This window comes from Cibotium barometz, chromosome 23 (genome assembly GCF_041138505.1).
Source record: "Cibotium barometz isolate CiBa-2024 chromosome 23, ASM4113850v1, whole genome shotgun sequence".
Lineage (NCBI taxonomy): Eukaryota > Viridiplantae > Streptophyta > Polypodiopsida > Cyatheales > Cibotiaceae > Cibotium > Cibotium barometz.
Window position 1 is genome coordinate 51,905,006 of NC_141068.1, and position 144,179 is coordinate 52,049,184.

Sequence of the window (144,179 nt, forward strand, 5' to 3'; positions counted from 1 at the left end):
TGAAGCCAAATGGCTGAAATGCAAAAAGCCTGAAGCTGAATACCTATAAGCAAAAAGCCTGAAGCCGAATGGCTAAAGTATGCAAAGTGCTTGAAGCCGAATGGCTGAATGCAAGAAGCCAAACGCTAAATGGCTGATCGGGCAAAGTCGACTACCTGAGCTGATGGACAAGGAAGTCCAATGTCGAAAGCTGAAAGCCTAAGGTTTAATTGTTGACATGGCAAACGCTGAATGGCTGATCAAGTATAATGGAGCTGAATGGCTGATCAAGTATAATTGAAGTATAATGGACCTGAATTGAAGTATAATTGAAGTATAATGGAACTGAATGGCTGATCAAGTATAATTGAAGCTGAATGCTGAATGTGCAAGTGCTGAATGAGGAAAGCCAAAGGGTGAACTATTGACTAATGCAGTTGAATGGCCAAACAAGTAGTTGAATGGCCAAAGGGTGAACTATTGACTAGGCAAAGTTGACTAATGCAGTTGAATGGCTAAACAAGTAGTTGAATGGCCAAAGGGTGAACTATTGACTAGGCAAAGCTGACTAATGCAGTTGAATGGCTAAACAAGTAGAATTGACAGACATAAAAGTCCAATGCCAAATGGAAAGCTAAATGGCTGATGCCAAATGGAAATCTGAATGGTTAAATTAACGGATGTAGAAGTCCAATGTCGAAAACTAAAAGCCAGTACACTCAGACAACAGCAATAACAGTAGAACTCGGCGAAGACTGAAATCCAAAGCTAAAGGCTTCTAAAAGCTTGAGCTAAGTGTAGTGCTAGTGTGCAGGGTTTCTCATAATGTACAATAGTATAAAGGAAAGCTGATCAATGTACAAAGGAGGCAGAAACCCTAGATCTGTGGAAAGAGCAGAGTGCAAGAGCTTACCCAAGCTTCATGTGACAATGATGAAAGATGTACATCGGTGAAGCTGAAGAAGGCCACCAATATACACCTAATTCACTGCTTTAGAGACTAATGGGACAAGGAGTATTGGTTATGCAGCCAAGTTCTAAAACCAACTCTGAAAAGCGCACAACAAGAGCCAACGCCAATGAGACAGGAAAGGCATTAGGGCTAATGGTAATACCGATGTTGGATAAGGGAGAAGATGCTCTGCACACTCACAGACACATAGTGACAGAGAAGCTAAGAGAGTGAGAGAGCGAGAGAGCGAGAGAGAGAGATAAAGCTCAATGCTAGAAAGTACTCGATAATGATGATAAGGAATGAATGGAGTACAAGAGTACAAATAGCCCAAGCCCTAGGGCTGATGTGTTATAATAAGTTTTAATGCTAACATGAACTTGTAAAGTTATAAAACTTTACATTGAAATAAAAGTTAAAACAAGTGTTTAGGCATCATTTACAACTTGTTCACATGCTAGAAACCACTTTAGAAGACAAGGCACATGCATGGTTTGCAGGTGGGCGTCCCTTGCCCGTGAACTGAAGATTCGCTAGAGGTTGATGAGCTAGAGGAGATTCTCTAGCCTACACAGATTGTTTTTCACAAGGAGAGAAAGCACCTGGTGGCAACTTTTCCTCCCGAGATACCTTGTGAAGTTCAAAAACTACTTCCCTATCGACACAACGTGGCTTGATGAGAATTTCTTCACTGACTACCTGCAGCTCCTTCGGGCTTATCTTGGGAACGGGCGTGGCAAACTTGCCACGATAGTTCACTGTGAATGGAACGGGCATACACTTGTCATAATTTCATCTAGAATATGCAAATTTTGCCTCCTTTCCTCCTCTAATTTTTGCAAATTCAGGTGTCTCCCAAATGTTTTTCAAGTTTTTGTTTTTATGGGGGGCTAGAGCTAGTCCCTAGCTACCTATTGATACCTAGAATGCATAAGGAAACCTAATAAATTGAGATTAATTCGATGATTAAACTATTTGTGCAAACTTAACAAAAGTTGAACAAAAATCAGAAATTGTATAAATGTCAATAGTAAAAATCAAACACCTACTTGTGTCTCTAACATTTGATGAAGACTTCAATTCTCCAATGCTCCATTGATCTCCATAGCTCCGTTGAACAAAATCAACAAACAAGCAACAAGCTCAAACAACGTGCAACAATTGATGGATTTGCACTCCAATCGGGCAAAATGAAGACTCTAGCACATGAAGTGTGTGGAGGACCCTAAGCTAAGTGCTCTCCTTGGCAACGGTGCCAAAGATGTTAACCTAAACATACCACCTTGCACACAAGAAAGGGAGAGAAAAAGAGAAACAAACCATGCAAAGGTCGATTCAGAGAATAACACTTAGCCAACCCTAATAAGGGTTAACTCCTCTATGTGAGGCCGCTAGGGGCTCACTCCACCACCACTTGTGTACCCAAGTGGAGATTCACAAGCTAGGTGAAGAGAAAAGAAAGAGGGAGCTATGGAAAGCTCTACCTAGACATGGTAATTATTCTTGCCCTGGCTCTAAAATTGAGTACTAAAGGGTGCATAGGAAACATGAGGAGATAGTCATGGGAGTTCTGCAGCATGTAGTCTTCCAAGAATGTGGCAAACACAAGGGTTAGCACTACATAATGTGAAAATCTATGGGAAAGAAGCTCCAAATCCTACCTGGTAATGTTGCGGAGATCCACTTAGAGAGTGGACACTAAGAGACATAGGAAACTTCTTAACCTTCTGATTGTGGTAAAAACATTCCTTGGGGCCACCAGACCTTCATTTAATTTAGAAAATACCTATCAAACAAGCCCATGTCCAATCGATGTCTCATCGACTATAAGGTCTTTCTATCTTGAGTCTTTCTAAAGATTACTATGGATCAAAAATCCCCATCATTGCCACTATACTCCTACCTTGACACTATTGCCAATCCTCAATGAAAATCTAGTTAAGGATTTGTTCCATCTCATAGACTTCCCATTGAATCCCCATTTGCTCCATCTCATAAACTTCCCATTGAGTAGTAAGTACCCATTCCTTTTTTTTTCTCAAGAAATTTTTCCCATGATAATTGGTATATTCTCTTAACTTCTTGAGCAGATTTTGAGATGGAGGGTTTTCTAAGTTGTTTCTAAAAAAGGGAAAGGTGTTCCTATATGATTTTCTAGCCGCTTCTAAGTTGTTTCTAAAAAAGGGAAAGGTGTTCTTATATGATTTTCTAGCCACTTCTTCTCTTCCTTATCCACATCAAGTCTTATGGTTTATTGTTAACCACTTCGGTTTAACATCATTTTTCAAGCGTAGACACGTTTCTTGTAACTTATCCTTTTATAACCGTGCAAAGCACTTATTGGATAAAAGAGATATGGGATGACCAAGCTTACGACTTGTGTAATGATGGTCATAGGAATGAGATGTACATAAAGCTAGAAAGCTAGTTTTGGTCCCCCAATTGTAAATGGGCGGCCAGCCATTGTAAAAAGTGAGATCACGTATATGACATTTTATAGAATATGAAAAGGAACAATCCCATTTGTCTCAATTGAGTCTTGCTCTCTCTCTCTCTCTCTCTCTCACTCTCTTGAGCTTGTGGTTGCTTGCTTGTGTTGGATATGCTTGCTTGCTTGATTGTTGTATATGCGGTATGCCTAAATGGCTGGTGCAAACCTTGCGTGATAGTAAAATTGATGCACCTATTTCTAGTTACTCGTTCAGGTTTTCAGCATGCCTCTTATGCATCAGATTGTTAGGGTTTTTAAGTGATTGTGTGAAGAAGAAGAGGAATTTTCAGCCTCTCACCTTGTGTGCTTTCTTGTAGGGTTTGTGTGAGTGTGTATGTGCTTGCAAGAGCTCAAGCTCTCTTCTCCCTTGCATCTTTTCACTTCTCTCTTCCAAACTTCTCCCTTTTTATATGAACTTTTCCTTGACCTAACTAACAATGATTCCCCCACTAATGTATCATCTCCTTCTATCCATGTTAATTTTCCTATTGACACTCTTTCCCCTGAGGAGTCATTACCATGAGTGGATTTATTGAGATAACACCACCACCAACTCTTGTTGCTTTACCTAGAAGAGTATGCTAATCAAGACTCTTTAGGGGGGGGCGGTAAAGAACCCAACAATTATCTTGGCAGTTCGAAGAGACTTGTTAGCCTTCAGCACAACAATTTAGAGTGGGTATATGATAGCATATGGTGGTTGAAAGGATTTGGGGCAATAGAAGTGAAAAATGTATACTTGCACTTGCAAGACAAGACAATGGAAATTTCTATCCTTCAAGCTTTATTCTTGGATTCTGAGGTACTTAAAAGAGATGATTCATGACACCTAGAGTGATGCTATGCAAATTTAGTTAACCATCCTTTGTGGAAAGCAATAGATGTGAGCTTCGAGATCTTTACAACAAGAATCTCGTAGAGGGAATCTCCCACACAAAGGATAGAGAGCTTAGGAGGCACCAAGAAAAACATCATGCAGCCATGCTACTTGCCAACCCATGGATGTAGGGAATTTGAAAATGATTCCTTATGTGCAAGACAAGGCAATGGGATTAGGCTATGACTTTCCAGAGTCAAAACTGTTGGAAGATGATATTCGGGTAGAGGCAGATCCAACAGAACCACCTTCATAAGCTAAGAATGTAGAAAAAGATCCAATCATGTACAATATCTTCCTTGAGTAACCGCCAACTTGACAACTTAAGGAATTATTTGAAAAATCAAATATTTTCAATAATATGCCAGACATAACTTATCCTAATGTCATTAAGGAAGGGACACTTGACCCTTAGCTTAGACCCCAATTATTATTTGAGGTTCTCATGCACCAGCCCTTATGATCCTACTAAAACTAGGAGCATTCATGCCCATGGAGGAAGTTGCTTGGAAGAAGCTGTATCTAGCTTACCAACTTATAGGAAGTGTGAAAAAATATGTGGAGAAAAGTAGGTGGAAAGCCAGTGATCTGTGGCCACCTTTGTCCGAGCAAACCTAGTTACGCAATCCCCAACTTGTTGATTTATTGGATGTGCACATAGCGGCATTCATAATAGAGAATTACTTTGAGCTTCCTTTGAGAAATGAAAGAATGAACATCCTAGAGAGCAAGCAAAGAAGGTTACAATATGTGCCAAGGTGTTATCATGACAAGCTACCTGAAGATTGGCAATTCAACCTGAATGGAGACATAGTTACTTAAAAAGGGAGCAATTTGCCAAGGCATACATAGTTGCTCCTAGGAGTTTAAGAATCAGTCCTTGCTTGATGCCATATGCAAGGAGGTGGTCTAATATTGAATTGAGCAAAAAGAGAGAAAGGAATCCATATTATGTTTCTAACTTTCTAAGGTTCTACCCTTCCACTTTTTCCTCTGTCCTTCCACTTTATGCCGTATACAAGGAGATGGTCTAATATTGAATTTAGAAAAAAGAGAGAAAGGAAGCCATATTATGTTTTTAACTTTCCAAGGTTCCATCCTTCCACATTTACATCCAAAAAGGAGATGAGAAAGAGCTTAAGGGAAAAATATTATTCCTAGAGGCAAATTCCAAATTTAGCAGTTGTGCCCACTATCAAGTTCATCTTATTAACCATCACTTTGATGGACATGCTATTAAGTTAATCTTGTTAATCATCACTTTAATGGACTCTGCGGCACTAAGTGGGGAGATGAGGATTTGTGTTTTGATTTGAACATAGGACTAGATGCAAACAAGCTTCTACTTCCACAGACTCTCGTTCTTACCAAGTCATTTGTGATTTTGAAACTATGATAGAAACTGAGTTTTGGCCCCTATACAAGGCTTTTAGAGAAGGACTCAATACTCCTTGGAGATCAAACGTCTACATTGGACAGTATCCATTGAAAAATTCCTATATTAATATCCTAGTCCGAGTCAATAGAAAATGGCTGGCACAAGAGTCGAGAGTTTGACTTACCACCAGTCTTGTTGGGATGGAGGCATAGTCTTTTCCTTGCACACAACACATGCATTTACCCTATAAAACCATAAAAAGATTTTGAGCATAGAGTCTCCAATGATCTTTTCAACCATTGGCATAGTCTTGCAACTGGCATTGCTTCTTTCTAAAAATAACAAAACATTTGAACTTGTGCATAAGTGCATTTCATGGTGTAATATGCAACGCAACATCGTGCTGGAGAGAGTATGCTAGAGAGTCGCTAGTCTAAGAATTGGCATAAGAGTTAATGTTCACTTGAGACTTTTAGGTCAACATCATAGTCCTACTTTTGAGTCTTGCAAACATCATATTCTAAATAAAGCATCTTTAAAACCCTTAAAAAACATTGTCCTCACTTTGGCTCTCCTACATACACACAGTGCATAACCTTTCTAGGATAGAAGCCTCTACAACAACGGAAACCTTCCAAGAACATTTATGGATGGGGGGCTCTTGGGGGTGGCAACACTGGCCCAAGGTGCGAATCGCCTATATAACCCTGCCATATGCTTCCCTTGCACAACATGCTGTTCTTGTATGTGGAGCATGTAGGCGCTTGCATCTTTCAAGCACATACATTAAACACTCTTTTCTTGTTTTTACCCATGCATCTGCATTGTGCTTGACATCTATAACCTTGTATATGACAACCACTTCTCTAATACAATGAAAGCCCTAGTAGTTGAAGCTACCATTATGTAACTCGCATGGCTGCTTTGATAGGTTCGTGATGTGCTTGACATCTATAACCTTGTATATGACAACCACTTCTCTAATACAATGAAAGCCCTAGTAGTTGATAGCTACCATTATGTAACTCGCATGGCTGCTTTGATAGGTTCGTGATGTGCTCCACTGATTTTGGGCCAACAAACTCTAGAGTCCCTAGCTTTTGCTTCATCGACACATAGGTTCAAGGTCAAACCTACATTAGGCAGGGGAGGAGGTTAATCACTTTTTGGGTGGTTAATTGGTCAGACAACTTCAACAGGCCCTACCAATAAACTTTTTGCAAAACCAGAGTTATTACATGTGATCATCAAGGAATCATCTATTTCATATCACTTTGTAATTTATGTTTGCTCAAGCGATTTTTTTATTTAATGTATATTTTACGTATTTTTTCGCTCAAATAAGGTACACATATTGTAAACAAGGGACCGAACTAAGTGTAATGTCGACAGTGATTTCTCAGGTACACTAGATGGCCTAGGCCACATAGACATTATCGATAATGCCGAACTGGCCGATAGGGTGCCTGATGATCTTATAATTATGTAGAACTAATAACTAACATTATTTTCCATTGTGTAAATTAGTGAGCTCTTGAGCCCTTGCTTCATCTTGTGTGAGAGTGAGTGAGTGAGGTTTTCTCTTGTAGGTTAGCTTCTTGGCACACACCATGGCTTTCCTCAAGCTACGAGGTGGATCTACCCTTGGTGCTTCTTCTACAATGGTTGGTGACAACAATCGAAGTAGTCTTGGTGACAACAATCGGAGTAGTCTTGGTGAGATAGGAGCAATCAATTGGGTAGTCTCCCTTGGGACAAGTGTGGTTGTGTAATCCCTTGGGAAGCTACAAACGAGTGTGGTTGTGTAATCCCCACAACAATAGGTTGGTTTCTTTCCTCTCTTTAGTGTTTGTAGCCTCCCTTGGGATTCGGGAAGCTACAAATGAGTGTGGTTATGTAATCCTCACAACAGGTTGGTTTCTTTCCTTTCTTTAGTGTTTACATTGTGTGGGTGGGCATAACCTTATTGTGACCTTAAGGGTGGGATTTAAACTTAACAACATGTCCTCTCGTTAAACATGGGTAACATAGTTTAATGCAAAGAAAAAGGTATTGACCACTGAATAACCGAGAGGACTGTTGATTTTTAATGTGCATGGTTGCACTTAAATGCGATGCGTACTAGTCTTAAACTAGGTGTAATCTCACCTTTTGTGTATGTTTTGACCGTCTTGTACATCCAAAATGTCCTTAAACATGTGATAAGACATTCCTTTGCATGAAAAGGTTCAAAGTTTCAAATCTTATTTTTTAGAATTGGTTGGCCATAACTATTCAAATCTGATTGGTTTGGCATAGTTTATAGACTATTTAGACTATCTAATGTGCACTCATGTAGCCCTCATAAAACACTGAATGCCTTCATGGGTTGTTGCAAAGGGCGCCATTGAATAAAATTCGCTCTTCATTTGAAAGTTGGCTGGTTCTGGTTATTCTTCCCGGAGTACTCAGCCACAAGCATCGCAAACAGGGACGTTTGTTGTTGGAGGAGCTTGCGAGGAGGCCCGAACTCCACCAGCTCACCTGTGAGCACACAAATTTCAGGCAAACTAGCAATGGCCCAACTACGATTCACCACCAGATCTTAATACATACCATTGCGTAGGGCGAGGACGTTGTCGCTGCAGATGACGGTGGGGATGCGGTGGGCGACGGTAATGACGGTGCAGTGCCGGAATTCATTTCGGAGGAGGCGTTGGAGGAGGGAGTCGGTGGCGGCGTCGACGGAGGCTGTGGCTTCGTCCAGCACCAGCACTCTGCATCGCTTCAGCAGAACCCGCCCCAGGCAGAACAGCTGCCTCTGCCCTCCACTCCAGTTCTGCCCTTCATCATCAACTGCCATTCCCATACCCACATACCCAATACCCATACGCCCATGCCCATGCCCATCCCCATCCCCACCCCATCCATAGCATGAGCAAACACATGCTTCTCCCAGCAACTTTTCAAAAAATTAGAGGTGAGCTTCCTTAAACAATTCATTTTTTTATTTTTTATTTTTTAATCATATCAAAGAGAAGGTATTTCTTCTACATTACCAGTGGTGTCTAGTCGCTCCGGCAATCTTCTAATGATGTGCCCTAGCTGGCATTTATCAAGTACCTGTCGCATCCACAATTCCTTTGTGAAAACCTCCTTTTTTTTCTGCTTTTTAAAATCTACATGCTTTTTATAGCAAAATGGTTCTGTTTTTAACAGAGATATATTTGAATTTCTCATTTGTGTTATGTTTACACCTGCTTTTTTTGTCCTCATTTCACTTATTCTGTTTCTTTCATTTTAAAGTTCTGTATTTGCTTTTTCTTTCTGATGAGCACTATCAGCTTTGTATGTTTTTTCTCAGTTAGTCTCTCTGTGACTATACTGTGGTAGTTATATTTGAGAATTCAAAGAAAGTTGGCAAATATACCTCCCAAATCTCAGCATCAGAGTATTGGCTTAAAGGGTCAAGATTGGAACGGACTGTCCCTCGAAACAGAACTGGATCTTGAGGTATGATTCCCAAGCGCAGCCGAAGATCATGGAGGCCAATTGAGCAGATATTGATGTTGTCGATCAGAATGCTGCCTCCACATGGTTCCACCAGGCGAAAAAGGGCACTTATGAGTGTGGTTTTCCCACTTCCAGTGCGTCCCACCACACCAATTTTCTGACCACCTTCGAAAGTGCAAGTTACACCTTTGAGCACAAGTGGAGAGTCTGCCTTGTATCGGATCTGCAACAGGAAATCAAGTTTTATTTAAACTTTTGCTGTGCATTGTTGTCTTGCATATCATGAGAGAGTTAAACATAGATGCATAGCAGCATACGTGTGAGCTATACTATAATGGTGTTCTCTCTCCGTGTCAATTAGCGAATGATGACAGGTGTTCGGCTTGTAGCTAGATACGAGGCATCTGAGAAGGAAGCATGTAGAAGAAAGGGGCGGCCCTTTGGGCTACCCCAAAAAGGGGTTTGTATCCCTTGCCTAAGAGAAGGGGTGGGCCTTGTGGGCCACCCTTAGGGCCAAGAGGCCCATGGCCAATGGCCAATATCCCAAGAAGGGGCTAGGCCTTGGTCGGCCAGGCTTTGGGGGCCTGGGCAGCCTGTTGGCCGGGCCATATGGGCTTGGCCAGCCATGGAGGCCAGCCTCATAGGCGGCCTGGGCAGGTCATGCGCAGGCTGGATAGGTCACGCAGAGGCGGCCAGCATAGCAAAAGGCGGCCAGCTTGAATATGAAAAGGGCGCATCTTTAATGCATATTATTCAGATTGTGGGATGGTAGATAAACAGGCCGACTCCTGCTTATACCCACCGACCAGCAGACGAAAGGGCTATATAAGCATAAGCTAGAGAGTCTTTTACGCATCTTACAATTCACAAGGGGATGAAGAATTCCAAGGGCCAGGACAGCCAAAGGGAATCCTAAAGCCAAGGTGAAGGTTGAAGGTCAAGAGTCAAAAGTGTTAGAATTTGTGCATATTTGTGTTTGTGGCTTTACCATTTATCTGGTATTTTACTGGATTTTCTCCTATTTATTTGTCTAGGGCCAGTCAGCCAGGTCCCTATTGCACTATATAAGGAGTTCCCCATTATTCACTCATTCATCCACTTCTCTTGCACATTCCCCATTATTCACTCATTCATCCACTTCCCTTGCACATTGTTCAACACTCAGTTGCTGGCCATTGCCATTGTAAAGCTTTACTGCTGTTATAAAAAGTGATCTTGTCCAACTCCCTCAATCTCCTTTGCACTCTCTCATATGTTTACTGTTTATGCTTCTGCCTGTGCTATCTCCTTCATTGTATCATACGCTTAGGTCTAGGTTGCTCCAAACTCTACAAATCTGCTCACCTTTCCCTCCTTTGCTATGCGTTTTCCTCCATATCTCTCCCGGCTGCAGATCCGCGACAACAAGTGGTTGGGTGTTTAGGGTTCTCAAACACAACACAACTAACTACTACTGACACAGCAAAGACCATCCCATTAGGTAACACTAACTTCAATTCCCACATCAGGCTAAACACAAACAGAGCATAGAAAACACAGATTGAATAGAGATTTTCTAGACAAGATAGAGAATAACAGAACAGAACTGAAATACCATGTTTGATTGATCAATATGAATCATACATTGCTTTCTCCTTCTACCCTTCTTCTTGTTGTTGTAAAAGACGACTACAAAGCCCCTATAAATAGGCGACTTCAGACAGTTTAAACGGTTGTAACTAGAATGTCACAAGACACTAACAGATAATATCCGACAAACCAGATCATAACAAACTCCGACTGAGCAATAATCCGACTGAGTAGAATTCCGACTGAGCAACAATCCGACTGAGCAAAGATACATATATCCGACTAAGCAACTATTAGGTAACTATTAGTTATTCTATCTGTAGTTCAACACATGGCACAGCCCGGTGGTTGATTTCAAAGAAATCGGACTTGAATTCACAATCCCTTGATCAGAAAAGACCGGCCACATGACAAAATGCTGCTTCTTCAAATTTCAGGTACTACATCACTTGGCTGCTCAGCCTGCATCCCTTCAACAACTGGATCCTCCTTCAAAACCTCAGTCACCTCTGCTGATTTATCTTCCACTGAAGTCTCCACTGGCTGCTCACTCTGACTTGCTGTTTGTACACTTAAATTGATAATAGGTACTTCCACCTGAACTTCTAAGTCCTGAAACATTTCCTCCACAGTCCTATCACTCTGAATCTTCACACTCTGCATCTCTTTCAGTTCCTGTACCTGCTGAATCAAATACTCACGTTCTTTCTTCAACTGTCCAACCTCTTCTACCAAACTTGCCTCATGCTGAGTTACAAACCCTGTTTTCATAACATCATAAGGATAATTTATCATGGTTGACATCCTCTCCTTGATCATTCCCCAAGAATCCTGCATAGTGCTATGCATTTGTTGCTTCAGAATCTGTACATCCCCTTGTGCCATCAGCACTCCATTTACATCCAACTCTTCATTCATCAACATCTGTTTTTCCAGCACCTGTAAAGGTTGAAGTCTCAATTGCAGTATTTCATTATCAACCTTCATTTCTGCATTATCTTTAGCCAATTTATCCAACTCAGATGTAACCCTATCATCCATTTTTGCTGTCCATTCCTTGAAGATTCCTAAAGACATCTTAACCTTAGCTATCTCCAATGCATGTTGTTCCAATAACTGAGCCTTTTCAGCAATATGCGTCTCCTTTGTCTGCTTCAATTCCTCCTCAAGCAGCTTCATCTGCGCACTTTTATCCTGGTAATCCTCTGAAGTTACTATCTCATTCAGAAGATGCTGCTGCTCAATCTTCTCCTGCTGACTCTCTATGAAAGACTGAAGTGCCTTCAGATACTGCTGAGCAGTACTCACATCCTTCACCACAAACCCTGGTTGATTCACCACCTGTGCTCCAAAGTCAAGTTTTGCAACTAACTTGCTTCCCCCCAATTCAAGTTTCCTCTTCTTGGACAATGTAAAACTCTTCCCCAACATCTTGGGTGTTTGTGAACCTGATGCATCAATCAAAGTCTGAACTTCTACATCCTCAACATACGGTTTTTTCTGAGCTCCATATATCACCCTGAAGGCCTCCGTTGGACTGTACCCAACTGTAAGCATACTCTGATACAACTCCTTCTTGTCAGGCTCCAACTCATCACATTCCGACCTCTGCTCTACAACCTTCTCAGACGGCTGTTCTTTCTCTACTTTGCTGTATTTTTCTTTATCTGGCAACATAATCTCTCCCACTTCCACTTTCTGTGCATACTGAAACATTGCAGCTAAATAAGCACTCAACCTGCTATTTGATTGTGTCTTTCTCTTGTCCGACCCAAATATTTCTCCATGAATCTTGTCAAATAACCAATGTGCCCAGCTAACCTCCTCTCCTTTTTCTGCCCAAGACAATGGTGCATAATTTTCCTTCGACATGTAATCAAATTTTATAATAGAGCACATTCTTTCAAGATACCATTTGAGCTGTTCCCTCCTAGCATAGTTGACATTCCTTAACATATAATACTGTCTACCCCCTTCTCTGGGACCAAACTCCTTCTTCAAGGCTTCATCAAGACATTTTGGAATCACAGCATCCAAAACATAAGGTAATTTAAATACTTCTGCAATCATTTCCACAGTAATACTCACCTTTGAAGAAATTGCGCCTTTTGTTTTTCTGAGGATCTCCACCTGGCTTTTAGCATAGAAGTTATTCCTCCAGTCATCCCACGGCAAGCCTGCAAACTCCCGCAAACCGACCTGCTTCAACCATGTTGCATTCCCGGGTGCTGTCTTGTCGAGCTCCACTTTGAAATCGATGTAGGGATCCATCAGCGACTGTGTAAGTTTGCCAGTAGACAACGGTGTAGGAACCTCGTCGTCTTCCTCAGCCGCACGCTCCTCTTCCTCAGAGCTGCTAACCTCAACTCTCATCGGTGCTCCCTTCCTACGAAGCCTCTTCTTCATAGCATCCCGCTGCTCGTCCTCCGCTGGTGGTTGCATGCCTGCAGAGCTCTTAGCTTTCGGCATGGTGAAAGGCGAGTGCAAAGGAAACGCAGAGAAAATGCGCGAGTGATCTTGCATGGATGCTGGAGAGAAAGGACCTCGCACACGCTGATACGCGCGAAAAGTGCGATCAAACTCTGGCTGCCTCGAAATGATACTCTCCTTAAGTGTCCACTCACCACTCAAATCAAGGTACCATGCAAAATGGTTAAAATTTTCAAAAACTCCGACTATCTGAGATCCGACCCAGCAAAATCCAACTGAGTCCGAATCCGATGCAGACCCATATCCCTGTATTGTCGGACGTTCTTCTGGATCCATTTTCACCTGGTCCACCTGTATCAATGCTGAACTTGCCCAATCCAAATGTGGTGGTTTTCCTTGAAACTTTTTCAACCTGAACCCATTAATTGGTTTCTCAACCCTAGTTCCAAAAACATCAGCCACAATAAAGGTTCCTTGTCCCAGATCTTCAACAATTTGATAAGGCCCTTTGTATCTCAGTGTGAGCTTACCAGGATGAGGTCCCAACCTAGAATTGTACACCATCACCCAATCACCAACCTGAAACACCTTAAATTTGACATTCATACTCACCCAAGCCTGTCTTCTTCTTTGAATCACCTCAGTGATGTAAGAACTAACTAATCTGTCCTCTTCCAACTGCATCAAATACCTGCTCCTGTACTTCACTGACAAACTTGGAGACATTTTCTCAGCAGTTACTCTTAAACTTGGTACCACAAATTCCATAGGCACAACTGCTTCTAATCCATACACCAACCTAAATGGTGTCATCCCTGTTGTAACTTTAAAAGCTGTTCTATAAGACCACAAAGCAGAGTCCAGCTTCAAGTCCCAATCTTTCTGGTTATCCTGCACAATCTTCTTTAGGATCCTTACCAATGTCTTGTTGGTACTCTCAGCTTGTCCATTGGCCTGAGGATGATAAGCTGTAGACTTTTTGTGCATAATCATATGAGTTCTTGTTAGTTCAGAAATTACATCATTCAGAAAGTGAGTTCCCCTATCACTGACCAATTCTACAGGACACCCAAACCTAGTCATGATATTGTGATACAAGAACTTGGCAACACTTGCAGCCTTGTTATCCTTCAGAGCTACAGCCTCAGCCCATTTTGTACAATAATCAGTAGCAACTAAGATATACCTTTTACCTCTTTGAGTTGTTGGCTTGACAGGCCCCACAAAATCAATGCCCCACTTCTGAAATGGTTCCAAAGGCAAAATAGGATGATCGGATATCCTATCTGAATTATCCGGCTGTCCAAGCTTTTGACAAATCACACAGCTCTTGGCATATTCATGGGCATCTTTCAAAACTGTAGGCCACCACAAACCAGCCTGCAATATTTTCTTTCCTGTAATATCCCCTGAGAAATGTCCTCCTGCTGTTCCTGAATGTGCTTCCTGAAGTACTGCCTTCTGCTCATACTCAGGTACACATCTTCTTATCACCTGGTCAATTCCCTTTCTGTACAATGCTCCAGCAATCACTAAGAATGGTCTACTCTTCAAAGCAAACTTCCTTCTCTGATCTGGAGTAAATTTTACTGGCATAAATCCCTCAATTAAAAATGTCAAAAACTGATCATACCAGGAATCCGACTCAGCAGCCTGAACTTCAAACAATGGGGCATCTGGTAGATCATCATCCACCCCACTTGGTGCTTCTCCAGTTTCCAACCTGCTAAAGTAATCAGCAATAGCATGCTCTTTCCCTGGAGTATGGACAATCACAAAGTCAAACTCCTGTAACAAAAGCATCCACCTGGCTAATCTTCCTGTCAACAATGGCTTCTTAATCAGATACAGCAGGGCTTGGTGATCCACATGAAATATTACCCTGTTCCCCAACAAATAATGCCTGAACTTATTCAAGGAATATACCATCCCCAAAGCTTCTCTTTCAGTCACAGCATAATTCCTTTCTGCAGATGATAATATCCGACTGGCATAAAATACTGGCCTGTACCATCCTGTCACCCTCTCCTGCATCAAAATTGCCCCTATTGCTACATCTGAGGCATCAACAAAAATATGGAAAGGTAGAGTCCAATCTGGTGACTGCAAAACTGGTGCAACAGCTACCATCTTCTTCAACAATTGAAATGCCTTCTCTTGAGGCTCAGCCCACACAAAAGGTACATCCTTCTTAGTTAAATGTGTCAATGGTGCACAAATATTGGCTAAATATCGGAGGTACCTGACATGCCATTTAATCTGACCCACAAACCTCATTACTTCCTTCACATTAGTAGGAGACTTTGCTGTTTGAATAGCCTCAACCTTCTTTACATCAATTGCCATGCCTTCCTGTGAGATCACATGGCCCAACAAAATCCCACTCTTCACAGCAATCACACTCTTGAAAGGGTTCAAGACCAGTCTGAACTGCCTACACCTCTCCAAACACAACTTCAGATGCATCAGATGTAAGTCCTTCTTACCAAAAACAGAGAAATCATCAACAAATACTCTCATAAAGTCTTGTAAGTGTGGCTCAAAAACCTTATGTGCCACATAATTGAATGAGGGTGGTCCATTTTTCAAACCAAAACTCATGACAGTAAAATCATATGCACCAAACTCAGTAATGAAAGCAGTCTTATGCTGATCCTCCTCAGCAACACTAATCTGATTGTAACCTGAAAAGCCATCCAGAAAGCTATACATTTCATGACCTGCTACAGCATCTAACACTGCATCACAAAATGGCATTGGAAAAGGATCTGTTATGGTTGCTGCATTGAGTTTCCTGTAATCAACACATACCCTCAACTTCCCATTTTTTTTAGGCACCACAATTATTGGAGATAACCATGTCACCTGGCTCACAGGTTTAATGAACCCTACTGCCAACAACTTATCTATTTCTTCCTTCACCTGTAATGCAAAATTCGGATTCATCCTATACCTTTGCTGCACCACTGGAACTGCATCTGTTCTTAAATTAATCCGATGCTGATGTAATGCAGGATCTATACCCTTCACCTGAGAATACTCCCAAGCAAAGACATCTATATAGTCCTGTAACAACTGCAAAAGATCCTCCAAAAATTGTCCTTTCACCTGCACACTTACTTTCACCATCCTTGGTTCTGCATCTGTACCCAAATTCAATTCCTTAAGATCATCTTCTTTAACCCGACTGGACGTGCCATACTTCTTGTCATAAATCCTTACAGCCATCTCTCCTGCCTCCTTTTGCGCTTGTTCCATCTGTTCCTTGGTAGCAATCTCTGTTTGCTGTTCCAGCAACTGTCTGAACACTGTCCCTTCAATCTCTTGACCTGGCAAGAGCTCAGATTCTTCCTGATTCTGATATTCCACAAGCTGCAATATTCTTTCTACATCAACATCAAATAGTGGAACCACTGTTGGATTAGCCATTAAAAACTGTTCCTCCTCATCATCTTCTATTTCTTCAGCCAGATTAATTGTCTGTGCAAACAATGGCTTTTCTTTAAGAGACATATTTCTCTTACTCTGCATGGTAACAGTAATCTTCTTTTTCCCCTTGGTCAGAACCACCACATTCAATCCCCAATCCTGTTTAACTTTAGCCATTCTAAACCAAGGCCTACCCAGTAACATTTCATAAGGTGATAGTGATTCTGACATTCTGATTACCACAAAATTTACCAAGAATCCCATACCTGCAACTTCAATTTCCTGCTGCTTCAAAATTCCCAATGGGTGCACCCTGGTTTGATCTGCCATTTTCACCTGAAATGGTGCGGGGGCTAAACTTGCTGCACCCATTTCTTTATATACAGTTTCAGGGAGAATGTTAACCCCTGATCCTCCATCCAAAAGAACTTCATCAAACACCCTGCCCTGGTACTCAACCTTAATGACAGGAACCACAAAGTCAACATCTGCTGGATCAATGGTATTAACTGCTGGAACCAAAGTCGGATGATCTCCTGACTGCTGACCCTGAAGTCTTTTAAGCAATCTTTCCTTAAATGCTGGAACCAAAGCTAACAACTGATCTAATGACAATTGCAAGGGAGAATTTATGAGTACCTCAAACCAATCTTTGTCCCTTTCATCCTTCATCTTCACATGGCTTTCTGACTGATGCAGAACTAACGCTTCTTCATCTTCCAACTCCGATGCTTCTTGCTTGTCCTGATGCTTCAAAATTCTTCTTTGTACCTGGTCCCTGATGCCTTTTTGTTCCTTCCAATCAATTGGTCCTTTCTGTTTAGACCTGGTAACAGCCAATACCTCAATATCCTCAATATCCTCTTTACTTGGCTGCTCCTGTATGTTTGGAACTTGCTCTACCTGTACCTGTTCATCTGCTAATTGAATCATGATTACATTTGCTTGAGCTGCTGGTTGATTCTGTGGTTGCTGCTGCCCCTGCTGGTTATTCTGATTGTACCTAAGCACTGGGACACCTCTTTCTTCTCTATGTTTCACCCATAAGGCACATCCTGGCCCTATCCAATGATCTGGTGCTGAACAATAAACACAAGGCATGACTCTTGCCTGTCTTCCTTCATTGTTTTCTTGTTCCCTCCATGGTGGTCTATCAGATCTTGCTCTCTGAAATACTCCTCTGCCCCTAGTTGGAGCAGCCTGGTTTGCTGCAACCTCACCCCTGCCTCTACCTGCATAAGGTGTAGTCTGACCCCTGTTCTTGGGATTATACCAACATAAAGCTGTCGTATGCCCATCCTTGTCACAAATTTCACAGAACTTCTTTTCTTTTGGTGCTGCAACAGAATAACCTATCTTTCTCAATTTACTTACCAAATCCTCCTCTTTGGATTGCTTTGCTTTGGTCTTGTGCTTTTTCTTTGTCTTCACCTCTTCTTCCTCACTGTCGGATCCTACTTCTGAATCCTCCTGCTCAGAATCTGATGCTGACTCTGGCTGGTCATCTGAATCTGAATCATTCTTTCTGGTATGTTTGCCCTTGCCGCTTCCAAGTCTTTTCTCTACTCTAGCTGCTGCAATTACCAAATCATTAATTCCACCTGCAATATCAATGCTAGCCACTGCATTCTTCAGCCCACTTCTCAATCCTTTTAGAAAATAACCGGCCAGCATCTCATTGGTGGGTCTCTCATTTCCCTGTAACCTTTCAACCAGAATTCTAAATTTCTGAGCATAGTCCTCTACAAGCATCTTCTTTTGTCTAATGTCTCGGAGTTTTCTTAAAATGTCTGTTGGAGTCTTTTCCCTCCTGAATCTCTGTAAAAAGGCTATTCTAAGATCATCATATGTTGGGAAGTGTGGTATCCCATATTGGCTAAACCAACTCATGGCCTTCCCTTCTAGAGTTGCTGCAAATTGCTGCAATTTAACTGCATCATTGTACAACATAGTATACCCATTTGCTTCCCATTTTGTCTCAAACTGAGCTACATGACAATCAGCATCCTCCTTAGATCCTCCACCCCACTGAATTTAGCTGCTTTCACCCTAGGGTTGGGTAGTTGTTGAGCCATCGGATGTGGCTGAGGTGGTATCCTAGGTCTTTGCCTGGTAGCCCCCCTTAATGGGTTGAACTGAAGACTCCTTCTAACTCCTGCAGACCTTCCTGTCAGGATTAGGGCGCCTAGAAGTCCCCCCACTAGCCTCCTCTCTGGTGCAACTGAACTTTCCCCCCCTTGGCCTACAGCAATTTCTTCAGGGATTTGGTGTTCCTGATCATCTTCACCCTCGTCAGCATAATGAAACGGGTCAGGGTTACCAATTCGGGCCTGAGCCCTGGTATAGTAAACCCTTCCTACTCTTCTGTCCCCCTCTGACATTCATTTCCCTTCTCGTAACAGAACGGGACCAGCAGGATCGCCAATGTGTTTAGGGTTCTCAAACACAACACAACTAACTACTACTGACACAGCAAAGACCATCCCATTAGGTAACACTAACTTCAATTCCCACATCAGGCTAAACACAAACAGAGCATAGAAAACACAGATTGAATAGAGATTTTCTAGACAAGATAGAGAATAACAGAACAGAACTGAAATACCATGTTTGATTGATCAATATGAATCATACATTGCTTTCTCCTTCTACCCTTCTTCTTGTTGTTGTAAAAGACGACTACAAAGCCCCTATAAATAGGCGACTTCAGACAGTTTAAACGGTTGTAACTAGAATGTCACAAGACACTAACAGATAATATCCGACAAACCAGATCATAACAAACTCCGACTGAGCAATAATCCGACTGAGTAGAATTCCGACTGAGCAACAATCCGACTGAGCAAAGATACATATATCCGACTAAGCAACTATTAGGTAACTATTAGTTATTCTATCTGTAGTTCAACACTGGGTTTCCCAATTGTGTTGCGTTTTTAGGTCCAGCCAGCCTGCTGTTTGCTGCTGGCCAGTTTGGTGGCTGCGTTTTCTCCTATAGAGGCAAGCGAGCCAGGTACTTGGCTTCGTTTTCTTCTAGAGAGGCAAAAGGTGGAGTTGTGGAGGTGTTTTTTGCACCGGCATCTGTTTTTTGGTGAGTTATTTGCATTTGGTGCTGCCAGACAAGTGGCCCTACATTGTCTTCTTCCTCCATGCGTCCTTGCCCTTCCGGTAGGAGGTTCTCGGTGGATCTTGGATTGTTTTGCTGCTGTCTAGTCTCTTTCTCTCTCAGGTTTGAGAGGGGGTTGATTGTTCCTGGTGCCTCACTTCGTTGGAAAGCACTTGAGAGAAGTGTTTGAGAGCTGAGATTTGTTCTTTGTTGCTGTGGATATGGCTCCCCCCTTACGAACAAGGATGACAAGTTGAAAGGACCCAACTATGCTCATTGGAAGCTTCAGATGCAGATCTGGTTTATCCACAAGGGTTTGTGGCTAGGGCACTGAAAGGAATTCCGAGCGTCCTCAAAACTCTAGGAGGTGGACTCAAGATCAGGAGGCTGAATTTGCTGCGGAATTACAAGACTGGGAGAATTGGGGCTCGAAGGTGCATTTTGTGCTTGTGTGGACCATCACCGAGGAGGTCTCACTGGCAGTGCAAACTCTCACCAGTGCTCACCAGGTATGGGAGGATCTCTTTGCAACGAGATTCATCAATGAGGGCAGTTAACTTGCAGGGGCAGCTCTACGGTTTGTTATTCCTTGAAAACAATTCCATGCAGTCTTTTCTCATGAAAGCCAAGGTTCTCCATGACATATTTGCGTTATTTTCTCATCATTCTAATAAAGCAAATGCACCATCTGCGGTGGGGGCCCTATAGAGGGTATTCGGGACCCAATACTTTGTCTGACTCACTCACACTCTCAGTTTCACACAGAGGGTGCGGAGCGATTGGCTCGCTTCAGAGCACACCCAGGCATGTTCTTCAGTGTCATGTGCACAGTGTGTATCTACCGTGTGCTATACGCATGCAAGACTAGTTTCGGGGCTTGGGGAAGCTTGGAACTAGGCAGGCTGATTGACGAGCTGAGTTAGTGAAATACTAACGGGCGGGCACCCAAGTATGGACGGGCGGGCGGCCAAGTGTGGACGCCCGATGACTGGCCAAGAGCCTATTAAAGGTGGCCAAGGTTAGTTATTGTATTATAGAGAGTCTCGCGAGTTCTGTCAAATCCCCATGGATCCCCTCGTGATTGATCTTGGTTTGAAACTCGAATCCTGCAAACAAACGAATAAACAAACAAGCAAGGGGGTGCAGGCCTGACTCACCTCCCAACCATGACAGCCATGGGCAAGCCCACAGTCTTGGTTGTCCCCACTCAGCCACGAGCTGAGCTAACTAGGTTGACCTACCGACCAATCTCCTCCTCGCGACGTCCCATACCGCCACGAAGCTGTCCTCGCGAGCCTCGAGACTGCTGCCGACCTCGGCTGCATAAAGCAGGTGCACATCTGCACTAGATCCAAGCTCCAAGACCATAGAGCTCTCACAAACTCGTGAGACTCTCTATAATACAATAACTAACCTTGGCCACCCTTTAATAGGCTCTTGGCCGGTCACCCACTACTCTTTTGGGGTTTTTCGTAGCTGGTTTACCCGACTCGTACCTATTACAGGTTAAAAATAACAAATGTAAAACATTGGACGAGGCCATTCATTCAGCTTGTATCTATAATGATACGATGGTCTCTTCCAAGTCAAAACCCGTTACCAAGCAGGGGAACAAGCATAAAAGAAAGTTCTCCGCACCTATGGCTAACACGACTGAAGGCAAGTCTTCGGACCAACCTTCGAAGAATTCTAGTTCGACACCAGCGAAGAAGAAACGACTCCTTAGGGCTTTAAAGCTCAAGAAGGAAAGACGTTGTTTTATCTGTGAAGAAAAAGGACACATGCGTAATAAGTGCCCGAAGCAAAAGGGTACCAAGACAAACGTAGGACCCAAGCCAAAGGCAGCTAACCAGTTGTCTTTGACAGGTATGTCAATTACTGTACTTTCTCGCCCTAGTACTTGTTCTAATTGTCTGTTCAACTCTAAAGTATTTGGCTTGCATGATCTTCTCCGAGTTTATGGGAAAGTAAATGGCCATAAAATTCACATTCTTTTAGACCCTGGCAGTTCACATAACTTTGTTAACTACAAACTTGTGCAGAAATTGAGTCTTGATACGACACTCAGCGACCATACCTATGAGGTACGCCTACCTGCGGGAAGGCAAGTTTGGGATCGCAAGGTGGAGATGCTTCCAATCCAGATTCAGGACTACAAAGATACTCTAGAATGCTATGTTATGCTTCTGGAAAATGTAGACTTGTTATTAGGGATTGAGTGGTTTAAGACTCTTGACATCCAGATAGATTGGTCTAGTCATATTTTTTCTTTTCAGCATAGGGACACCAAGTATGGTATTTTAGGTGATTGTATCCATCTCTTTTAGGGACCTCTTGTAATACAATTGATTTTGGAAATATAATGGATTCTTCTTTGTATACCGCTTTCCATTGTGTATTGATTCCACTTTCTTCTTTTCTCATCCCTTCCATGGATGTAAATGAATTAAGTGTGTTTGAAAGCAAAGAATTACAGAAGATACTTGATTCATTTCAAGATGTATTTCCTAAGGAACTGCCATCAGGTTTACCACCTGAACGGGCAGTAGATTATTGTATTGACTTGATCCCTGGTGCTCATCCTGTCAGTATTCCACCTTATAGGATGAACCAAGCTGAGGAAGATGAGTTGGCTAAACAACTCGAAGATTATTTGAGGATGGGCAAGATCCGTCCAAGTAAATCACCTTGGGGTGCACCTGTGTTGCTTAGGAGAAAGAAGGACAATACCTGGAGAATGTGTATAGATTACAAGAGATTGAACAAGCTGACCATTAAGAACCGTTATCCTCTCCCTAGATCAGATGACCTGATTGATCGGTTAGCAGGAGCGAAATATTTCACGAAGATAGATTTACGTACTGGCTATCACCAGATACGTATTCATGAAAGGCATGTCGAAAGAACCGCCTTTCGGACTAGGTATGGCCATTACGAGTTTCTCGTATTACCTTTTGGGTTAACCAATGCTCCAGTCACTTTCCAGAAAATGATGAACGATCTTTTTCGTGAACATTTGGGAAAATTTGTGGTGGTATTCCTGGATGATATTTTGATATATAGTCGTACTCTTGAGGATCATGTCAGACACCTCACGATTGTCTTATCTATTTTAAGACAGAATCGACTATATGCTAAGTTGAGATAATCCTTCCATGTTCTCTGTCTTTTGGATACATATGCTCGAAGCATATCCTCTAAAATCTGATTCACTCTTTCAGTTTGACCATCAGATTGAGGATGATCGGAGGAACTCAAATTCAAAGTTGTTTCCAACTTCTCAAAAACAAGTTTCCAAAAATCACTCGTAAACTTAGAGTCCCTATCACTGACTATGTCTTGCGGTAACCCGTACAGTCTAAACAATTGCTCGATAAACTACCGAGCTAATTACGTAGCTGTAGTAGTCTTCCGGGTTGGTAAAAATCTAGCCATTTTTGTCAAGCGATCTACCACAACCCAAATAAAAACGTGGCCTTGATGTGTTCTTGGCAATCTGGTAATAAAATCCATGGAAATACTTTCCCATTTATTACTTGGGATTTGTAAAGGATGCAACAACCCAGCACGTCTAAAGCGTTCAGCTTTATATGCCTGACAAATCTGACACTTGAGAACATAATCTTCTACATACCCTTTCATCTTTGGCCAATAAAAAGTGTTTCACTAATGATAGTGTCCTGTGTACCCCAGGGTGTCCAGCAGAAGGGGCGTCGTGACACTCCTTAAGAATCTTGGACCTAATGTCTGGGATCTGTGGTACACAAATTTTGCCCTTACGGAACAGTAAACCATTCCGAATCATCCACTGGTCTCCTGCAGCCTGAATAGCAGGTTGCTCAGTCATCGAGTCTTGGTCAATCAATGAGCTCCCGTCTTGGATCTTCTGCCAAAATGGACCAAAATAACTATCAGTCGTGCAAAGCCCTCTCAATGACTGAAATAAGTCAGTAGAAATCTCGGTTAATGACAAAGTATTCACCTCTCTAATCCGACTAAGTGCATCTGCAATACTATTCATGGACCCTTTCCGATAACGGATCTCAAAATCAAAATCTTGCATTAACTCTGCCCAACGAGCTTTCCTGCCTTTCAAATCATCCGCATCACACACATACTTGATTGACTGATGATCAGTCAATACCACAAACTTGGAGCCATATAAATAATGTCTCCAAACCTTGAGAGCATGAATCACAGCATAAAGCTCCTTCTCAAGGGTTGGCCAACGAGATTGAGTGTCGTCTAGCTTTTTACTTTCAAAAGCAACCGGTCTACCATCTTGAAATAGAGCAGCCCCGATAGCATAGTCACTGGCATCAGTTTCAAGAACATAAGGCCGACTAGGATCAGGTAATAAAATGGGAAATACTTTCCCATTTATTACCTGGGATTCGCAAAGGATGCAACAACCCAGCCTGTCTAAAGCGTTCAACTTTATTTGCCTGACAAATCTGACACTTGAGAACATAATCTTCTACATACCCTTTCATCTTTGGCCAATAAAAAGTATTTCACTAATGATAGTGTCCTACGTACCCCAGGGTGTCCAGCAGAAGGGGCGTCGTGACACTCCTTAAGAATCTTGGACCTAATGTCTGGGATCTGTGGTACACAAATTTTGCCATTACGGAACAGTAAACCATTCCGAATCATCCACTGGTCTCCTGCAGCCTGAATAGTAGACTGCTCGGTCATCGAGTCTTGGTCAATCAATGAGCTCCCGTCCTGGATCTTCTGCCAAAATGGACCAAAATAACTATCAGTCGTGCAAAGCCCTCTCAATGACTGAAATAAGTCAGTAGAAATCTCGGTGAATGACAAAGTATTTACCTGTCTAATCCGACTAAGCGCATCTGCAATACTATTCATGGACCCTTTCCGATAACGGATCTCAAAATCAAAATCTTGCATTAACTCTGCCCAACGAGCTTTCCTGCCTCTCAAATCATCCGCATCACACACATACTTGATTGACTGATGATCAGTCAATACCACAAACTTGGAGCCATATAAATAATGTCTCCAAACCTTGAGAGCATGAATCACAGCATAAAGCTCCTTCTCAAGGGTTGGCCAACGAGATTGAGTGTCGTCTAGCTTTTTACTTTCAAAAGCAACCGGTCTACCATCTTGAAATAGAGCAGCCCCGATAGCATAGTCACTGGCATCAGTTTCAAGAACATAAGGCCGACTAGGATCAGGTAATGCTAAGATAGGTGCTTCCTTGACTTTATCTTTCAAAAGTCTGAAGGCAATATCCAAATCGTTATTCCAAGTGATAGGCTGATTTGACTTACGTCCACGACCTTTCAATAAGTCGGTCATCGGTAGGGTGAGCTGAGAGTACTGCCGTACAGATTTCCGAAGAAAAACAACAAAACCGAGAAAAGAACGAAGTTGTTTCACAGTTTGTGGTATAGGCCAGTCCAAAACCTTCTGAACTCGGTCATAGTCAATGCTCAACCCATCTCGAGTGATCTTGTGTCCCAAGTAAATGATGTCAGTCATAAAGAACTCACATTTACTTAACTTAGCATATAGTTGATTCTGTCTTAAAATAGCTAAGACAATCGTGAGGTGTCTGACATGATCCTCAAGAGTACGACTATAAATCGAAATATCATCCAGGAACCACCACAAATTTCCCCAAATGTTCACGAAAAAGATCGTTCATCATTTGCTGGAAAGTGGCTGGAGCATTGGTTAACCCAAAAGGTAATAGAGGAAACTCGTAATGGCCATACCTAGTCCGAAAGGCGGTTCTTTCGACATGCCTTTCATGAATATGTATCTGGTGATAGCCAGTACGTAAATCTATCTTCGTGAAATATTTCGCTCCTGCTAACCGGTCAATCAGGTCAGCTGATCTAGGGAGAGGATAACGGTTCTTAATTGTCATCCTTAAATAATCTTCAACTTGTTTAACCAACTCATCTTCCTCGGCTTGGCTCATCCTATAAGGTGGAATACTGACAGGATGAGCACCAGGGATCAAGTCAATACGATGATCTACTGCCCGTTCAGGTCATAAATCCGATGGCAGTTCCTTAGGAAATACGTCTTGAAACGAATCAAGTATCTTCTGTAATTCTTTGCTTTCAAACACACTTAATTTATTTACATCCATGGAAGGGATGAGAAAAGTGAAATCAATACACAATGGAAAGCTGACCATTAAGAACCGTTGTTCTCTCCCTAGATCAAATGACCTGATTGACTGGTTAGCAAGAGCGAAATATTTCACGAAGATAGATTTACGTACTGGCTATCACCAGATACGTATTCATGAAAGGCATGTCGAAAGAACCGCCTTTCGGACTAGGTATGGTCATTACGAGTTTATCGTATTACCTTTTGGGTTAACCAATGCTCCAGCCACTTTCCAGCAAATGATGAACGATCTTTTTCGTGAACATTTGGGAAAATTTGTGGTGGTGTTCTTGGATGATATTTTGATTTATAGTTGTACTCTTGAGGATCATGTTAGACACCTCATGATTGTCTTATCTATTTTAAGACAGAATCGACTATATGCTAAGTTGAGTAAATGTGAGTTCTTTATGACCGACATCATTTACTTGGGACACAAGATCACTAGAGATGGATTGAGCATTGACTATGACCGAGTTCAGAAGGTTCTGGACTGGCCTATACCACGAATTGTGAAACAATTTCGTTCTTTTCTCGGTTTTGTTGTTTTTCTTCGAAAATCTGTACGGGAGTACTCTCAGCTCACACTACCGATGACCGACTTATTGAAAGGTCGTGGACGTAAGTCAAATCAGCCTATCAGTTGAAATAACGATTTGGATATGGCCTTCAGACTTTTGAAAGATAAAGTCAAGGAAGCACCTATCTTAGCATTGCCTGATCCTAGTCGGCCTTATGTTCTTGAAACTGATGCCAGTGACTATGCTATCGGGGCTGCTCTATTTCAAGATGGTAGACCGGTTGCTTTTGAAAGTAAAAAGCTAGACGACACTCAATCTCGTTGGCCAACCCTTGAGAAGGAGCTTTATGCTGTGATTCATGCTCTCAAGGTTTGGAGACATTATTTATATGGCTCCAAGTTTGTGGTATTGACTGATCATCAGTCAATCAAGTATGTGTGTGATGCGGATGATTTGAGAGGCAGGAAAGCTCGTTGGGCAGAGTTAATGCAAGATTTTGATTTTGAGATCCGTTATCGGAAAGGGTCCATGAATAGTATTGCAGATGCGCTTAGTCGGATTAGACAGGTGAATACTTTGTCGTTCATCGAGATTTCTACTGACTTATTTCAGTCATTGAGAGGGCCTGGTCCATTTTGGCAGAAGATCCAGGACGGGAGCTCATTGATTGACCAAGACTCGATGACTGAGCAGTCTACTATTCAGGCTGCAGGAGGCCAGTGGATGATTCGGAATGGTTTGCTATTCCGTAATGACAAAATTTGTGTACCACAGATCCCGGACATTAGGTCCAAGATTCTTAAGGAGTGTCACGACGCCCCTTTTGCTGGACACCTTGGGATACACAGGACGCTATCATTAGTGAAACACACTTTTTATTGGCCGAAGATGAAAGGGTATGTAGAAGATTATGTTCTCAAGTGTCAGATTTGTCAGGCAAATAAAGCTGTACGCTTTAGACAGGCTGGGTTGTTGCATCTTTTGTAAATCCCAGGTAATAAAATCGCTAGATACTGTGGACCATTTCGTGTTACACAAAGGATTGGTTCAGTTGCATATGAATTGCATTTGTCTTCTCATGTGAAAGTTCATCCTGTATTTCATGTCAGTAGACTTAAGGAAGTATTGGGTGGAGCAGATCAGTTAGTTCCTCCTCAAGAAATCATAGATGTCGAGGACATGACATTTGTTCCGCACGAACCTGAAAAGATTCTTGGATTTCGTGAACGACGATTGCGTAATACGCTTATCACGGAATACAAGATCAAGTGGAAGGATCGTGTTGAGAAGGACGCTACATGGAGACATTGACTACTCTTCAGAGAGATTACCCTGGCTTTTTAGTGAGCTCAGGAGTGAGCTCTTAGAGGAAGGGGAGTATGTCATGTGCACAGTGTGTATCTACCGTGTGCTATACGCATGCAAGACTAGTTTCGAGACTTGGGGGAGCTTGGAACTAGGCAGGCTGATTGACGAGCTGAGTTAGGGAAATACTAATGGGTGGGCACTCAAGTATGGACGGGCGGGCGGCCAAGTGTGGACGCCCGATGACCGGCCAAGAGCCTATAAAAGGGTGGCCAAGGTTAGTTATTGTATTATAGAGAGTCTCGCGAGTGTGTGAGAGCTCTATGGTCTTAGAGCCTGGATCTAGAGCAGACGTGCACTTGCTTTGTGCAGCCGAGGCCGGTAGCAATCTCGAGGCCCGCGAGGGCAGCTTCGTGGCGGTATGGGACGTTGTGAGGAGGAGATTGGTCTGTACGTCAACCTAGTTAGCTCAGCTCGTGGCTCAGTGGGGACAGCCAAGACTGTGGGCTCGCCCACGACTGTCATGGTTGGGAGATGAGTCAGGCCTGCACCCCCTTGTTGTTTGTTTGCTCGTTTGTTTGCAGGATTCGAGTTTCGAACCAAGATCGATCACGAGGGCTATAGGTGCTTCCTTGACTTTTTCTTTCAAAAGTCTGAAAGCCATATCCAAATCGTTATTCCAAGTGATAGGCTGATCTGACTTACGTCCACGACCTTTCAATAAGTCGATCATCGGTAGTGTGAGTTGAGAGTACTCCCGTACAGACTTCCGAAGAAAAACAACAAAATCGAGAAAAGAACGAAGTTGTTTCACTGTTCGTGGTATAGGCCAGTCCAGAACCTTCTAAACTCGGTCATAGTTAATGCTCAATCCATCTCTAGTGATCTTGTGTCCCAAGTAAATGATGTCGGTCATAAAGAACTCACATTTACTCAACTTAGCATATAGTCGATTCTGTTTTAAAATAGCTAAGACAATCGTGAGGTGTCTGACATGATCCTCAAGAGTACGACTATAAATCAAAATATCATCCAGGAATACCACCACAAATTTCCTCAAATGTTCACGAAAAAGATCGTTCATCATTTGCTGGAAAGTGGCTGGAGCATTGGTTAACCCAAAAGGTAATACGAGAAACTCGTAATGGCCATACCTAGTCCGAAAGGCGGTTCTTCGGACATGCCTTTCATGAATACGTATCTGGTGATAGCCAGTACATAAATCTATCTTCGTGAAATATTTCGCTCCTGCTAACCGGTCAATCAGGTCATCTGATCTAGGGAGAGGATAACGGTTCTTAATGGTCAGCTTGTTCAATCTCTTGTAATCTATACACATTCTCCAAGTATTGTCCTTCTTTCTCCTAAGCAACACAGGTGCATCCCAAGGTGATTTACTTGGACGGATCTGGCCCATCCTCAAATAATCTTTGAGTTGTTTAGCCAACTCGTCTTCCTTAGCTTGGCTCATCCTATAAGGTGGAATACTCACAGGATGAGTACTAGGAATCAAGTCAATACGATGATCTACTGCCCGTTCAGGTGGTAAACCCGATGGCAGTTTCTTAGGAAATACATCTTCAAATGAATCAAGTATCTTCTGTAATTCTTTGCTTTCAAACACACTTATTTCATTCACATCCAACGAAGGGATAAGAAAAGAAGAAAGTGGAATCAATACACAATGGAAAGCGGTATACAAAGAAGAATCCATTATATTTCCAAAATCAGTTGTATTTACAAGAGGTCCCTGAGAGGGATGGATACAATCACCTAAAATACTATACTTGGTGTCCCTGTGCTGAAAAGAAAAAATATGACTAGACCAATCTATCTGGACGTCAAGAGTCTTAAACCACTCAATCCCTAATAACAAGTCTACATTTTCCAGATGCATAACATAGCATTCCAGAGTGTCTTTGTAGTCCTGAATCTGGATTGGAAGCATCTCCACCTTGTGATCCCAAACTTGCCTTCTCGTAGGTAGACGTACCTCATAGGTATGGTCGCTGAGTGTCGTATCAAGACTCAATTTCACACAAGTTTGTAGTTAACAAAGTTATGCGAACTGCCAGGGTCTAAAAGAATGTGAATCTTATGGCCATTCACTTCTCCATAAACTCGGAGAAGATCATGCAAGCCAAATACCTTAGAATTGAACAGACAATTAGAACAAGTACTAGGGCGAGAAAGTACAGTAATTGACGTACCTGTCAAAGACAATTGGTTTAGCTGCCTTTGGCTTGGGTCCTGCGTTTGACTTGGTACCCTTTTGCTTCGGGCACTCGTTATGCATGTGTCCTTTTTCTTCGCAGATAAAACAACGTCCTTCCTTCTTGAGCTTTAAAGCCCTAAGGAGTCGTTTCTTCTTCGCTGGTGTCGAACTTGAATTCTTCAAAGGTTGGTCCGAAGACTTGTCTTCAGTCGTGATCGATCTTGGTTCGAAACTCGAATCCTGCAAACAAACAAACAAACAAACAACAAGGGGGTGCAGGCCTGACTCACCTCCCAACCATGACAGCCGTGGGCAAGCCCCCAGTCTTGGCTGTCCCCACGAGCCACGAGCTGAGCTAACTAGGTTGACGTACCGACCAATCTCCTCCTCGTCGCGACGTCCCATACCGCCACGAAGTTGCCCTCGCGGGTCTCGAGACTGCTGTCGGCCTCGGCTGCGTAAAGCATGTGCACGTCTGCCCTACATCCAGGCTCCAAGACCATAGAGCTCTCACAAACTCGCGAGACTCTCTATAATACAATAACTAACCTTGGCCACCCTTTTATAGGCTCTTGGCGGTCATCGGGCGTCCACACTTCGCCGCCCGCCCGTCCATACTTGGGTGCCCGCTCGTTAGTATTTCCCTAACTCAGCTCGTCAATCAGCCTGCCTAGTTCCAAGCTTCCCCAAGTCTCGAAACTAGTCTTGCATGCGTGTAGCACATGGTAGATACGCATTGTGCACATGACATACTCCCCTTCCTCTAAGAGCTCACTCCTGAGCTCACTAAAAAGCCAGGGTAATCTCTCTGAAGAGTAGTCAATGTCTCGCATGTAGCGTCCTTCTCAACACGATCCTTCCACTTGATCTTGTATTCCGTGATAAGCGTATTACGCAATCTTCGTTCACGAAATCTAAGAATCTTTTCAGGTTCGTGCGGAACAAATGTCATGTTCTCGACATCTATAATTTCTTTAGGAGGAGTAACTAACTGATCTGTTCCACCCAGTATTTCCTTAAGTCTACTCACATGAAATACAGGATGAACTTTCACATGAGAAGGCAAATCCAATTCATATGATGCAACTGAACCAATCCGTCGTGTAACACGAAATGGTCCACAGTATCTAGGGGATAATTTCGGAGATCTACCTGTCCGTAAAGTCTCGGAATCTTTCGGAACTCGCAAATACACCATGGTTCCTTCAGAGAACTCTCTCGGTGAACGATGCCTATTAGAATAAAACATGTCTCGGTCTTGAGCACTTCTAATAGATTCTTTTGCAACTTGTAACATTTCCTGCATGTCTTGCGTGCTGCATCATGCTGAAGTCCTGAGAATCCTACTGTAACAGGTGATCTTGGTTGAAAACCATACATAAGCATGAAAGGACTAAACCTTGTACTCGTATGCTTAGTACTGTTATAAGCAAATTCTAACATAGGAAGATAATCCTTCCATGAACTCTGTCTTTTGGATACATATACCCGAAGCATATCCTCCAAAATCTGATTCACTCTTTCAGTCTTGCCATCAGATTGAGGATGATCTGAGGAACTCAAATTCAAAGTTGTTTCCAATTCTCAAAAACAAGTTTCCAAAAGTCACTCGTAAACTTAGAGTCCCTATCACTGACTATGTCTTGCAGTAACCCGTACAGTCTAAACAATTGCTCGATAAACTGCCGAGCTAATTGCGTAGCTGTAATAGTCTTCCGGGTCAGTAAAAATCTAACCATTTTTGTCAAGCGATCTACCACAACCCAAATAGAATCATGGCCTTGATGTGTTCTTGGCAATCCGGTAATAAAATCCATGGAAATACTTTCCCATTTATTACTTGGGATTCGCAAAGGATGCAACAACCCAGCCTGTCTAAAGCGTACAGCTTTATTTGCCTGACAAATCTGACACTTGAGAACATAATCTTCTACATACCCTTTCATCTTCGGCCAATAAAAAGTGTGTTTCACTAACGATAGCGTCCTGTGTATCCCAGGGTGTCCAGCAGAAGGGGCGTCGTGACACTCCTTAAGAATCTTGGACCTAATGTCCGGGATCTGTGGTACACAAATTTTGTCATTACGGAATAGCAAACCATTTCGAATCATCCATTGGCCTCTTGTAGCCTGAATAGTAGACTACTCAGTCATCGAGTCTTGGTCAATCAATGAGCTCCCGTCCTGGATCTTCTGCCAAAATGGACCAAAATAACTATCAGTCCTGCAAAGCCCTCTCAATGACTGAAATAAATCAGTAGAAATCTCGGTGAACGACAAAGTATTCACCTCTCTAATCCGACTAGGTGCATCTGCAATACTATTCATGAACCATTCGGGGGCGTGCAAAAGCAGCGAACCAAGGAGATTGTGGACACTTGGCTACATAAGTGGCAAGTTCACTTTCAGTTTCATCCATATGATGATGGAAAGAAGATCCAATTAGCAGCAGGTTTTCTGTCCGACAATGCTTTACTTTGGTGGAAGGAACTCAACCCTAAGCCAACGACTTGGGCACAATTTGAAGACGTTTTCAAGAAAGAATTCCTCAAGAAAGAGGATGATTACGATGTTGTTGCCCGGTTCTCAGCTTTGACCATGACCTCGCAGCACCTCACTTATGAGGTCTACCTCCAGAAGTTTCGTGACTTGCAGATGAAAGCTACAAAGATGGATCCCACTACTCTTTTGGGGTTTTTCGTAGCTGGTTTACCCGACTCGTATCGATTACAGGTTAAAAATAACAAATGTAAAACATTGGACGAGGCCATTCATTCAGCTCGTATCTATGATGAAACGATGGTCTCTTCCAAGTCGAAACCCGTTACTGAGCAGGGGAACAAGCATAAAAGAAACTTCTCTGCACCTATGGCTAACACGACAGAAGGAAAGTCTTCGGACCAACCTTCGAAGAATTCAAGTTCGACACCAGCGAAGAAGAAACGACTCCTTAGGGCTTTAAAGCTCAAGAAGGAAGGACGTTGTTTTATTTGCGAAGAAAAAGGACACATGCGTAACGAGTGCCCGAAGCAAAAGGGTACCAAGTCAAACGCAGGACCCAAGCTAAAGGCACCTAACCAGTTGTCTTTGACAAGTACGTCAATTACTGTACTTTCTCGCCCTAGTACTTGTTCTGATTGTCTGTTCAATTCTAAGGTATTTGGCTTGCATGATCTTCTCCGAGTTTATGGAGAAGTGAATGGCCATAAGATTCACATTCTTTTAGACCCTGGCAGTTCGCATAACTTTGTTAACTATAAACTTGTGCAGAAATTGAGTCTTGATACGACACTCAGCGACCATACCTATGAGGTACGTCTACCTGCGGGAAGGCAAGTTTGGGATTGCAAGGTGGAGATGCTTCCAATCCAGATTCAGGACTACAAAGACACTCTGGAATGCTATGTTATGCATCTGGAAAATGTAGACTTGTTAGTAGGGATTGAGTGGTTTAAGACTCTTGACGTCCAGATAGATTGGTCTAGTCATATTTTTTCTTTTCAGCACAGGGACACCAAGTATAGTATTTTAGGTGATTGTATCCATCCCTCTCAGGGACCTCTTGTAAATACAATTGATTTTGGAAATATAATGGATTCTTCTTTGTATACCGCTTTCCATTGTGTATTGATTCCACTTTCTTCTTTTCTTATCCCTTCGTTGGATGTGAATGAATTAAGTGTGTTTGAAAGCAAAGAATTACAGAAGATACTTGATTCATTTCAAGATGTATTTCCTAAGGAACTGCCATCGGGTTTACCACCTGAACGGGCAGTAGATCATTGTATTGACTTGATCCCTGGTGCTCATCCTGTGAGTATTCCACCTTATAGGATGAGCCAAGCTGAGGAAGATGAGTTGGCTAAACAACTCGAAGATTATTTGAGGATGGGCAAGATCCGTCCAAGTAAATCACCTTGGGATGCACCTGTGTTGCTTAGGAGAAAGAAGGACAATACTTGGAGAATGTGTATAGATTACAAGAGATTGAACAAGCTGACCATTAAGAACCGTTATCCTCTCCCTAGATCAGATGACCTGATTGACCGGTTAGCAGGAGCGAAATATTTCACGAAGATAGATTTATGTACTGGCTATCACCAGATACGTATTCATGAAAGGCATGTCGAAAGAACCGCCTTTCGGACTAGGTATGGCCATTACGAGTTTCCTCTATTAGCTTTTGGGTTAACCAATGCTCCAGCCACTTTCCAGTAAATGATGAACGATCTTTTTCGTGAACATTTGGGGAAATTTGTGGTGGTGTTCCTGGATGATATTTTGATTTATAGTCGTACTCTTGAGGATCATGTCAGACACCTCACGATTGTCTTATCTATTTTAAGACAGAATCGACTATATGCTAAGTTGAGTAAATGTGAGTTCTTTATGACCGACATCATTTACTTGGGACACAAGATCACTAGAGATGGATTGAGCATTGACTATTACCGTGTTTAGAAGGTTCTGGACTGGCCTATACCACGAACAGTGAAACAACTTCGTTCTTTTCTCGGTTTTGTTGTTTTTCTTCGGAAATTTGTACGGGAGTACTCTTAGCTCACACTACCGATGACCGACTTATTGAAAGGTCGTGGACGTAAGTCAAATCATCCTATCACTTGGAATAACGATTTGGATATGGCCTTCAACTTTTGAAAGATAAAGTCAAGGAAGCACCTATCTTAGCATTGCCTGATCCTAGTCGGCCTTATGTTCTTGAAACTGATGCCGGTGACTATGCTATCGGGGCTGCTTTATTTCAAGATGGTAGACCGGTTGCTTTTGAAAGTAAAAAGCTAGACGACACTTAATCTTGTTTGCCAACCCTTGAGAAGGAGCTTTATGCTGTGATTCATGCTCTCAAGGTTTGGAGACATTATTTATATGGCTCCAAGTTTTTGGTATTGACTGATCATCAGTCAATCAAGTATGTGTGTGATGCGGATAATTTGAGAGGCAGGAAAGCTCGTTGGGCAGAGTTAATGCAAGATTTTGATTTTGAGATCCGTTATCGGAAAGGGTCCATGAATAGTATTGTAGATGCGCTTAGTCGGATTAGAGAGGTGAATACTTTGTCGTTCACCGAGATTTCTACTGACTTATTTCAGTCATTGAGAGGGCCTGATAGTTATTGTGGTCCATTTTGGCAGAAGATCTAGGACGGGAGCTCATTGATTGACCAAGACTCGATGACTAAGCAGTCTACTATTCAGGCTGCAGGAGGCCAGTGGATGATTCGGAATGGTTTGCTATTCCGTAATGACAAAATTTGTGTACCACAGATCCCGGACATTAGGTTCAAGATTCTTAAGGAGTGTCACGACGCCCCTTCTGTTGGACACCGTGGGTTACACGGGACGCTATCATTAGTAAAACACACTTTTTGTTGGCCGAAGATGAAAGGGTATGTAGAAGATTATGTTCTCAAGTGTCAGATTTGTCACGCAAATAAAGTTGAACGCTTTAGACAAGCTGGGTTGTTGCATCCTTTGCAAATCCCAGGTAATAAAATCCCTAGATATTGTGGACCATTTCGTGTTACACGACTGATTGGTTCAGTTGCATATGAATTGGATTTGCCTTCTCATGTGAAAGTTCATCCTGTATTTCATGTCAGTAAACTTAAGGAAGTACTGGGTGAAGCAGTTAGTTACTCCTCAAGAAATTATAGATGTCGAGGACATGACATTTGTTCCGCACGAACCTAAAAAGATTCTTGGATTTCGTGAACGACGATTGCGTGATACGCTTATCACGGAATACAAGATCAAGTGGAAGGGTCGTGTTGAGGAGGACGCTACATGGGAGACATTGACTACTCTTCAGTATGTCATGTGCACAGTGTGTATCTACCGTGTGCTATACGCATGCAAGACTAGTTTCGGGGCTTGGGAAAGCTTTGAACTAGGCAGGCTGATTGACGAGCTGAGTTAGGGAAATACTAACGGGCGGGCACCCAAGGATGGACGGGCGGGCGGCCAAGTGTGGACGCCCGATGACGGGCCAAGAGTCTATTTAAGGGTGGCCAAGGTTAGTTATTGTATTATAGAGAGTCTCGCGAGTTTGTGAGAGCTCTATGGTCTTGGAGCTTGGATCTAGTGCAGACGTGCACCTGCTTTATGCAGCCGAGGCCGGCAGCAGTCTCGAGGCTCGTGAGGGCAGCTTCGTGGCGGTATGGGACGTCGCGAGGAGGAAATTGGTCGGTACGTCAACCTAGTTAGCTCAGCTCCTGGCTCGGTGGGGACAGCCAAGACTGTGGGCTTGCCCACGGCTTTCATGGTTGGGAGGTGAGTCAGGCCTGCACCCCCTTGCTTGTTTGTTTATTCGTTTGTTTGCAGGATTCGAGTTTCGAACCAAGATCGATCACGAGGGGATCCGTGGGGATTTGACATTCAGGGAGCTGTGGAGACCCCCTTCATTGATGTATACCATTCTATACCCCCAGTATGGTACAGGATGGAGCTAGCTAGGTTGCATATCATGATTGTATACTCCATGCATATACCTTTGCATTCTCCTAGTAGTAGAGCTCCATTACCTCCCCCACTCATTGTACTTATTGCACACCCAGATTCAGTTTTTTAGTTCAGTACTTTTTCATTTTGTTGGGATGACAGAGGATACCCCACACAGGTACACTGATTTGTCTCATAGGCCGAGTTCAGTCTTTTGGAAGACGTTAATAAAATCTTTCTTTCTCTCTCTCTCTTTTCTCTCTCTCTCTCTCTCTCTCTCTCTCTCTCTCTCTTTTTTGCACATTTGTCTATCTTGTGTAATCTTCATCACGAAAGATTACTGAATTCTGTCCATTGAAAGAACCGATTATATTCATCGAGCTTCTACATGTTACATTGGTATCAGAGCCTTCTTCTTCCAGTGTGAAGATTGAGTTAGCAAACCATATATTTTTTTCGCTTGTGTGGTTGGTTTCTAGACTCCATAGGACCATCCCTTTCGGTGTGACTCTTGTCCCTTGAAGAACGGTTGCCTCCAAAAAGTCTCCCACACGCATAGTGGATGGTTTTGTTGCGGTCCGGAAAGGACGTGACTATTCCCACTATGGCGAGCTTCGACAAAGAGAGAGAACAAAGAAATCAGGAACAAGGAGCACTAGGTAGTCCTTCGAGGACGACATACTTTCCTTATCTGAGTCACCCTTGATGAAGATAGATATGCAGCTTGTGAACTTTATGTTCCTGAATGCAGCCACGACGCGAAAGAAAGGCAACCATGGAAAGCATTTGAGAAACTAGCCAATAATTGTTATGATTGACTTTGGGTCTACTCATAAGTTCATCTTTGAAGAAGTAGCCGGACTCCCGAGCTATTGGTCTAATGGAGGAAGACAAAGGTATGTTCACGATTGTTGACATACTTTTGGGCAACAAGCGCAAGTTGTTCCTGTGAAGGATCCTTTGAGGATTCACATAGGAAGTTACTTGGACCATGTGGACTTTCTCATAGGTCCTACTGAAGGGTGTGATGTGATGCTTGGCATGCCTTGGATGCGCAAGATCAAAGCTGTACCACTCTACGGCCAAGATGAAGACAAACTCAAGATCACTCACATAAAGGAAAGAATATTGTATTAGAAGTAGGAGTTCGAGGAAACTCCATTTCTCTTGTGGGTCATGTACAAATTAAGAAGGTAATGAAAAGTTCCATTTGCAGTTATTTAGTCTTTGCACAAGAAAGTAAATCTAAAGATAATGTAAATGTTGAGCATATGAACTTTTTGCAGCAATTCAATGATTATTTTAGTGAGTCTATTCTAGGAGAACTCCCACCTGAGAGACCTGAAGATCATAAGATAGATCTCATTCCGGGAAGCTCGACTCCGAATCAAGCCACAACGGGAGGAGATCATGAATCAAGTAAATGAGTTGGTAGAGAAGGGCATGGTCCGACCTAGTCACTCTCCTTCCTGCTCGCCAATTTTGCTAGTGCAAAAGAAGGATGATTCTTTCCGAATGTGTGTGGATTATCGAGCCTTGAATAAGGTTACCATAAAGAATAGATACCCTATTCCACGAATTGATGATATCTTGGACACACTAAGTGGAGCTTCAGTTTTCAGCCGGATTGATGAAGAGTGGGTATCATCAAGTTCGAATTGCACCAAAGGATATCTCCAAGTCAGCATTCCCTACCACTTTTGGCCTGAAAAGATTTTGTGGAACTTTCTTTGATGACATTATTGTCTTTTCACAAAATGAAGAGGAACATAAGAAGCATTTAACTGTAGTATTTCAAGAGGTAAGAGCACATAAATTGTACATAAATACAAAGAAGAGTGAGTTCTTTTTGCAGGAAATTAAGTACTTGGGCATATCATCCGAGCAAGTGTACGGATGATGGATCGTGCCAAAGTCAAGGCCATTGTGGAGTGGCCAACTCCGAAAGATATCCATGAAGTGAGAAGCTGCCTTTGTGAAGAAAACAGTATTTTTCCCAGCCCTAAAAAGGGATTTTAGTGGGTATTTTATATTTTATTTGGGGTTTGTTGTCTTGGCCGTTGGCCTACACCTTTTAGGGTGACCGACCAGCACCCCCCCCCTCTCAGTATATATAGCCTTGCCTATCTTTTATCATTGGTGTACCACTTCATTGTTATATCCGGTACCATCTAGCCACTACCCAGGACAGCAGCCCACCCTCTGCTACAGGCCACCATGGGACAGCAGCCCTCTCTGCTATCATCTGCTGGCTGCCTACATCAGGGCTGTCTTCAGCGTTTACTTCAGCACACCATCAGGCTTACCTCTGTGTTTATCATATGAGCTTTACATCCTTTTCATCAGCGTTTTTCTTCTGCTGTCTTTAGTGTTTACCTCAGGCTGACATCAGCGTTTATATCAGCCTTACATCAGCGCATACATCAGGACTCACATCAGTGCTTACATCAGCATATCTTCTGCGTTTTGCCATAGCCCATGGAACAGCGGCCCCCTCTGCTATACATAGAGCATATCAGCGTTTTTGCCTCAGTTCTCACCATCGGGACAGCAGCCCACTCTTTGCTACATCGGGACGGCAGCCCACTCTCTGCTTTAGGTACGCAGCACCTGTGTCACCAGAGCTTGCACCACTCGGGACGGTAGTCCTCTCTGCTTCAGGTATGCAACACCCGTGTCAATAGAGCTTGCACCACTCGGGACGGCAGCCCTCTCTGCTCCTCACCACTTTAGGTACGTAGCACCCTTGTCATCAGAGCCTGCACCCTTCAGGTCTTGCAGCACCCTTGTCATTAGAGCTTGCTCCACCACCACCATCACTCGGGATGGCAGCCCTCTTTGCTCTTCATCGACCACCTCAGGTACAGTAGCACCATTAGAGCCTACATCACCTCATCTTCCACTGCCACTATCACCTCGGAGTGCCTCTACTTCCACCGACGCGAGCCTTCGACATCGACCACCACTGGGAGTGCTTTGCCTCACATCGACACAAGCCTTCGTCACCGACCGTGCTTCAGCTTCGACATCATCTCTGCTTCTGCTCTGGTCTTTCTACTCAGAGTCACCTCACAAGTGAGGGCTCTTGTACATATTTGCACTCACCATTATATATATATTCACTCACATATTTCATGGTGTGTGGTTTTGCTCTGATCTCTGGTACGTATGGTCCTTTCGTCCTTTTTCCCTCACACCTTGGACTTTGCTCATACTATCGGCAGTATGCGCGCTATTTTGCACACATTGCTACACCTTTGCATGACTTGTGCAAGAAGAGAGCTGTTGTTAGATGAACTCAAAGAGAGGAAGCACCCTTCAAAAGGCTGAAAGAAGAAGCCAACAAACATATTGTTTTGCATCTACCAGATTTAAATAAAGATTTTGTGGTACATTGTGATGCTTCAGATGTAGGCATAGGTGTTGTTTTGATGCAGGAAGGAAGACCGCTTACCTATGAAAGCCGGAAGTTACATGAAGGTGAGAAGAACTACTCCACCTATCAAAAGGAATTGCTTGCAATGGTCTATGCCTTGACCAGCTTGAAGCATTATCTCTTGGGCATTACTTTTGTGGTCAATTCTGATCTCCAAAGTTTGAAGTACTTTCTTACCCAGAAGAAGCTATCACCTATGTAGATAAGACGCCTTGACCATCTTGAAGCATTATCTCTTGGGCATTACTTTTGTGGTCAAGACTGATCTCCAAAGTTCGAAGTACTTTCTTACCCAGAAGAAGCTATCACCTATGTAGATAAGATGGGCAAACTTCTTGTCCATGTTTCACTTCACAATGGAGAGCATGAAGGGCAAAGACAACTTGGTGGTTGATGCTTTGTCTAGAAGACCTGAAGTTGGTGCCAGCACTATCGGATACCACACTGACTTCAAAGTAATGCGTGATTTATATGCTACAGATGCATATTTTACCCAAGTATGGCACTGTTTACAAGAAGGAAACATAAAGACATCTTTCTTAATAAGGGAAGATTTCTTAATGATGAAGGATCAGCTTTGCATAGAGAAGGAATTAAGGTGAAGGGTCATGGAGGAATGTCATGCACCTCCTTTTGTGGGACATAGGGGTATTCTTCCTACCACAGATGTTAGAAAGATCTTTCTATTGGCCTTCTATGATGAGAAAGGACATTGAGGCATTTGTTTGTGAATGCATCACATGCCAAAAGGTGAAGTTTGATCGAGGCAGGTCACAAGGCTTATTACAGCCTTTGCCTATTCTAGAAAAACCATGGGAAAGTATTGCCATGGACTTCATCACAGGATTGCTGAGGACTCCAAAGGGGAATGATGCCATCTGGACAATTGTGGATAGATTTAGTAAAATGGCTCACTTTGTTCCAATGAAGAAGACAGTGGGGGTTGAACAGATGGCTACTACATATTTGGTCCAAATTTTCAAAAATCATGGACTTCCAAAGACCATAGTGGGAGATAGAGATCCAAGAACTACTAGCTTGTTCTAGAGAGCCCTCTTTGAGAATGTAGGCATTGAGCTTGATTTTTCTTCTTCTTATCACCCCCAAACAGATGGGCAAAGTGAGAATGTCACTTACAGATTTTGGATCTTTTGAAATGCTTTCGTAATGAAAATAAGGCAACTTAAGTATTTGCCGCTTATTGAATTTGCATATAACAACGCTGTACATTCTTCTACAAGAAAAGCACCATTCGAAGTAGTCTATGGATGGTTGGATTTGCTGCCCATAATGCAACCCAAAGAGAAGATCTTTGTAGCTGATAAGTTTGTTGAAGACATGGACCAGATGCTCAAGTGCACTACGTCATAGAGAGATCTCAAACCAAATAGAAGAAAGCTGTCAACAAACATAGAAGAGACACTGATTATAAAGGTCAGTGGGTGCTTCTCAAGTTTGAGAAAGCATGCTTGAAGAAGAAGAAAGGAAAAGAGAGTCAATTAATTAAACTCTCAAATAGGTACTATGGACCATTCAAAATCAAACATATGATTAATGATGTAGCTGTTCGTCTTGAATCACCCTTTCATTGGCAAATTCATAATGCTTTTCACGTAAGTTTATTAAAGCCATATCATGGAGAGGTGCCTACTTCTCCAGTCATGGAAGATCCACTGGAAGTACATGAGCAGATTATAGAGGTATTACAACATGAACAAATTATCTATCATAAGGAAAGGAAAGAACCCAAAGGAAAGCTTATTAGGAAATTCTTGGTAAAGTTCAAGAACTATCCACCCTTGGATGCTTAGTGGATGGATCTAGAAGACCTTGAAGATTATCTAGAGGTATTGAACTCTTATCTGGATGCCTTTCAGTTCAGGATGCCTTTCAGTTCAGGACAACTGTGATCCCTAGGACCATAGTGTCAGACCGAGATGCCAAGTTTACCAGTCATTTGTGGAGGGCATTGTTTGATAATTTTGGTACTAAATTGAATTTTTTCAATGCATTTCACCCACGAATTGATGGCCAGACAAAAATCTACAACCAGTTGGCCTTTGATGTGCAAGTATTATGTCCATGATTAGCAAGGTAAGTGGGAATCGTATTTGTCTCCAGTTTAAGCAGTTTTGAATGATTCATTTTCTCCGGCTATTGGCAGGACTCCATATAAAGCAGCGTTTGGAAGACCATTCCGGTCGCTATTGACCAGAATCTCGTCTTCAGTCACTGAAGCGAACCGAATGATGGAGTCTTACTAGGAGATTTTGGAATTAGTTAAAGATTGGCCGGCTAAAGCGGAGGAGGTCTACACTTGATAGGCCAACAAAGCCCAAAGGGATGTGAAGTTCTCAGAAGGAGATTGGGTTTATCTTACGATTATGAAGCAAAGACTGAAATAGGTGGGCAAGTGATGCCCAAAGTTATCATTCGGAAGTTTCGGTCTGTTTTCTATCTAGAGAAAGTTCAATGAGGTGTCAATGAAGTTGAAGCTACCTCCGAGCTAGACTATGCACGATGTGTTCCATGTCAGTTGATTGAAACGAGATGTAGGTCCAATCCCCTTAGAAGTGAAAGACGAAGCAGAGCCAGACATATTTGATGATGCTGAAGTGATGGTTCCAGACATAATTTTTTCGTACGTGTACGGTTGGAATTCCGTACGTTCGCCCACGTTCAAAATCGTTTTCCATATGGTGCTCTAAAACTTGGGGCTTTTTTGAAACGTTTGGTTTTTGGGTTGCTGATTTGACGTGCGTGCTGCTCAAGGACGTTGCGCTGCTATACGCGATTGTTTTGAGGCCCCCAAGCAAAGCAAAGCAAGCACTTGTGACTTAAGGTAAGAAAAGCTGAAGTCCATGACTTTTTTGCAACATTGTTGCTGCACATTTTGCCCTCCTTTTTTCTGCCTACGCCCCCCCCTTCCTCCTCTCATGAGTCTTGAAAGTTGAAAGTTTCAACTTTCAACCTTGTGTGTGTGTGTGTGTGTGTGTGTCTGTGCACTTGCCAGTGCCCAGTGTGTGCATGGTTTGTCAAGTGTGTGCCTTCCCTCTGAGCCTGCTTCATACTTCAAGACTCAAGTTTGTTCAATTTTGTGTCCAATGTCGGCTTCTTCAACCTCTAACAAAGTTCTGTCTAAATCGCCCTTTTTACAGATGGGCCGATCCAAGTGTTCGGAGTGGCAATATGCGACCCAAGTGAAGGCCCTTGGGAAAGGGCGATTCACTTGTAAATACAATTATTGCCCTCATCAATGGAATGGAGGCTTGCCACGCATTTGGACACACGTGTTGGACTTGGTTGGCCATGGTGTGGGGCCTTGCGCAAATGTATCCGAAGAGGTTAAAGATGTTTGTAGGAGGTTCCATGCAGACAATCGTGGCACTGTTCATGGTCAAGAGGCTTTTGTGGATGCTTTGGTGGATGATTTGGGTGGAGATGTATCTTAGGGTGCAAGGTCCACATCAATGGGCACACAAGGAAGTACACAAGTTAGCGGTAGTGCAAATGTTGGGTCATCATGTAAGAAGAGAAAGATGTCTAAAGGGAAGGGGGATTTGGCAAATGCATGGAATGTACAAGCACGAAAGCAAGCAACCATTGCAGTGTGCAGATTCTTTTATGCAGAGGACATTCCCCATTGGAAAGTGAGGAGTCCTTACTTTTTGGAGATGGTGAAGGCAATTGGACATGTTGGTCCTCCGAGGTCAGGTGTGCATTGTCCTGCACTTGACGCAGTGCGAGTCTGTACTGTGAGTCTCCCTCTGGAATGATGTGAGATGACCTGAGTATTTTGGTTTGCAACGAGATGCCAGGCATCTATAGGAAGCATGTAGAATTGCGTGTAGATGAGTCCAGCCCTTAGGGCTACCCCAGGAAGGAGATAACATATCTCTAGACAAGGGCTTTGGGTAGGCTTAGGCCATCCAAGAGGGCAGACTGTTCTCGGCCAGAGCCCAAGGGGCTTGACCAGACAGCCGACAGGCCCTAGGGGCCTTGCCCAAACCCCCCCCCCCCCCCTCTCCCTCTCCGACGTATGGAATTTCTTGGGGGTATGAACTGTACTTTTTTTGTACTTCCATACCTGTATGTGTTTGCTATATGGTTGCAATATGGAAAAACTATGGTTCCAGAAGAGATCCTTTTGCACCGCTTCAAGCATAGCTCAAGCCGAAGAGAAAGACAATTTCTCACCAAGTTTCAAGACCGAGGGACTCACGAAGCGGTATGGCTTGACAAAGACTTCTTCGACAACTATCTGGCTTTATTGACGGACTATTTGGAGGCTATGCAGCTTCCGTCAAGTTAAGCAGAAGGGGATGTCATGTGCATCCCGCACTTGGATGCCACGTGGACATATCTGAACAAGAAGGTGCAGGACTTGGAGTGGAAACTGGTCCCATGTGAGCCCAGTCTGGGATGAGTAAGCCACTTAGCCATGGTTCCACTCTATGTGTCCGAGGTCAGGTGTGCATTGTCCTGCACTTGAAGTAGTGCCAGTCCGTACTGTGAGTCTCCCTTTGGAATGATGTGAGATGACCTGAGTATTTTGGTTTGCAACGAGATGCCAGGCATCTATAGGAAGCATGTAGAATTGCATGTAGATGAGTCCAGCCCTTAGGGCTACCCCAGGAAGGAGATGACATATCTCTAGACAAGGGCTTTGGGTAGGCTTAGGCCATCCAAGAGGGCAGGCTGTCGGCCAGCCCAAGGGACTTGACCAGACAGCCGACAGGTCCTAGGGGCCTTGCCCACCCCCCTCCTCCCCCCCTCTCTCCGACGTATGGAATTTCTTGGGGGTATGAATTGTACTTTTTTCGTACTTCCATACATGTATGTGTTTGCTATATGGTTGCAATATGGAAAAACTATGGTTCCAGAAGAGATCCTTTTGCACCGCTTCAAGCATAGCTCAAGCCGATCCTCACCAAGTTTCAAGACCGAGGGACTCACGAAGCGGTATGGCTTGACAAAGACTTCTTCGACAACTATCTGGCTTTATTGACGGACTATTTGGAGGCTATGCAGCTTCCGTCAAGTTAAGCAGAAGGGGATGTCATGTGCATCCCGCACTTGGATGCCACGTGGACATATCTGAATAAGAAGGTGCAGTACATTAGGAATTTTTTGGACCCAAAAAGGGTCTCCTAAGAATTCCTAATTTTAAGGGATTAGAGCTTAAAAAGCTGGGCTTAAGGGAGATAAAGGCTATGATGACCCCTATTTTTTGCCTTGCCACATCAGCCATACTTTCCTAGTTTCACTTTTTAAAGGGAATATTCTCATACTCTCTCTCTTACTTTTTGACTTTTCTCATACTTTCTCTCTTACTTTTTGAAATTTTTATCTTCACTCTCTACAAATTGAATCTTTCTTGTCAGTTTGAAATCTCCTTTCTCATTAACTCCCACCATATCTCCCTTCCACATCAGCAAAATATTCTCGTATTTGGGTGGGCTCGAAAAAGTGAAAATTTTTAAATTTTTTAAATTTTTTACATTTTGAGGTGGAAAAAACACCACCCAACCAATATGTATGAATTTTTTATCTTCACTCTCTACAAATTGAATCTTTCTTGTCAGTTTGAAATCTCCTTTCTCATTAACTCCCACCATATCTCCCTTCCACATCAGCAAAACATTCTTGTATTTAGGTGGGTCCCAAAAAGTATTTTTTTTTTATTTTTAGTTTTTTTTACATTTTGAGGTGGAAAAAACACCACCCAACCAATATGTATGATGAAAATAAATTTTTCCATTCAAAAAGCTTGTAATTCAAGGGTCACGTCAGAAGCCTGTCAGGAGCCAGTACATCCATAACTAACTGTCAGGTCCCCACAACCCCCTAAACATAACTAACTGTTAGAAACCACTACATCCATGAGATCTCGAAATTGTGAAGATCCCAAAAATTATTATTTTTTAAATTTTCTCCTAAATGTAATTTATTGATGAAAAACTCCATGTTAGTATATTTGTATATCAAAAATATCATTTTCTACTTAGAAAAACGGATTTGTGTTAAACTTCCAACAGCAAAGTTTTAACAGTCCATGGACCTTGGCTTGGTCTCTGCTATCGCCGTCTCTCCCTGCAAATGCGTCAATTTCAACCACCCTCTGCAATTAAAGGAAAAATCAAAATATTTTCCTATATATAATTCCCATGGTTGTTCCTTCCTTACGCTTCCCAATCTGTAAAAATATAGAAAGTGGCACAATAACCAGAAAGTGTAAGGGTTAATTCTAGACATGTAGTGGAATCAGATATATCTTTCTTCTCATCAACTTGAAACTTGACTCTTCTACATTGTCAAAGCCCATGATGCTAAAGTGTTGACGCAGGTCTGTTAGGCTCCAATGCTTGCTTGCTGCCACTCGCTCAATCCATCCATTTTGCATCATCACAGCTACCTCAATAGGCATAATTTCTTCTTCGGAGGCTTGAAGTGATCCATGTTCCGTGCTTTTGCATCCATCTTTGGTAGTACAGACGCATGTACAAAATAGAGCGTGCCTTCAAGAACCTGCAAGACATTGTAGAATCTATTACGTTGCACTTGTACACATTACCTTGATGTGACCCCTCATTAACCTCCCAACCCTCTCCTAGTAATCCTTGAATTTGGTCAGACCGTACCTCCTTACAAATATACATTGTTTTTGTTTAGTGCATTGGCATGGAATTGAACATGTGCACAAAAACATGTAAAGGATAAAACCAATTTAGCCCTACTGACTTAGATGCCTTTGAAAACTTAAGTGATGTCTTGATATCACTTACTATCTTAAACTTTAAGCATAAGATGGTCCAAGCATCTGGTTTGGGCCATTCGGGATTGTTAAGAGGGGGGTTGGGGATCTCTTCTAGCTTGCCAAATAAACCTGGTTTTTTATCTACAAAATATGAGTGAGAAAAGAAAAAGATATTGTTCTGTACAAGATCACTTGGGCTTTGAGATACAAACATTGCCTCTCCAATGGATGCATGCATAGCATAGAAAACTCCAGTGAGGCTTTGGAGTGGTTGTTCCCCAACATAATTAGAGGGGAAAGTATCTGCAGAGAGACATAAGAAAATGGAGGATCATAAGAAAATTTGAAACAAAAAATCCAATATTAGCATGTTGTTAAAGCTGTGTTTATATTACACTGACAATTTGAAGGAAACCTTAGTCGTTGGCCTTGAATGTACAGGTCTCCAAGGGTATACACATGTTGCACTATGGCAACTAGTCCTTTCTTCTTAGTATACTTGCGCCTTGTAGCCGCCCCTTCCAATGATGTAGCATATTTCCCAGTTTGACGCACTCGATGTGGTCCCTTAGAGCTTGGCTGCATGTAGACCCAAGCCGCAACCCTGAATCTTGTTGGAGCCCAAACTCCATTCTCATCTCTTGTGTTATGCAGCACAAGCTCTTCCACCTTCTCCCTAGGTCTTCTCAGATTACTGAAAGAGGCCATGGTGGTAAGAAAAAAGAAGAAGGGAAAAGAAAAGCTTGTTTTACAATAGAGGAGTGGAGAGGAGAGAAAGTTCAGGGTTTTCAGTGCAGCAATGGAAAGTTTAAAAGAGGGTAAGAGTTTGAGAATAGGCTTCCTGAACCTAGAGTAAACTAAAGAGGGATAGAGTTTCTGCAACAATGGAGAGGGAGGAAGCTTGAGAGAGAGAGAGGGAGATTGAGAGGGAGGGAGCTCGAGAAGGATGGAGAGCTTGAGAGGGATGGAGTTTCTGCAACAATGGAGAGCTTAGAAAAGGAAGAAAGAGAGAGAGGGAGCTTGAGACTGAGGGAGCTTGACAAGGAGGGAGAGCTTGAGGTCTGGAGTTTCTGCAGCAATGGAGAGCTTCAAAGAGGAAGAAAGAGGTTCAAAATGAGCTTTCCAAACCTAGAGTATGTTGGGGGGAAGTTTGAGAGGGAAAACACACTTTTGGAAATTCTTTTTAAATAAAAATTTTAGGGTTTTTAATCTGCGCGATTCTAGGTGGGGGGTCCTCTAAGTTTGGGCCCAGGAGGTAGGGGGACAAGAGTAGTAATTAGGCTCCATTAGCAAACCAAAGCCTAGGCCTCCTAGAGTCAAAGAAGTCAAAAATGTGCACCCAGCCCTCTTCCTATTGGTCCATTCCTAATCAAAAGTTAATCCAAGAGGCCCTCTTTGGGTCCAAAAAATTTCTAATGACTTGGAGTGGAAACTAGTCCCACGTGAGCCCAGTCTAGGACGAGTAAGCCAGGGTTCCACTCTACGCATCCGAGGTCAGGTGTGCATTGTCCTGCACTTGAAGCAGTGCCAGTCCGTAGTACTGTGAGTCTCCCTCTGGAATGATGTGAGATGACCTGAGTATTTTGGTTTGCAACGAGATGCCAGGCATCTATAGGAAGCATGTAGGATTGCATGTAGATGGGGCCAGCCCTTACGGCTACCCTAGGAAGGAGATGACATATCACTAGACAGGGGCTTTGGGTAGGCTTGGGCCACCCAAGAGGGCAGGCTGTCGGCCAGCCCAAGGGGCCTGACCAGACAGCCGACAGGCGCTAAGGGCCTTGCCCAACCCCCCCCCCCCCCCCCCCCCCCCCCCCCCTAGTCGGCCAGATATGGGGGCTGCCCATACAATCTGTGCAGGGCTGCCCAACAGCAAGGAGAAAGCAGAGAGTGGCCAAAAGACAGCAGTGTGAATCGATTGCAATAAAAGAGCATTTAATGCTACTAGACCAGGTTGTGAAGAATTAAAACAGGCCGACCACCAGCCAACCAGCTCATAGAAAGGGTATAAATACCCAAGATAGGATTCAGTGCCAGGACAGCCAAGGGGAGGTGCTCAACCAAGGTGAAGAAGTGCAGGTCAAGAACTAGTCTTTATTTACAGATTTACATCATTCTAATAAAGCAAATACACCATTTGTGGTGGGGGCCCTATAGAGAGTATTCGGGACCCAATATTGTCCTCTTCTTCTCTCTCTCTCTCTCTCTCTCTCTCTCTATTTCTGCACATCTTCTTGTATGTTGTGCGCTATCTTTTTCACGAATGATTGCTGAATTCTGAGCATTGAAGTTCCCGATTCTTCCACCGAGCTTTCGCATGTTACAATTGTGTTGTAGACAACATAGTTCCCTCTCTTCTTACAGTTTACATGGTATTTCACATGCTTCCTATACCTTTGCAAGGAAAATGTTGAGATGAGTAGAACTTATTCATTAAAAAGCATGGGCTGAATGAAAATGATTGGGAACATAGTTGCATTCTATACTCGTACTCATCTGTTCGGTACTTTCAATACCTCATCACTAATAACTACTAGTTAATACATGGTATGTAGGTTGATGTTGAGGAGCTGGAGTGTCGCAAACAGCAGCATGCCGAGGAGAGCTGATTGAGCAAGAGGAGATATGCAGACATCTTCACAGAGAGCTTGAGGGCATTTATAGGCGAGTCACTCGAGCTCTCACGACCACTTCCCTCACTTCTTAAGCTCAGCAGAGTTGTCCCTTCACTTCTAAAGGCACTAGGGTGTTTACTCGTGGTGCACATTCGAGAGGGAGAGCGGCTAGAGTGACTTGTAGAGGCGATCCAGAGCTACTAGATGCAAACTCTTCTAGAGGAGAGACTTGGACCCTCTACCATTGTTGAGGAGATACCAAGTACTGATGTACAAGGTGATGTGGTGGAGCGGGAGCTGCTATATGATTTTGATGTAAATCTCCCTACTGATGGAGACTACTCAATACGCTCTACGCAACATCACTAAGACAAAATTTCGAAGACAATCACTAAACAAAATTTGTGGTCTCAATCTATGGTGTCGAGAAACCTTACCTAACCGCATCAAAGTTAGATGTGTAAGTTGCATCATTGGCTCAGATCAACTCTTAGTTGTTGTCTTTCTACAAGACAATACAAGACTATGGTGTCAAGAAGATGATAAAGCCTTATGTAATCACATCAAAGTTAGACGTGTAAGGATCATGATTGGCTCAGATCAACTCTTAGTTGTCCTGCTACAGGATGATACTTATGGTGATTTCACCCTAGATATTGCTAACTGCTCAAATGCTTGGGGCAAGTTACATAAGGTATGTAGGGTCCCTCTTTCTTAATGTGCTTAATGGAGCACCATCATAATGTAAAAACCATAAATGACAAAAAGTTCACATTGGATTACCTTCAAATCAGCCAACATGACTTTTCCTTCACTTGGCCAATCTGTTGGAGGTTTTTCCTGCTGAATAAAATAAGGTTCTTCCTCAGGTATTTGCATGTATTGCTCAATACGCTCTACAGAGACTATGTAGTTTTCTAGACAACATCGCCACCACACAAAGCCAATTTGAGAAGAATTGATTGCAAGTGCATATGAAACTGCCATTCCAGCAAAACCTGCACAAGGCAAAGAGTAGTATTCTTCATAAATAGAATGAGAAATAAGTACATGAACCATGAATAAGTCAAATTGTTTTTGCATACCTGGAGAGATTCGATTTTCTGGTAATGACACAAGAAGAAGTGTCGCCACAAGCAGCAAGAGATTACCAGCCGCTTCAATGCGTACTGACAACCATTCGGCAGCTCCTTGAATGTGGTAAAAAAGGCTTGAATCACGGTCTACAAGCTGCATATTTTTCCTCTCAAAATTCTCAATTTTCTGAAAAGCTCGGATTGTTATTGAACCATACATTATCTCACTCGCGTTATTGAGTATAGGTGACTTGGAGCTTGAGTTCATTCGTGTGAGTTCTCTGCATGAAGCCATGTAGAAGGCCTGTGCATAGTAGTCTTGATTAGCCAATGATTCATGACTTAATGCTATAAACAACCGGACACTGATTTATAAATCTGGGATGCTCATAAAACAAGCTAACCTGTAGCTTACGAACAACTAAAAGCATTGGCAGAGTAACAATCAATATTTGCCATGTTACAAGTGCGACCACTACAAGTATGCCAATCAGGTCAAAAAGGCCTGCCATGACAAATCCAAAGCTGAATGGTATATTCAAATCTAGGATGCTCAAGTCCCCTGATGCCTGCATAAAACAGCCCATCCAACGTTCTCAGTTAGCAGTCACAGTAAACGGGTACTTTGTTGAAATATTTTTATCAAGTAATCCAAAAACATACATACTCTGCTTAATATTCTCCCTGTTGGTGTGGAATCAAAGAATGACATGGGAGCTTTGAAAATGGAGTTCATGAATCTTTCATAGAAGGATTTGGAGGCTTTCAAGCCCAATTCTGCACTCAACCTTGACCGCATAAAGACAAATGCCCCGCTGATAGCTGAAAGTATTGTATAGACTCCTATGAGACAGACCTCTGAAATACGGGGGTCTGAGATTTCCTTGGCTAACCAGATGCTGCTAGAAACATTTGTAGCAACAAATGCTATCTGTCCAAACATCATTGCAGCAAGAACTAATGATCCTCGTGAAATGTTGACATAGTCAAAATATGGCTTCAAGCTTCCATGCCCTGTTTCCCCCTCCTTATCCTGTATCAGTAGGGATGTAGTTCCTGAGATTTCATCTGTGCTTTCATTATTGGTCAATGGGCTTGGTCCTTTGATTTCTGGGCCATTTAGCTCATATCGAACACTTGTAAGAGCCTCTTGGTGTGCATCAAGCAGTGTTTTGAATGTGCTACTTTCGTGAAGAAGTTGTTCATAGGTGCCTTCTTGTTGGATTTTACCTTCATGCATAACCTGATAAATGCCATTAAAATCAGAATCTAAGGTTTTGGTTTATATGTCTGCTAACTTTTAAAACAAAATAAAGATAACTCTTTTAGAGGCCTATTGGCAATTTGGAATGACATTTTTTGGATGAGAAAAACAATGTTCTAGTGGTTAATGCTGTACTTTTTACAGTACCACACAGAAGACCCATAATGAGTTAAAAAAACTCTTAAGTATAACAAACACATGGAAGGTTGAAGACTATAAACGTGCTCCATTTTCTGTGAAACTTCTCAAGTATGTAAATTCTCATCGTTCTCTATCTGGCTTCACTCTACCTTAGGATATATGACTGCCCCTAAGGAGCTTCATATACTTTGTCTTGACAAACTAGAGACTTAAAAGGGAGGTAGCATTTCTTCTGTCATGTGGATGGATATGGAATGGATTTGTTTTGCACAAACTCACTCCTCGAGGCTATTGAGGTCCTTGGCATGAAAATATTGATTGCATACATGTAGGGGATGGAAAGATTGATTCCGTACATCTGGAAACTTCAAGGTCTACCCACAGATCCCCAGGGACTGCAAAGGAGCTGGGAGGCAAGTTGTAAGTTGCAAAGGAACAAGAAGAGTAAACTAGACTTTTTTTTCACAGGCTATGCCTAAGATAAAGGTGGGAATGGCAGAAATGGGTCCAAATATGCTCATTACACCTCAGTCAATCCAGGTGGGCTATGCATAAGAGTCAGTGCCTAATCAGGCGGGAAGAGAAGAATTGTGTCTAAATATGTTCATTACACGTCACCAGTTCTTTGCAAAGGGGAGATGGTGGACACGGACTATTGGACAGAGCGATTATCACAATATGTCGTTTGCCAAGGCTCTCTTCATCTCAGATGCATGATGGCATGTTGGCACAGGGAGTCCAAAGCAAAGAGTAACTGTGCACATCTTACTGGATGTCTTGCACATGGTTCTATACTTTTTCCTCATATAGATGGGGAAGTACTTCCAGGATTTCCTTTTGCAACCAGGAAATACTCTTGTCATTGTTTCCTCCATCGAGGAGGTGCTCCATTGTTGGCAAGCACTATATTGGCAGATCTCTACATAACCTTGGTGGAAGCACTATATTGGAAGATCTCTACATAACCTTGGAAGTAGTTCTTGTTTAACCTTGGTGGAGCAAGGGTGCTTGGGAATTTACCTTTGAGCCGAACTCACGAGTTCCAAGCATCACCAATCCTCATTGCCACTCCTACATACATTGCCACACTGTTGTGGTTGCTTGCCTGATGGATATGTGCGAATAGGGGAAGCAATGACAAGTGTGGCTGCTAAGACCCGAGTCCGTTACCTTGTAGAGTTCCACTCACACAAGGGAAGAAGAGAGGAGATAAGAAACGCACAGGTGAGTTTGGTGAAGCCATGCCTTCTCAATATTTATGCAAGAGAGAGTAGAGAGAATACTAAGCTCTGTTGCACAAATGAGTAGTTGTTGCTTTACATCATGAGAAGTTAACCGATATATTTCATACGCCTTTTCCATTTGGCTGCCTGGGAAGAAGTGACTGGAGGATGCCCATTCCTAGTTCAAAGGATTTTACACGACTTTGGTCTTCACATTGGCTTTCTCATGATACAAGCTTGATGCACAAAGTATGTGAACATCTCAGGAGTGTTTTCAACATACAACAGACGCGCATCAAAGACACTCCTTTGCAGACGTAGTGTAGACAATGTGTCCAATGATGTATCTTTGTCAAGTGAAATCAGTTAACACTCCCCTCGTCACAATCAAGTCCCGTTGTCCCTCAGAAGAGACGGGGTTGGGATGTTGGTATGAAGGAAAGGGGTTAATATTTAGAAGGGGTTAGTGGAATACTGTGGTGAGACCGATTGCTACATGCATTACTTTTCGTATGGGTAGGCCTTTAAGATAATCAATTGTTTATACCTTTGTGTCAGCTAAGTAGAGATGTTGGCAGTGATTCCTTCAAATGACGATTATGTTGTTGCTGATGTGAAGTTTCTTGTGGCTTTGGGAGGTTCTTGTGTTACTTTTCCTTTTTTAGGCAAAGGTTCTTGTGGAACTCCCTGCATTTTTTATTTCTGAGTGCTCCTCTCGCAAGTACATTCTTGTGTAACTACAATATTTTTAGTTATAGATTCTGTGGCACTACTTGCTGGTAAGAGGTTGAGGGGAGAAAACAAGCGGATTCTTGTGGTGCTACTCCTTTTTCCGGAGTAGGTTCTTGCCTGATGTTTTCCTTTTAAGTTTTGACTGCAAGTAGGTTTTTGTGGATGTCCCTTTTTTGAAGACAGGTTCTTGTGTTCTATGTGCTTTGATCCCCACACCATTTGAGCGATTATAGAAGCCTCCTTAATGATGTGTCTTGATGGTGCTGGTTGGTGTTTCTTGCGCCTGGGGACCCATTCAATGGTGTTCTCTGTGTAGAAGCTTTGAGCTTTGAGTATGCTTTTGGGCACCCAATGACGTTGTTTTTTTTTGGGTTCTTTGTTGATGTGCAGTTCTTGCCTTTATTTGGCTTCCCTTGGTCATTCTATGTTGAAAAACAAGTGATGAAGGGTGCAACCATTTGGGCATTAAGGGGGAGCATGTACCCTTAAGAAATTATGTGAAGGGCGTCAAATCAAACGTCACATGAGTAGATGGGCCAAATGGGTCATAAGCCACAATGTATGCGGGTAAGAATAGCCCAAAATAGCATTAAAAGAAGGCACCTACAAGTAGGCTAGTAGGTGCATAAAAGTCAACAATGAGCACCAAGTGTCATTGGCTTAATCACTTTTTCTCAACTTTCATTATGCAAGCTCTTGGCATCAGGTTAATCACTTTTTCTCTACTTTCATCCACTTCTATCCACCTTAGTGATCTCCCAACTTGACTTTTAAGTTCTTGCTGGTTGTTTGGAGATGAAGATGGGAGGGCTGTTTTTGGAAGCAAGATCTGGGTGTTGTCCTCTTAGTATCCTTGGGCTTCTTGGAGGTTTTTGTGCACCCATCTTTGAATGCTATCAAAGTCTCAAGAAGTTGATCTCTTCGAGAACGTTGCATCTTGGAGGGGGTTTACATCTTGCTACCTTGGTGTGGACTTGTAGGTGGTGTTGTGGCCTTTGTGTTATTTGGTTTGAACGGTGTCACGGCAAGGTAACACGATGTGTGGGGTTGAAGCTTGATGAGAAGCGAGGAATTGGGATTTGATTGACATTGTTGAGGCTTCAAGAGTTAAAAGGATGGACGCAAACATTGGTTCCATGGTGGGTCTTCTTCACAAAGCAATACCATCATTGAGCCAGTGAGAAGCCTTAGTGTTGTGGTACCGTCGTGCCAATGGCTGGTGCATTGCTTGGTACTTATGGTTTTTGTATCTATCTATACCTTGTGGTTTTTGTATCTAGGCTCGCTTGGTGCTAGGTTTGGATCTCCGGATATATATGAATTAGGGCCTGCCTCTTTGGATGGATGTGGCATTGGATCCTCAAATATGCATGCCATTATATATTGGGTTATTTTGAAAGAGAAGCGCTTAGCTCTTCTACAGTCATACTTTCTATCGGCAGCTAGATGTGGAAGATCCATGCGAAACCTCTGATGGATTGTTTGAAGCATTTGTTTGTGATCCAGTTTCCATCATATTATGCTGATCGCCAAATTTGCAGCATTCACTGAAAGATGTGGGGACCGGGGTCTTTAGTGATTATCAAATTATGCAAATTTGTGCTTTTCACATCCAAGATGAATTGAGGCAGCAACTTCTTATTGCTAAGATTTTCTTGTTCCTCACATCCCCAGGTCAGGTACTTCATGCGTGCTATCTAGTCTTGCAATCATTTACTTAATAGCTGATTGATGCAGTAGAGTTGCGTGGCCACACTGTTACATGCGTGGAAGCTTCTTGTCAATTTGCAGATAGAATACTTGTTCACTTTCATGCAAGAAAAGGGGAGAAATGAAAATGAAATGAAATGTTATATTAACGTCTTCAAAAGGCCATAATGACCTATGAGACCAAAAGTTACATCATGGTGGATCTGATACAATGTCTGGATTAAAAAAAAAACCCAGAAAATGAAAAATAAAGATGATACTACTGGCACCTAGAAAATGAAACTGGAACTGGAATATAGCGAGGGGGGGGGGGTACGCTATGGAGGTGAGTGGAATATAGTGAGGGGATACAATATCATGTGGGACGGAGGGGTACACTATGGAGGTGCCTCCATCTCATAATATGTGCCGCATTGGACACTGGCGGATCTCCTCAATATGGAGAGAGAGAGAGAGAGAGAGAGATACTGTGCAGGGCAATGAGATTGGGTCCCAATTACCCACTGAAGGTCCCCCACCACGGATGGTGTACGCATTTTATTTCTTCAGATGAATGAGTATAACTGAACGGGCTGAATTCTGCTTGGGACTGGACCTGTGTTTCTTCCTGCAAGAAGATGCTGAGACTGGAACTCGCAAAGGGCTGCTCAGAGATGCTGAAAACTGGCATCTCCCTGTGACTGCCTGCGTTGACCTCAAAACTGCCTTGCATTTGCCCTCACAACTGCAGCCTGTGGCCTGCTAGAAAGATGTGCTTTGATGCTTGCATGAGATGGGGAACAATAGGACCTGATCTCCCTTTTTAGGGACCCATGGGGCAGGTTGGCTGGTTGGCCTGCTGGTTGAACGTGGTCGACCATGGCATGGGGTGGACCCCTACCGTGGCATACATGCCTTTCTCCTTGGCTCCACTCATCTCTTAGGCTGGCATTAGTAACTCCATGGAGTGTTCACACCCAACCTAACTTGGGTTAGACCTTACTGATTCTGATTGGGTTGTCCAGTGCTAACAAGCGCCTAGACACACTGTACATCATTACATCTTACTGATTCTGATTGGGTTTTCCAGTGCTCGACAAATGTCTAACAAGCACCTAGACACACTGTACATCATTACATCTTGCAAGTGGGTTACATGAACTGTGCTGGACTTAGCATGACGGGATTGTGCAAGACTTGCACCACTTGACTTGACTACCTTGACTATACTATGGTGACTCGTCCTTGGACAAGGGCTCACAAACTGTAGTGTCCGGCCGGAGGTTCTTGCACTTGTCTATACGGCATGCCCACATGGCATAGACGTGCGAAATGCATGTGATATCCCCTTGTGCTTAACTTGTTGATAGTAAGTGCATAAGACAAGCTCAAGGTGATGAATGTGCAAGGTATCCCCTTGTGCTTAACTTGTCAACAATAAGTGCATAAGACAAGCACACGGTTTGGAGTAGGATCAAGGTGATGAACGTGCAAGGTTACAGTGCGAGATGTTGGTAACAAGTCCAAAAACGCGAGAACAGGTTGGAACCTTGCTAACACCAAATTTTGACAACTATTATTTCCACCCTCAGGATTGGTTATGACAGCCTCACTTCTTTTTCGCATGATTTTATGTGAGGCTTTTATAGGGTTATCCTAGATTTTCTGTAATTTGGTCAAATTTCTTGCAAAAATGAAGGAGACATTTTTTCTGAAAGATTGAATTCAAGATTTTGGCTAGCAACATTAATTAAGAAATGAAGGAAAGGCATTTTGGAGTGAGCTGACCAGGATGCTGTCAAAAGCTGGTAGAAACTCCACTTGGTGAGTTACGAGTACAACAGTTTTATCCAACAATGCTCCCAAAACACAATCCTGTAGCAATCATTTAAGGTAACAGTTAAGTGCAAAACAGTGAGATAGTGAAGAGTAACACTAATGTTGCAACAAGTCTATGGGGGATCCTTACATGAAATAAAGTTGAAGCTGTGTGTGCATCCACTGCACTGAAGGGATCATCCAGCAAATAGATGTCTGCATCGCTATAAACTGCTCGTGCGAGCTGAATTCGCTGCTTTTGGCCTCCACTCAAATTGATGCCTCTCTCACTGATTTCAGTCAGATCACCATGGGAGAAATTTGCAATATCTTGCTCAAGTGCACAAGATTGGAGGGTTTTTGCATAATGCAATTTATCCATTGGGTTTCCAAATAAAATGTTGTCCTTCACAGTGCCAGCTTGTATCCAAGCTGATTGGGCCACATAGGCAATATGGCCAGATACATATATCTAAAAAAAGGTGACAAAAATTGATCATGAGTCAGGTACTCCTTTGAAACCATTAGGCTAGTACCTTGAGCTTAAAAAAATGCTACGGTTTGAAGGGGATCGAAGAGTGACACACCGTTCCGGATGATTTAGGCACTTCTCCCAGAATAGATTGAAGAAGTGTAGTTTTCCCTGAACCTATTGCCCCACATATAGCAACTTTCTGTTTGTGCCGGATGGACATGCTGATTTTCTCCAATGCAGGCTGTCCTTTCAATTTAGGATGCCATGAAAGGGTACAGTTCTCTATCCTGATGGCATGCTCAATTTCTTTGTATACTTTTCTTTCAACAGCATCCAATTGCAACTCATCGGCTTGCAGAAACTTGTCAATGCGACGCAAAGAAACGTTGACTTGGATAACTGCTGCCAGCACATCTGGCACCATTCGAACTGGCTCTTGAATAATGCGGAATGTTGCAAGAACTGTAAATATGTTAGTGGCTGTGAGGGGCACTTCAAGAAAGATACAAGTGAAGAATATCACTGAACCCACAACAATTGGTGAAATCCAATAGAGGATTGTACCGTAAGCTCTTGTTATCTGAGCTCGTCTTAACCACCACAACTCCTTTTCTCTAAGCTTGTCAACAAGGGCTTTAAACCTATCCTCCCATGCTTGTAGCTTGATGACTTTAATACCATTCAGGACTCCTGTGGTTGCCCTAAGTCTCTCATCCTGAGCTTCCATCAACTGATTTTGACAAATCTGCATTACCTTGGCCATAGGAGAGCTGATGAGAATGACCAGAAATATTAACACTATTCCTGGGACTGTGGCAAAGCCAACTGTTTTACAGAAGATGATCAATGCAGCGGAGATTTGCAGAGGGATAATCCAGATCCAGTGCACCCACCAAGGAAAATCACCTATGCGGTAAGCATCGATCCCTATGTAGTTCACAATCTCACCTACACTGTGTTCTTGCTTTCCAAGGTTAGAAAGGCACATCTGTTTTCGATGGATGGCCGCAATCAAAGCAGAACGAATTTTCATTCCTAGACGTCGAGCCTCAAAATACCAGTGCCTCTGTGAGAATGACTCCACTGTTTTGATAAAGAAAAGTCCTCCTGCTAGCACATACCCTTCATAGTCAAATTTTTTGTCCCCACTTGCATAATCTACGAACAAGCAGAGAAGGAGAGGCCCAGCAGTGACAGAAGCTGTTCTAAAAAATGCACAAAAGCCGGTAAAGAGAAGGTCTGTCAAGTAGCAATGAGCTAACGAACACAAAGATGATGGCTTTGATGACATAGGATTGTTTTTTTGTGACTCCCAGGAATCCAAGAAACTCTGGTAGTTTGTTTTTGCCTGATCATCTGAAGCAATAAAAGGTATATCTTCAAGGTCTAGAGACTTGGAGTAGCCGGTCTTTAGAAGTGAATCCATCCAAGAGAATGTTAAATGACTGAGGAAGCCTGCTTTCTTCTCTGATGTGATGTTTAAGTAGTCCTGGATCTCAATTGGCTTGATCAAAGGCTGTAGAAAATCACTTGTGGCCAAGTTGTATGCTTGTGTTTGTTGTGGAAGAGCACACACCAGTAGGCAACAGCATATTGGCCAGCATGTGATCATGACGATTCTGTGAAGAGAGAGGCACTTTCCTTCAAAAAGATCCAAGAGAGAGACTGAAGCTCTGAAAGTGAAAAGTAGAAACATGGCACTCCACCATGATTTTGCAACAAAGGTTTTAGTTTTTCCTTTGAACATGATGAGAGAGACAGTCCATTCAAACCCATAGATCATATAGAATATCCAAGCATGGTATGCCGATGTGTTTGGATTGTGACTGCTGGACCAGACTAACCTTATGCTGATTACCCAGTTTCCCAACCAAGCAATGGTGGAAAGAACAAAAGCACAGGTTTTGAACTTGGACCAAGGATACAGAGTTTCTTGAAACTGTGCCTTGTTTGGGACTAACTTCTGTTTTACTGTGGTTATTGCAAGCGTAAGTATCAGGCCAATATACACTACACAAGCAATAGCTTGTTGCAAACAAGGTCCGAATATTGAGCCAATGTCCACAAATTCTCTTCGTCCACATTCTCTTGAAAATGTCGTATTGTTCGAAAATGTCTCAAATAGATCACAAAACAACCTCAAAGGCCCTGCACATATCATATATTTTATCATGCCTGTAGAGATGTTAAGTATTCCAGTGCAAAGATACATACATTCCAGTGCAAAGCATTATTACCTGCTGTGAATAGATGTGTCTCTGCCATTGGTGCTTATCTCATAGCATTGAAGTCAGTCAACTGCTTGGTTGAGGGCATCTGCAAAACTTCAATGACAAAGAAAGAGCATGATGGGTGTAGTTTTTACTTTTCATTGATAAATTCATGCACAAGGTTTGAATTCTAGTAACCGAGTGAGAGTTTCTCTAGGAAAAGAATCTGATGCACAAGACAAGTTGTACATCTGACTATAGAGAAAGTGGCTTGGACAAATCTGCAATGTGGAGTTACTATCGGTACTGAGAGCTAATCTCAGTACCGATAATCTGAGAGCTAATCTCTAGATAATCTGCTTTAACGACTATCCGCACAATAGTGGTCAGAACCCTGGGAGGTGGTTAGACGTCATTGAGCACCTGTCGGGTCCTCTCACATCTGTGGTGTTTGTGTGACAACAATCCAGCTCCTCAAAGCTTCATTGTCTTTGGCACAGGGATGCTGGGTGCCATGGACATCAAAGATCATGACTCTGGTTGTGACAAGTGTCCATGGTGTTCACTGTAACTAGTTGAGTGCCTGTGGGGCCCTGACTGGCAAGTATTTGCAAGGCTGGTACCCCAGTACCCCCTTAGGTACTTGGATGTGTGAGTGTGACTTTGTTTGTAAAAAAAGCCTCTGTCCACACATGGCCATTTCTTGTCCTTGATAGCATAATGGTCCTCCAAAATACTGGTGGCAGTAAGATCACAATGTGACTAAAGACAAAGTGAACACTGAAATTTTCAACACAAGCATATGGTGTGATGATGTGACATTTTAAAGGGAATCGGTCACAGCATGCCCATCAAAAATATAGTGAGGTAGAGAGAGAGAGAGAGAGAGAGAGAGAGAGAGAGAGAGAGAGAGAGAAAGAAAGGTTTATTAACATCTACCAAAGATCCAAAGGGCTAATGAGACCAAAAGTGGTACATACGAACCATGAGTAGACTGTGTCAGCAAAACTTGAAAGTAAAAAAGCTAAGTATTTCAAAACAGGGACCACGTACTACATGAGACCTGCATGTACAATGAGCAATGGGAATAACCCACCCATCATGTGGTATCCTCATTGAGGATGGAGTAAGTAGAATCAAGGTTGACCTCTTGAGGAGGTGTTGCTCTATGGTGAGAGGAAGAGCATGATCTGTTGCTGGTGAGAGGAGGGTCCAGATCTCAGGGCTGGAGGGGGGGAAGAGAGAGAGAAAAATATATTAAGTGTCTACTAAAGACCCAATGGGCCTATGAGACCAAAGTGTTACAATAATGTCCATGGCATATCTCATCATGGAATGGAAAATAAAACAGAAACAAAACATAAACATAGCGATCTCACTGGGGTGATACAAAACTGTCCAAGGAAACTCATCATGGAATACTAGGAACATAGAAACATGAGAGCAGCATCAGCCCCCAGTAGATGGTATACCACTCTCCAAAATATCAAGCATGGGGCTAATGAGTATGGCCGATAGGTCTCCCTCAGCTATGTCACGTGGAAAGGTAGCTCGGTGGCGGTGGAGCATGTCCTGGATCTGGAGCTGATGAGGAGATCGTGGCCGACGACCAAGGGGCCGGTGGCATCGGGCACGTTAGAGTGCGGAGGCCTGGTTCTCGGGCGAGGTGGGTCCGGAGCAGCTCGAGGTGGGTCACAGGATCCATTGTATCGGTGTCCTCCACCTCCTGGGTCCGGAAGAAACTGATGATGGTTGGCTGGGGAGGGAAGGGGCGGAGTGGCTGGGGCCAAAGCTCTCTCAAGAAAGTGTCCTTGTGTCTGCGGAGCTCAAGCAGGAAGCGGCCTAGGCAATGCTGGTCCGGGAAGTCAACGATCCATCATCCTGGAGAGTGGACCAAATCCCTCATGAAAGAGACAGTGAAACCTCCCGCAGATCTCATAGTAAACTGGGCAGCGGCATATGTAATGCTCCTTCGTCTCAACCTCTGTGTGGCATAATCGGCAGGTCCTCTCCTCTCTGGGTCTCCATATGAGCTTCCCGGCTCTAAAGATGCGCTCAGCTCTACTTGTCTCCACTCTGAAGCGGTGGGATGAAACCCGCATTTGGCCGATCGTAATCCGCATGGCATGGGACATGTGAACACTCAGGCAGCCTGGCTGCTGGATGAATCCATCCTCAGTGAGCGTGAGGAAGTGATCTTTGTAGAAGTGCATCTTCGTTGCGAGCTCCGGAGGTGTGATCCATGTGCAATGGTTGAGAGGCTGAGAAGATCTAACTGGGTAACCCGGTTGGTATCCTCGTGAGAGAGCCGGAGAAAAGGGGAGTCCAAACTGTATTGAAGGGGTGGCAGGCATTCCATGCGGAGCCCTATACTGAGAACCAAGCGGACACTAATGCATACCATACTCCAGAGTGGCCCTCAAGTGCTAGCTGTCTCGAGGACTCTAGGACAAGCCTCGGGTATCTGTGGGGGTCCATGTGACTAATGCAATGGAGGTAGGTGATCGTCTGGAAGAGTGCATCCACTACCATCAGGGCTACATCAAACTCTGCTTGGATAAGCTGGTGGTTTGCTGCGGATCATATGGGAGAACATCGTGACCTGGGGCCTCTCAACTTGTTGCCAATCCTCGTCGGATAAATTTGGTCCCCAAAAAGCTACTGCCTACATCAAGGCTGGAGTGAAAAAGCCAACCCTTCATCTTGGGCTCCTGGAAATGTGCTTGGAAACACTGCCGCTCAAGTAAGCTCAAGGTTGCATATCCCACTGTCACTCTGGCATGTGCTGCGGGAAGCATGGTGAAACGTGGGTCACTGAAAGTGACACCAAGGTAGACATAGGATGAGACAATCTCCACTGGATCCCCTCTATATGTGAAGCGGAGAGAGAGCCCCAGGAGGTACATCGCAGGAGATTTCTAGCACCATTGGGGTGAAACAGGAATGCCCTCTCTCACCCACTCTTTTGGCCTCTACATTGATGAGATCTCGAGCTTCATTGATGGATTAGGTGGGGCTGGTCCCACACTGGCAGGCATGTTGATCCCCATACTACTTTATGAAGATGACATCATCCTCCTCTCAGATTCAGCCGAGGGGCTTCAAAGACAGTTGGATGCCTTACCGGACTTCTGCACTCAGTGGGACCTCTTTGTTAACCTCAAGGTAATGGTCTTCAATACTTCTCGCCCCTTCACTTGTTCGGTGACGGACTCATAGAGGGCAATGATGCTCCAAACCATGTTAGATGGGACTCCTATCTCTTGTAGACGGTGTAGGAGGCGGCGGGCTCGGGGTGCAGTATGAAAAGCTTTGCGGAAATCCACAAAGCAGCAGTAAATTCTTTGATCTGGTGCTCTACCCTCCTTGATGATGGCACGGAGGGTGAAAATGTGGTCAAGGGTAGAGTAGCTCCTCCGAAAGCTTGCCTGTCCTGAGGCTTTGCATCCTTGCCTCTTTGCAAATGAACTGAGCTCCGCCTCTAGTACCGATCCATAGAGTTTGATCAATGTGTGGCCAATCATGATCGTCCTATAATTATTAGGATCAAGTGGATCTCCGACTTTGAGGATGAGGGTGATGGTGTTGGTGGACCAACAGGGTGGAAATCCTTCACAAAGGGCTCTATTGAACATGTAGGCTAGTAGGGGCGCCAAGGTATCATCGGCATGTGAGATGTACTCGGCACTGAGTCCCTCATGATCTTGGGCTTGCCCATTACGTAGTCTACGAATGGCCTTGAGGACCATGCCCTTTGTGAAGAAGGTGGAGGTGGTGGGGCGGGGATCTGGTGGTGGGGGTAGGGGTGGCTGATGGGGGATATGATAGATGGAGCATGCATAGGAGTGCCATGTGTCCTGGCAAGTGATAGGTGTTGGGGGGCGATGTTCTCGGAGTTTCCTCCAGGCCTCTTTGCAGTCGGTATAACTCATCCTCTTTCTGAGCGTAGAACTCCCGTTTCTTGCATTGGGTGAGCCGTTGAGAAATCCGTTGCGCTTGTCGTTTTGTGATTTGCCCAATCGGTACCTCATGCTTAAGACGGGAGCGTGTGGCTCAGCATTCGTCATCATACCAACAGTTTTGGGGCATGGAACTGCAAGGTGGCGTGGCGATAGACTGCCGCGTGTAGATGAAAGAAGTGGTGGCGGATGTGTGGAGTATGGTGGTGAGCTGTGATGTGAGAGTGGGTAGGAGGGACAATAGGTTCCACATCTTGGAGTTGGCGGTAGATGTGGTTGGAGTAAACAAGGGCAAGCTCGTGATCAAAATGGACTTGGGTGTAAAGTGAGATGGGGGGTGGTGGCGGAGGGACGGGTGGTGTGCAGATGAGAGTGAAAGAGAGGTAGGCATGGTCAACTTCAAAGGGGGGTGGCGGGATGGAGAAGTCGGGGAGAAGATGTGCCAAAGCCGGAGATCCCATAAGATAGTCCACGGTGCTAGTACCTCTTGAGTGAGGGAAGGAGGTGAGGGCGTCGGAGGAGGGCTATCGGGACATCCTGTTATGGATAACGAGACCATGTGCAGCTCCCAGGTCTCAGAAATATCTCCCATACACTGTGACCTCCTCACGGTCCTGTGATGATCTCTGCAGCCCCGTGTCAATGATGTCCAGCTCCTTTAGTTTGATAGGGCCATCGAGATCGAGTAGTGGGACTTGCCGTCCTGGTGTTGAAGTCCCCAAGCCCTAGCTGTGAGAACTCCATAATATCCCCATATAATGGTAAGTACGGTGACTGGCCATGCTGTGCGGTGTAAGGGGAGTGGTGTGGAGCAAAATAACCCAGAGCAATGTGGATGACTTTGTCACTGCTAAGTTGTAGCCGCACCCAAAGATACCGTGCATCCTTGTCCTTTCAGACGATGCTGAGAATCTGTCGGAGATGGGATCTAAAAAGGACAGCTACCCCTCCAGAGCCACGTATTCCTCCTGATGTGCGGGTCTCGCCTCGGAAAGCTGACTCCCACTCATACCCGGCTATGTTTTGTAAGCCCCTCTCAAGGCTCTGATGAGTCTCTGTATAGAAAATGACATCCCTGCCTGTGAGAATCTCGCTCAAACCTCCTGGATTCAACTATAGGATGCCATTGCAATTCCATACTGCTAACCTCAGGTGTTTGGTCTCATAGACCCTGCGTCCCTATTTGGGACGGTGCTCAATGATCATGACCCTACCATTTCTGTAGATAGCCCACTTGCCTACTCTATGGGCCTCGTGAACTGTCACCATCGCCTCACGCCGGTGTGCCACCTGTGCTGGGGTGAGATCATTTCCCATGTACACCTGTGTGCCCTTGAGGGCAGCCCGTTTGTCTAAGAAGGCCTGTCTACTGGTGGCATCAGGGAATCTAATGATGAGGGGCCGCTCTCGTGCCATATCCTTTCCTACCGTCCATGTATTTGCAAAGGGGCGGGGGGGATCCCATCCACTCCTATCATCTGGCAAAGCGTCATGGCATCCTCCTTGGGGGGAGAGAGAGAACGAGAGATCTTCATCCACTCCAATTCCTTTCTTCCTATTAGTTTTTCAAACGTCCAAAAAACACGAAAAACAAATCAACAAAAGAACACCCTACAAACTCCTATTCTGTCTCTAAACATACATCCTACTCATACTCGACTCAATAGTCTCTGGGTCCTATCCAATTCAACCTTACATCATGACTAGAAACCTTTTAATTCCAGGGCCAATGTTTTGGATCAACATAGTGAAAGTTGAGATAATTTCTAGCAGGTAGCATTGTAACCTTACATTTTACATCGCGAGTTCAAATAGTGTCTCTCTAAGTGATTTTATACACACCTTCCGTAGGTATGTCTCAGTGGTCACTAGTATCTGTGCATCATAAATAGGTTGTGGCAAAGCTTAATTTTAACATTTGATTGATTGACATGATACAAACAGCTTAGATTCACTCTGCAAAGGGATACCAAGTTGTGGGCAAGTGTAAAACAGAAGAAAGAAATAATTTCAGTCGATATGCTACATCTTGCATTGATTGATTATACCATTTGAATCCTTCCTCTTACAGATAAGAATGTGGAAACTTAATGAATTCTTGAATATGCAAACCTTTCCATCTTTGTGGTTTGTAAGTCAATCTATGCAAAGCTCTAAATTAAGTGGTGCTGTGGAGATTGATCACTTGCAAATAGTAGTGGCTTTTGCTATATTTATAGGTCACGAATATTAGCTCAAATAAATTCACTGTTTAAACTGTCAGCTTAATGTGATGCATATGCAGACTAATGGACGAATCCAGTGCAACGAAGGGCAAGCTTTGAGAAATTAGAAGGTAGTTCTTTAAGTGTTTTTCAGTGGGATGAGAATCATGAGTCTAGGGTATGTATGTAGTTAAGGGGAGTTACATAGGGAGATTTTCTTTTAGTTTTGAGGTTGGACATGATTTTCTTTCATTTATGAGGTTTTTCAGACCAAGGGGAGTTGCACATGGACATGATTTTGCCTTGCAACTGTCTATTGGCAAGTTACAGGGGCGTGTTTGGGCCAAGAGGGCAATGTCAAAAAACCTCAAAATTCAATCCAAAAAAAAAAACGAAACTTGAAATTTAGGCAATACTGCCATACTCGAGAGGGTTTCAAGGGTTTTCGAAACTGTTTTGAAGTTTCGAGGTTTCAACAGTTAGAAACGGGTTTTTTTTTTTGTGACTAAGCATGCGATTATATGGCCTAATAAAGTCATGATGGATGCTAAGTTGCAAGCGCAACCAGTGTTCTCAAGGTATATCAGGGCTTCCTCCTCCAAGAATTCTAGCATGTCTTGCATCCAATCTTTAAAAAATTCCAGGTTTTAACATGTGAAGATTGCTGCAAATCATTCTACACATACAGTGTGTGAGAGGTAAGTGATTGGATTAACAGTGCCATTGTGTAGGTGACTATGTTTTTTGTAAACAGTGTTACTTAAACAAGCATAAATAAGAGGTAATTAGCTTTACAGGTACCTGCATGTGGGGCTAAAGAGCAGTGAAATTGCAGCAAAATTGGTGGCGTGTAAAGAGGGAACTGATTGGATAGTGGCATTAGTCTAGATAATGATGATGATGATGGTGGGCAGCAGAGAGGTATGGGTGAAAGAGGAAACTGATTGCACATTGGTGTAGGTGCTGATGAGCGAAGACGACGACGATGATGAGACTGAGGCAATTGAATGTTGGATATGATTAACAGTGGCATTATGTAGTTTGATGATGATGATGATGATGATGGAGCTCCATGCAAGAGGTGGTTGGTGAACAATAGATCGATGGAGAACAGTAACATTTTAAGAAAGTAAGAGAAAGCCCTGCAAGTGTACGAAATCTGCAGTCCAAGTAGCTGAAAGCTGGATCCGATTCATTGTTTTAATACTTTCAGGTTTTCTTTTCTGAACTTGATGGGGTTTCTCCTTTTAAAATCATGCTTTCAATTATCGATTGGGACCATTGCTTTGTTGTTTTGTGCTCTCTTTTTTATGCAGGGAAGAGCGACATGCAGCTCAAAAATCTTTGTCAGAAAACCTTGTGGCTCTCGTGAGTATTGGTCTCTCTCACACCTCACACACACACACACGCGCGCGCGCGCACACACTCTCTCTCTCTCTCTCTCTCTCTCTCACACACACAAACACACACACACACACACACTCTCTCTCTCTCTCTCTCTCTCACACACAGACTCGCTCTCTCTCTCTCTCTCTCTCTCTCTCTCTCTCTCTCTCGCGCACACTCTCTCTCTCTCTCTCTCTCTCTCTCTCTCCCCCCCCCTCTCTCTCTCTTGCACACACACGTACAGGCAAATCGACACGTGAGAATCAGAAGCATGCGGCCCAGTAATACTTGTTTTGTTTTTTTCTTTTTGTTTTCATAAACACTCCATGTGACTGGTTACACACGTGTTCGGTGGCCATTTTGGGTCCATGTATTGTCCTCTTATTTTTTTATATCCGGTACACATGGTGCCAATTTATATTACATCTTGTCACAGTTTCTAAATAGTAGAGTTTTATACCCCTCTCTAAAATTGATTCTCTTGTAGAATCTTTGCCCCTTGTTTTGCATTTTATTGCTCCCCCCCATTTTGCTTTGTCTTTTAACACCAATCCTAGTGACTTTTTGAAGCAAGAAGATAGTTATGCTTAAATATCCACGAGATTACTCCTACATATGTTTAAAACTTTGGGGAAAAAAAAACCCTATGTACCCAGCAAACCTGTAAGTTTAAAATAGACCAAAAGTGGCTTAAAAAAGCTAGAATGTTCTTGGTTTGAGTAGAAGTATGTAAGAAAATAAGCCTTCAGGTGAACATTATAAATTTTTTAATGTTTTATTTGTAGCATGCTACAAAGAATTATTAAGGTGTTTTCAAAGCAAAACTCAAACCAAAAGCTTTTATTCTTTTATATTTTTTTTCAACATCATCTTGTGTTGGGAGTACTTCCACATAAGTTTACATTGAAACATTATATATTTCAAAAAATGATTCTCTACAAGTCTTTGTAAGCAATATAAAAGGCTTTCTTCTTTTACATGGTTGGCGTTAGTGGATCAATTAATTTATGATTGAGAAATTTAAAACTATACATAGATGCACTCTTGCAAACTTACTTAACATGGTTCAACACGTGATCAAGTGAAAAATTACTAAGGGAATATGTATGAATCATTCTTGTAAAACTTCTTATCGTATTCTGGGTTTTAGTTATTTTATTTTATTACATGATCACAAAAACATCAATTTTGCTCGTGTCAAAATTCTATGCAGTCGTGGATGAAGGAGCGTTGAAAGATCTCATTTCTTCCAGAGAATGGAGATTGCAGGTAGACTTGACCAGTGTTGGATTTGTCGTTGACAAGGCCACATTGCTAGAGATTGTCCCAGATCGAGGAGCCATGCTAGGAGGCGGCGTGGTCCTACCCATCAGTGGCCTTTTGCAGTTGTTGAGACTCCCACAGCAGACCACACAGCGTTGGGTTGTGGTTAGGGATGGCAGGCACCCTCAGACCCTCGTACCTGCCCCTTCATCCACACCCCTTGTGGAGCACCCTAACCCTTATGCAGCTCTTGCCTCACAGGATGTTGATCCTTCTTTGGAGGATGAGGCTTCGCAGGCACATGATCTAGATCCTTTAGAGGAGAATGCTGTATTACAGTAACAAGATGATTGTACCCTTGAGGATGGTGTTGCGCATTCGCATAGTCATGGTACCTCTCTAGTTCTGAGAACTAGCCCTTGCTTTTCCCCGGAGTGAGAGAGAGGTAAGGTTTACATCGTTAGATTTTTCCCTCCCTTACCTATGTGAGATGTACTTCCGTCTCTAAAGGGGGTCCTTTGTCGACCACGAGATCTGGTCGTTCCTACCTTGAGTCCTTATTAGGATTGTCTCTTGGAACATTCAGGGTCTTAGGGGTTTTTTTTTGTATTGATGGAAACAAATTGTAAAACCCAGCTTCATTATGCAGTCACAGGTGGACCTATGGATGTATTGCTCTTGCAAGAGCATAAACTGGATGCTAGCCAGTGTGGGAGATCAGGCAAGCTTCTCTCGGGACACCTTTTGGTCACCAGTTGTTGGTACCAAGGGTGCTGTTGTATCTCTGTTTTAGCTTTGATCTTGCCTTGCATTATTGGACATGGTGTCATTTTGCCTGCGAGAGCACAGTGGATCCTTCTTATGCAGGGTACTACACGTATTGGTATTCTCAACCTCTATGCTCCTAACCATAGAGGTGAGAGGATTGCCTTTTGGAAATCTCTCACTACACTGATGTCTCTTGCTGACCATTGGATTATTGGTGGGGATTTTAACATGGTTGAGATGCCAACGGATAAAAGATGTCGACATGAGGGCTTGGTGCATCCTCTTGAAAGAGCGTCTTGGGAGAGGTTTATACTCTCCATTCGTGGCAGAGATTGTTGGCATGAGGATGACATTTCGAGGAGACCATCCACTCTTCTTTATTCATGGTCTAATAGGAGAAGAGATGCAGGATGTATTTATGCACGGTTAGACAGATTTTATGTGGATGATTGGGTGCTTAATAGAGGTGGGCATACTTTTATTCTATAGGCACCTCTAAATCGGATCATTGTTCAGTGGTTTTATGTATTAGAGATTCGAATTGCCATGGATCAGCACCCCATGTATGCATGCCTGATCATTTGTTTTTAGATGCAGAGCTATCGCATCGTATGCTTGATATTTGGAGATCTCATGATTTCTCACAGGCCTCTCAAAGCCTGGCCTCTGGTCTCTGTGATATTAGTGACTTTTATCACACATGCCTTGTGTAAGAGGCAAGAGGCCTTGGATTTAGAAAGGGCTATTAGACGTAGATTGGCTACCTTGCAAAAAGAGCACGAGAAACATCCTCATGCTTAATGGGTTGCAGATTCTTTATGTATTGTTAGGGCAGAACTTCATCACTCTCTTGAGCAGCACGCGGAGTACCATTTCCATGCCCAGGAATCCTTTTGGACACAGATGGGTGGCAGATGTAACAAACATTTCTTTGCTACTCACACGACCCATCTCATGCCAGAGATAGTGTCAGGCAGTTGCGCAGGATTGCCATTGATTTCTATTGCCAGCTTCTCAGTTGTTGTTGAGCCGCACTCTGATTTGAGACAGAGGGCACATAGGAAGGTTTGGAATGCATTGCCACATTTGATCACTGAGGAGATGTGTGCTACTCTAGATGCCCCTTTTTCTATGCAGGAGTTCAGTCTCATGCTGTTCATGCCTTACCTTATGGTAAGTGTCCAGGGGGGGACGATGGCTTGTCCCCTATTTTTTTCATTACCTTTTGGGATGAGATTGGGGTTGAGATTACATCAGCTCTCCAGAAGATGTGGGACACAAGTTCTATGCCTTCTTCTCTCCCTGAGGGGCTTATTTATCTTATTCCTAAGAGTGGGGATAAGACATTGATTGGCCAGTGGAGACCTATCACCCTACTTGGGATTGCATATAGGATTCTTGCTAAGGCAATGAGCATCAGATTGTAGCCAATTTTGTAGGATGTCATTCATGATACTCAGAATGGATTCTTACACGACAGGAGCATCTTTGATAACATTTTCTCGTTTTGGGAGGCCGTCGAATGGGCTAAAGCAAGCGATCAGTCCTTAGCCATTCTTTTCTTGGATTTTGAGAAGGCCTATGATAGAGTGGATTGGGACTTCCTTGAGGGTACTCTTAGCTATATGGGCTTCTCTCAGAGATGGATCAAGGGAGTTTCATGCATGTATTGTGATGCCCACAGTAGAGTGCTCGCTTGCGGTGATAGAGGAGAGCGGTTTCATATTTCTTGCTCATCAGTATGACAAGGTTGCCCTTTAGCCCCATTATTATATATCATAGTTGCAGAGGCCATGAGCATCTTTCTGCGCTCCACTGTTGGTGTTTTTGGATTGAGGTTGCCTCTTTGTAGTCAAGAGGAATTGGTTGACTTTGAGTTAGCTGATGACACAGCCATGTTCTTGGAGGCTTCACATATATGCTTATGTTCCTTTCGGGTAGCACTAGAGGAGTTCTGTTTGGCAGCAAGGGCACTCATTAATTAGCACAAATCTAATGTGCTCGGTAAGACTTGGGATAGTCCTAAACCAAGATTCATAGCTTTTTCCAACCGAAAAAACTTGTTATGGTTATGAACTCTTCTAAGCACAAGTTCAAAAAATTGAGTCCCACTAGGGAGTCCATTAAGGCGCTACCTTTATAGAGTGCTAGAAATTTTGGTTTTTAGTGCCATTTGTATTAGAGTGGAGATCAATGTAACAACAAAGAGAGAGATGTAGCAAGCAAGGAAAGAGACATGGAAGCATAACACTCAAAGTAGATTGATTAGAATCAGTGAAGTACAAGTGAAGTGACATGATAAGGTCACTTACATACTCATAAGAGTGCATACATACACTTGGGGGAAATAGCCTCCTAAAGAGGGAAAAAGTGCCCTGGTCCATAATTAGCCTACATTCACACCACTACCATATAAATGCTACAAATTCCCAATGTAGTGATGATCTGAACATGTATAGGGATCATGTGGCTGATCAATCCTCAAATGATGGCAATAAGCCGAAAGCTTCACGAAAAGCTTCGAACTTCTCTCATGAGAGAGCCTTCATGAACATATTTGCCACATTGTTGTTTGTAGAGACATGTCACATAAGCCGAGCTAATCTCTCCTCTAATGAGCCTCTCCTTGACATAATGATAATGCACCTCAATGTGCTTTGTGTGAGCGTGAAACACCAAGTTCCTTGTATGTAAAACAATGACTAATGCACTCTGGCTCTATCAGTGAAGATGGAGGTGGGAGGTTGCTATCCAAGATCTGCCAAAAGGTGTTTGTGCTATATACACTAGAGTCGCTACTATAAAGATTGTCCTATACTCAGCTTCATAGCTCGAAATTACATAATGGTAATGCACCTCAATGTGCTTTGTGTGAGCATGAAACACCGGGTTCCTTGTAACAATAGCTAATGCACTCTAGATCTATTAGTGAAGATGGAGGTTGGGGGCTGCTATCTAACACCAAGATGTGCCAAAAGGCGTTTGAGCTATATACATTATAGAGTCGTTGTAAAGGCTGCCGGCATTACACTTAGCTTAGGCATCCCTTGTTTACATCGTTATGAGTGCACTAGATTGGAGTATTTAATAGATATACATGAAGTGCTAAAAAAATTGCTCGAGCGAGCTAATTTATGAACTGATCTAAAATATCAAATTTTATGGTGTAGATCACATGTAATAGCTCTGAGTTTGTAACAGATATGTTGATGGAACCCATCGATGCTACCCACCCAATTCACTTAGAGAATCAGTTAGCATTCCACTTTGGGCATACATTATTACAAAGTGCCCAAAAATTATATGGCTTGAAGCTTGGACACTTGTAAAGACTTCTGGTAATTAAGATTATTATTGAGGAGACCTACCAAAGTTGTCCACCTCCTTAACCGACGAATCGGTTAAGGAGGAATTAGTTAACACATTCTTTAGCTCCCTCTTCTCATTAAAATTATTATTGAGGAGACTTGACAAAGTCATCCACCTCCTTAACCAAGGAATCGATTAACACATTCTTTAGCTCCCTCTTCTTCTTAGTAACAACAAAGAAGGTCGACTAAAGTTTGATCTTCAGTAAAGAAGGATTACTTGTGATCAACTCACATGTCTTATATATAAATGTTATGAACTTACTTGCTTTGAAGAAACAAAGATATTGGTAGTGCTCATTGAGAGAGTGCTATGGATGATGAGATAAATGAATTGGATACATAAGATCTTGTACACTTACCAACAGACAAAATGTTCTTGATTTTGAATGGGTTTACAAAATTTAGCACAAGGTTGGTGATTCTATTGAAAGGCATAAGACCAAGCTTTTTCTTGTTGCTAAAATGGCAAAGCTAGCAGCATTATTTGTCTTTTAGGTTGAAAGAATGAAAAATCGTGACAAATGGGCATGAATAAATGATTTGCATGAATAAGTGTATATGGAACAACTCCCAGGTTATGTGCATCCAAGCTATTCACATTTGGTTTGCAAGTTTAAGTCAAGAACCTAGGTCTTAAAAATTTACACAACACCTTTCTTAAATCGGCTTAACCAGGTTAATCTAGGTTCATCATTATATGTTAAAGCTTTCAGGGGAGCGATTTTCTTTTTAATTATCTATCTTGGTGGCCTTATTATCATTAGGAATGATGTTGAACAACTTGATTTTATAAAGAAGAAAATGGCATATCCTTTTGCATGTTTGACCTTGGAGAGCTCAAATATTATCTTGGGAAGTGCTATAAATAGATTAGGTACTTGGCTATTTCAAAGGAGTTTCAAAAGAATAATGCCTTAGATTTGTTATCTCTATGTGGTCTTAAAGGATGTAAACCTAATAGAAAGACACCACACTTTATAGAAAAGTGGTGGTGGGTAGTCGTTATATCTCATTATTACAACATTGGATTTGCCTTATTTTATTTCATGGATGCAGTGAAAAGAAACTTAAGATATGTCAAAGGTACTTTGAATCATGGATTGCATTCTAAACCATAAGTTATAATAATACTATCTGAATGTACTTTGATATAAAGACTACCCACACTTTATAGAAAAGTGGTGGCATTAGGCAAACTTTGGTGGACTCAACTTTGGGCCTTTTTTCTATAGAGAGAGAAAGGCTTTCAACCAATAGGAAGAGAGCCACCGTAACGGAACTTTTGATAATTAGACATTTTTTTATATATTCTTTATATGAATATATTGTTATTAAAGAAATACGAAATGCATTTGACCACACTTTATAATGTCATTTCTTTAATATATATGAAAATTAGAGTGTTCTCAGCTCATTTAATAAATCTCAGCTCATGTAATGAATGGTTTTCAATCTAAAAATTTCCCTCGTTCTCAGCTCATTTAATAAAAGTGCTTTTTTCCTCTAAAAATTTGAAATGTTCTCTTTGAAGTTCCTAGCTCATTTAATGAATGCATTTCCCTTTAAAAATTTCACACCTTCTGGATGTTATCTCTTCTGCCATCTCATCTTCTTCCATACATGTGCTTTTATTTTCTATTTGCTTCCATGGAAACCACATGTCCTAGGCGTCCCTGCTCCTCTACTAGAGCTATTATAGTATACACCAGTTTTGATATGGATAATAAAAGGTGGATTCCTACCACAATCTCTATTGGTAGTTGGATTATGTTGCAGACTAGGAAGCGAAAAAAAACAAAGAATGAGTTCAAAGCCAGAGTTCAAGACTTCAAACTCTCTGACACAGGTAGGAGCATTAAGGAAGTCCTTATACAACATGCCTACATGCACTTAGAACTGCGTTTGCATAACGTTTGCCTAAAGGTGGATTCCTACCACAATCTCTATTGGTAGTTGGATTATGTTGCAGACTAGGAAGCGAAAAAAAACAAAGAATGAGTTCAAAGCCAGAGTTCAAGACTTCAAAATCTCTGACACAGGTAGGAGCATTAAGGAAGTCCTTATACAACATGCCTACATGCACTTAGAACTGCGTTTGCATAACGTTTGCCTAATGGAATCCCACTCCATAGACCAAACTGTAAGTAAATGTTTTTACATTATGTTTATGTAATGTGTTTCATTTCTATACTTATGGTTCTCTTATATTCGTCTGTATAGATATATATCCTTGAAACTTGGTTGACTGGCAGCCTATAGATAGTATTGTGGGAATCTTTGATGTTTTTCATGCATCTATTGGTGAGCAGCTATACAAAGAAACATCAAGCATGTCTTTGGCAGAGAGATGAGTTTTCTTTTATAATGAATTTTACACGGCACCTCATAGTGTTACATGTTATGGATCTTTGAAAGCATTACCATTGCCTTCATTCAACAGTCCAGAATGGCCCATACCAAAAGCAACAGAAACAAGTGAGTGCTTTAGATTAAAGATATACCAAGACGTGCAGAGGTGTATAAGACCAAATGTAGCAAATCGTCAGGTGAAAATTGTTGTCTTTATGCCATTGCATGTTTTTGTCGACTTCTTTTATGACAAGGAGGTCAAAAACATCGTTAATGTTTATCTGTAAATCAGAGAAATGTTTGGATTTCTTAGGTCAAAATTGGAATGTGAAAGAATTAAATGGGGTTACCTGCAAAATCCATAGGAAATCTATTGTATGTAAATATATGATTGGCTCTCCCATAATTTTATTTTGGCCTTTCATTATATGAGATGGCATTTTGTCAATGGAAAACTTGCAATTGATTAGATCATGGAGGATGACATTGAAAATTCATTGATGTTATTAGAGGTATGGTTTGAACATGAGCTCTTGACACTACTCAATATAAGGTCAAACATCTCACTGCGTCAAGTGAGAACAGACTTAGCAAATGAGGATGACCTACAAGTGCCTGATGATTATGTGTTCAAGTGCAACGACCATAAGGTATGTTATTCAATCTAACCTTGAAAAAGTATTCATTCCAAAACTACGCCAGAATCATTATTACTTATATACATTACTTTGATTTTTGGAAATAGGTACCAAGGAGAAAAGAAAGGACCATTCAATGTAAAGACATTACAAGGAAGCAAGTTTTCGTGGTGCAAACGACCATCACATAGAAATAAATGGAGATAAATGTATTTTTGATAGCATATAGTTCCATCAATCATGACAACATTTTGTATTTCTCAGAGCAATAGAAACTAAGACAAATATTCTACATTTTCTTATTGGATATTTAAAACATTGATATGTTCTTATTTTTTCCTATACGAAGCGTGCTATTGTGTGTGGGATGATTCTTGTTGTTGGGGCGGTGAGGCTTGTCCCGTTGAGGAGGTGCTTGCTCTTCGGGATGCTCTTGGGTTGGTTGCTCTTCGGGACGCTCTTGGGTTGGTTTCTCTTCCGGACGCCCTTGGGGTGGTTTCTCTTCTGGAATTGAAGCTTGCTATTGTTGCGGGGTTGAAGCTTCCAAATTGACGTCTTTAGATTCATCAGATTCTGGAAGCTCGACAACAAACCTATCAACTTGTGTTTTCGGGGGTACTACTGTGGCAGTGGTCCTGGTCACGGTCGTGGTGGAGGGGACACAAACGCAACAGGGATATTAGGCGGCCTGCTATGAATGTTGATAATAATATGCTCAATGGCCTCTTCCTTGAACAACCCTAAATCCACATCGGAGTATTCTGATAATCGTGGATTCTGCAAAAAAGCATCACAATGATTCTATGTGCATGCGCGCAATGACATAGCTATCTTGAAAAAACTCGACAATCTGGTCTTCAGCAGCCTCTTGCTTGCAAACATTTTAGGGCAGAGGCCTGCCAACGCATATTAATGCCAAAATTCTTGCATGTAGACCGAACTACACACTACTAGAATGGCAACTTTGGAATTGCGCAATGCATATGTTTCTCCACCTTCCTTAGTTCAAGAAGGACGGATCTATGTTGGTCATATCTGCATCTCCTCATTGAGCGCAATGCAGACATTTTCTTTCCCAAACTAGCTTCTCTACCTAATTGAGGATCATCTATAGATGAGAGCCTCACGGTCTTCTTTGTACGCGCCATCTGAAAATAGTCATAATTTTACATGATAAGTTTCTCAATAAATACATAGGACAATAATACAAAAACTATTGAAAAAGTTAACTTTGATAACAAATTAGCTTTAAATCACTACAACGCGATATGGGTACTTCGAACAAAATCTACATCAACTCCTCGCATTATATTGATTTCTTAAAGAGACCCTTTCATTTGACAAAATAACACAAGAACAATACACCTAACAACACCTACGATAAAATAGGTCCAAATCACTACAACACGATACAGGCACATCAGACCTAATCATCATACCCTCCTCGCGCTGTAGTGATTTCTTGCATAGAGCATTTCATTTCACAAAGTAGGTCATGGAAATAAGTCATAGATAACATACATGATGACATAGAACAATGTATAGGACAAGAAAGTATGTCCAAAACACTATAACACGATATAGCTACATCAGAAAAAATCGTAATTCATTCTTCGCGGCGTCATGGTGATTTGTCAGACATTGCCTTTCGTTTGACCCAATATCTAATGAACGTAGGTAAAACATGATATATATGATTGAATATAACATTTAAGACCAGTAGTGATTGCTTAATAACTCACCAAAGAATTACGTAGGGAAAATGTTGAAGTGATGGACGCTTGCTTGATAAATTGCAGAGATGGCGTGGATGAGGAACGACAGAGGAATACATGCAGCTGAAGGAGGCAGAATGAAATGAGGGCAAAAGACAAGGACACTTGACATTTACCGAGGACGAGTACCACATTTACTGAGGACACTTGACATTTACCGAGGATGAGTACCACATTTACTGAGGACAAGCACGACACACGTGCGAAAGGGCATGTCAACACGTGCGAAGGAGGACGCGGGGTCGTACTCTCATGATGATTATGATCAATCAATTTTTGACACGTGTCATCATACGTACGCAGAGCACGTGGTGTGCCATCATGCATGTCTACCACATGTACAGACCGTTAGTTTCCATGGATAAAGGTGACCAACGTTCATTATTCATTGCTTCTTGCTCTCGTGCAATTTTTCTCGTAGTCATCACCTTCACGTTGCTTCTTGCTCTCCTACAGTCAACTTCATTGGTTGCTTCTTGCTCTCCCAGTAAATTTTACAATATGCTTTCAAATATTTTCGTGTTTCAATTTGGTCGAAGTTATATAATTGTTTTATAAATATTCCATCAAAGATTGCTGCTTTTAGATTTTTAAGAATTTAATTCATTTCTCACAAATATTTCATTTCTCATAAATATTTCATCAAATCACTACAATGCGAAGAGGGATCTCGGTGAGAACTAACGTACCCATATCGGATTGTAGTGATTTTTTCCCCAATGGTAATTTGCTTGCATAAATTTCTTAAAATCACTACAACACGAGAATAGGTCTCAGTGCGAACTCTCTCAAGCATATCGCGTTATAGTGATTTGTCCTACTGCCGTTCTATTTTTTTTCTTTTTCAAAGATTTTATCGTTTAGATTTGTAAGATTCCTCTCTCCAGCTTTTTAGGTGTAAAGGTGTAAGAACCTCCCCTTCTGTTCTTGAAATTATTCCCCTCTCTGAAATAGAAGAAAGATCTTGTTTTACCCTGTTTTGGCCCAGAGAGAGAAAATATCTAGAGAGAGAGAATCCAAAATTGAGATATCTTTGGATATAAAAATCCTCCTAGTGTCTAAAATGGATTCCCCTAAAACAGAAATTCAAAATGAACTTTCCAAGGTGCATTAGGGATTAATTGAAAATGTGTATAAGGGACCTTAGCCTAAGGGTCTACATTTTCAGAAATTTTTAGATTATGGTCCGATTAAGGTTATAATGGGCCAATTGGATTAATCCAAGTGTTGGGATGAGATAAATCCAAAAGAATAAAAGAAAATACCCAAAAATGAGAAAATACTCACATGAGATGAAGAGTTGGCTGAGTACAAGGTTTATTAGTTAAAAAATTATGAGATATTACTAAAAAAATGAGATATTTTAGAATAATGATGCATTTCTGACACCTTGCTAAGGAGAGGGAGACTCTTGAGGTAGGCACCTTTTTCACATGTGTGGAAAGGTTTTTAATTCAAAAAAATTATGATATTTTTATCTCTCCTCTCTCTTGGATCAGACCAAATAAAAAAGGGAGCCAAACTGGTCCAAATCTTGTCCAAATTGAGTCAAACTGAACCTGGAAAATTCTAGAATCCAGTTTGACTTGGTTAGTGGCCTCCCTCACCTATAAATAGACCCTTAGTCTTTTGTAAAAAAATATTGGAGCTATACTATGCCAGTATTATATTAAAATAATCATATTTTCTATTATCCCATAAATTTTCCTGTCTCTTGGGAGCTTGGAGCTCTCTCTCTCTCTCTCTCTCTCTCTCTCTCTCTCTCTCTCTCTCTCTCTCTCTCTCTCTACAACAACCCTTGGAGCTTCTCTTCTCCTCTTGGTGGACCAATTGATTGGTCGAGGGCTTCACTGCTAATAGAGAATCAAGCCAAACTTGGAGGTAAAATCAATTTTTATGGTTTTTTTCCAATTTATCTCAACGACTTTCTTCTCAGCCCCTCTCAAGCTTGAGAAGCTTTCTAAATGAATGTTTTAATCCAAATCAAGCTTTCCCTTAAAGTCTTAATGCTTAATTAAGAGAAAGTTAATCTTTATGCTTATTTATAATGCTTTCTTTAAGTAAATCTCTCTCTCTAAAAGAATAGCCATCTTTATGGCTAAATCCTTTGAAAAAGGATGCTTCTCAATGATAGTCTCTTAATTCAAAGCTAAACTCTAGGCTTGATAAGTTAGAGATTAAGGAAATGATATTTTTATGATTTTGTGTTAATAAAATAATGGTTATTTCTTTTAGATTATTTATAAGTAGTTAAAAACTACTTTGATTGATTCTAAATGAGAAATAGATTATCCTATCAATTTAAGAAAAAAAGAAAAAATGGAATGAGCTTAATCTAGTGGGATAATCATAATTAGGTTTATGATTATGGTTAAAATTGTAAAGGTGTAAGAACCTCCCCTTTTGTTCTTGAAATTATTCCCCTCTCTGAAATAGAAGAAAGATCTTGTTTTACCCTGTTTTGGCTTAGAGAGAGAAAATGTCTAGAGAGAGAGAATCCAAAATTGAGATATCTTTGGATATAAAAATCCTCCTAGTGTCTAAAATGGATTCTCCTGAAACATAAATTCAAAATGAACTTTCCAAAGTGTATTAGTAATTAATTGAAAATGTGTACAAGGGACCTTAGCCTAAGGGGCTACATTTTCAGAAATTTTTGGATTATGGTCCAATTAAGGTTCCAATGGGCCAATTGGATTAATCCAAGTGTTGGGATGAGATAAATCCAAAAGAATAAAAGAAAATACCCAAAAATGAGTAAATGCTCACATAAGATGAAGAGTTGACTTTGAGTACAAGGTTTATTAGTTAAAAATTATGAGATATTACTAAAAAAATGAGATATTTTAGAATAATGATGCATTTTTGACACCTTGGTAAGGAGAGGGGGACTCTTGAGGTAGGCACCTTTTTGACATGTGTGGAGGTGTGTTTAATTCAAAAAAATTGGGATATTTTTATCTCTCCTCTCTCCTGGATCAAACCAAATAAAAAAGAGAGCAAAACTGGTCCAAATCTTGTACAAATTGAGTCAGTTGGACTTGGTTAGTGGCCTCCCTCACCTATAAATAGACCCTTAGTCTTTTGTAAAAAAATATTGGAGCTATACCATGCCAATATTATATTAAAATAATCATATTTTCTATTATTCCTTAAATTTTCCTCTCTCTTGGGAGCCTGGAGCTCTCTCTCTCTACAACAACTCTTGGAGTTTCTCTTCTCCTCTTGGTGGACCAATTGATTGGTCGGGGGCTTCATTGCTATAATAGAGAGTCAAGCCAAACTTGGAGGTAAAATTAAATTTTATGGTTTTTTTCTAATTTATCTCAATGACTTCTTCTTCTCAACCCCTCTCAAGCTTGAGAAGCTTTCTAAATGAATGTTTTAATTCAAATCAAGCTTTCTCTTAAAGTCTTAATGCTTAATTAAGAGAAAGTTAATCTTTATGCTTATTTGTAATGCTTTCTTTAAGTAAATCTCTCTCTCTAAAAGAATAGCCATCTTTATGGCTAAATCCTTTGCAAAAAGATGCTTCTCAATGATAGTCCCTTGATTCAAAGCTAAACTCTAGGCTTGATAAGCTAGAGATTAAAAAAATGACATTTTTATGATTTTGTGTTAATAAAATAATGGTTATTTCTTTTAGATTATTTATAAGTAGTTAAAAACTACTTTGATTGATTATAAATGAGAAATAGATTATTCTATCAATTTGGGAAAAGAGAAATAATTTAATGAGATTAATCTAGTGAGATAATCATAATTAAGCTTATGATTATGGTTAAAATCATGATTTATATTCATAGTTTGATTTTAAGCATAAAAATGAACTACTATCATATTTTCATTACAAGCTTTTATTCTTTAGAAAAAAATTAAGAATTATCAGTAATAGCAGCAAAGCTATAGCAAAATTTTTAGAAAATAATACATATCTTATTTTTATGCATAATGCTAAAAGAGGACTTTCTACCATATTCTAGGATTGGACATCCTATGCAAAAAGAATAATTTTCATCATATTCATGAGAAATATTTTTTTTATAATTATGCATAATTAATTGATTATGAGAAAAGAGTAAATTTTGGTAAATTTATTTTTTATACAAAAAGAGAAATTTTCATTATATTGAGATCCAAGTAATTAAATAATAAAAGAGAAAATTTTGGTATAATTTAAATTATGAGTATTTATCAAAAGTGAAATTTTGAGCATTATTAATCTTATTGGGAAATATGGGTAGAATTGATTCTTGTAAATCCCATGAATCTTTTACTCAAAAAGAAGAATATTAAATATATTTCACTTGAGAAATTTGAGAAAGAATATAAAAATATCCATTGAGAAAAAGTACCTTTAACTAGGCCAAGCAATTGGCAAAAACTTAGAAAAGTCCCATCGGTATCGAAAGTAGAAAACGATACTAAAAATGGATGTGGATGTGGATGTGATGAGATGTGGATGGGATGTGATGTGATGTAAATGGATGTGGATGTGAATGTGATGAGATGTAAATGAATGTGGATGTGGATGTGATGAGATGTGGATGGGATGTGATGTGATGTAAATGGATGTGGATGTGAATGTGATGAGATGTGAATAAGATGTGATGATATGTGAAAGGATGTGATGTGATGTAAATGGATGAGAATGAGATGTGATGTGACAGGTATGCATGTGAATGAATGGATGGACGTGGATAGATGTGAATGTGAATGAATGGATGGATGTGGATAGATGTCCATGTGAATGCATGAATGGATGTGGATAGATGTGCATGTGAATGAATGGATGGATGTGGATAGATGTGAATGTGAATGAATGGATGGATGTGGATGAATGTGATGAGATGTGAATGGATGTGATGAGATATGGATAGATGTGGATGTTTCAACAGTAATGTGGATGGAATGAATGAGATGTGATGTGGATAGATGTGGACGTGATGTAATGTGGTTGGAATGAATGAGATGTGATGTGGATAGATATGGACGTAATGTAATGTGGATGGAATGTATGTGATGTGATGTGGATGCAATGAATGTGATGATATCTAAATGGATGCGATGAGATGTGAATGGATGTGAATGTGATATGATGATATCTGAATGGATGTGATGTAATGTGAATGATGATATCTGAATGGATGCGATGAGATGTGAATGGATGTGAATGATGATATCTGAATGGATGCGATGAGATGTGAATGGATGTGAATGTGATATGATGATATCTGAATGGATGTGATGTAATGTGAATGGATGGATGAGATGTAAGGTGGATGAATGTGGATCTAGGTAGATGTGAATGGATGAGATGTGATGCGATGTGATGTGGATCGGGGTAGATGTGAATGGATGAGATGTGATGTGAATCGGGGTAGATGTGATGTGGATCGGGGTAGATGTGAATGGATCGGGGTAGATGTGATGTGAATCGGGGCAGATGTGATGTGGATCGGGGTAGATGTGAATGGATGAGATGTGATGTGAATGGATGTGATGTGATGTGATGTGGATATGGGTAGATGTGAATGGATGAGATGTGATGAGGATGGATGTGACGTGACGTGATGTGATGAGGATCTGAATAGATGTAATTGGATGTGATGAGATGTGATGTGTATGAATGTGATGTGATGTGGATAGATGTGAGGAGATGTAATATGATGTGATTGGATGAGAATGGATGAAGACGATGGGAATACATATGACTGGATATAGAATAAGCAATATGAATTGATGTAGAAGAATGTGGAATAACGAAAAATGATGTGGAACAATGTGGAAAGATGAGAGTTCATTAGAAACTGTATCTATGACCTGTTTTTAAATGACTGTTTTATGTCAAGAATGCTGGGAAAGCATTTTGACCATCTTGTGAATGAGGTCGTTGGAGACCTAAGTGATAAAGTTACAACAGCTGACGGAGAGTCAATGGAGGATGTCTCGCATAGCAAGGTCGCTCGAGGTCTTAACCAGTCTCGGTTCGATTTAAATGGTGAGCTTTCGGTATGGTGGATGAGGGATTAAGGAAGTGGCCTATGAGTGAAGCGCTAGGTGACCTGCGAAGGAGCCTAGAGGGTGCTGACCATACGGTGCTCAAGCTCTGGGTCACCGAAGATACCCACGCGTGCGTCCAGGAAGAAAATGGAACAAGGTGTTAGAGTTGTTTTCTGAACTCGGGCATGGATTTGGTTGATTGGCCTTGCTGGTCCTCAACGCATGAGTCCATAGCTCTTTTATATGGATCTGTTGGTTGATCTTGTTGATCTTCAACGGAGAGTCTATCTAGATTTTCTTATGTGATTATATTCCCGGGTACTATGAGCTAGGAACTATTGAAAAGGCCCTTGGGTAGTGAGCGTTCTAGTTGCTAATGATGCCATAGGTACACCAATGAAGGAATGATTGGAAATTTGAATTCAAGCTGGATATTTTGGAGGATTATGATTAGTGATACTATAGTTTCATTAAAAGATTATTTTAAAGACAAGTGAGTCTGTGAAACAGGCAATTTCCTATTGGGTGTGTAAGTGGTGTGACTATCTTGAAGTTTGCATGAAGCTGGCTAAGGGGCCTGGGAACTCTTTTCCCTGGTACCCGGGGCAAAACATAATTAAATTTCTAAATGGATCCTATCACTACAGTGGTGGGCTGTTGGCTAACCCATGGGATTGGATGGGTTTAGGCTGGACTGATGGATCCCTAAAATGAGACTCAATTCTGTTAAGTTACAATAGTTGAAGTAAATCCCGGATAACCCTTGTTCTATGGAAAAGAATCAACGGCTGTGCCTCTTGATGAGGGAAAAAAGCGTTGGTCTCTATGATCCAAGTGCAAGTCTCTTCCTTGATCTGACGATGTGACTTATGGGTTCAGTCGGATCAATTTGGTTAGTTAAGGCTCTCGACTACATTAGAATAAAAATATCCTGGAGGAATCATCTATGTCTGCTGGGCGAGGGAAGTTTTTTCGGTTTCAGTTTTGGAAGAACCGAGGGATTAGTCTCTTGTCCAGATATCTGTGGGTGAGGCCCCGAGTGAGAGGTTCTGCTCTACGCAAGAAGTGCTACTTCCACTGCTAGCACCCCGGAATTCGTTGCGTGGAGGGGACAAGGATCTTTTAAGATTTTTAAGAAAATTATTTTTTTCTTACAAATATTTGATCAAATTACTACAACGAGACGAAGAGGGGAGTCAGTGAGAACTCTCCCAGCCATATCCCATTATAGTGATTTGTCCTACTATCGTTCTCTTGTAGTGATTTTTCTTACAATCGTCATCGCCTTTGAAATATTGCATCAAATCACTATAACGTGAAGAGAGGGCTCCTTGGGAATTCTCCCACACGTATTGCGTTACACTGATTTTGGCACATTTTTCTTTGCAATTTCATTTTCTCACTAATATTTCATCAAATTACTACAACGTGACTAGAGATGTGAGTGATTTCTCCAACGCTTATCGCGTTATACTGATCTTGCTTGATCCTTTATTATCTTACACAGAACTTTCATCGTCCTAACATATTTCCTGGCTTGTAGATGGAACCTTTCACTAAGGATTGAGGTTGAGTCTGATGCTGGCCTTTAAGAAACCCCATATGAAAAGTTGTTCGACTTCCTTTATAAAGTTCGACATCATCATTGCCATCTTAAAATCTCACACATGTTTAATTTCAATTTCTCCATTGAAGACATGATCATTTCTGCTCATTCGTATCTTGAGGAGAAAGGGCAACAATTTCAGCAGATCACTTTAAGTGGTACACTGGCGTCCAATACGTGCACATGAATGATATTGTGCCTTCAACAACCCTGAGACAAAATTTAAATAGGATGTTTCAAAGGTGCTAGATGATAAGAAGAAGACACACAATAAGTGCCCCATTCACAATCGCAAGTGTAGTCTCGTTGCTTACTACTATGGATTTATCTGCTACTTGCATGTGCTACTTGAGGATGAAAAAGTTACAAATGAAGAAATTGAGGAGAAGGCAGAGGAACCTCTAAGAGTAGAAGATGAAGTTCAAGAGATTGCGGAGGAGATAAACTTGGCTGCGGAGAGGGACTTAAGTGAGCAATTGGATATTGACGTGCTCAGAAGAGAAGACACCTTAGTGGTTACAGGTGACAAGCAGCCCTCTATGATAGAGGAAGCAGGGGACATTCCAACCCCACTACTCCCCACATTTCCTATTGGTGACAAAGAATATTTGTTAACTATAGATATTCAAGCTGTGTTTGACATAAGGAAAGACTACTATCTAGCCATCATTGCACAGAATCTTGAGGAAGATGAAGATTTTGTCGATCCAGATTTGGATAAGTATCTCTTATTGGATTCAAATGTCAAGGACAGTGAGTTCCATTCTGTTGCCGACACATTATCTATGATGTACAAGGATGCAAAAAGCTATGAATCCAACCTTCCCACTGAAGGGGAATTTCAGGCTATTCAGCAAAGACTTAATATTTCACACATGGGAAGGGAAGGGGCATCCTCATCGATGGTCCATGGACAGTTTATTTACTTGTTAATGATGAAAATCAGAAGGTGTGTTTACTTGTTAATTACTTTTTATCGTGCTGAGTAGCTTATTCTATTTGTTGTGTTGGCTCATCAATAATATTGTTTTGTAGCTGGTTGTGTTTGAGGATGAGTTTCTCGGGCGCGGAGTAGGCAAATGCATGGGAGGACTTGGAATGAACTCAGCACTAGGAGAGTACATAAACCGATTGAAGTTTCCACAATTCATTATATTCCACAAGAAATTCTCGAAAGAAAATACAAAATTTCCTTTGTTTGTAATCAAGACATTATCCAGATACCTTCGGCATATCTTGTCAGGTGGAATGTAGACAAAGTCATGCTTTTGGAGAAGCAGTTAACATTGTGAATCTTTGGGCAGGGCCCTAGAGTCTATGCACTAAGGAGTAAATATTACTTAGCCTATACTACTTATAGATTGGTGTGTGGGATTAAGGATCCCAATATGCTAAGTGAATCTTTGGGCAGGGCCCTAGAGTCTATGCACTAAGGAATAAATATTACTTAGCCTATACTACTTATAGATTGGTGTGTGGGATTAAGGATCCCAATATGCTAAGTGATTATGGCAAAAGGGAGCTTCTCAGATTCACAAAACCAAGGGTTCCTCCAGTTTGCTAGTTTTCATAATGTTGCAGAGTCATCTTCAAAAAGGGCAAGGCTTCATGCACCCGAGGATGTTAGTGATGAGCAGGTTAAGGAGTAGTAGTATATTACTATCTCTTGTAATAATATTCTCTCTCGTGTAATGTCATGATAGTTTTGCATATGACCATTTTTGAATTTGAAATGTTAATCATGGATCTATGGGTATCCAAATCTTCCCATTTCTTTGTTTTATTCCTCGCTATTCTGCATGCTTAATACTTGCATTAGATCTCCTCCATATATCTTGTTTTCTTTCTTTATTCATCACAAGTTTTACTGCTTGATTAATTTTGGATGCTTTGAACTGCTGCTTCTTTTTGGATTTGTGTACAAGCTTCCTATATGTCCACTGATGTAATTCCCCTGACTGTTAGCTTTTTCTGCTCCTCCACCATGTCTTGTATGATTGAAATACCCGGAGTGTGGTTGTTTGATAATGTGTTTTCTCCATTCCCTGGTTGACCATATTGATAAACTACCATACTTCTTTGCAAACCAAGGGGTATATATAATATGCTTCAAGAGAATAAAGGAATACATTAATTAGTATATTTTTTAATATACAGTATAAAAACTAGTTCAATGCATAATCAATCTAATACCATATAGTGGGTGATGTGTTGATCCGTCCATGCATCAATCATTGATCTCTTGAACTCATCTAGCACTGTTTGAAATATCTCATGGTCCTCCTTCGTCCACACTTTCTTGTCACAAAACTTAAACATAGTGTCTAGAGATTTCCACATCTTGGATTTTCATGTTCTTGCTTGACTATTGTCTCCATGGTCTACTACTGCATTGTGAACGCACTTCCATCTATTGTATTTTACAATCTGCACTGATTGTCTTCTTCTACGACCTTGTGGTGTTGGTTCAAATAGAAACCTTCTTGCTTTAACACCCCCAATGGAAGGTTTCTTAGGTACATGCTTCCCATCCTTAGCCCTTTTTTCATCTTGTTCAATTTTTGCATGTCCACCATGCAAACCAATGTCCAATAGAACTTTCTCTAATGCTTTGATGGATGTAACCTTTGCTGTATTAGGCTGTAGAGTCCATGCAAAACATATGTATAAAAACAAGAGTTTTTCAATGATTCTACAAAGAGCATGCATTGTACAAATGTGGACACTTGACAATGGAATATCGAGAATTGGCTTGAAGTTTGGGTCTTTCCGGGGTGCCTTCTTCCAATACCTCTTATCAAACACCTTTGTACTGCACATGCAATATAAGCAGGGACTTTTTGAATTGGCACCCTTTGACACATTGTGCATACATTTCAGAGTTTTAAGATCACCCACCATATGCCACTCCACCTTATATTGTCCCATGCCTTCCACATCCAAGATTTTTCCATTTCTTTGCTCTTGTCCCCGCTGATGGTCTCGGGTATCGATGTCTTATATATGAAAGACCCAATACAGAACATCAAAATTCTTTTATTCTACCTGCAATATAGAAGAAACATAGGAATTCAAAACCTATTAGTGTTTTTTATATGTAATTCTTTTTTCACAAACATATCCGAGTCTAATAAATTTTATCTCAAACGATCCCAACGACAATAGATTATTTCATATTGAAATAATACCATCTAGGATCATCTTTTAGAATAGATGTGTCAAGTGCCCTATTCATCAGTGTGATGGTAACCCTTTCTAACTTTATCTCCTTCATAATTTGACACTCATCAAGCTTCAGCATAAATTTGAGGACACCATCACATTCTTCAGGAGTAACTTCAAACAATTGAACATCATATGACTGTAAGGCCTCCAAGTCGTAGAAAATATTATTGTATCTATTGTAGACCACATCTCCTGTTGTTGGTGCAGCATAGGTGTCTTCAATATGAAATGGGGTTCCTAGTGCTTGCAGTACCTCTTCATTTACTTGTTTACATAATTTTTTTTACCAAAGAAGGATTTGGCAATAATAATCCTTTTATACTAGAATCCTTCATCTTTTCATGCAAAGTCTTATAAATGGCTGAATACCCTCTATGTGATATACCAGCCTCATCAAGTATTGCCTGGATGTCCTGTGGATTGAGTTGATTCTCTTTGAAAAAGTCATCTATTTGCTTTTCTGAGACCTTCTTATTATTCTTCTCGTCAATCAGTGATTTTGCATACTGGCGATTTAAAAGAAGACTGAAATGTGCGCTAGAAGGTTCTGTCATTGATTCTTTATCAGGGTGCAATAATGATCTGATATCATATTGAAATGTAGAAATTGATATACATGAACATATGCAATAATGATTGCTATTCATAAAATATCACAATAGAAACAATAAACCAATTAATAGAAAGGAGCTTACTTGATTGCATGTATTCTCTTCTTGATGCCACCACCTCCTAGCTTCATTTGCTCAATATCCCTTAGTTTTTTTTTTGTCGTCTACGGAGACCTAATGAGGTCTACTTATGTATTAATTCGGACATTTGTTTTTCAAGCCCTGAAATGGTTTCCTTATTGCTTAATAACTTCTGCACACAATGCTCTATGATTTTCTTCAAATGAATGTCGTCCTTCTCAAATAAATCTCTTTCTAATTTAAGAACATTGCTTGTTGCTTCCAAATGATGTGTATATTCTAGGAGCCCATTATAGCCATCTCCAACAAAGTTAAGCAGAGATGTCGTATTCCTAAATGATGGTATGGAGTTTGTAAAAGGTTCTTTTGGGGATATAACCTCCCATCAATCCATAAATCTATATTTTTCTTCCCTTTCATCCTCAACATTTCTTTAGATGCAGTACACAATGTATTAGGTTTATTTCTCTTACTTAGAGGTTCATATTCATGTTTAAGGTCGATGTGTAGGTTGTAAATGTCTCTTTTCTCTGTATTCCTCCTTTCTCTTGAATCCCTCTGCCATCCTCTTGATTCTCTCTGTGTTCCTCCTTGCTCTTGATTAGTAGAAAAATCTAAATGGAAAGAGAAAGGTGCCAAAATAGTAAAAAGAAGTAAAGAGTCCAACTAATTTGCAAGAAAAATCTTGATTTTGAAAGTACCAATACCTGCAAACTTTGATATGTAAAACCTTCAAGGGAACTCGAAAACATTCAAAATTTGAGGTGAAATTTCTTGCAGGGAGGGAACTCGAACTATTTTTGGATGATCCTTGGTTCAAATTTCAAGAAATACTATATTTCAGCTTATACATAGAGATTTTGAAATATAAGCCATTAAACTTGGAGAGTTGACCAATTCATTGTTCACATAGTACATATAGTACATGAACAGATTGAAGACTTCGAGAACTAGCAATATTTTATCATTTTTATGTACATTTAAGAATAGAAATATATCTTTTATATCTCAAGAAAATGCCAAGAGAAAATATGCCAAAATAAATTTCACCTTATTTTTTAGGCCTTTTGGATTATCTCTCTTTAAGCTTAGTTGGCACTTCTTATATAGATGTTGAATTGTGGTATAAAGAATGATAGAAAAGATTGATTATATAGCTTTATTATTATTTTTCTTATATAGATGTTGAATTGTGGTATAAAGAATGATAGAAAAGATTGATTATATAGATGTTAATTTTTAAAATGTAGAAGCATAATGTGATTGTGATTCTTTAAATTCAAATGTTTAAATTAACCCTATGTAGTATGCACACTGGTTCAAGTAAAAAATAATACAAGTACAAGATCCATTGATGTCACTCTGCACTCTAAAGTGTTTGTGCCCAAAAGAGTGGTGGAAGAACAGAAAAAGAGAGAGAGAGAGAGAGAGAGAGAGAGAGAACAAATAGCCACAAAAAAAAGAATTTTTGAAAATAATGTGCTTATAGAGAAGAACTTTAGGAAACAATAGAGAAACGGTAAAGCATCTTATGGTGATACACGTGACCATGCTTCACCATCATAGAGGGGAAATTGGGCTCATTCACAGCATTTGGGAAGCCTTGTGTTTCTAAGCACAATCCATCATGCACTCCATACACAGCTCCATTCTTTCCTTTCACCCCACTTAGCATGTTACCACTATAAAATTGCATTCCTGGTTGATTTGAGTACACCTCCATTACTCTTCCACTATTTGGCTCCCTCACCTTTGCTGCAAAATGGAGAGAAATCCCTTCAAATTTAATCACCTTGCCACCCTTGAGTTCATAGTTAATATCATAGCCACCCTGCACTTTGTCAATCTGGCTCCCAATGGTCGCCTCCTTTGTGAAGTCATAGGGTGTCCCCTTGACATCTTCAAGAACCCCTGTAGGTATAAGATTTTTATCTACCATGGTTACACGATCACCTGCTATTTGGATGGTGTTGTTTAGTATTGTGCCACTATTATGTCCTCCCAAGTTCCAATAAGTGTGTTGTGCCAAGTTTACAGGAGTGGTCTTATTTCCTACCACCCCCTTCATGTCCACTACTAGTTCCATATCATTTGTTAGCTTGTATGTGACCGTGACATTCAAATCTCCAGGGAAACCTGTTGCAAGAGGAATTGTTAAGATAGATAAACAAAAAAATCAAAAGCAAAACCATTGGAATGAAATTTATTAACCATTAACACGTGTATAGTTAATGTTATCATATAATAAAAAGCCTTAAGCAAGTTACCTTGTTCACCATCAAAACTATGGTATGTGAATTTCACACATGGAGCATCATCATTCTTCTCAAGCATTGTAGTGGCGTCCCAAAGAACTTTGTCATAGCCAATTTTCCCACCTGGAAAGAAGTGAAAGCACATGCCACTCAACATAGAAGCAAAAGCAAATAGACTTAGGGAGACACAGAAAACAAATAAACTTAGGAAAACACACGTCCAAGTGCTATGGTAGTGAGTCCAAAAAAGCACACGTGCTAGGGTCCAAAAAAGCACGAGTGCTGCAGGGTATCGTCCAAAGCTTACCATGAAGAGTGTTATTGCCGTCGTTTTTTGTAAGGTTGTAGCGGACATGGTCTAGAACGAACGTGCCACCAGCGATTCTATTAGCTACTCTGCCTACAATGGCTCCAAAGTATGGCGCGCTCCCATTCTGGGGTAAGCTTGTAAATGTTACGCAATCTCTCTCTCTCTCTCTCTCACACACACACACACACACAGACACTCTCTCTCTCTATCTCTCTCCCCCCCAACACACACTCTCTCTCTCTCTCTCTCTCTCTCTCTCTCTCTCACACAGACACAGACACAGACACACACTGCAATGGCTACTCTGCCTACAATGGCACGCTCCCATTCTGGGGTAAGCTTAAATGTTACGCAATCTCTCTCTCTCTCTCTCTCACACACACACAGACACTCTCTCTCTCTCTCTCTCTCTCTCTCTCCACACTCTCTCTCTCTCTCTCACACACACACAGACACACTCTCTCTCTCTCTCCCCACACACACTCTCTCTCTCTCTCTCTCTCTCTCACACACACACACACACACACACAAACACACACACTCTCTCTCTCTCTCTCACACAGACACACGAAAGCCTCACCTTGTAATCCTTGAATGAGTCCAAGCCAAGCACGACGTCCGCCAGCTTTCCTGCAATGTTACAGGACTACGATTAGTAATTCGCTGAGCAAATAATTATTCCAAGATTTGAAGATAATTGGAGAAGAATTACCCTTAGCATCCGGAAGGTAGAGCGCGGTGATGGCGGCACCCCAATTGGTGATCTCCACGCGAAGCGGGCCTCGCTCCAAGGTGGCCAACACAACGCGCCCCGCCCTCACCTTCCCATACGGCCTCACCTCCACTCCTGCACTACTGCCTCTCCGCCCTTCGCAACCACACACGAAGAAGACCGCCGCCGCCACCACCACCACCACGGCTGCCGCTAACGCACGCACCAAACGTGCCATCTTGATCTCAGGACTGCGTGCGTGCCTGTCTCCATTATTTTATTAAATACGCCCCCCAAAGCCCCAAAAGCAAAAAAGGGGAAAAAAAGCTGAAAAAGCGACCTCCCAACTTTCAAAGCAGCAAGCACGCGAAAAAAGCGCACGCTTGGTCTGTGCACGAAAGACAAACGTACATCTTTCCCAATGATTTAATTAAGGGTGTGACATAACCATTGGGAAAGATTTAATTAAGGGTATGACATAACCATGACATTGGGCAATGCTCATAAGTTAGGCTCCCAATAACATGAACTCACAGCCCAATGTAAGTGTTTGCTAAGGTTACATATAAGGGGAAAAAAATCAACATTACTATGAGTTATGGTGAAAGAATTTTATAGTATATCGAATCCTGTATGTTGGGCAACAATTTTGTTTTTAAAACAAGAGAGGGTACTTAATTACAGTTGACACCCTCTATCTTCTTCTAGAGGGGCAAGTGTAGCCCAAGAGGTTGAAGCACAATATATCTCAAAGTGTACCTATATAAGAGTTTAGTATAAACATTATTGCACATGCAATAGGGCAATATCAATTAAAATTCAAAATTATACAAGACCAACCCCAAAAATCCGTTGAAACCAAGATGATATAAAATACCTTATAATAATATTTTGATCTTTTTCTTGCTACATTGTTATAACAGTACAATACTATGTTGCCTTAGTGACGCTTTTACTCTTGGGAAAAAAATTATTGAATTCAAAAAGCCTTGCAACAAGTGCTTATGTAACCCTTGGAACTACAATAACCCTTGTAAATTGCCAAGATTATTGTAAGGCTTGTATTTTTTTTTTTATTGTTTGAGGATTAGTGCTGAATTGGGGGGAAATTTTGGGCAAAATGAGATAAATTGCCTAATGTGTTTGATTGAACACAATAATACAATACATATTTTAGACAAAAAGAGTAGATCACAAATTTGGGTCAAAAAGTGTTCGCTCTTGAGGCCAATATGTTCATGAAAAAAAAACCCCCACTTAAAATGGCCAATAAGTTTTGAACTTTAATAAGCCTTTTACTTAGCTTAAGGATAGGCGTAGACTAGAAACATGAAGACTAGCTTAAGGATAGGCGTAGACTAGCTTAAGGATAGGCGTAGACTAGAAACATGAAGAATGGAGAAGTCTAGTCCTCATCTTTGTTGTGCTTTTCATTCTCCTCTTTAATAGATCCATGGACCCCGGCTCGAAAAATAAAAACTTTGTTAGATCCATGCTCTTTGCTCGAAATCCTTGAGTTCTATAAAGAGACTTAAGCATACAAAGGTAAGAAGTAATGTATAACATACTAGCTACTTGAAGGTTTGAGAGAGGCATAAATACTGACATGGCCATTCTCATAATTGACTTCTATACCATGTTCCTTAAGGCTATCAAGTAGTAGTGCCTTAATGTTATTAAGTAGTGCTTGTTGTGATGTCTTGCATACACACAATACACATGCACAATTAATTGGCTTTCTGGCCAATCACAACTTTCTACCAGACATGAAATAAACAAAAAGTTAGAATAAGCCATGGTAGATGAAAACGGAGTTGCAATTAATGATTGAGCGAAGTATACATAGAACTGTGCTTGCCATGGTGATTCACCCCATACTTTTATTATCACACAACTATGGTGTCTCTTTGTTATTGGTACATGTCGAGATTTTCTTAATTCTCCTTCTTGAGCAACTCTCAATCCCTCTTCAAAGCCTTTTCAAAGCATGCTTCAGGATTTCTGTTCACTTGTTCCAAATCTCTATCAGAGGTGTGTCCACACATGTAATCAAACATCCAATCTCTTATTCTGTGGATTTGTAACTCAGCTTTAAGCTCATATATGAAATGGTGTTTTAACAGTTGAGCTAGTCTTGCCAATCCATGACTACATCTAGAAAGGGGATCTACCATAATCTCGTCAGAGTTGGTTTAAGATTCATGAACCATATGTATCCTCTATCTCAAACTTGTATATCACGTGTGTTCAAAGGGTATTTTTAAAAAACCCCTTACATGCGAAATTAAAGTATATAAAAAAACACTTCTATAAGTACATTTTTGTAAATCTATCACAAAATTTGAATAAAAAACCCCTTCACGTGCACTCACTCTCGGTACACTACATAATTTTAAGTGAACCCCACAAGTCCTCCATGAATCCCTTTTTAAAAGATCTAAACTATAATAGAGCATGGTATTCTTGAGAGTGCCTTCTAGAGGAGAAGCCTCTGCATTCATATCAATGTAAGGGGGCTCTTCACATAATTAGGTTAGCTAGGTGGGATAGGTGTATGATATGGGGTAGGTATGCAAGATGGAACATGCATGGATCTTGTAGTATGACATCGTATAGCTGGGGAGAAATTAGAAGTGTGGAGTCACCATAGTAACGCCCACAATGGCCACCTCCTTGTCTATGGGTGTATATTATGAGGATTCAAGAATTAGCAAGCAAGAACACCAACAAGATGACACCAAGATGGAGTAGGCATGTAAGATGTCCCACTCATGGATCTTACTTATAGTATAACATCATAGCTAGGGAGATACTGCAAGAGTGGACTATGGGTTATAATGAAGATTTAAGCATTAACAAGCAAGGACAACAAGAGTTTGTCCTATGTGTGGATCTTCCATTAGCATTGCTAGTAGAGCTGATAAAAGGACCGACGATGAGAAAAAAACAATGTTGAGCTCTGTCACTTGAAAGCTTGTTGAGAAAGAGAAATATTATATATATATATTCACAACCACACACACATTTACATATATATGTGCACATATGTCTTATGTGAAGTGCTCAGGCTCTGTCTCAATAAAGTTTACCCCCCCCCCCAAATGCCCCTACATGAAGTTAAGGGTTGATGGTTTTGAAAGTATAAAAAGATATATGTGACAAGAAGATAAAGAATGTTTCTCTATCATTAGGTGAACATTTAATAATGATGCCTGTGGAGAACAAGATCATGGAGAATGTTGTGCTAGGAGGAGTAATTTATGAAAGGGAGGGAGCCAAATCTTGGGGAGACCTTAATGTAGATGAAGAAATGGTGGACTTAAAGGAGATTACAATGCTAGGTGAGTAGCAAAACCAAGCAAGAGCTAAGTATTTTTTCAATTTATTGGTTCATGATGTGTTAGAGAAAAACAAATTCATTGGTTCTTTATGTTAGAGAAAAGAAAAATTTTGATTAGGAAAAGGAAAGCTTAACGCAAGGACTTCTGGAGAAAAGCAAGAAAGGGAAGGCAAATGATGTCTTTTGGAAACAAGTCACGACCCTAGTGAGTTATTAGGACTTTGCCTTCCAAGGAAATTTATGGACAAACATATATCCCTTTTTGCTTCATGTGGGGTTATAAGTTCTAATAAAGGTATTATTTAGGTTTGAGCAAGTAGCCAAGATCTTCTATTTGGGCAAGGGTTCTTCAACATACTATTGGGTGAACTTAACCTGGGGGCCAAAGTCGCTTGCAAAAACTCCCCTATATTTTCATGTGGATCTTCATTAATTTACCTTAGGATCCATATTTTTATGTATCAAAAGGGTTTGTAATGAATTTATAGTATGGATGGAGTTTGTAGATTTACTACCATTTGGCCATGCATTGGAGATTCAACCAAGCTACTAGGAAAGCCCTTTTTCATGTATTCTAACTCATGGTTGCACATGGAAAAGTAGGCAAGAAATTCACAATAACCACCACTAAGGCTAGTACTGTATGAATAGAGGTCATTAGATATGGGGGAAATGTCTCCTGAAAGTCGAACCCTTCAACTTGTGCAAAAACCTTCACCACCAACCTTGCCTTGTACTTATCCAAAATGTACCATCAAACTTATACATGGCGACTTGGTGCCAATAACCTTCCATTTTTCAGGACAATCCACAAGATCCCAAGTATGGTTTCCCAAAATTGAGTCATACTCTACTTGTTATTGGATATCAATGCTCCACCTGGGCACACCGGCACACCGGCTACTAGCTCATGTTTGTCTGGGCACCCATTATGAGGAGTGGCTATGGTTGAGCAACTCGAGTGCCTAGCATCCCTCCCCATATTCACACAAGAAGGTGACGTTGGAGGTGAAATGGTTTAGAGATAGCCTAAATTAGATTTGGCACACTACCGAATAGGCTACCTATTCTAGTGGATTGTTATCTCCACACATGGAGTAGGTAGACTCTACTCTTTGACACCCTATCCTAACATTATGGGGGCCAAGGTGAGATGGGATAGCTGTGGGAGGTGGGAAAATTGTTACGCAATTACTAGTATAGGTTGAGTCTACATCATGGACGTTAGCATTGACTCTATGACCACAGACCTAAGCAGACCTACATGGTCATGTCATGGTCGCTCTGCATATAACAGGCCTATATATATAATCAACCAGCCCCTTCTTCACACAATTCATCAGTCTCATCACTATGAGTTCAAGAGGAATGCAAGTGAGAGGATGAGATTGAGCTCCTTATTGGAAGCAAACACACACACACACATATAAGAGTAGATAAGCACAAAGAAATATGGATGGTTGAATTTTATTATAATCTCTTATGTTCTCTATGACCACAACATAAAGAGATAGGAGTACACACTATAAGGGAAAGAACCCTCCTACTATAACTTACAAAGGTCGGTCCATATTGTGAACCCGACTCCCACATGAGTTACTGCTGCTATAACTATGCCACACCTATGTGGTTGTCACATAGCTTGTAAACCACTAGTGGCATATCGCCCATATTCTCACCAACATAGTCAATGGCGTGAGTGCGAAAACTATCACCCATGTGGGTCATCAATGTTTGTAGTTTTAGTTGAGCTTGATATTTGACCACTCCCCCTTGAGCTCAACTCCACACACTACACTCTAAGTAAGCTCCTAAACATACGGAGCTTCTCTGTACCCAATGCCATCGTGAAGATGTCAGGCCACCTTATCCTCTTTGCTAACATATACTAAATCTAAAAGAATCCAAATCACCTATCTTCTCCCTCACAAAACATGATAGTGCTCCTCAATGTGCTTTCTTCTAGCATGATAGACTGGGTTACTAGGCCAGTTGTATGCTACTCATGTTTTTATAATAAATGATAATGGCTCTATCCACCATAGACTCATCCATATCACCAAGTAGCTTCTAAATACCTCACAAGCGACCATAACAAAACCCTTGTACTCTAACTTTAAACAATAAATTTTTGGTTTTTTCTTACTACTCGAACTCATAGTAACACTCCCAAAAGAGAACATAAAGTCGCTAGTAGATCTCTTGTCTGAGACACTACTAATCTAATTAGTATATGTATACCCACGTAAATATATATCTTTGTCAACCTCAATGAAAACTTTATAATCAATAGTGGAATTTATGTATCAGAGAATCCGTCTAGCCACATCCAAGTGTGGCTTCTTGGGGGCCCTAATAAACTAAATCATAAGTCCAATATCATAGCTCAAATCTAGAATAGTAATGGTGATGGAGATCAAGCTGTGGGTCCTCCAAAATCTCACCTATATATCTATGGAAAGCTTGGTGTTCTCCTCCAATGAAGACCATATTAGGGAGTTTGGGAAAATCCCAATTCCCATTTTGTAAGATTAAAAAAAGCTTTCAAGATTTTCTCAAAACCTCCTCATTTGACATATCGTTGGAAAGCTCTTGAAGAGTAGGTTCTAAAATCACATTCTCTGACAACTTTGAAATTGGTATGCGTAAGATATGCCAAAAAAGTAGAGTGAACAATGAATTTCAAAAGTAATGGAATTTTCCCAAACTTCCTAATATGTTAATGGCACTAAAATAGGCTTATAGCCTACCATACTATTCTTGGATATTATATCCAAGCCATACTATCTCTGTAATAGTAAAATGCAATCACGTGATTTTAGCACCTCTATACCAAGAAAAAACTACAGCTCACCTAAATCTTTCATCTCAAACTTGTACTTCAAAAGCATCATGACATCATGTATATCACGTATATCAACATCGCTATCATCATATTATTTTGTCACCCACATAAATGACTAACAACATGATCCCTCTATTTAGATTTTTCGCATAAAGTGAAAAATCTACATTGGATATGTGAATTCCAATGTGTCTCGGATCTTATTTGACCATACTTTGAGATCTTGCTTCAAGCTACATAAGTTTTTGTGTAACCTACACATAAATTTGGATGTGCATCGCTCTTATAACCCCGTGATTGGATCATGCAAACCTCTTCTTGTAAATCACCTTGCAAGAAAACATTCTTAACATCTATTTGATGTAAAGATAAACCTTTTGCTCTCTTTAGCCATATGCAATGATAGCTATGGTTGCCATTCCCGCAACCATGCTAAATGTCTCCTCATAGTCAATTCCATATGTCTACGCATAACCCTTGGCAAGTCTTACGCTATACTTGTTCACGAATCCATTTGAGTTACGCTTAACCTTGTACACCCACTTATATCCAATTGCATTCTTATCCTTAGGTAAAGGCACTAATTCCCATGTTACATTTATATCCAGTGTTTCCATCTCCTCATCCATGGCATCTTTCGTTTTTTGATTTCCAAACACCTGCTCAAACCAAGTAGGTTCTATCTCCTGTATTTCTTTAACCATGTAAGCATAGTGATGGGTTGTATATCCATCGTATCTCAATGTCAATAGGGTATCTAACCCAAGTAGACCTACGTATACTAAGATCACTATCTAATGTCCTCAAAACATCCTTGGTTCTCCCACAACATGAGGAGTAACCATTGGCAGAATGCTAAGCTTCTCATCAAGGCTCTACTTATAACCACTAAAGTCACCATCTACATAAATGTGACCTACTGACAGATGAGGTGCAAAAGGTTAATTTACCTTTTTATTCCCTTTGTGTGATACACATGTACTAGTACTTGTAGTACCATGAGATGATGCATCTACATTCCTTGCATTTGTCCTCAACCTACTGGACTCCACTGCTAGAGGACTCTCTATGTCCACTAAGCACCTATGATTATTGCTCTATATGTGGGACATCATCATTACTTCTTGCATGTACTAGTACTTATAGTACCAAAAGATGATGCATCTACATTCCTTGCATTTGTCCTCAATCAACTTTACTATGGAATTTACTTCTAGAGGAACTTTTTATCTCCACTAAGCACCTGTGTTTATTTCTCTACATGTGAGACATCATCATTACTTCTTACATCTACACCTTCAGTTACATATAGAGGACTCTATATGTCCACTAATCACATGTGATTACTACTCTATATGAAGGAAACCATCATTAATTCTTACATTTTTATCTTCAGTTATCTTCACTGGTGCATAATGCGAGCTCCTTATCACATCAAAGATAACATCTCTACTTGCATCTCACGAGCGGTCGGGTTATAACATTTTTAACCTTTAAGCTCCATGGCATAACCAATGAATATACATTTCTCTATCTTTAGATCTAGCTTGGTTCTCACTCTATCAAGAACATGCACATATGTAATACCTCCAAATACTTTCGAGTGTGACACATCTGCTTTTATGCCTATAAACTTCTATTCAAGCATCATACCATGAATAACTATAGCGGGATCCTATTCATAATGTGAACAACAATTCCTAATGCTTTAGTCTAAAAATAATCTAGCATATTCTTTTCAAACATGAAGGCACGGGCAACTTTTGCAATGTGTCTGTTTTTACTTTCTAACACGATTCTATTACATAGTGTACCTGAATGTGAATTGTCTCTTGATTTCTTGCTTTCTCAAAAAATCACTAAACTCATTAGAGAAATATTCGTACCACCATCTGATCTTAGGAATTTGATTTGTGTATCTTTTTCCTTCTCAACCAAGGCTTTAAATGTCTGAAAGTAAGCAAACACCTCACTTTTCTCCTCACACGAAGTAAACCTATACTTTCCTAGTGTGATCAATGAAAGTAACATAGTACTTGCAACATGTGCAATTGTCGCAGTATTGGTTAGTCCCCATACATGAGAATCCAATGGCTTTGCATTGACATGCTTTTCACATAGAAAAGCATGTTTTGTGTACTTACCATGCCGGCATGTTTCACGTAGTTTGTACATACCATCAACCTTAAAATACTTTAAGGGTTGTTCATATGGAAAAGAAAATACTTATGTATTTTGCATTCATCTCAACACAATGGGCATCATTAGTATGTGATTTCACATCAAATCTTTATATTGTAATACTTATAGAATTCTTGCATCAAATGCATGTTTAGCAAAACTAATATGCACTCAAAAGTAAACATCTACCGAAGAAGAAGAAGAAGAAGATGAAGTGCTATTTTTGTTCTAATTGTCAACAAGCTCTACATCAATAAAATCTCCGTCAAACCAACTGTGCGATTCTTATGCTCTGTAACATCATTTTGTTATGGAGTATGAGCAACTGTCAAATATCTCTTGATCCCTGCTCCTTGCAAATAGGCATTGAACTTACTTGATGTAAATTCTCATGTCTCATTCTACCAAGTTATGCCATACTTTGAACTTTCCAAAAGCTTCAGCCTTGTCTCAAAGAACCACCCAATGTAGTGGTTGGTATTTTACCACAGAGATTTGCATGTATAAGCTCTAGAGGAGCCTTTGCACGGTTCTTACTTTCTTGTAGAAATGCATGCTGATGCCACTTGCCTATTATACAAGATTCACACCTATTTGACATCTCTAAAAATGTTGGTAGGTGTGCCACAATTCCAAAGTTATGATCAACTATGGCTGTAACAAACAAACAAATAGTAGATTCTTCTTGATGTATGGCACCTGAAAGACATAGGTTAGTATCACCATTGCTAGAAATTAAAGAAATGGTGCATGAACCCATGGCTAGGCATTTGGCATCATTCCCAACCACTACCAGGATGGACTCCCCCACAGGCTTGAGGGGGGTATACCAGCCCTTTTAACTAGTCATATGTCAGGATTGTCCAGTGTCAATGATCCATAAACCATCAAATGTTGAGGAATGTTTTGCTTTTGTACATATTTCTTCTATTGCTATAAACAACTCTAATTCTACTTCAGCAATATTCCCTAACCCCTTCTTCTAAGGGTTCAAAGTGCAATGATTCTCATCTACGTCCTTCAATCTACATGCTTTAACTGTCACATTAGAAACACTTTGCCTCAGATTTCTTATTCTTTTCACAAGCATTAGTCTTATCGAAGCCCTTCCCCTTGTCTTTTTTTTTTTGCATCTATGGAGAATGCAACAACATTGCTCTACCATCTTTGGCTTTTGAAATGCATCTCCACCTCCAGTAACATTGCTCTACCATCTTTGGCTTTTGAAATGCATCTCCACCTCCAGTAGCATTGCATTAAACTCCTTAAAAGTAAGAGGCGAGTTGTGCATTTACATGTTTGGTAAGGCCACCAAACTATCATACTTCAAGGGAGACATTTTGGTGCACCTATGTGATGCTAGCTCCTCGTCATCATTGGTTTTAATGATCCCCACTGTCGCCATCCGATCCTACAAATTCTTTATCCGCTTGCAATATGAACTGCTCGCTTCTCCATTAGAATGCCTTTTTGCTACAAATTGATTCTCAAGGTTTTGAATCATTGTCTAATTCATCATCTCATATTAGTTCTTTAGGCTTCAGCAGTTGTGGTAGTATGTTGAATCAAGGTCATCACATTGAATCAATGACACTAGTAACAATGGCACATAACGTATTTGCATTCCTTTGCCTCCACACCAAAGCAAGAATAGGATCTCGTAGTATGGTTTGTAGTGGATTGCTAGATCCGGAGTAGAACCCGGCTTTGCATCAACCCCTGTTGTAGTTTCCCACAACTCATTTGAATCAAGTATGAACCTAATCTTGAACTTACAAAGAGTGTAATTTTTCCCATCCATCATTCCATCACCAAAAGGTGGAGGGTGGGCAACGACGAGTGTCTACACTATTCATAGGTTGGGCCATCTCTCTAAAGCTTCCTTCACATAGAAAACTACCAAAAACAAGCATTACCTAGAGCCTATGCTCTAATACCATATGTAAGAATATATAGCAAACGCTGGATCAACACAATACAAAGCACTGAATTGTAGAAAGAAGTGGAGAGTAAAAATAATTAGTTTTGTAAAAACTTGATTACAAAGTGATGGCATCCACATGTGCTCCGGGTAAGGAGATTTGATGGTAATCTAGACAGACTCTGAATGGAGGATGTCTTGCTTAAAAGAGAGCTTGAACACAATGAACTCAATGATTATGGAGTTCCAAAAATCCTCCCATATGTAGTACCCCATATGATAGGTCGGCCATTTGATCTTGCTCCCAACCACATGTATCTGCCGCGACGAGATATATGCACTATGAAGTACCCCATATGGTAGGTTGGTCATATGACCCTACTATTAATCTCATTTTGGATGAACAAAGATGATCCTCCAATCGAGGACATTAAAAAGTGTTATGTAAATGCACTACAAAATTTGTACATTTTGAGATACTGGCCACCCAAGGACTTAGTTAGGCACCCAAGTGTGAATAAGGGCTAGATGTATAAAAGGAAATTTCTCATATAATGAAAAGACACAATCCCCCTTTGTGCTATGAGAGCTCTTGCTTTGTCTTGTGTGTGTGTGTGTGTGTGAGAGAGAGAGAGAGAGAGAGTGAGGGTGTGCTTTAGTGCATGTTCCTCTTCTATGAATGTGTGTGGGAGAGTGAGAGGTAGATTGCCTTGCATTGTGGTGCAAACGACTCTGTGGTGACAGCATGGAGGTGGAGATCGAAGGAGTGGAGGTTCCAAAAGTGAGCAAGAAGAGCCTCAAGGGACGTGAGCTTGAAGCATTGGTAAGTACCCAATGATAGCTGCTGTCTATTGCTTCTCCCGATTGCGGTTGTGTGGAGTTCCCTCTTGGGATTGTGGTAGCCCATAACATTTTTGGCACTGCTGTCGGGGAAACACCATTGTTTCTTCCATCCTCTTAGAGATCCATCTCCCATTATGCAAGATTCACTACTGCCTTTGCATTTGGAAGGTGCATTGTGAAGAAACTATGTAGATAAGGTTTGAGTGAAAGAGAAGAAATTTGAGTAGCTGTGGAAAATCATGTGTTTGGAACTGTGGGTGAGTACTTGGAATTTCCTAGAGGAAAGTTACACTTGATTTTTCTTTCAATTTTGATGTTTTTATCACCAATCTTGCTACCGTGAGCTAGCACGGGTGACACATTTTGTTCAATTTTTTCCAAAAAATCATGAAAGTTACAAAAACAAGGAGCCATTGGTTGTGTTCATGACTTGCATTGCATTGCTAATCCTTGGTACAACCTTTTTGGATCATTTGGATAGGGAAATCACACTCTAAACATTATTTCTATCAATGCGGTTGTTAACACATGAACTAGTAGGAAACAATTCATGATGTGAAACATCACCAACTACTTCATGGGATGAAACACTTTCCACAATCAATGCTGGGAATTTCAGGATTAACTTACTAAAATTAGGGTATCCTGTCTTGACACATCTGACACAACAAAACAAAAAAATCTTCTCATGAAATAGCAGCAAAGCACTTCATGACATGAACAACACTCTATTTCACAACATGAAGCATAGTCTATTTCACGACATAAACCATAACAACGTGAATTGTCATTTGCTAGTTCATGGAGACCTGCCAGTTCACGGATTAGCAGTTCACAAAATAACATTTCACGGACTGCTAGTTCACAGATTAAGGATTGTCAGACTGACGGTAAGAGAGTACCCAAGTTGCACCATTGGAGTCTATTCGACTTGAATTCAGGAAATTCTAAGTTGAAAATTTGAAGTGAGAAACACAATTTGCTGCGGCGTGAAACACATTTCACAATGTGAACTACAGTTTGCTACTTCACGACGTGAACCATAGTCTGTTATTTCATGGAGATCTGCTTTTTCATGACCATCAAAGAAAGTTTGACAGAAAACCAAGTGAAATAGTTGGAGTAGTGAACTAGCCTATTGAAACACATTCTCATGCACTTGAGTTCCAGGAAACTCATTGGAGAAGACCTTACCCCCGATGACAGTGCATCGAATCACCCAGGTTCTTCCTACCAAAAGAGTGTTGGCTCAGGTCGCTCGGTGAGCACTCTCAATTGAGTGTTGTGGGGCTTGGAGAAATCCAACCACTATAGAAACAAGTAGTAAGGAATCCACGTTAGAAGGGCTAAGATTCTCTATCCCCTTGGAGAGGAAGAAAAACCCTCTTCTCCTACAAGATCCAACAGAATCTTTGATATGGCCACTAGGGGATTTTTTGGTCTCTAGCACAACATGGAAGATGAAGTACAACGGGCCTAACTCAACAAGCGTGGGACACGGTCTAAGATTGGATTTACCAACCCAACCTTCTGGCCCCAGGAATGCTAACATAGTGAGGATTAGTGGGATGACCCCCAGGGTTAGGAGGGATAAGGAAAACGCCGCCACCAGGATAGGTCGTCTTCCTCCCCACATTAGAGGAAGTGGAAATAGACTTTAAGATGGCTGAGGCAGCAGAGCAACAATTGCGGCTATTAAGCTTAAGAAAATAAGAGCTCAATATGTAAAGAATGAGAGTGGAACACAGGGAATGGAGAATGTGAATCCGTTTCCACCACATGGCAAATAATGAGAAACACCCAGAGATGCCACTACTAACATGTGGATGGGGATAAAAGAAGGAGGGATACTAGCCCTAGAACCCATAAATGAGGAACCAAAGGCTAATGAAGCCTTGAAGCAGAAGAAGAGGTGGAAAATCTGCCTAGGGCATTTGCAAGAGAAGAGGAGCGGCTTTACCCTAGAGAGGATATACAAGAAATGATCAATGATCCCACATTTTTACAGAGCATGGAACTTTTGATCCAGCAAAGTCAGGCTAAGGTAGCCAATGGTGAGCCAAAAAATGAGGAATTACCCGGACCTAGCCATAGACCTGAATTAAATAGCAGAATCGGGAAGAGGACATGGTCTAGGTAGGGGGCAGCTCTCGAAGGCTAATTGTGGATCCTAACACCAATCTAAATGTGGTCACAAGGGCAGATTTGCTGAATATGGCTGCTGAAATGGATAGAGGCATGGTTAAAGAATTGGGCACTGCCTTGGAAACAAAACCATCCCAGATGAAGCCACATATCATTTCAAAGCTTGTGCAAAAGTTCTTAGGAGGTGGGGACCCAATCCAACACGTAGAGGTCTTTGAGTCTACCTATGAAACATGTGGGCCAATGAGCGATGCAACTATGATACATGCTTTTTCTTTGACCCTAGAAGGGAAAGCCCACCAATGGTATCGAACACCAAATCTTGAGGATAAAGACAATTTCACTCAACTTAAAAATATATTCATACCGAGAGCTTTGCCTCGAAGTGGTGATAGATGGACTCCTGTGCACAACTCCACAACATCAAACCAAAAGAAAATGAGTCTATGCGAGATTATGTTTCTCAGCTCAAGCACTTGAATTCAAGATGCAAGTTAAGGGAAAGGCTAACTCATGTGATCAGTTATTGCCTTATTTCTAGAGAGGACTCTGAGATCATAAGATGTATGATTATCTAGTGTTAGCTCGACCGGCTACTCTAGATACTTGCTGTAAGCTGGCAATTGAATATGAGGACAATATGCTTGAGTTGCCTCAACAACTAGAAGATACCAAGGTAGCTTTGGTAGTGGCAATATTGCAAGTCTCCAGTCATCTGCACTTATCTTTCAAGTCTTCTACATAACAGCCACCACAACAGAAACCAGATTCTTTGTAATGTTTGAAACATGAAGTATGCAAGGTACTTCACCTTACCATCCTGCATAAACAATGGCACATCTCCAACATGGGCAATTGGATGAGCAGTGTCATCCCCTGTTTCAACAAAACCTAGTCTTTTAAGACTCTTTATTTCCTTGAACCACTCACCAAAATAACTTGTCATGTGGTTCGAAGCACCTGAATCAACATACCATAAATTATTCTTACATGCTGCTACATCATTTCCAGACGCAACATTAACTACATGTTGCATAACAAACAACCTCTCATTATCCTCATTATTTCTGCTAGAGGGAGGATGCATAGTTATCTTGCTGCACTTTTCCATTTTGCATGTCACTATGTTTCTTATAGTAATCTGCCTACACATGTCTAGGCTTACCACAGTAAAAACAACCTCGTGTATCATTATGCTACCTTTGCCAATTACCATGACCTCATTGACTCCCCCTGCCTCTAAACTAGCCTCTTCCACCTGTGTGTTTTTGTTGCAAATCCTGGGACTATTGCTACTGTTGACCATAATTCTAATTACTTGTTTGGCACCACCTTGGCCATATCCACAACCTCTACCTCGTCCTCTACCTGCACTTGTGTATAGAAGGCCTGCTGGCTCTGAACTATTTTTGTTTTGTGAAGACTATTGATCTTCACCCAAGTTCTTCTCTCCAATGATCAGCATTGACACCAAATCTGTGAAGTTGGTTATGTTCTCCCGAGTCTAAATAAACATCCTGAACGCCTTGTATTGTGGACGGAGACCACATAGACACACTTCCACCTTATCATCATCATCAACACAAATAGCAATCGATGCAAGGGATTCCACAATGCCCTTGATCTTCAAGGCATAATCATTCACATACATATTTTTCTTCTCCACAATATGAAGCTCATTCTTCTTCAACTGAATCTTTCATGCCTTGGTGTTATTTTCATACAGCATCACCAAGATGTCCCATGCCTCCTTAGGTGACTTGGCATCCTATATATGCCCAATCATAGTGTCTTGTATGCTGATAGAAAGCCAATATATGACTTTTCTTGTTCCTTGATTCCGATCCTTGAATTCTTTTACATTTGCACAACAGCTAGATTAATCTCTAGTATCTTTGGTGCCTCCTCATGTTCACCTTCAATGTAGTCCCAGCAGTAACCTTTTCCCATCAGGAAATTTGTTAATCTAAACCTCCAAGCATGGAAGTTATTCTTGTCATGCTTCTCTACAATAATCTGGCTTATTCCATCATTCGACATCTTGTCTGCAACACAAATTTACCAAAAACAAAACTCTTGTTTGACCTACACAAACTATTGTATTCTCTATAGCAGTACTGTACTACACCCAAACTATCACCAGTGACCTTAATTTGTATACATACACCCAATGGAAACTTTAAGACCTCTTTGCAATACACACAGTGTCTGTACAACCAATCAGCCTTCCTGCAGTTCCAAAAACAGAGTTCTGCAGAGAATCAAAACTTACCCGTAGTGCCCGTGGTGAACGCCTGCGATATGAAAAACGGAGGTCCAGATGTATCCAAAATGCGATTTCGGCCCAAAAAACTCCGTCCAACAAACACTATAGTTGCCCTATAGCTCTGATCCCACAAAGAAAGCTCCTTAATTGGAGTTTGTTTGTCGATGCCTCCCGAATAGCTCACGACAAGGGTGTAGTAGCCAACATAAAGGGTGAAGAGTAGATAAAACTCTTACCCTCGTATCGCTTCATGTGCTTCTCTTGCTTTCCGCTCAGCCCTTAGCATGAACTAGGCTTCGATACCATGAAAAGATGTAGAGGAGAAGAGAGCTTCAGCTCTTGCAAGGCTTGTCGGCACCATATGTTAAGGATAAAGGGATTGGGTGATCGCCGATGAGAGGCGCACCTTGAATATCATCAGGGTAAGGGTTAGGATCAGCCGGCCATGTATGGACGCCCATGTGTGAACGGCTAACTCACCTATAGACCCTACCCTCCCAAAGAGTGTCCCTGGGATATTCTACCCACTTCGTTTAATGAGGGTCCTACTGAGCTACCACCTTCCGATGCGCTTCCTAAAGTAGAGGTCCCTAGAAGTCAATCCATAAGAAGTGACATTGCGTCCACTTCAAGAGAACCGTTTGGCACACCAAGTCTGGATAGGATATTTCTCAATGAAAATTGGGAATATGATCTACACACAGAGACTCTAACTGACCTATACACGGGTTACACATACCATGTAGGTTGGTTAGAAGTCATACGATCTACATCTAGCGCCACTAATCTAGAGGAGCAACAACAAATGATGTGAGGTTATTCATAGAATTATCCAATTTGAGAGGCAAAATAGAGGGGTGAACCTAGTTTCCACTGGCCCTATGAGATTTTTGGATACGGGCAAGGCCAAACAACCAACCCTATTACAATTGGAGACTCCCTCGGTGAGTCCCATAGACCCTTCATATGTTGTTTCGCCTAGAGTCTCAATGCAGGTTGAGCCCACGAGCAGTAACTTTAGCTTTCCAACCTTGGCTCAACTTTCCATTAGGGAATCCACAATGCCTACCCCAATGATGAGCATAACGGAAAGTGCACCTGTTACCGTTGTAGTTAGTACGATGCCGCTACCTAGTGGAATAGTATATATAATAGTGCGTGCCAATGCCTATCGACCATATGTACCTATCGCTACTCATGCTCATGTATCTCCTACGCCTCTTAGTATGCCAATGGCATATGCTTCACGGCCGCCTTATCACAACCCTTATCCAAGAGGAGCTAGGCCTAGTCACATATCATATCCTACGTCAGCTGCCTACATACCCAGACCAACGCCAACTCCTATCAACCAGGCTATCCCAGAAGTGCCTCCACCAGCTATGCCTGCTCACCTAGGTGATCTCGCAGCGTTTGCTCAGACGCCATTTGCTCAGACGATCGGACGATCTATTGCAGAAAACATGCGAGGCATGCCTAAGAGAGAACCCAGAAGCAAGGCGATACAAGTGGCTAAGCTCACTCAGAACTTCAGTGGTAACGAAGATGTGAGGAAGCACCTTGAAGTCTTTGAGCACGTGTGTGATTCCTTGGAAGAGCACAATGAGCTGCATAAGTGTAAAGCCTTAGGCTTAACCTTGAGTGGGAAGGCCGGAGATTGGTATCAAACCTTAAGGGTTGAAGAGCGCACTCACTATCCCACTCTCAAGAGATTGTTCTTGAAAGAATACATACATGAGGGTGTGCTTTGGGGAGTAGCATCTCAACTCCAAAAAGCTGAACGCGAGAAAGGGGAGTCAATAAGAGACTTTATAAGTCGATTGAAGCAATCAAATTCTCGCTGCACTCCCCGATGAGCGCTTCAATAATAACCAACTGCTCGATAGATTCATCCAAGGATTGCACCACGAGGACATATACAATGGCCTAGTCATTAGAGGTCTTACAATGTGCGAAGCAGTCATTGCCAATGCAATCCAGTTAGAAGACAACTTGATGATTGCAGGTAAAAAGGTGTCTTCGGAGACAAAATCCGTTAGTTTGCAAGTATCTGGGCATGAGCCAATGACGGTAAAACCTATTACCAAGGAGCCCAAGATATCCGAAATGTCTGTGATCGACCTTACTAAGGCTCTCCAAGAATACTTTAGGGGTAATCGAGCTCCTCATCAAAATAGCCATATGTACCCAAGAAGAGAGCAACAATGGTGTTCGGTTTGCTTAGGACCACATAGCACGAGTGAATGTCCCACATTCAGAGTCAAATTCAATGGGAATTGCAATGCATGTGGTAAGTATGGCCATCAATCTAAAGATTGCCTAGTACTTAAGCGAATGTTGGCAAATCAAGCACCACTAGCCTGGTCAAACACACCTCAAGTACCCACGCTAATGCCTGCACAACCTATCGAGTAACCGTCACAACACATAGTTCCAAGGAATCCGAATGTAGTCCAGTCTGTGCCGTTACCACTGCCAGTGCTAGGACCACAACCTCCACATCCAAGGATTACCCCGATAAACCAGATGGGTTGTGAGTCACATAGTGCGTGTGGGGATTATGAAGAGGAGATAGACCCCACTGCTCCATACGGGATTGATACGTTTGAAATGACTCCCCAACCAGTACTACATGGAGGATCATTTCGGGCAAGTCAAGCCTGTATATCAAGCCACTGCTCTCGCCACAAGAGGGCAAAACCTTAATACCTTGGCGAGGAGACCACCTCTTCAATGCTACGAGTGTGGTGGACCGCATCGTGTAGCGGAGTGCCCTAATAGGCTACAGAAGATCGCTACTCAGATGCAACCAAATCAAGGGAGCACATCAAGAATGCCGGTACTTACATGTAATCGTTGTGGCATAGATCATTTGATTGCTCAATGTCCACATAATCCTAGTGCACCCAAGATTACGCCATTGAATTTGGTTGAGGTCACCAACCAAGCACGAGGAACCATACCTGTTGTACCCGCGAATGTAGTTACATGGTCAATGCTTCAAAATCAAAACTCTATTCTCGAAGAGAGGGATACTGCATCAATTGCTCGAGCAAAGAAAAAGAAAATGTGGTGGAAGATATCGCTTAATGCCACGAGCTCCAAGCCTAGTTCAAAGACTAACATAGGGACAGGAGACGACCCCGTGTATATGAATGATCCTGAAGATGATTCCGATTCAATAGAAACCATGGGGACCAAAGCCACTACCTTGAGGGAGGATCCCACTCGGGAGCTCAACGAAGGAGAATCAAGCGAACACATAAATCAAGGGAAACGGAAGAAAACTTCCTCGGCCCCACAACCAAGTCAGTTAATGCCCTCTCGGCCACCCAAACTGACTGAGACTCCCCAAGACAAGCCATATGGGCCAAAAACCCTCAAGAAAAAGATTGGAACTTACCCAAACCCAGTTGAGGAGATTGAACAAGTGCAACACTTAAGGGGTTTGGTGGAAGAAACACAAAGAGAACTGGAGCCAAACCCGAGAAAAATCAAAATTCCAGACACAGTGTTTCCTACGCAAGTTCAGCCTCACAGGAACCATAAACCGTTAGCTATACCTAGTATCATTCGGGAAAAAAGTGAGGATAGGACATCAGGAAGTGGGCAACCACCCTTCTTGCTTGAAAGAATGTTTAGTGAGGGAATGCCTTACCCCATCAAAGAGGAAGTGATTCCATCTTCACCAGTCCCTAGTCAAGGAGCGATGTCTCGAAAAGTACCGTTGAATGTGTCTAAGCTAATGGATTTCATGTCCTCTGAAATCAGAACCACGATCATATCCAAATTATATGGAGATCCTGAGCTATTCTTAGCTCTTTGGGCATTTCTCAATGGAGAACTAAATGCGGGGCTACCACAATTTGCAAATATGGATAGACCCGACATGCTTCAAGATGAAGGGGGACATTGGGATCTACAACCCAACCTAGATAAAGACTCGGTCGTTGAAATACCTGTTAACAAGTTGGGACAATACTTTGAAGGTGACGAATCTAATGCGACCCTCCCCATTACTACCAAGGGATTAACTCTAAAGGGAATCCTTGATGGTGGTGTTGGCGTGAGCATTGTGACTAAAAACTGTTGGGAATCTATGGGAAGACCTCACCTTGAAGTCACAAACATAGTGGTTAAGATGGCAAACGTAACTATTGCTAAACCTATTGGGATGTTAAGGGACCTTAAGATCAAGGTCCTAGGATACAAGGTAAAACATACCTTTATTGTAATGGATTTCTCCAAGCATCCTGTCATATCAAATGATCTTAGGACGTCCTTTCATGAGGGAAGCACAAATGGTGCATGACTGGTCGAAAAACCATGTCTACCTACAATTCCAGGACTCTGTCGAGTTGATCTTGAGAATGGTCGTGCACATCCTTTAGAAAGCAAGGTTATCATTGACAATCGATCGGATACCACTATTCACTCCGCCCCATTAAGGTATTGCTATACATGCAAAAAAGAGACTGATGATGGGAAAGATTCTCCTTATATGGATGTCCTACCGGGTATGACTGAATCGGATAACGTGGGGTGGGTACACCTAGCGGCAACCATAGACACATGGGGAAATAGAGGCACAAGTTGGGTAACACCTGAGGGGCAAGATATGCCACCGTTAGTGCCAATAAACATGATAGGTGTTATGCACTTGATGGCAAGAAAGTGGCAAACTCAACTGATAGTAGCAAAGACTCTGACCAATGTAACTCTAAGTATGAATCTCAAGAACAAACTGACTCTGAGCCCTGATGGGAAGAATGAATCAAATATTCACCCAAATGTGGAAGCAAGGTGCTCAAGGCCTAGGACAATGACCTCCTACAGTTCATCCGAGAGTGAGGGGACACAAGTGAAGATCGACCAAGTGAGTTTGAATCTGATAGAAACAAAAATCAAAAACTTGGTAAGAAGAAAACGAGACATAAGCGCCAATGCTATCGAGCTAATGTGCGAACCACAATAAACAAGGAGAGATCCACTGCAGAATGGCTTAGTTATGTAGGAGCTATTGACGCTCATCGGAAGTACCTCCAAAGTGTCATGTGGTGTATTCCGCAACCTCATGACGTCGCCCAATTAGAAATCGAAGAGAAGCCGAAACTAAGTCGTACTGCAAGAAGGCGGCAAAACTAAATTGAAAGAAAAAAGCCTGGCACAACAAGAACCAGTAGACTTACACCCCGCACCCGAGCATTTCAAATCATTCACCAACCATAGGGGAACGTAAAGTGGTCTACACAAAAGCCCAATGAACGCCTACCAATGGGAGTAGCGGTGTCTACGATGGCCCTGCGGTAGTTAAGGAGATAGACTTAGCAGATCCGGGTGAGGAGTCTAAACCAGCTTTTATTGCTCAAGACCTCACCAAGACGGAAGAAGCTGCACTTAAGAAGCTTCTTAAAGAATTCAAGAACATATTTGCTTGGACATATCATGATATGAAGGGTGTTCCACCCTCGGTGATGCAACACACGATTCCAATGATTAGCACTGCTAAACCAGTCCAGCAATGTCCCTACTACCCAACTAATCCTAAGTATGCAAAGATTATACAAGAGGAAATTGAAAAGCTTGTAAAATGTGGATTCATATACCCTATTGAGCACTCAGAATGGGTTTCTTCTATAGTCATCGTACCAAAGAAGAATGGGAAACTCAGAGTGTGCGTTGATCTCAAAAAGGTTAATGCAACCACCAAAAGGAATCATTACCCCTTGCCATATTCTAAACATGTGCTTGAAAGAGTGGCAGGCAAGGAGGTATATAGCTTTTTAGATGGGTACTCGGGTTATAATCAGATCACAATTGTAGTCGAGGACCAAGCTAAAACAGCATTTATCACGGAGTTTGGAGTGTTTGCCTTTCACGTCATGGCTTTTGGCTTGACCAATGCACCTGCAACATTCCAACGATTGATAATAAACACGGCCTCTAAGGGACTTCTGTGAAGCTTTCTTAGATGATCTTTGTGTTCATTCCTCTTGGGACGAGCACTTGATGTGTTTACGAAAAAATATTTGAAAGGTGTAGATTATATTGCATCTCATTGAATCCTTTCAAATGCCAATTCTGGGTTAAACACGGAGTTATCTTAGGGTATATAGTGTCCAAAAATGGGATTTTCACTGACGAGAGTAAAATCAAGGTCATTTTGGAATTGCCCCCACCTACCAACTATAAGGGAGTCCAACGCTTTATGGGCCATGTTGGTTATTATCGAAGGTTTATTCTATTCTTCGTGGAGATAGCTCAACCATTGTATAAGCTTCTCATCGAGTTTATTTGGATTGAAGATTGTGACCGTGCATATGAGCTATTAAAGAAGGCCTTGGCGAGTGCTCCAATCTTGCGAATGCCTAACTAGGATTTAATCTTCCATGTGCATATTGATGCATCAAACTTTGCTATTGGGCCCAGAGAGGAAAATGTTGAGGAATTAGAATGGTTAATTCGCCTATTGCCCATGACTGACCCCTACTCCGTTAGAGGACATATCCCCGATAGCCCAATGCTTTCCTTTTTCGCAAGATGACTATCCTCGCATGGTTACATTCTTGATGAGTTTATGTGGATGGGAAAACGAAAAGGAAATATCCAACAATGATGAATGGACGGATGAAACTCATGGCACTACTGAGGTTGACTTTATTTATTTGGATGATGCAGATAGAGGCTTAGCCTTAGGGCTAGAGCCAGGACTCTACAACATCCTCTTACCGTATCCTCAGTAGTAGTGTGGTGACTGGTAGGTAGGTTAGTGTTTTCAAGTTTTTTCTAGTTTGGATTCCTTAAACGAGTCTTTAATTTTTCACACTGATGTGTCTCTCGAGGTATAGTGCTTGTTACTTGGTTGTACAGGTGGAAAAGTTTGAGGTGGTTCACTTTTAAGCCTGAGATAACCGCAACGCTCATACATAAATATCTCATCAAATTGCGGGCATTTTTCTCATCGAATCAAGGAGATCTCCAAAATATAGGTGTAATTCTTCCATGCCCACTCTCTTTCATTTTTACTGTTCAATTAATTGCATGAACTGAAGGCATGACCACATGGAACTTGTCAAAGACTACTTAGTTTTTGAAGTTGCCTAACGTGCTATAGTGTGAATCATTAATGAGTTTAACCTTATTGGATATATTCTTGAGAATGCATGCAGTCTTTACTTAACCTTGGAATATGATTGTCTTAAGTCTAGGGTTAAAACCATCGTAATGTTTAAACAACCTGGCTATGTGTGTGTTAACCTCTAGGACATAGCTTTTATCCCTTTGTCGAAAGGATGCAAGACAAATTATAGTTCAGGAGCGAAGATCAAAAGAAATAAATTTAAATTAAAAAAAGAAAAGAAAAAAAAGCCTACAATAAATGGCAATACAAGTCTATTATGTGCTCTAATGTTGGCCTATTGCCTTATTTTGATACTTGGTAGGCGAGGTGTATTCTACTCCAGAGACGGATGACTTGGTTGGCAGGGGGTAGCCTTGCCTAAGGTGAATTAATAGATTCTTAGATAATGCCTTGTGTTAAACATGGTACCAGGATCGATGTTAGTTTTGCCTTAGGAAGGTCGCCATTGTGTGTAAAAATTGTCACGTGCATAAAGAAATAAAGGCAAAAGGCTCCTGTAACTCTGATGTTTTTTGTGTCCCTAGGCTCGTGGTATTAACTTGTTCTTAGAGTAGACACAGTGTGGTCATCTGTTTATTTATTAAGCTTGGTTATTTTCCTTGACTTAGGCCAGTTATAAACCTTGATTAACCTTTGACACCTTGCTAACTCTTGATTTACTTTCAATAATTTTAAACTCCTGTTAATTTGCTACACTAGCTCATTCATGTGACCCCTTAAACTAAGTTCTCATAGCAACATCCATTGTGGTCTAACATGCTTGAATTTATAAACTTTATATCTTTTGAATTCCAGCATACTTTCACTCTACTTCCCTGTTTTGCAGATGGTCTACCACCACAATAACCCTATCGAGCTTACCATACCATAGCTTCCCAGGACGGAATCTACATCAAGCAGGGAGGCATGTTAACCTATGACGAACATTGAGACGTACTATGTTTTACGTCATTAATTTAAATATTCTGAGTCATGGGCCGCGCTTGTCGGCACCATATGTTAAGGATGAAGGGATTGGGTGATCGCGCCGATGAGAGGTGCACCTTGAATATCATCAGGGTAAGGGTTAGGATCGACCGGCCATGTATGGACGCCCATGTGTGAACGGCTAAGTCACCTATAAGAGTCAAATGTAACCCTAAAACTCTCATTCTCATGTGTTGAATACAAGAGTGCTCTTGCCTTATCCTCTTGGTTTCCTTCTCCTGCATGTGTGTGTGTGAGAGAGAGAGAGAGAGTGAAAGAGCGATCGAGCACTGTGTAGCGGCACGACGGCGGCGAGGCGGTAGAGCGGCGACGGCGGCTCCTTCTTCACTGCGACGCGGGAATCCTTCACGGCGATGGTTTTAGCGGTGAGTGACACACCTTTGCATTCTGTTTGAGCTTGCTTTCCTGGTTGTATGCTTGCAGCCATTCGTGGCTCGCATCATATGGTGTTCGGTAAGTCCCCAGCTACGACTCGTGCAACAAAAGCGCACATAGGGATACCATGATACGGACAAAACCGCGCAGGGATCAAGGCAGGAAAGCCATGCTACAGGTAATAGACAAGGAAATCAAACCAACAAGGAGAGGAAGCAACATTCCAAGCAAGCCCGCACACAACTCAGGATTCCACAACGGTGGGCCCGAAAAGACTTACTAGCAGCACATGGCTACTATTAAGGAAATGAAATGGTATGGGTACCAAAAACCAATCCAAGACCCAATTTTGCATGTACCTCCTGACCAACAAAAGAGAGCTATCAGCACACAGACAGGACCAAGTCCCACCTAACAAGTCCCAGCTAAATCAAGTGCTCAGGAAGCACCAATTTTGGTGCTCAGGAAGCACCAAAATTGGTTTGGAGCAAGAAACTAGTTCAACTAAGTAAACAAGGGAGTGCGACACCGCCAGTGTCATCCACCAAAGAGAAAAAGTTGGACCAAGGTAAAGAAGACATGCACTCACATGTACCAGAAACAAAAAAAGTTCACCGCCCCCGAGATTTGATGGATGTACTCCTCCACTGGATGGAAGGAAAAATCAGGCGTTCTTACTCAGAACTTAAGAGGTTGTAACAACACATACCCATAGGCACCAAAGTACAACATTGGTTCCTGTGGCAATAAAAGGAAGGAGGATGATAAAGGGTAGCTAGCTCAGGGCTATGGTTTTCCTACCATGAAACATGTTCATTTGTTTTGTGTGTACACTTCTAATCCTCTGAATGCATAACATGTGTCCTTGGAGTGTTTGAGCATATAGGAATCTATAGGGTATCAATATTTGCATGCATAAGGGAACATGCTATTTCATGTCATGAATCGGTTTGGATTAGTTCAAGTCATGAAAGGCTTAGGACTGTTTTAGGTTGTGAAACACTTCAAGCTAGTTCACGTCGTGAACCAACTCATGCTAGTTCACACTATGAAACGGTCAAAAAACCTCCACAAATTATAGGCGTGTGGCATACCTAATTAAGATGGCCGCCAATGCCAGATGACTAGATCATAAATACTTCTTTTTTTCCCTTTTCGTGCATTTTTTATCGTATTGCTTCGATAACTCCTTCTTGGCATTGTCTTGCAATCATCATCGTCTTCTGAAGTGTGTTTGTTGTTGGTGTTCATCCTCATTTACTTTCTTTTGACCATCGATTCTCAGGTAGGAGCTCAATGCACACTTTTGCTTGTTTCAATTGTTAAGCATAAAACCATTGTTTAAAGCTCTTTTGTGAAACATTGAACACATCTCTGCGTTTTTGTATACCAGAATCTATTGCATTTGTTCCTCTTTATCTTTCCAATTCCATCATCACTTCACTTGCAATTTTCGGTGACATCTCCCACTAAATCCCCTCACAAAGGCATTTAGGAAATTAATCCATGAAATAGCAGTCTGCTATTTCATGGAGTCCAAACTAGAATCTCAATTTGGATAATAATGCACCGATTGCTAAATTTTGTTTGCTTGCACCAAGCGCAAACCACTAACACTCGTTCCACACTGTTCATCTCATGAAACCACAATCTTCTAGTTCACAAACTAACAAACTGGTAGTTTACGGGTTAACCTTTCACGTGTTAATCTTTCATGAGTTAACCCTTCATAGTACGGGTTAAGCTTTCACGTGTTAACACTTCACATGTTAAGCTTTCATGATTTAACACTTCACGCTTTAACCCTTCAGGTTGAGCTTTTACGCTTTGACCCTTCACGGGTTAAGCTTTCACAATTTTACACTTCACGCTTTAACCTTCATGGGTTAAGATTTCACGCTTTAACCTTTCACAAGTTAACATCTCACGTACTCACACTTCACGAGTTAACACTTCACGACGTGCTAACCCTTCACATGTTCACATGTTAACCCTTCACATGTTAACACTTCACGAGTTAACCCTTCACATGTTAACACTTCACGGGTTAAGCTTTCATGCTTTAACCCTTCGCACTTTAACCCTTCATCGGTTAAGCTTTCACAATTTAACACTTCATGCTTTAACCCTTCACGGGTTAAGTTTTCACACTTTAACCTTTCACGGGTTAACATCTCACGTACTAACACTTCATGAGATAACACTTCACGCACTAACCCTTCATGTGTTAAGCTTTCATGATTGAACCCTTCATGTACTAACACTTCACGCACTGCTACCTCACTCACGGCTACTTCATGGAATAAGACTAATTCATGGCAAACACTAATTCACACACATACTTTCTTGATTCATTGATCACCACACTAACACTCTTCCCATCATACATCCATGCATAAAAATAACTAACAAACCCACACACATACACACAAAGGGCCGCAAGGTTTTCAAATGTTACGAATGGCCTCCTCCGCTACTTTCGATCTAGAGGTTGAGAGGGGAACCTGACTGTAACTGAGGCCAGTGCCACAGGGTCACCCAGCAAAAAAGAAGAAAATAGCACCATGCAGCACCAAGGTCACTTACCTTGGTCTGTAGGCATAGAAACTACAAGGGACGATGATCCACTCCGATGTTCAAACAACTCAAGGGAAGATCAAGTTCCAGTATCACAACCCAGAGTGTCTGAAGATCTTGGAAGATACCAATGTCAAGTACAAGTTGAAGAAGCTGGGACTTGGCAGAATGGCAGAGTCCTCCCATGCACCATCAACCCAACATTATGTGCAAAATTTATGAAGTCTTACGACAAAAATACCAAGCGAGGTACAATCACAAAGTTTGATGGTTTGACTGACCAAGTCCTCATCATGGAGAAAATGATATGGGAAGCTCTATAGTTGCCCACCTCCATACCGACACATCTTCATACAATCAATCAGATGCCCATGGATAGGAGAAATGATACAAGAATCTCTACACTTCCCCCCCCATACGACACATGTCCATACAATCAATCAGATGCCCATGGAGGACATGCTGAGAAGGTTGCAGAGCAATGTCAATGGGGCAGAGAAAAGGTTGCAGAGCAATGTCAATGCTCATGTAAGTAAAGCCAGTGGACAAATATAATAGGATCCCTCTCAATTCCATAGCAAAGGTACATGAGGAGAAACAAGAGAATTGGGCTTGGTATATACACAGAAATGGAGAATTACCTGAAGTTGCACCAATCAAAGGTGTGTAATCCTTACCTCCTGAGACCAAAGTACTAAGCCATGCAAAACATCTTCCCATTGCCCAAGGAACTCAAGAGGTAGAGGTACCTCAGGTTGAAGGAACCATGGAGCCATCTACCCTCATTCAAAAAGAGCTACGAGTAGGGACAAGCGGTCCTGAAGGAGACTAAGGAGCTAGTACAAGAGCTAAAGGGTGGTAAGAAGTCAAAGAAAAATAGAAAAATGCAAGGCATCCTCCAACAGGTAGAATTAGAGACACAGTGTCTGGAAGAAGAGGTAGCCTAGGACATCAAGTCCTGGGACACACAACACCTTCCAACCCTACCCATTTGTTCTTCAAAAACCTCTCCCCACTCTGTGATCCAGTAATCTCAGATCTGCTCACCTCAGTGGAGATTGCTGCCACACAAGATCAAGTAGAACAACCATTTCCGCAAACAAATGTGGATGACAAAAATGAAGAAGCAACTTCAACACACCCAGAGGCAAGTCAAGAAGATCAAGGAGCTGAGAAGCGAAAAAGAGCCAAAGATTATCCAAGCCCTAGTAAGCACAAGAGACTAAACACCAAAGAGACTATAAGTGAAGAGTCCTTGCACAAGCTACATGCTGATCATTTCCTAGAAGAGACCATTTGTTAATCCCAGTTTAGGATTAACAATTATGCTCCTCCATTTGGGGACATTAATAAATGTCATGCAAAGGCACTATAAAAGTTGTAACATTATGAGAGATTGGCCACCCAAGGCTTTAGTTAGTAAGTTTTGGGTGCCCAAGTGTGAATAAGGGCCAATTATATATAAGGTATTTTCTCATAATTAATGGTGGATACAATCCCCCTTTGTGCTATGAGAGTTCTTGCCTTGTCTTGAGAGAGAGTGTGAGAGAGTACTCTAGTACATGTGCCTTCTCTATGCTTGTATATGCATGCACGCTTGTGTAGAGAAGTGAGAGAGAGAGATATTGCCTTGTGTAGTGGTGTGAGCGACTCTACGGTGACAGAGGATTAGAGATTCTCGAAGTGAGATTGGAGACCTCAAGGGACACGAGCTCAAAGCACTGGTAAGTTCCCATGATGGTTGTGTTCTATTGCTTCTTCCAAAGGTGAATGCATATAGTTCCTTCTTTGGAGGTGTGGTAGCCCATAACATTTTTCGCGTCACTGTCGGGGAAACACCTTTGTTTCTTCCATCCTCTTTGATTTTCAGCTACCATTACACAAGTTTGATCATTGCCTTTGCATTCTAGAAGTGAATTGTGTATCGAATGAATGGATAAGGTTTGAGTGGAAGTGAAGGTTTGTGAGAAATTAGTTGTTTTTATTGTGTCGGTGAGTACTTGGGTGACCCTAGGGGAAAGCTACACCATTTTTTCCTTTCAATTTTGATATTTGTATCACCAAATTCGTGAACGTGAACAAGCAGGGTGATACTTTTATTTTGTTTCTTCAAAAAAATCCACAAAAATAATAAAAATAAGGAGCCATTGGTTGTGTTTTGAACTCGCATTACATCTGGATAGGTAATTTACACCCAAACTCCTCTCTGTCGACACGGAAACTTCACACGTGAAAGTGCAAGAAAATAGTTCACAATGTGAACTACTTCCTACTATCTCACAGCATGAACCGCTCTCGTAATTAGCACCACAAATCATGGGATAGCTAAAAATAGGACGTCTTTTCCTGACATCTCTGCCACAATGGGTCCGACAAAATTTTAATCCGTGAACTAGCAAAGAATGCTTCATGACATGAAACACTATATAGTTCACGACGTGAACAATTTAAATCTCACGACATGAACGATTCTTTGACATCTCATGGCATGAACCAATCAGATCTCACAACGTGAATGGCATAGCTTTTCATGGCATGAACTGTTTACCATTTCACGACGTGAACTGTTATCTGCAGTTTCACGATGTAACTAGATTTAGTTCACAAACCTAGTATTATCAGATTAGGGTTAGGGGAGTGCCTTGAGAATAGTAAAATTAGATCAAGGTAACACTGATTTGTAAATCTGAAGTAATCTTTGAGCATGTGAGAGTGCAGAAATTAGTTCACGACATGAACTAATCATTTCACGATGTGAACGATTTAGATCTCATGATGTGAACTGTTATCTGCAGTCTCACGACCACAAAAAACAAAGAAAAATCAGATTGACAATACCTTACCAAATTCATTTGGGGTAGCAAATTAACTTATCACATTCACATGCACTTGATGTTTGGAAAACTCATCGTCGCGAAGACAAACTCACTCTCGACGATAGTGCATCGAACCACCTAGGATCTTCCTATCAAAAGAGTGTTGGTTCAGGCCACTCAGTAAGCACTCAATTGAGTGGCTTAAGGAATCTAACCACCGTCGATAGAAGTAGTGAAGAATCCATGAAAGAAGGGCTACGATTCTCTGGGTTTGGAGAAGAGGAGAAACCATCCTCCCCTATAAGATCTAGTGATATCATTGATATAGCTCGAGGATTTTTTGGTCTCCAAACTAGCAACGATGAGGAAGCACAATTTTCGGGCATAGGCCAATCAACCAGCACTGGACTAGGTCGTCCACCAAGGCAAGAATTACCATCCCAACCTTTAAGTTCTAGGCTTTCTAACACTAGCACCCCCAAAATGAGAAGAGACTTGGAAAGCGTGGCCAGGGCAGGTCAAGAATTCTTCCTAACTTTAGAGGAAGTGGAATTAGATTTGAAAAGGGTTGATGTAGAATGACAACTACGAGAATTGAGCTTAAGGAAACAAGAGCTCAATACTTGAAGGGCTAGGGCTAAACAAAATGAAATGGGAAATTTGTATCCATTTTGATCACGTGGTAAGGAACCAGAAATAGTCATGGGCAGGTTTGAGGAAGACATCTCAAATTTAGAGCCCATTAATGAAGAGCCAAGACCAGAGGAAGGGTTTGATATCCAGAACAAAGGAGATAACCTATTGAGGGAAACTGTGGGAGTAGAGGACTGCCCGTACACCAAGAATGACATAGAGCAAAAGATCAATCATCCCACGTTCTTACAGGACATGGAGCTCTAGATTTTACAAAGACAGATGGAGGTTGTTAATAATGAGCCAGGCTAGAATGAGGTATGGCTGCACCTACCCATAGACCAGAAATGCCTGGAAGAACCAATGTCGGAAGAGGATGAGGTCTAGGTAGGGAGGAATCAGCACCTCCTTAGAGACCAAGGGCAGATTCAAATGTAGATCTTAATGCGGCTACAAGGACAGATTTGTTGAATATGGCTGTGGAAATGGGCCGAGGAATGGTCAAGGAACTAGCCACTGCTCTAGGATCTAGACCATCTCAAATGAATCCATATATCATTTCAAAGCTCATACAAAAATTCTCAGGGGATGGGGACCCGATCCAACATGTGGAGATCTTTGAGTCCACATGCGAAACCTGAGGGGCCAATAAGTGATGTAACCATGATTCATGCCTTCTCTCATTGACCCTAGAAGGAAAATCTCATCAATGGTTTCAAACCCTCAAGCCAGAAGATAAGATCAATTTCACTTGGCTCAAGAATGTGTTTGTGCCAAGATTTTCCCGAAGTGGTGATAGGTGAAGTCCTATGGCACAACTGCATAATATCAAACAAAAAGAAAATGAGTCTATGTGAGACTATGTATCCTGGCTAAAGCACTTGAATTCAAGATGTAAACTACGAGAGAGGATAACTGATGATGATCAGTTATTTCCCTACTTCTGGAGAGGTGTCCAAGATCACAAAATGCATGATTATCTAGAATTAGCTTGACCGACTACTCTGGATGCATGTTGTAAGTTAGCAATCAAATATGAAGACAACATGCTTGTTGGGAACATGACTGTGGATGAACTTAGTAATGCCATACTGGACAAATTGAAGGTGAAGGATGAGAAGCATCAAGGAATGGGCATACCCATCTTTAACCTCGTAGAGATCTAGTATGGTGTTCTATGTGCAAAATGAATCACACTACCATTGATTGCCCATCACTAAAAAATCCCAAATTGAGAACCGGTTTGTATTGATGATGACCTCCCAGATGCTTATTTGTTCAAACTAGACATGGTGCCTGAATGGAGTTAAGAAATATCAGATTATTTAGCTTATGGTTTTCTACAAAAGAACGATCCTTGAACAAAGATAAAATTTGTCAGCTTATTAAGCTAGTTTCACCTTATCAACTGATTTTGCTGGTGAATTATACAAGCTAGGTAAGGACAATGTCTTAAGAAGATGTGTGTGGGAAGATGAATTTGTCACAATATTAGATGAAGCACACTCAAGAATAGCTAGAGGACACTTCACTAGGGAAATTACAGCTTGCAAGGTACTTCAGCGAGACTATGGTGGTCGACGTTATTCGGGGATGCCATGGAGCTTGTAAAAAAATGTGAAGAGTGTCAACAATTTACTATTCTGCAACAAAGATATATGATGCCACTTACCCCTATTATTGTAAAGATAACAATTTACTATTCTGCAACAAAGATATATGATGCCACTTACCCCTATTATATGATGCCACTTACCCCTATTATTGTAACTATGGTGGTCGACGTTATTCGGGGACGCCATGGAGCTTGTAAAAAAATGTGAAGAGTGTCAACAATTTACTATTCTGCAACAAAGATATATGATGCTGAAAAGATGCAGGGGGGAAGAGAGCTTGAGCTCTTGCAAGCACACACACACACTCACAAAACCCTAATAGAGAACACACAAGGTGAGAGGCTGAAAATCTTCTTCTTCTCTACTCAACACTCAACACACCATATACAAGAATAAGAGTACGCATAATATGAAAGGTACTCAACCAATACATACACGGGTTCTCTATAGTGTGAACCCAACTAAATGAGCTGGTGCTATAACTATGCCAGTCTCTAGAATGGTTGTCACACAGCCTGTCATCCCACTGGCCGCATATCACCCAAGATCTCACCAACCATGCCAGTGGTGTAAGAGTGGGGCCTATCCCCCAGGCGGGTCATCAGTGTCCATCGCCTCACTAGATGAGCTCGATATCTCAACACTCCCCCTCGAGCTCAACTCCATCTCATGTACACCAAGCGAAGCCCTGAATCTACGGAGCTTCTCTGTACCCAATGCTTTGGTGAAGATGTCAGCTACCTCGAGCTCAACTCCATCTCATGTACACCAAGCGAAGCCCTGAATCTACGGAGCTTCTCTGTACCCAATGCTTTGGTGAAGATGTCAGCGACCTGATCCTCTGTGCTGACATAAACAAGGTCAAGGTCTCCTGCCAAGACCTTCTCTCTGACGAAGTGGTAGTGGACCTCTATGTGCTTCGTACGATCATGAAAGACTGGGTTCCTGGCCAACTGTATACTGCTAATGTTGTCACAGAAAATGACAACTTGTCTATCCACTGATAGACCCAAATCTGCAAGTAGCTTCGTCAACCAAGCTACCTCACATGCTGCCATAGCAGCTCCTCTGTACTCGGCCTCTGTACTCGATAGAGCGACCGTAGGCTGCTTCTTGCTGCTCCAAGTCACAGCAGCACTCCCCAAAGAAAACATGAAACCACTAGTAGATCTTCTATCTGAGATACTACCAGCCCAATCAGCATCTGTGTACCCATGTACACATATCGCTGTCCCAGTCTCATAGAATAGTCCACAATGCAAAGTAGACTTCACATACCTCAGTATGCGTCTCACTGCATCCAAATGCGATTTTCGTGGAACCTGCATAAACTGACTCACCAACCCAACAGCATAGCTCAAATCTGGTCTGGTGATCGTCATGTAGATCAAACTTCCTATTATGCGCCTATACATAGTAGGATCCTCCAAGATCTCTCCTGAATCTGCACTCAACTTGCCATTCTGATCCAATGGCACAGAAATAGGCTTACAGCCTGTCATACCATACTTGGAGAACATGTCCAAGCCATACTGTCTCTGCAGTAATCCAATACCATGTGGTGACCTAATCACCTCAATGCCCAAGAAATATCTGAGCTCCCCCAGATCCTTCATCTCAAATTTCTGTCTAAGCAAGATCTTTACATCAAAGATCTCTGCATCATGGTCCCCCGTAAGTCATCCACATAGATGACAACAAGCACAACCCCTCTATCACCATGTCTCACATATAGCGAGAAATCTGCATTGGCTACATGAAAGCCAATAGTGACAAGATATTCAGAAATCTTGTCAGACCATGCTCTTGGTGCTTGTTTTAAGCCATACAAGGCTTTCTTCAACCTGCAAACATGCTCCGGGTGACCCACATCCTCATAACTAGGTGGCTGCAACATATACACCTCTTCTTGCAAATCCCCATGCAAGAATGCATTCTTTACATCCATCTGATGTAAAGACCATTGCTTTGACGCAGCCACTGCTATCACAACTCTCACCGTTGCCATCTTGGCAACTGGGCTGAAAGTTTCCTCATAATCAATCCCATATGTCTGCGCATATCCTTTGGCTACCAATCTAGCCTTGTACCTGTTTATGCTTCCATCACTGTTATGTTTAACTTTGTACACCCACTTGCATCCAATGGCTTTCTTGCCTTCAGGCAATTGCACTAAATCCCAAGTTTCATTTCCATATAGTGCATCCATCTCCTCGTCCATAGCTTTCTCCCAATACACATTTCCAATAGCCTCATCAATGCATGTGGGCTCAACAACCTGCACAACCTTTGCCATATATGCATAGTGATGTGCCACATAACCATCATATGTAAATCTCTGCACAGGGTTCTTCACTCTCCCTGATCTTCGCAGCTTTTCATTCATGGCTTCCATAGCCTTCTTTACACCAGGTGTTCTCATAGCTGGGATCCCAAGCTCCTCATCAAGGCTCATATCTGAGCCACTAGACTCTCCATCAACATGAGAATGCCCTGCAGAAATGTCAGGCATACCAAGGGGCTCAACCACTTTCTCTTTTCCTTTACATGATGTAGTAATCACATTTGCAGGGCTGGTATTATGACGCAGCCTGCCACTCCATGGTCTATCAACAGACCCACTAGATGAGGACTCTCCTGGTCCACTCAAAGACTGTGATTGCTGACCTGCATTCTGTGCAACCACACTTCCACTCACATCAGCCCCGATAGCTTCTTTTTTAGCAGCATACCAGCTGCTCATCTCATCAAAGACAACATCCCTGCTTACCCTCAACTCACGTGTAGCAGGGTTATAACACCTGTATCCCTTTTGCTCAAGGGAGTATCCAATAAACACACATTTTTCAGCTTTTGGATCCAGCTTAGTTCTCAACTCATCTGGCACATGCACATATGCAATGCATCCAAAGACTTTCAGATGAGACAAATCTGGTTTTCTACCAGTAAACCTCTCCTCTGGTGGAGTTACATCATGTATGGCTGCAGTTGGAGTCCTGTTCATGATGTATACTGCTGTAGAAACAGCCTCAGCCCAATAGCAATGCGGCATATTCTTCTCTTCCATCAATGCTCGCGCAATCTCAGCAATGTGCCTGTTTTTCCGCTCAGCAACTCCATTTTGCTGCGAAGTGTATCTGCATGTATACTGTCTCCGAATACCATTCTTCTTCAAATATTCAGAGAACTCATTGGAGAAGTACTCTCCCCCTCCATCTGACCTTACGCACTTTACATATTTCCCTGTTTGCTTTTCAACCAAAACTCTGAAATTCTGAAAGTGAGTGAACACCTCACTCTTCTCCTTCATGAAATATACCCACACTTTCCTTGTGTGGTCATCAATGAAAGTCACATAATACCTGCAGCCTCCCATAGATATGGTCTTCGTAGGACCCCATACATCTGAATGCACAACATCTAGTGCATTTCTGCTCACATATCTGTTACGTGGAAACACATGCTTTGTTTGCTTCCCAAATTGGCATGCTTCACATATTTTCTGCATACCTTCCACTTTAAATTTTGGCAGCCCTGTCACAATTCCTTTTGTCTGCATAGACTTCAATCTCTGCACATTTACATGTCCAATCCTTTTATGCCATATGTCTGTGTCTGCAACAATTCCTGAACCATTTGCAAACATCGCAACACTCATCTCAGGCATGTCTACATCCAACGTAAACATTCTACCCACTCTGTTGCCTTTTGCAACCAACCTGCACTTGTCTTTAAAATCTTCAACATAACATCCATCAGGGTTAAACCGAACCTGCAAACCCTGCTCAATCATCTGGCCAACTGAAACCAGATTCTTTGTTATGTTCGGTACATGAAGTACATCTGCAAGGTACTTCACTTTGCCATCCTCCATAGACAATGGCACATCTCCAATGTGGGCAATTGGATGAGCAGTGTCATCCCCTGTTTCCACAAAACCTGGTCTTTCCGGGTTTTTCATCTCCTTGAACCACTCCCCATGACTCGTCATGTGGTTCGAAGTGCCTGAATCCACATACCATACATTATCTTTTTGTGCTGCATCAACATTTTCAGACATGGCATTCACAACATGCTGCATAACAAACAACCTTTCATTATCCTCATTATTTCTACTTGAGGATGCATAGTTGTTTTGCTGCACTTTTCCATTTTGCATGTCAGCCTGCTTCTTATAACATTCTGCGTGCACATGTCCAGGCTTACCACAATAATAGCATTCACGTGCATCATTATACTGCCTTTGCCAATTTCCACGGCCTCTTTGACTCCCCCTGCCTCTTAATTTGCCTCTTCCACCTACGTGTTGTTGTTGTTGTTGATTCTGGGACTGTTGTTGTTGCTGCTGCTGCTGGCCGTAATTCTGATTACCTGTTCGGCCACCTCCTTGACCGCGTCCACGGCCTCCTCTACCTCGTCCTCTTCCTGAACTCGTGTAGAAGGCCTGTTGCTCTGAACTGTTTTTGCTTTGTGAAGACTGTTGGTCTTCACCCAAGCTCTTCTCTTCGATAATCAGCATAGACACCAAATCTGCAAAGTTGGGAATGTTTTCCCGAGTCTGAATAGACGTCTTGAATGCCTTGTATTGTGGCCCGAGACCACGTAGACAGACTTCCACCTTGTCATCATCATCCTACTGGCACACCAATAGATGCAAGGGATTCCACAATACCCTTTATCTTCAACGCATAGTCATTCACAGACATGCTCTTTTTCTCCACAGTATGAAGTTCATTCTTCAACTGTATCTTACGTGCCTTGGTATTTGTTTCATAAAGCTTTACCAAGGTGTCCCACGCCTCCTTGGGGGACTTGGCATCCTGAATGTGCCCAATCATAGTGTCCTGTATACTAATGGATAGCCAATACATAACCTTCCTGGCTCCTTGGTTCCAGTCTTTAAACTCTTTCACATCTGCAGCCCAGCAGTCGGTATCTCCGGTGCCTCTTCATGCTCACCTTCAATGTAGTCCCAATAGCCCTTTCCCATCAGGAAATTTGTCAACCTGAACCTCCAAGCATGGAAGTTATTCTTGTCAAGCTTCTCAGCCACAATCTAGGTTATCCCATCATTTGACATTTTGCCAAACACACAATTTTACCAGAAACTACACTCTGGTTTTTCTGCACAAACTGCTGTATTTTCTGCACAGCGGTACTGTCGTACTCTCAAATGTCACAACCAGTGACGTCAATGTGCATACATACACCCAATGGCAACTGTAGACCTCTTTGCAGCACCCACAGTGTCTGCACTGTCAATCTGTCTTCTTGCAGTTCTTAAAACAGAGTTCTGCAGAGAATCGATGACTTACCCATAGTGCTCGAAATCGCCTGCTTTCTGAAAAACGGAGGTCCAGACGCGCCCGAAACGCGTTTTCGGCCCGAAAATCTTAGTCCAAAGGACTGTATAGTTGCCCTATAGCTTTACTCCCGCAAAGAAAGCTCCTCAATCAGAGACCGTTTGCCGGTGCCTCCCGTAGAGCTCCCGACAAGGGTGTAGTCACCAACACAATAGGGAAGAGTAGTTGAAGCTCTTACCCTCGTACCGCTTCCTGTGGTTCTCTTGCTTGCAGCTCAGCCCTTAGCACGAACCAGGCTCTGATACCATGAAAAGATGCAGGGGGGAAGAGAGCTTGAGCTCTTGCAAGCACACACACACACTCACAAAACCCTAATAGAGAACACACAAGGTGAGAGGCTGAAAATCTTCTTCTTCTCTACTCAACACTCAACACACCATATACAAGAATAAGAGTACGCATAATATGAAAGGTACTCAACCAATACATACACGGGTTCTCTATAGTGTGAACCCAACTAAATGAGCTGGCGCTATAACTATGCCAGTCTCTAGAATGGCTGTCACACAGCCTGTCATCCCACTGGCCGCATATCACCCAAGATCTCACCAACCATGCCAGTGGTGTAAGAGTGGGGCCTATTCCCCAGGCGGATCATCAGTGTCCATCGCCTCACTAGATGAGCTCGATATCTCAACAGATGCCACTTACCCCAATGTGAAGAGTGTCAACAATTTACTATTCTGCAACAAAGATATATGATGCCACTTACCCCTATTATTGTAAGATAACATTTTGAGAAATGGGAAATTGATTTTGTTGGACCTATTAGTCTAGCTGTACATCCGTCTCACAAGCCTAATATGTGATCATGGGCCACATACTATTTCATAAAATGGGCAGAGGCCAGAGCCTCTAAGCAAGCTGATGCATGCACAACAGCTAAGTTCTTATATGAACAAATCATTTTGAGATTTGGCTACCCATTAGAATTAGTCAGTGATGATCACGGTTCACACTTCATTAATGAGGTGATTGATCACTTACTTGCTGGATTTCTCATAATCCATCGGAAGTCATTCCCTTATTATCCATAGGAAAATGGGAAAGCGGAGTATACAAATAAGATTTTATTTACTATCTTGACAAAAACATTAGAAGCAAGTCGCACGGATTGGGAACATAAGCTAACTACAGCTCTATGGGCATATCGAACATCGTATGACGAGATATAATCCCTTCCATCTGGCTTATGGCATTGATACGGTAATGCCTATGGAGTACTTAGTTCCAAGCCTGGGAATTGTGGTGCAAGAACGATTAACTAAGAATGCATTAGCCAAAAGGTTGGTTGACTTAGAGAAACTTGATGAAACTAGACTAATTGCATCACTTGGTCTTATGGTCAAAAAATAGCAAAGGAAGCATTGGTTTGACAATAACTTGAAATAAAAAGAACTAAAAACGGGGAACCTCGTCCTCATGTATGGTGTCGGAAGCATTAGAAAAAAAGAAACTCAAGTACAAAGGATTAGGACCCTTTCGAGTGTCCGAAATCACACCCTAAGGGTCAGTCATAACTGAAAACGATTGAGGGCGTACAAATGGAGGGGTACATCAATGGAAGCAAGCTTAAAAAATATTAGGGGCTAGTGACCCAATAGATGCTTGTGTAAGAGAATCTATTAAAACAACAAAAAGAGCTAGCCAAGGAAAAAAATAAGCAAGCTCAGGAAGAAGCCAAGGCAAGAGAGGCCAAGGCCAAACAAATACTCCAGAAGAGAGTACTGCATGTGAACATGGCTTCACTAACCCTCCTTGATGAGGATGACCTGGACATTGAGCCAACACGGCTCAGGGTGAAAGTCTCTACGATTGAAAGTCATGTAACAAGCATTGCACTAATAGATACAAGATCAAGTAATAATATGATCTCTTATGAGACAGGGGAAGCTCTTGACAAATTCTGTACCACGCTTATCCGGTAAGTCTATGGTTGCAAGTAAATGCATCCAATTATGTGAGAATTTCGATTCCGGTATCGGCATGTACCATCGACCATCTCGGTCACCTCCTTCAATCCTGTCATTTGTTGCCTCAAACCCATTTACTGGAGTAGTTCTAGCTGTGGTGTCTGATTCGGCAGCAAACAGTTAACCACCCATTGGGTTGTTCTTTCCATGTTTCTAAGTCAACTCTTACGACTTGGCTATCCTTGTGAAGATAGATATAGTTGTTTCGCTAGTCCTGTACTAATCCTGCTATTCTCATGAAGGGCCTTCCCAGGATCACATCATAGGAATCACGTTGGTTCTGGAAGTCCATAAACACAAACCATATTTTGTAGGAGACTCTGAAAGTTTTGACCTTAAGGTCCTTGACTACTCCCACCGGTTGCGTGGGAGTAGTCAACTTAACAATCAATGATGTACTATCCATGGGAGGTCTTCCCCATTTTTCCCAACATTGCTTGGTCATGATGCTAACTCCTGCTCCCCCATCTAATATGGCTTCCACTTTTTGGTTTCTATAGGAGATAGGAATTACTGCGTTGGAGTCGCCACCTTCAAAGTACTGACCCAATTGATTGATCGGTACTACGGGCGGCGCGAGAGACCCTCCGTCGTTCTCGGGTTCTCAAAGCTCTTCCGGCTCATGTGGCTGTCAAAATACGCAGCGGAGATGATGACCAAATCTGGGAACACAAGAGCAAAAATGCAGGCAGAAAAACAGCACAAGAGAGAGAGATGTAGGCGTGTAACTCTGCTCTATATACACAAGAAGATCTCGAGAAATGATACAAATGAGGTATGGGGGCTGAGGACCTATATATACCTCCCTGGAAGGGCAGTCGGCTAGCACTAAAGTGCCCACGACTGAAGAAAGAGGTCCCACGACTGCATAAATGTAGTCGGCCAGCAAACTGGTGCCCACGACTGATGAAAAATAGTCGGCCAGCAGCAAGAGTGCCCACGACTGATAAACACCCAGTTGGCCAGCACTGTACTGCTCTTGGCACCCTCAGGCAGCACTGTACTGCTCTTGGCACCCTTAGGCAACCCTCCCAAGCCTCAGAAATATGGGAAAAAATAGGGGAAAAATACGGAGAGTGGGGAAAAATGGGAAAACACCTCATAAGGGTGGGCACACCCACAACAAAGGCCCTGGTGTATAAAACTAGACAGGAGATGACTTCTAATACCCCCTCTCAGCTCCTGGGAGCTGGGGTGCCACCTGAGCAAATCCTGAGAGCGACTTTGTGAGGAGGTCCACCGTACTGTCCTCCGTCAAACAGAACTCTAGCAAGATGTCATCAGCCAACGATCTGTTCACGAACAAAGTGCCTCTGGATGACCATGGGTTCCTCCAGTGGAAGCCCAAACTTGCCATGCAACCTCCTCCTGCTGCTCCGTAAAACTGCTCCTGGGCCATAAGTAGATCTCCTCGTGTCCGGATCTCCTCCCCAAACCGAGTCACTCCAACCGTGGAGTCGAGGGTTAAGGAAGATGGTTCATCCACATCATACGATGGCTTAGCTGAGGTCAAGGAAATTGATATTATAGAGCCAGGGAAGGAAACCAAACTTGTTTATATATCGCTAAGGACTTGACTCCAACTAAAGAAAAGGAGCTTGTTGCTCTCCTTAATGAGTTTAAGGATTGTTTCTCCTGGAACTACAAAAGAGATGAAGGGTGTACCACCTGAAGTGGTACAACACATGATCCCAATCATGGACGGATCAAGACCAACAGGAAAAAAACCATACCAGATGAATCCTAAATATGCAGCAATCGTAAAGGAGAAAATTGATAAACTCATTGTTGCTACAGAGTTCATCTACAAAATAGAATATACGGATTAGTTATCACCAATCGTGATAGTGCCAAAGAAGAATGGGAAACTTAGGGTCTGTGTCAATCTCAAAAAGGTCAATTCACTAGGAAGGACCATTACCGACCACTACCTTATACGAAACACATTTTGGAGAGACTAGTTTGGTGAAGAAGCTTATAGATTCTTAGATGGATTTTTAGGCTACAATCAGGTGTCTATAGCACCCAAGGACTAGCATAAAAATGGCCTTCAATACAATGTGGGGGATGTTCACTCACAAAGTTGTGCCTTTTGGTCTCACCAATGCCCTAGCAATGTTCCAACGAGCGATTAATATGCACAACCTTCAAAGACTACTTGAAAAGGTGGTTGGAGGTATTCATTGATGATCTATGTGCACACTCTTGATGGTCAGACCATTTGGCTTGCTTGAGAAAGGTGTTTGAGCGATGTCAAGTGTATCGTATATCCTTAAATCCTTTAAAATTACAATTTTGGGTCAAACACGATGTGATCTTGGGACACATTGTCCCTAAGAATGGTATCTCCACCGACAAAGGCAAAGTTAAATTGATTTTGGAACTTCCCCCACCCACTAATTACAAAGGTGTATAGAGGTTTATGGGCCATGTTGGGTACTATCGCCGCTTCATAGTATTTTATGCTAAAATTTCTAGACCATTATATAGGTTACTCATTACCTTTGAATGGACTAAACAATGCCAAGAAATATATGATAAATTGAAGCAAGAACTAACCAATGCACCAATTTTGAGACCACACAATCAAGATCTTATATTCCATGTACACATCAATGCATCGAACTTCGCTATAGGATGTGTATTGGCCAATCTTGGTGAGTTCAAACTGGACTACCCAGTTTGCTTTGCTAGTCGCCAACAACTGAATGATGCAGAGGTGAATTATACCACCGCAGAACTAGAGGGTTTGGCCATGGTTTGTGTTGTTAAGAAGTATTGACATTACCTATTGGCCAACAAGTTAAGAAGTATTGACATTACCTATTTGTATTCTTTGAACTATCAAGCCTTATTATACTTGGTGAATAAGCCTTAATCACATGCTGGTTGTTATTACTATTAGAATTCACGGTAGTAAGAAAGGGAACACATCATGTGTTAACCGATCATATGTCAAAAATTCCAAATTGGGAACCGGCTGGTATTGATGATGACCTCCCAGATGCTTGTTTGTTCAAACTAGACATGGTGCCTGAATGGAGTTAAGAAATATCAGATTATTTAGCTTATGGTTTTCTGCAAAAGAACGATCCTTGAACAAAGATAAAATTTGTCAGCTTATTAAGCTAGTTTCACCTTATCAACTGATTTTGCTGGTGAATTATACAAGCTAGGTAAGGACAATGTCTTAAGAACATGTGTGTGGAAAGATGAATTTGTCTCACAATATTAGATGAAGCACACTCAAGAATAGCTAGAGGACACTTCACTAGGGAAATTACAGCTTGCAAGGTACTTCAGCGAGACTATGGTGGTCGACGTTATTCGGGGACGCCATGGAGCTTGTAAAAAAATGTGAAGAGTGTCAACGATTTACTATTCCGCAACAGACATATGATGCCACTTAACCCTATTATTGTAAGATAACATTTTGAGAAATGGGAAATTGATTTTGTTGGACCTATTAGTCTAGCTGTGCATCCATCACAAGCCCAATATGTGATCATGGCCACATACTATTTCATAAAATGGGCAGAGGCCAGAGCCTCTAAGCAAGCTGATGCATGCACAACAGCTAAGTTCTTATATGAACAAATCATTTTGAGATTTGGCTACCCATTAGAATTAGTCAGTGATGATCACGGTTCACACTTCATTAATGAGGTGATTGATCACTTACTTGCTGGATTTCTCATAATCCATCGGAAGTCATCCCCTTATTATCCATAGGAAAATGGGAAAGCGGAGTATACAAATAAGATTTTATTTACTATCTTGACAAAAACATTAGAAGCAAGTCGCACGGATTGGGAACATAAGCTAACTACAGCTCTATGGGCATATCAAACATCGTATGACGAGATATAATCCCTTCCATCTGGCTTATGGCATTGATACAGTAATGCCTATGGAGTACTTAGTTTTAAGCCTGGGAATTGCGATGCAAGAACGATTAACTAAGAATGCATTAGCCAAAAGGTTGGTTGACTTAGAGAAACTTGATGAAACTAGACTAATTGCATCACATGGTCTTATGGTCAAAAAATAGCAAAGGAAGCGTTGGTTTGACAATAACTTGAAATAAAAAGAACTGAAAACGGGGGACCTCATCCTCATGTATGGTGTTGGAAGCATTAGAAAAAAAGAAACTCAAGTACAAAGGATTAGGACCCTTTCGAGTGTCCGAAATCACACCCTAAGGGTCAGTCATAACTGAAAACAATTGAGGGCGTACAAATGGAGGGGTACATCAATGGAAGCAAGCTTAAAAAATATTAGGGGCTAGTGACCCAAGAGATGCTTGTGTAAGAGAATCTATTAAAACAACAAAAAGAGCTAGCCAAGGAAAAAAATAAGCAAGCTCAGGAAGAAGCCAAGGCCAAACAGATACTCCAGAAGAGAGTACTGCATGTGAATATGGCTTCACTAACCCTCCTTGATGAGGATGACCTGGACATTGAGCCAACACGGCTCAGGGTGAAAGTCTCTACGACTGAGAGTCATGTAACAAGCATTGCACTAATAGATACAAGATCAAGTAATAATCTGATCTCTTATGAGACATGGGAAGCTCTAGACAAACTACACCTTGAGGCCACCGCCGATGCACAAGTACGAAGTGTGCACCTGTCACCTACCAAAGCTGTGGAGTTATAAGCGTTAAAAAATAATCCCTTGGTTGGAAAGGTGTTTGTTATGCGATGGGTTGAAACTGTGAAATGGTTAGAACCGTGAAGCAGTTAACCCATGAGATGGGTTGAAACCATGAGACAATTAATCTATGAGATGGGTTGAAACCGTGAAACAGTTAATCCGTGAGATGGGTTGAAACTGTGAAATGGTTAAAACCGTGAGGTAGTTAATCCGTGAGATGGGTTGAAATCGTGAGGCAGTTAATCCATGAGATGGGTTGAAACTGTGAAACAATTAAAACCATGAGAGTGCAATTTTATGCACCGTGAAATAGCAGGGTACGAAACCCATGAGATGATAGGTGCACGCACCCAGTTTTGTTATACTTTTTGATCATTTTTTCATAGTTGAATTGTGAGTGCAAGTTTATGTCTTAAGTGTAGAACAAAGGATCAAACACGCGCATGTAGCAATCACAATTTGGGTTTTTTGCAATTTAATTAATCATGACATGCAATTTGATTACGTAAAGAAGGAAAGGATTTAAAAAAAAGAACACAAAGGCAAGACACAAGCTCCCACCTCAACTTGAAGATGCCGATTACACAGGCAAACGAACACCTGGAAATTGAGAAGACTGAGGAGAGGCAATGCTTGGTGATGCACACATGATGAAGAATTACAAATGCAGGATGTACAAAAAAAGGAATAATTTTAATTTTATGGTGCGGCCGTCGGACTAGGCGGCTGTCTTAATGAATTATGCAACTTGGCATTACATGATTAGTTGAAGGAAGGTAACCATTTCATGCCGTGATTGGTTGAAGGAAGGTTACCATTTCATGCCATGAAGTAGTAAGGTGGTTCACGACGTGAACCATTTAGAACCAGTTCATGGCATGCACTGTTTAGAGTGTTTGACGATGTGAACTGTTTTGGACTTTTTTACAGCATGAACTATTTTATGTTGAGTGCGTGCAAGGTTGATACCCTATGTTCCTTTCATGCTCAAACACTCAATCGTGCAGTCAAAAGTGTTGAAAGAGGCGCAACCCAACAAACACACGATGACGCGTAAGGCCCAACCGGCCGAGGGCTCCCCCTCCCTTCATCCCTATACCCACCATAAAGGTGGAGGGATAATGGGAAGGAGCCCCCTTATTTCTATTTATATTGTGCTTGGAGGAGGCCACATTCGCTTATGGGATATTCAACGACAGGCCAACGACACATGGCAGCCAGTGTATGAAGATGAATTCCAACATCCTCCCATCTCATCGAATGCTGGTGACACTCATCCATCACGACAGAGGCTCTACACCAGGACTTGGCTCAGAGGCACAAGGAGTTTAGGGTTCAAAGGCTCACAATTTTCGGCTTGACCCATGACTACACACGGCTTGGCTCAGAGGTTCTACTGGCGGGCTTAGGCTTAGAGGCGCACACTTTTGGCTTGTCCATGGCCAGGCTTGTACACACGGGGCAGCAACAGCAATAGACGGCGAAGAGGATGGCGACAGGCTCTGATACCATGTTGAAAGAGGCGCAACCCAACAAACACACGATGACGCGTAAGGCCCAACCGACCGGGGGCTCCCCCTCCCTTCATCCCTATACCCACCATAAAGGTGGAGGGATAATGGGAAGGAGCCCCCTTATTTCTATTTATATTGTGCTTGGAGGAGGCCGCATTCGCTTATGGGATATTCAACGATAGGTCAACGACACATGGCAGCCAGCGTATGAAGATGAATTCCAACAAAAAGTTGGTTGAATATGAAGGGAATGATCATGTTTCATGGCATTAATATTAAACATTCTTACCTTGTATCCATTTTTGAGAAATGGATACCTTTGTACCTCCTTTTTGTTAATTACCCACGCAAACCAAGGTGGTACTTTGGCACTTTTGGGTATTTGTTGTTGCAATTGTTTTAATTCCGTGTGAGAGTGCTTGATCTTTTCATTCATCCAACTGAAGAGTGCCTTGACTAAATCTTGTTGATTTAGATTTGTCTCCGCCTCAATAGGTTGCACTTTTTCTCTTTTCTTCTCATTAACTTTATCCAACTCTTTTATTTTGGTGGGTGCAGTTGGCAGGAGAGTTCACCGTGTTGAATCGGCTTCTATCAATTTTTGTGCTTTCCTAGCATTTGTTTTAGCTAGGGATTGGCTTTGGTTGCTCTTATTGTTCCTTCATGTGTTTCTAAAGGTGTAATGAACTTTGGGTGGGATTTCGGCACCCATTTTGTTGTATTACCTTGGTAATAGCCTTGTGCAGCTAGCAAGTCCCTTTGAATCCATTGCTTTTGAGTGCCTTGTGGATGGTGGCTTCGTTTGGAAAACTATTATGACTAACCTTTGAAGGCCATCTCTGTCCCTTATCTGTAGCTCAAACCTTTTTCTTTGTTTCCTAGTGGCCACTCTTTACTGCAAACAAGAGTAGAACCCTCAATCCCTCAAGCCAAAGGAAAGCTTACAAGCTCTATGTTTCTTGTTGTGAATTTTTAAATCTATGATTTTCTCATATTTTATGCTTTGTAAATGTTGAATTAAAATCTGATGCTATGCCTTGATGGAAAGGCCACCCCCTTCTCTTCCTTACAATTCAGCCCTTCTCAATCCTAGAAAGTTTAATTAAAAGATTGATTAAACTCTTTTAATTGTTTACTCTCTTGATTTTTAGAAAATGGAGTAGATTAGAGATATTAGAATTCAAATTGGATTAATTCAAGTCATAAATTGAATGATAAAATTGAGAAACGGTCAGCCATACAAAGGAGGTTATGGCAAAATTTTCTTAAATTTTGTGGAACTAAAGTTTATCATTAAGTTATTCTAAAAGAGTAATTCCCTCCGTTTGTGCATTCTAAAAGAATTATTTTTATATCAAAAGTTCTATTCTCATTAAAATTGAATTTATGCATAGGAAGATGCATAAAAGATTTATTTTGATTTCAAAAGTGTCATTCTCATTAAAATTGAATTTATGCATAGGAAGATGCATAAAAGATGTATTTTTATTTCAAAAGTGTCATTCTCATTAAAATTGATTTTATGCATAGTAGAAAGATGCATAAAGGATTTAATTTTATTTCAAAAGTGTTATTTTTCTTAAAATTGAATTATGCATAAATAGATGCGTAAAGAATCTTTATATTAAAAATTAGAATCCTCTTAAATTCTATGTTTGAATTTTGTGAATAGAGGTGATGAGAATATGCGGTGTGAATAGATGTGATAAGATAAGATGTGAATCAGATAGATGATTAGATGGATGGGTGTGATGTGAATAGAGGTGATGAGATGTGAGGTGAATAGATGTGATGAGATAAGATGTGAATCAGATAGATGATTGGATAGACGTGATGAGAATAGAAGTGATGAGAATATTAGATGTGATGAGATAAGATGTGAATTAGATAGATGATGGATGTGATGTGAATTAGATAGATGCAAATGGATGGATGGATGTGATGTGAATAGAAGTGATGAGAATATGAGGTGAATAGATGTGTTGGGAATTAGATAGATGAGAAGAATGGATGGATGGATGTGGTGTGAATAGAGGTGATGAGAATATGAGATGAATAGATGTGATGAGATAAGATGTGAATCAGATATATGATGATTGGATGGATGGATGTGATGTGAATTAGATAGATGTGAATGATTGGATGGATGGATGGGTGTGATGTGAATAGAGGTGATGAGATGAGAGGTAAATAGATGTGATGAGATGTGATGTGAATTAGATAGATGTGAATGGATGGATGGATGTGATGTGAATAGAGGTGGTGAGATGTGAGGTGAATAGATGTGAGATGTGATGTGAATCAGATAGATGGGAATGAATGAATGGATGGATGTGATGTGAATAGAGATGATGAGAATGTGAGGTGAATAGATGTGATGAGATGTGATGTGAATCAGATAGATGGGAATGAATGGATGGATAGATGTGATGTGAATAGAGGTGATGAGATGTGAGGTGAATAGATGTGATGAGATGTGATGTGAATCAGATAAATGTGAATGAATGGATGAGATGTGATGTCATGTGAATCAGAATGTAAATGAAGGATATGAGATGTGAGTGAATGTGTATGTGAAGAATGGATGTGAATGAGTATGTGTGTGAAAGAATGGATAAGGATGTGTATGTGAAGAATGGATGTGAATGTGTATGAGAAGAGTGGATGTGAATGAGTATATGAAAGAATGGATGTGGATGTATGTGAAAGAATGGATATAGATATGTATGTAAAAGAATGTGATGTGATGTAAAGAGATGAGATGTGACATGAATATATGTGGATGTGAAGTGATAGATATGAATGTATGGATAGATGCGAGTAGTCGTACATGTGAATGATTGGATGGATGTGGATGAATGAGATGAGATGTGTATGAATGAGATATGATGTGGATAGAAGTGATGTGATATAATGGTGATGAGAATGAATGTGATGGATATGAATGAAAGTGAATGTGATGGATATGAATGAATGTGATGTGATGGGATGTGAATCGGGATAGATGTGAATGAATGAGATGTGAGGTAAAATGAATGAGATGTGATGTGAGTGAATGTGAGGTGGTCTGAATGGATGAGATGTGAGTGAATGTGATGTGGTCTAAATGGATGAGATGTGAATGAATGTGATGTGATGAGATGTGAATGAATGTGATGAGATGTGGATATGGGTAGATACGAGTGGATGAGATCTGATGAGGATAAATTGAGGAAAGATGTGATGAGATGAAAATGATGTGATTGGATGAGAATAGGAATACTTATGAAATGGTTGTGGAATTAATTAATGTGGTTTGATGTGGAGCAATGTGGAAAGACGAGAGTTTGTTATAGAAACTGTATTTTTGAACTGTTTTTAAATGACTGTTTTATGTCAAGAATGTTGGAGAAGCATTTTGACCATCTGTGAATGAGGTCGTGGAGACCTAATCTGATAAAGTTACAATAGCTGACGGAGAGTCATTGGAGGACATCTCGCGTATAGCAAGGTTGACCGAGGTCTTGAGACCAGCCTCGGATTAAAATGGTGAGCTTCCGGTACAGTGGATGAGGGACCAAGGAAGCGACCTATGAGTGAAGCGCTAGGTCACCTACAAAGGATCCTAGAGGGTGCTGACCATACGGTGCTCAGGCTCTAGGTCGTCGATGATACCCACACGTGCGTCATGGAAGATATTGGAACAAGGAGTAAGAGTTATTTTTTGAATTCGAGCATGGATCTGGTTGACTGACCTTGCTGGTCCTCAACGGATGAGTCCATGGCTCTTTTATATGGATCCGTTGGTTGATCTTGCTGATCTTCAACGAAGATTCTAGTTTTGATATGTGAATATATTGCTGGTTACTATGAGCTAGGAACTATCGAAAAGGCCCCTGAGTGGATAGGTGGTGAGCATTCTAGTTACCAATGATGCCATAGGTACACCGATAAAGGAATGATTGTGAAAATAAGGATTCAACCGGAAATTTTGAGGATTATGATCAGTGACACAATGGTTTCATTAAAAGATTATTTTTTAAAGATAGCTGATTCTGTGAAAAAAGGTAATTTCATATTGGGGGTGTGTAAGTGGTGTGACTAGTTTTAAGTTTGCATGAATATCCAGCTAGGGGGCTGGGAACTCTTTTCCCTTGTACCCGGGACAAAACCTAACCAAATTCTTAATTGGATCCTATCACTAGAGTGGTTGGGCGGTTGGCTAACCCACGGGATTAGATGGGGTTAGGCTGGATTGATGGATCCCTAAATTGAGACTCAATTCTGTTATGGTACAATAGATGAAGTAAATCTGGGACAAAAATTGTTCTATGGAAAAGAATCAACGGCTATATCTCAATGAGGAAAAAAGCGTTGATCTCTATGATCTAAGTGCAATCTTTTTCCTGATCTAACTATGGGACTTACGGGTTCGGTCAGATCAGTTCAGTTAGTTAAGGCTTTTGACTACGTTAGAGAAAAATTTTATCCTGGAGGAATCTCCCGTGCTTTTCGGGCAAGGGAAGTTTTTTCGGGTTTGGTTTTGGAAGAACCGATGGATTAGTCTCTTGTCCGGATATCCGTGCGAGGCCCCGAGTGTAGGACCCTACCCTGCGCAAGAAGTACTACTTCTGCTGCTAGCACCCCTGAATGGGGATAGGGATCTTACAGATATGGTAGACACCGAGTTCTAGAGATCACACTTTGCATTCAGAAGAACCCTGAAAAAGCTTCAATCACACCATAACTTCTATTGTCATGAGTTCGGTGACCAGGTCTTTAGGCCTCGATGATAGGATCTGAGGACATATTAGGTAGGGGGAGATGTTAATCCCAGTTAGGATTAACAATTATGCTCCTCCATTTGAGGACATTAATAAGTGTCATGTAAAGGCACTATAAAAGTTGTAACATTATGAGAGATTGGCCACCCAAGGCCTTAGTTAGTGTAGGTTTTGGGTGCCTAAGTGTAAATAAGGGCCAATTGTATATAAGGTATTTTCTCATATAATGAATGGAATTTGTGCTACGAGAGTTCTTGCCTTGTCTTGAGAGAGAGAGTGTGTGAGAGAGTACTCTATAAATGTGCCTTCTCTATGCTTGTATTCATGCATGCTTGTGTAGAGAAGTGAGAAAGATAGATTGCCTTGCGTGGTGGTGTGAGTGACTCTATGGTGACATCGTGGAGGTGGAGTTGAAGCTTATAGGATTAGAGCTTCTTGAAGTGAGCTTGGAGACCTCAAGGGACACAATCTCGAAGCATTGGTAAGTTCCCTATGACAATTGTGTTATATTGCTTCTTCCAAAGGTGAATGCATAGATTTCCTTCTTTAGAGGTGTGGTAGCCCATAACACCATGGAAGGATTCGACAAGATACTACAGCTACAATTTGAGGAAACAAATGACTCAACCTCCACAAGTGCAAATATTTAGTCCCACAAGAGCAATGGGTATGGCGATGTCACTTTGCTTGCTACTCACATGCTGCATGACAGAAATACCGAACTTTGGAAATAGGTCCAGGATACCATTGACATGTGAAGGCACTCAAGGAGCAATTACCTGTAGCCGATGCCATGCTTAGAGACGTAATCCTAAAGAGTTTAAAGGTAGTCGAAGAATAGGAGGCAAGGTTCCAAAAATTAGAAGGGCACAATTGACTTCTCAGCAAAACAATAGTTCAAAGGACCAAGGAAAATGTAGAGCTCAAGGCATAGGTAGACCAAGCAATTGAAAAACTTCAAAAGAAAGTGGCATATACCAAAAGGAGAAAGAGGAGCAACATACACAACAGCTAAACAAAGCCCATGCCATGTTCCAAGCTAAGAAAGGATATATAAGGTAGATCAACACACTCAATGAAGCCATTGCTAAACAAAGCCCATGCCATGTTCCAAGCTAAGAAAAAAGGATATATAAGGTAGATCAACACACTCAATGAAGCCATTGCTAAAGTAGAAGAGAAAGTGGTAAGCCTTTAAACCAAAAGAGAGCAACTAAACAAAGCACATGATGAGAAGCTGAAAGCCCCCAACGAAGTGATCATTGCAAAGACGATGGAGATAGATCAGATGTTAGTCAGCCATTAACATGTGCTTGAACATGTACACCATAGCAACTAAACTAACAGCCAAAGATTGGCAGAGGAGTGGCTAAAGCAGGTTGAAGAGGCTAATGCTCAAGCCACCACTTCCAAGATGGCAAAGGAGAAAGCTGCATGAGTTGGCTACTGCTCAAGATGTGTGTGAAACAGTCATCTCCACATTACTTTACCACCAAAGATTCTAGGATTCAAGAACTAGAATGCCAGCTCACCCTCCAACAAAGATCTCAAAGGACTGATCAACCTGATGAATCATGACAACTCATCGAACGCACCTTGGAGATAGGTTCTTTGCTAATAACTCCTCAAACTCTAACATTGTTTTTATCTACACTAACCCTCTCTCTTCTTCAATAAAAAATTAACCTTACTGAGATGACCTCAGCTTCGGAGACCTAACTCTAATTCATCAAAACACAGAAAGGGATGCCGACCCAACCTTGGTAATGAGAATACTTTGAGGGGATATAATCCTTACTGACCCATAGTGCTAAACCTTCGTAGTTGGTGTCGAGTGCTACAACAATCAGACATCCTGGATGACAGTGTTGATAAACTTGACATGTTTCTACTGGATGATATCCCAATAACACCGGCC

At 41.6% G+C, this 144,179-nt stretch overlaps 2 protein-coding genes across 5 annotated transcripts; both read right to left on the reverse strand.

Annotated features, from left to right (window-relative positions):
- Window positions 1–7,799: 7,799 nt before the first annotated feature.
- Window positions 7,800–67,096, reverse strand: LOC147626076 (ABC transporter C family member 8-like). 4 transcript variants are annotated; one of them, XR_015268770.1, is made up of 15 exons: window positions 66,755–66,893; window positions 59,818–59,904; window positions 57,693–59,728; window positions 57,257–57,577; window positions 57,076–57,162; window positions 50,906–51,481; window positions 50,643–50,807; window positions 50,248–50,542; window positions 49,946–50,160; window positions 46,101–46,318; window positions 45,852–45,986; window positions 9,087–9,392; window positions 8,716–8,779; window positions 8,273–8,512; window positions 7,800–8,200 (listed from the first exon to the last, which is right to left on the reverse strand). XR_015268770.1 is itself a non-coding variant. In XM_086817638.1 (13 exons), exons 2-13 carry the CDS (start codon window positions 59,843–59,845, stop codon window positions 8,082–8,084), a joined length of 4,452 nt encoding a protein of 1,483 aa, XP_086673764.1. In that variant the 5' UTR covers window positions 59,846–59,904; window positions 66,755–67,096; the 3' UTR covers window positions 7,800–8,081. The 4 variants fall into 4 exon arrangements, 3 of the variants coding, with proteins under 3 accessions (XP_086673764.1, XP_086673765.1, XP_086673766.1); XM_086817638.1 differs by lacking the exons at window positions 45,852–45,986; window positions 46,101–46,318 and having other exon boundaries at window positions 66,755–67,096; XM_086817639.1 differs by lacking the exons at window positions 45,852–45,986; window positions 46,101–46,318 and having other exon boundaries at window positions 59,818–59,896; window positions 66,755–66,892.
- Window positions 67,097–90,494: 23,398 nt separating this feature from the next.
- Window positions 90,495–92,575, reverse strand: LOC147626077 (uncharacterized). Its single transcript, XM_086817641.1, has 5 exons — window positions 92,307–92,575; window positions 92,175–92,224; window positions 91,592–91,718; window positions 91,297–91,407; window positions 90,495–91,165 (listed from the first exon to the last, which is right to left on the reverse strand). Exons 1-5 carry the CDS (start codon window positions 92,542–92,544, stop codon window positions 90,528–90,530), a joined length of 1,164 nt encoding a protein of 387 aa, XP_086673767.1. The 5' UTR covers window positions 92,545–92,575; the 3' UTR covers window positions 90,495–90,527.
- Window positions 92,576–144,179: the final 51,604 nt, after the last annotated feature.

Bases quoted from the DNA above. Each gene is read 5' to 3' on its own strand.
- LOC147626076 (XM_086817638.1), bottom strand. From the start codon at position 59,845: ATGGCAGAGACACATCTATTCACAGCAG. The intron at 50,808-50,905 runs GTATGTATGTTT...TGTTTTATGCAG, and splicing joins CAGGGAGAATATTAAGCAGA to GCATCAGGGGACTTGAGCAT. The intron at 9,393-49,945 runs GTAATCCAATGT...TTCCTGTTGCAG, and splicing joins TCATGTTGGCTGATTTGAAG to ATCCGATACAAGGCAGACTC.
- LOC147626077 (XM_086817641.1), bottom strand. From the start codon at position 92,544: ATGGCACGTTTGGTGCGTGCGTTAGCGGCAGCCGTGGTGGTGGTGGTG. The intron at 92,225-92,306 runs GTAATTCTTCTC...GTAACATTGCAG, and splicing joins CTACCTTCCGGATGCTAAGG to GAAAGCTGGCGGACGTCGTG. The intron at 91,719-92,174 runs GTGAGGCTTTCG...AGCTTACCCCAG, and splicing joins ACTCATTCAAGGATTACAAG to AATGGGAGCGCGCCATACTT.